Source organism: Lathamus discolor, chromosome 2, assembly GCF_037157495.1.
Source record: "Lathamus discolor isolate bLatDis1 chromosome 2, bLatDis1.hap1, whole genome shotgun sequence".
Lineage (NCBI taxonomy): Eukaryota > Metazoa > Chordata > Aves > Psittaciformes > Psittacidae > Lathamus > Lathamus discolor.
In genome coordinates this window covers 121,359,130-121,503,308 of record NC_088885.1, presented here as the reverse complement: position 1 = coordinate 121,503,308, position 144,179 = coordinate 121,359,130, and the positions used below count along the sequence as shown (strand labels likewise).

The 144,179-nt window shown below is 39.8% G+C and overlaps 4 protein-coding genes across 5 annotated transcripts; 2 read left to right on the top strand and 2 right to left on the bottom strand.

The window, feature by feature from the left end:
• The first annotated feature begins 27,027 nt into the window (after positions 1 to 27,027).
• Positions 27,028 to 66,983, top strand: NSMAF (neutral sphingomyelinase activation associated factor). The gene is made up of 31 exons (XM_065668328.1): positions 27,028 to 27,288; positions 38,255 to 38,344; positions 38,439 to 38,517; positions 38,608 to 38,675; positions 38,756 to 38,792; positions 40,439 to 40,489; positions 42,884 to 42,955; positions 45,053 to 45,100; positions 45,200 to 45,252; positions 45,696 to 45,825; positions 46,783 to 46,854; positions 47,692 to 47,800; positions 49,042 to 49,218; positions 49,969 to 50,048; positions 51,797 to 51,887; positions 51,976 to 52,039; positions 52,161 to 52,212; positions 53,269 to 53,389; positions 53,681 to 53,812; positions 55,477 to 55,519; positions 55,964 to 56,127; positions 57,638 to 57,746; positions 59,207 to 59,265; positions 59,975 to 60,042; positions 61,665 to 61,732; positions 61,968 to 62,091; positions 62,836 to 62,919; positions 63,930 to 64,080; positions 64,456 to 64,558; positions 65,531 to 65,640; positions 66,623 to 66,983. The coding sequence occupies exons 1-31, from the start codon at positions 27,236 to 27,238 to the stop codon at positions 66,715 to 66,717; spliced, it is 2,757 nt and encodes a 918-aa protein (XP_065524400.1). The 5' UTR covers positions 27,028 to 27,235; the 3' UTR covers positions 66,718 to 66,983.
• A 3,443-nt stretch (positions 66,984 to 70,426) lies between these two features.
• On the bottom strand, positions 70,427 to 87,715 carry SDCBP (syndecan binding protein). The gene is made up of 9 exons (XM_065668327.1): positions 87,590 to 87,715; positions 81,752 to 81,817; positions 78,458 to 78,536; positions 75,661 to 75,770; positions 75,185 to 75,343; positions 73,808 to 73,983; positions 72,667 to 72,838; positions 72,016 to 72,107; positions 70,427 to 71,133 (listed from the first exon to the last, which is right to left on the bottom strand). Exons 2-9 carry the CDS (start codon positions 81,800 to 81,802, stop codon positions 71,079 to 71,081), a joined length of 894 nt encoding a protein of 297 aa, XP_065524399.1. The 5' UTR covers positions 81,803 to 81,817; positions 87,590 to 87,715; the 3' UTR covers positions 70,427 to 71,078.
• Positions 87,716 to 101,654: 13,939 nt separating this feature from the next.
• LOC136009384 (cytochrome P450 7A1) lies at positions 101,655 to 107,731 on the top strand. Its single transcript, XM_065669375.1, has 6 exons — positions 101,655 to 101,734; positions 103,012 to 103,252; positions 103,889 to 104,502; positions 105,612 to 105,739; positions 106,649 to 106,824; positions 107,432 to 107,731. The coding sequence occupies exons 1-6, from the start codon at positions 101,655 to 101,657 to the stop codon at positions 107,729 to 107,731; spliced, it is 1,539 nt and encodes a 512-aa protein (XP_065525447.1).
• A 19,885-nt stretch (positions 107,732 to 127,616) lies between these two features.
• Positions 127,617 to 142,477, bottom strand: UBXN2B (UBX domain protein 2B). 2 transcript variants are annotated; one of them, XM_065668325.1, is made up of 9 exons: positions 142,315 to 142,476; positions 141,080 to 141,180; positions 138,563 to 138,634; positions 136,915 to 137,074; positions 135,786 to 135,863; positions 134,378 to 134,487; positions 133,780 to 133,917; positions 131,945 to 132,106; positions 127,617 to 129,834 (listed from the first exon to the last, which is right to left on the bottom strand). In XM_065668325.1, the coding sequence occupies exons 1-9, from the start codon at positions 142,435 to 142,437 to the stop codon at positions 129,672 to 129,674; spliced, it is 1,107 nt and encodes a 368-aa protein (XP_065524397.1). In that variant the 5' UTR covers positions 142,438 to 142,476; the 3' UTR covers positions 127,617 to 129,671. The 2 variants fall into 2 exon arrangements, with proteins under 2 accessions (XP_065524397.1, XP_065524398.1); XM_065668326.1 differs by having other exon boundaries at positions 129,680 to 129,890; positions 142,315 to 142,477.
• Positions 142,478 to 144,179: the final 1,702 nt, after the last annotated feature.

Here is a 144,179-nt window from a genome sequence, read left to right as displayed (position 1 = left end):
AAATAACTGCCCAACACATTCTCAACTTTTGTAAGGACTTAATAGTAAGTTTTCTATCAGTTATATGTGCCACACTTCTTTTTATCATTCTAGTTTTCACCCTGAAGGTTGTGCTGAACCCTGTCAAAAACTTCTAAAAGTCAAGCATCATTATGTTTATCACCCAGCTTCATTAAAAAAAACCCTATCAGGTTGGTCGGACAGGACCCATTTTCCATCTGTGCATTGCCATTAACTAGATTAGTACTATATTAGCACTTAAAAGGAAGGAACTGTAGCACAGAACTGTATTAGCACTTCGGTTTGCTTATTCTGTGTCAGCTGTTTATTATTTCAACAGGAAACCCCTGTTTTAGGTTGATAGGCCTGTAATTGCCTTGACTATTTCTCTTACCTATTATAATACAATGGCAACTTTTTTAAATGTCTAATGGAATTTTTTGGTGCTCTGAGACTGACTAAATTTCAGCATTAATGTTCATTGAGTTCCTTTGCCAGCTCTTTCAAAACTCATGGGTACAGGATGACCAGATTGCTGATCTGAAAATATCTTCTTCCACAGCTGTTCTCTAACATATTCTTTAGTTACAACTGGAGAGTACATATTTGACATTGACATATTCTACCCTATAAGCTGTACACACATACAAATGGAAACATTTCCCTTTGCTACACTGCCATTGGACAATTTAACACTTTTTTCATTAATAAACTCCAGAAAGAATTTTATTATTCTTTAATTTGTGTTTGTTTAAAAAATCCACAGTTGTGATTAATATTTATTACCAGCAATTTGTCTTTTCTCCCAATGAACAGAGGGACAACTTTAATCCTTTCGTTAAGCAAGTTTGAATGAGTTAAGCTTTTCTATTTCACTTGGGAAGTGTAGTTTCTGGGCTATTTCACACAACATTCACAAGCACTTGGGATTAATAATTCACATCAATTATTTGTTACCACTTTTTTTCACAAATCTTCAGTGACTACTTAGTTCCTTATTTCTGGCTTCCTCAATCTTGTACATTTACACAGTTGTGCAATATAACAAAGTGTAAAATGACAAATTATTGGGACTGGGATCAGTTTATTTACCTTAAAATGACGAGGATTTGGAGGGAGTCATAAAGGCAAACAGAAGTATCTTATGTTCAAAGTAATAAAAAAAAGTGGAGCTAGTGGAGCTAGTGCAGCTATGCAAGAGGTGTGTATTTGAAATGCTGTGTCAAGACAGCAGTTTTATCGCTCAGACTAGGTATTAGTTGATCAGATACAGCTTCAGCAAAAGAACTGAATGAAGCTGACTGCCTTTTCAGAACTGAAAATGATTGCAGTAAAACTCTACAAAATAACTCCCAACTCAGTACTGAGATTGCCTCTGGGAAGAGGTCATCTGGTTATTATGTGATCCCACTATTAGTGTAGAAAGTTCGCTCCCTGTAAAGAAGGCATTATGGTTATCTCATCATCATTTGTCATGATCAACCCATGGGATACACAAATTTTAAAGGGATTGCAGTTTCTTTGTGCTGTAAAACCTGCAGGGCTGCTGACACCTGTGCCTAGATGCCGTATGTTGGCCAAGAAATCTCAGAAATTCCAATTCATGCCAATTTTTGATCACTAATTTTGTTCAGATTTACAGTTTTACTTTCATTTTCAGTTACATTTTACCACTGTCCCCTGCTTTACTCAATCATCTTCATCGGCAATAATAGTTTCCAAGCTCTATTAGTAAATACATCAAGAAGTGTAGAAGTAGTAAGGGAATGAACAACCATCAGTTTATATGCAACTGAAATAGGTCTACTGATTTCAACTGAATGCATACTCTCACTTAGCTGGGGATCTGACCCGTTGCTACAGCAAATGGTAGTACCTATACTACTATAATGATATTGATCATCAATTATATGTTTTACAGTTCTTCTATAGCAAATTTGCTGACAACACCAAGCTGTGTGGTTGATAGACTGGAGGCAAAGGATGCCATCCATAGGGACCTTGACAGGATTGAAAGGTGGCCAACATGAACCTCATGAGGTTCAACAAGGCCAAGTGCAAAGTCATGCATCTGGGCTGGGGCAAACTCAAGCGTAAATACAGCCTGGGCAGGGAATGGATTGGGACCAGTGTTGAGGAGAAAGACTTGGGGGTGTTGGTTGACAAAAAAGCTTATCATGAGTCAGCAATGTGTGCCTGCAGCCCAGAAAGCCAAACTTATACTTGTGCTCCATCAAAAGGAGCTACTATGAGGGTGGAGAGACAGGTTGCCCAGAGAAAGCTGTGGATGTCCCATCCCTGGAAGTGTTCAAGGCCGGTCTGGATGGGGCTTTGAGCAGCCCGGTCTAGCTTGGATTTATATTAATGGATGCTCCCATTAACTTCAGTAGTGCAGGGTTAGATGCCAGTGTGAGACAAGAAAATGAAGAGCACTGGAGTGCCTGTAAAACTTTAAATATATGCTTAGGTCTCTGCCTAACTAGCAAAGCCTTGCAGTACATGTGAGCATTGCTGACTTCATTCAAAGAGTGGTGGAATAAGAGTACAAACACTCCAAATATGCCAATGATCACATTTTGGCAAAGAGATCTGGTTCACACTGTGAAAGAGCTAAGAATGGAGTATGTTGAAGAATGAGGACACAAGGATCCTGTTTGCTGAACATACAAGTGCTGGAAAGAGGAGGTGACAGCTAAGGTAGTCATTAAGAGTGTAGATCAGGAGCAGCACTCACTGGAAAAACAAAGATCACAGGACAGCAAGTAGTACTCCCTGCTCTGCTCGACACAGGTGTGTTACCCCCTATATGGCTAATTAAATAAAAGAGATCTCATAGAGGGCTTTGCTGTAAGAAAGAGTCATATTTCTGAAATGAAAAATGTAATGATTTTAATGACCTGCGGGGATGGACTGGAATTAAGTGGTGACAGCAGCAGTGAGCCATGCTGGCGGAGGAAAGGCCGGTGTAAGTCCTGCACTCACCAGCATCAGCAGCAGCACCCTGCTACCTACAGTGATGCCAGAGGAGGACTGTCCGGAATTGCAACATGAGAATTAAAGGATGAGTAAAAGAGCACTGATTATCCACCTGTGATTATGAAGCCTTTTAACTGGTCTGGAGTCTTGGTGTCTGTGAGACTTGTCTGACAATTTCAGGCTATGCAGGACTTCTCTACGGTACCTTTTGCAGAATGGGATTATCATACAATCCCAAAGTCTGGATTCATCTCATACATACTTTTGATTCACTGCAGATCTGACATATTTTTTATTAGGACAGCTTGCATGAGGATTTAAGATAGCGGTTGCAATAGTGTTCATAAAGCTTGTTATTTTCTATGATTGTCATCAACTTATTCATTAGGGTTTTATGTATTCTTTTATGGCTTTATCTTATAAAATGAGCACTGAAATGTAGTGATATTAATATAAACCTATGACAAGCACACAGTTTTTCATTATTCCAAAATATAAGAAGAGGTTATATGGTGTAATTAATGGCAGTTAAATGAAGAACACATTCAAGGAAATATTATTTCATGCAAAATATGGGATTTACAGCCCCAAGAGACCTTTTGAGTGAAATAGTGAGTTGAATGATTGGATTTTAAAAAGAGCTTGATAATTATGTGACCATTAGCATTTATAATTACACTAAGATAATTAAGTATAATGAAACCTCACGCTTCTTGGTATAAACCGATTACTTACAGAAGTCAGGAAGGAATATGTTTTAGGAAATCAGCATTTCACAACTGGCCAGGTGTATTTTGGTTTTGTTATGCAGACTCTTCTTTTTTAAAACTTTTCCAATCAGACAACAAACACATCTGTACGCAGCATGAAAGACGGAATGGGGGAGCCATCTATTTTACTCTAGAATACCCTATCTCCTTACCAATTTAAAATAACAAAGTTTCACTGTCCATCTGTAAAACCCTTTATAAGTTTTTAAAACTGACTATTCAGAATTGCCACAGAGGAAATCCTATTTGGAGATATGTCAGTAACCTTATCTGCTACATCACCTTCTTGTTGCTCTTTCACAACCAGGAATTTCATTGATGGACACTGTAGTCTCAGAAGCCAGATGTCTTTCTCAAAGGAAATGTCATTGATCTAATAGAGGGCAAGCTTTTGACGGAAGACTAAAAGTTGCATTCTGAATACTTTTAATCTAGACAAGATTTAAAAGCTTCTTCTTAATTAAAATAAGTGTGAATCAGAGATACGTCACTGTTGTTTACAAAGTCAAAAATCTGTGTTAACGTATTGCATACTTTGGTTCTTATTTATGCATTCGTTTTAAATAAGACAGTTACAATATTTTGCTGGTGAATATTTTTGCCTACAAGTGGTGTGCCTGATTTATATAACCCTGTATGTTGCATAGATATTTAGAGTATCACAAAGTGAATATGGCTTGGCTGAAATACCATTCTGTTTTGGCTGTGTTTGGCATTTGCTTTCGCATCATGTGGTTGCAAAGAACAAACCTGCTATAGCCCAGGTATTTCTTGCCCGTTTGGTCCGTTAGGTGATAAGCAGCACTGTTTTCCACAGATTGAGACAGAAATATATAGCCATCTGTTGTTCTGAAAGAGACTCCGTTTAACTACTGAAATTTAAAAATTAACTGGAAGTCAACAGACATGGCATATATTCCTGGTTCAAAGAAAGACTTTCTTTGTTGGCAAGTTATGCAATACTTTAGCATGTTGTTTTCTGTGGCTGTAAAACAACGATAGCAACATTTATTTCAACCACTCTGCAACTGCAAAGATTCATAAAGATCCTTGAGAGCCATCTGTCAAATGTTTAAAGGATAATGCTTAGGCACTATACTATACTATACATATAGTATGAACATCTGCAGATCCACACCTATTCATCTGTACATTTACTAATGTAGGCACAGCCAAAGAGTTTTTCAGGTCAAAGGACAATCTGAGTTATTTCAAAAAGTAATTAAATGCAAGAACCTTTTGCACAAGCAAGGTACACAAAAGAAACACCTCATTATATCACTCTCTAGTTGAAGTTTTTGCTTTGACTTTTTTCCAAGCAGAGGCTGACACAGAGCACTGTTATACACTGCATACAAATATATATATGTACATATATATGTATGGGCATACTGAACTGTTCTAAGAGCTCAAAGGAAAAGTTACATTCCCATAACAACGGACCACCATAGTAGTTTATTCCTGTAACTAGAGCTAAAGTACCGGTAACTGGACAGATTTCCTACTTTATTTGCAACGGCTATAGAAAACCACAGCTCAGATTTCACTTCCCTTGAGCCCTTCTGGAATTGCTCTTATCCAGCGAACATCCTGCAGCTCTGCTGGTTGAGCCTTATCCAAGCAATCACCTAGTGTGCAGCCTGAGGAGAGGTTCACCTACACCATATTGATGTCACATGCATACTGATGGCATCAGCTTTTGAGGGTCTTGTTTAGGTCCTGAGAACATTCATAGAATCATAGAACATTCCTATATTTAACTGTCTGAATATCTATCTAACAGACTAACAGACATCTACAATTCATATCACTGTAATACCTCTAACTTTGTAACACCTGAGCAAACATCGAAGTCTAATTTCGATGTACTCTTGAAGAAAAGGGGATCTGCAACCATTTTCATAGGTCCAATCATCAATGGTGTCAGAGCAGCTGATGGGCTAGCAACAGCTGAGATGGACTTCCCTTGTTCATAAGGAAAAAATCTGTTGCTCTGCAGCCATGAAATAGTGTTTTCTAGTTCTCATATTGGAAGTCCCTTGGAAGTTTCAGAAAAGTAACATACTACTGAAGTATCAACACACAGGATCTTTAAAGACTCATTTCTTGTTAAGCTGTCTCAGCTTCAGCCTACCAACTGAGCCAGCCCAGCTTGGGTTATATTTCACTCACTTTTCCAAAATCCACTACTGCTGAGTCCTGGATTATCCCTGTCTAAAAACTCAGTCCCCCTGCGTCTGAAGGTGAAATTTGGTTTAGCAGCAGGAAGGTGTTAACACAACCGCATTGTGGAGATTAACGTTGCAGTAAATCCTCAAAAGAACCAGAAATATCTAACACACTCAAGATACCTATTTTTGATGAAAGCTTCAAGAAAGTAATAAAAAGAATAGGGTTTTATAGTAGGTCAGTTATTAATTTTTCTTGGAACACCAACAAGAGCTTGGCAAGAAGCAACATGTCTGCAATATAATTTTTTACTGTTTTATTTAATAAGAAGCTCCATATACCATTTACTTTCTCTTACTCAAGCTCAGTATTTATTATTTCACCTGCTTTGAACTAGGAACTGTGATCTCATTAATAAAAGGTGAGAAATAGTGTTTAGTTTCATTGTAGTTCCTGTAAGTATCCCTGTATTAGCACTGAAAAAGGAGCATGTGATACATAGCAGCAGCATTTGTGGTGATTCACAACTTATTCCCCTCCCGCACCAAAAGATTTATAACTACCCATACACACATGAGTGAGAAGGGGTGGAAGGGCTCCCCTTTTTCTGTGCTCAGGTCCTAACAGGGGACACAGCTGCTATCCTGGCACCTTTGAGCAGTTAAGATGTTCCGGGTTGTACTTGCTAACCTGCAAGGAGAGTAAGAGCACAGAAGGTGGTAGCATCACCCTCTAACTGGCCAGGTCCTCCAAGCGAATAGCCACTATGCCAAAAAACTGCTGTATCCACCACACATGCCTAAAATGCATCAGCTCTTCCAGCGTGACAGAATGGCAACATGGCAGTATGATTAAATGACTAGCTTTACTCATATTGGCTTTAATGTAATGAAAGCTAAGGTAAAAAGAGCAGCGCTACGTGATGAGGGTTTGCAATATGAGCAACTCAGCAAAGGCAGAGCTCATTTCAGACAAGAGTCTATGTCATATCTTATGAAGTGTGGTCTCCCTTTTTCTGCTAACATGTCCTGTGCTGCTACCCCACTACAGTGCTGTCTGCTCAGCTTCTTGGCAATATCTGGATCTCATAAAGCATGCTTACTCCTTCACTATGCTAACAACAGCATAAGCAGTTTTAGTATATACTACCATCTCTGGTGAGTTGGTGTGTGTAATGTCCCACTACACTAATGAGCCTGGAAGCATTTCAAGAGAGTCTGAAAATCTTTTAAAGAACCTGTGGTTCCATCATCTTTCCAGTCATTTGAAATAATCCCATTTAAAATCCAGTTGCTTAAAATGAAACCACCAGAAAGAATATCCTAGATGTAAATGGATATATTGCTGGGAAAAATAGTGATCAACCGATAGAAAATACATGATTTAATAAGGGATATGCTCTCTGTTGTATTAATATTTGATCCATATGGTTAAAACTAAACTAAACATTTGCATCTGTCAGCTACAGACTGTTTAGCTCACACTGGCCACACTTAAAGAGGTTCATGCCGTAGAATTACTACCTTTACAATTTAATCTGGCAGAGCTACACGAGGTAGATTGGAGAGGAAAAGATCGTGCAACAACTGATAGACAGCAGCCCAAACAAATGGTGGTGCAAAGGGAAGTGGATTTGCTCACCTAAGGTTTCAGACACATATTTCTTTGGTATCTAAACTTCATCAGTCTATGAATACATAGTCATCCAGTTTGAAAATTTTCCAGTCTGAGCTTAAAGGTTTCATATTAATACTTCTGTTACTGTAAGAAATCAAAGCAGCAAAGAAATAAACCCCTTTTCCCTAAAGCCTCCCGCAGAGCTATCATTGCTGCTTCACACACAGCAACAAACCAAACTAAGATGTGTTTGGAACCACTGACTTAAAATCTGAAGTATGTGCACTCAAGTATGGGTGCTAGTCATGCATGTGCATAATCATGTTAAAACTGCGAACCCATGAGCCTAAGCTCAGACTCAAATCACAGTTCTCTGAAATGACTCGGACAACATAGGGAAGAGCTTTTCCTGATAGCTCCTAGCTCTTCTACATCTTATCCTCATATACTGTGTTGGGGGATGAAGAAGAGAAATATGATTAAGGTATTTCAAGCCTGACATGAATATTTTTCCAGTGGAGAGGGTTTTGATAATGTAGGCTTGTGGACTGAATTTGGAATTTGCTTTGCTTCTGTAATTGGGCTTCTAATGCCAGGGAAAGAATCAAGGCCTGAGACGCAAACTAAAAATACATTTCAAGGGAATGCACACATCTGTGGTACGGTAAAACTATTAGGTTACTGAATGCCTGTTTTGAATTACATCGAATCACCTGAAGACCATATGGCTAATGGAAATTTTTTAAGCTAACATTTACTGCCTTGTACAGTACCAGGAAAGTTTGTTTTGTTATTTTAGCTAAACCTATATATGTAAACTCAAAACGCTTTCAACTTTTTGTAATCAATAGCTGAAGGCCAAATGCAACCTGCTACACATGCATAATCTGAAGAACAGCGAGCCGTCTTCTAGTGAAGAAGCATGTCTGCATTTTTAGAAGTGGGATGAATAAAGAACCAGTCACCTAATCCCTAGACAGTATCACTGATTCTTCTCAGAATCACTAGGGGAACCAGGACTACGAATCTTAGAAGTAGATGCTGAACTGACGACTCAGGAACCTAACTTCAGGAGCCAATATTTGAAAATACTGACCTATATGTCTGTCCCTATGAGGAGAAAGCTCTAGCAAGCTTAATTTCCCTATGCACTTTCCCATGTACATCCCACACTGTTTGAGGGTTGCAGATGGAGAGAGCAGGCAGCAGTCCTAAAAACAGTTTTCTTGCAAAGTGGCATAAGATCTTTGATAAAATGTCAAACAGAACTTTGTCATTTTCTAAGCACATTCCCACATATATATGCAACAATTAGCGAAATTATTGCCCAAACCAGTTGTTTAACACAGCTAGTGAGTCTTTGCCTTTGTCCTTACACTGTCAGAATACGACTTTGGCTCTGTATTAATGTCAACATCATTTCGTCAGACTAGCACGGTGGGGAGCAGTCCCATAGTCTCAGTTTTTTCCTGATTCCTAAGAAAATCTGACCCTTTTAGACTAGAATGTCTGTCATGATATAAACTAATTTAAAGTTTGCATTGTATCTCAGGCCATTCTGAATATATATTTCTCATTGCTGGGATGTTTTGTGCCTCTCCTGGCCCAGGATTTGTAATGTTTGTTCACCTCTGCTTGAAGTGGGTTTTCTGTAGTGAGTCTTGAGTAGTCTGTCTCAAGAATATTTACTCTCAATAACTGATCATGAATATGTAAGTGTTGTAGTGCACATCTCAACACTAAATACACATTTAAGGCAATAGGAATTGATGGGCATAGGTATGTAATGGCTACCTGGACATACGATTGTACCTAATGCTTTCAGAAATAGCCATTTCTTACTTCCGAGATGCTTTTCCTGTTTTCTGCCTTTCTAACTTCTACAAGAGAGAAACAGCATCGGTCTCTTGGAGCTACCACTTAGTTTATTATTCATATTCTGCTTCATCCCAGTGAGAAAAGAGGAACCTCTCTAGATGGAAAAGGTTGCATTATGCATTCTGTCTAATAAAACATGGGATTTTATTACTATGTTCTGGTTTGTTAGGAGTAATGCAGCATATCAATGAGTTGCACTTGTCTAAAATTGAGGACACTTTTTTAAAGTCATTATTTAAAAGCATTACTGTAATGAAAAACACATGCCAGACAGATTTATACTTTGATATTTTAGTTTATTTCTATATCTTTACATTAATTTCCTTACCTAAAACATGTATAGGATAAAGGCCTTTCCTATGGTTGTACCTGCTATGTTTTCTGAGGTGGCCTTTCAGTTCACAGCAGTATGTTGCTCTCCAGCACAAACATTCATTATTTTAACCTGATACTAGAGTTGCTGTGACTATGGCTGTAGTGCTAAATAACACTTGTTGAGGGAACATCCTCTGGCCCTGAAGCAAAGATCTTGCCTGATGCTGTCTGCACTAGGTACCACCTGTCCTTCAGGTGTCCTTCAGGCCCAGCGTGGTATCCCTGAGACTCTAACATATAATTATCATTATAGTATGTGCTCAAAATGTCCACAGCAATACATAAGTGAATCACAGCTTATCAAAACAGTGATTTTGTAGCATGGAAATAAAATTAGGGTTGCATATCTTGGGTTTGATATGCTGACATGTTTGAGGTACAAAATCTGCTAGTACAGTTTTGGAGAACTGAAAAAGGTAGAGGGAGCCAAATCCTGTCATTCTTGTTCATACCACCCTTTGGGGAATGGTCCTTAATGCTCCCAAACACAAAATCTGAATCTGATCATTATGGCAGAGCATGCTAGTTGGCAAAGAAGAAATCATGCCAGTAAGCTACTGAGTAATCAAGCAACGCAGATGATCAGAGTGTATGTTTCCTCCCTGATGCCTGTTACATAGCCAGGTTAAACTCTTCCATGACTTCCAATGGCTGAAGAGTGCAGGATTCAGGTGTGTGTTTATCTGGGCATGTACATCTGCTGTTCAGTTTTCCACCTGAGACAGTTAACTTTGATTTAATTATTCCTGATTTCCACTGCTGACTGAAAATTCAAAACTCGCGTTTTGTAATACTTAACCCATGATAATAGGAAAATCACCCCTTTTTCCAGCTCTGAGTTATGGGGCTGTGCATGGCCTCATAGACATGCCCAAACCTGCAATCCATAGCCTGGCAGGTCAGTTCATCTTACCTGTATAATATTTCCAAGGATGTATTCTTTAGAGAGCCTTTGTGCCCATCTCCCCTCAGGCATGGTCTCTTCTGGGACCCCATAGCCTCCAATAAGGCTGGTAGGTGGGGCTGCAGAAGAGGGGGGTCCATCAGTAGGCAGAGCATCTGCAAAGGTAAAGAGGATGGTTATCATCAAGGTTTTCTACCATCAACACATACAATTGTAACTGCACTTTGTTAAAGATTAGGCCTTTCCAAAAGTACACACATTATTCAGGGCTGGAATTAAGAGATTAAAAGGAAAATGAACAGTTAGCAAGGACGGGAAGGGAAATCTTAGCTTCTGTTACCACATTTAGCTGCTGAGGGAAGACAGCTAAATTAAGTCTGACTTCTTGAGCAGATGATCATGCACACAGATGTTAATTTGGGACGAAGGAATGCACTTTGCATGAACTTCAAAGCTGTCTTTATTTTAATTACTTTTTAAAAACTCTTGGATTAATTTTTTTTTAGAATTCACAACATGTTTCTGTTTCTTTCAGAGAACAATATAAGCACTTTTCAGTGGCCAAAACCAATACGTCTAAATTCCACTGGATTTTAACCAAAGACTGCACAGACCAATGGATAAAGTGTCTGCCTCGTATTTCAAAGTGCAAAGTTCAAATTTAGAAGGTATTTTTAAATTTTAACTGGCCAAATTCTCAGTTTGGGTAAACCAGCAAAGCTCTACTGATGTTGAGGGAACTATGCCAAGCTGCATTAGCTTAGTATCTGGCTCCACAACTTTTTTCTCTTTGTACTGAATTCCACCTTCAGTAGTCATGCACTAACAATTCATTTGAAGCCTGTAACTAAGTGTTTGGGGTTTTTTTTTTTCTTTTATTATAAGTAAAAATATAGCCTGTGAATTCGTGAAAATGAGGAAGGAAAGGTTGTAGGCATAAAAAGATGCTAAAGCTGGACTTCGCCAATTTAGACTTTTACTGAAGTTGGTGGAAACATTGACAGAGTAGAGAATGAGCAAAATCATATGGACAGAGTGTCTTCCGTCTCTGCAATGCAGAAGAGGATGCAATGATTTCCTTCCCTCTTTTACACTCAAACACAAGGCTATTCAGAATTAGGTGACAGCAACATGATTTTTGCCATCAATCTCAATGTCTACATCTTCCAAGACCAGCCTGAGGCTACACCATACTCCCCGATCTGCCTATTCCCTAACTGTTAACACCCATGAACAGCTTTCACTGCCAATCCCTTTGCCATCCGCTTCCTTGAATTTAATGTTAATTAAATTCTTGTGTTTAATTGTATTTAATGTTTTCATCTAACAAGCTATGCAAAATCCTGTGTATTCAGTGGGAGCCACTGCTGGGGCCAGGTTTGCTGGACGGATGAGCTGCAAAATTGAGCCTTGCTAAGGCTGTCCCTCAAGAATCAATATGAACCTATCCAGTGAGACCAAGATTTTATCTTTTAGTTCTATTATGAAGCTTTGATGAGCACATCCTACAATTAGTAAGGCCTGTAACTAAAACTGTTTGCAATGAAGAGTTAGTTATGCATCTGTCAGACGTATAAAACTTAGCATATATGGGTGTACATAATTCTAAGAGAGATGACAGAACTGAATACAGCAGAGCTGTGGGTCTGCCCTTTTAGGTAGCTAATGGCTGTTCAGAGCTAAAAGAGACAAGTAGTGGAGTGAGTGGACATGAGAGGTCTCCTTAGGAGTCTTCAGGAGTGTTTCTGATGTCACAGCCATCCCTGCATCTTATTCCATTTTATTCAGGTAGAAATGCAGCGCAAATCTATCTGAATTAGGATCATGAGGTTCCATGAAGACACAGGGGGGCAAGGCAGGGTGCCCTTGGGCACAAAGGCAGCCCTTAGCCAGGCAGACTGATTGAGTCTCCCTGTGTCCATCTTTCTGAAACTCCCTCTAGTAGTCCTTTCAGCAAATGCTAGATTTTTTTATTCAAATCTTTACAGAATGATTAATCTTGCAATGCTTTTAAAACCCCTTAGAAATTGATGAAAGAAGAAATTACTCAAATTACACTGTGTACCCAAAAGACAATTTGGAAAATGGTCACAGTCCAGCAACATAAGGGTATTTTCTGAGCTAGATACAGACAACAATAATTAAACCTTCACATGTAATTGAAATTATGTCATTTTTTGCCAGGCTTATAAAAAATTAGGCCTTGTGTTACATGATTACAGTACATGTGTGGGAAGCATAAAAACCCTATGACATAATAATTGAAAACTTATATGACAGTGTGTGAGATTGAAAGGACAACCTCTTGAGCTTTTTCCCGTTTCTTGTCTTTGTTTCTCTGGCAGTGAGTTTGCATGTCTGAATTTAGTCTTGAGATTCTATGCTTTTACTTATAATGTAAAAACTAGATGTGCATCTAAAACATAGACCATCTATTATTTTTGAGATCTTCATACTCATTTCTATATTTCCATATAGTTTTCAAATACCATTTGACTGGTACTGCACAGATCAGTGTGATTTTTTCACATGGTTTAAATTAGCTTAGCTCACATTTATCCAACTTCATGAACAGATTCAGTTTGTTGTACTTGGATTAAATTTAGTAAGTACATAATCAGATAGGCATGAAAACAAGGTATTTTTAAGCCAAGAAAGGCAAATTTGTCCTCACTTACCTCCTGTGGAAAGCCATTAGTAGAAAGCAGGGCAGAAATTGGCTTTGTGTACTGTGGAAGTCACTGCAGTGGTTTGGCCAATCACTTTTCTCCAGCTCAGCATGGTTAAGGACACACAAGATGACAAATCCAACCAAAATTTTGACAATGGATTCACTGGCTGGCAAGTTGCAAATCTTCCATTTAACTGAAGCCATTGCAAAGTCCAGAAAACTCCCAGAAAGCACCATACTTTGCAGACGCTGCAGAATCATCGAAGACAGGAAATTACGAGAATACGGGAAAGTGAAGTCCATCGTGACCCTCTCTCTGCAGCAGTTAGAAAACGACAACGTCAGACTCAGGGGAGACCTTATCGCACTTTACAACTACCTGAAAGGAGGTTGTAGCAAGGTAGATGTTGGTCTCTTCTGCCAAGTAACAGGTCATAGAACAAGAGGAAATGGCCTCAAGTTGCACCAGAGGAGGTTTAGGTTGGATATTAGGAAACATCTCTTCACCAAAAGGCGTGTCAATCATTGACAGGCTGCCCGGGAATGTCGTAGAGTCCCCATCCTCAGAGGTATTTAAAAGATGTATAAATGTGGTAGTTAGGGACATGGTTTAGTGGTGGCCATGGCAGTGTTAGGTTAGTTGGACTCGATCTTAAAGGTCTTTTCCAAACTAAGTGATCTTATGATTAAAAAAAAGAAAAAAAAAAAAAAGGCTTAAAGTGTAAAAATTAACAGAAGTGCCTTAACATACAATGTCCATGTTTCCTTCCCCATAAGATAGGACAGGTGCATGTGACATCATGGGGTTTCCCATACTCACTTCTATGAAAGTCCCTCTGTGCAAGCACTCCATCAGTCACCACAGCTCTTTCAGGAGCACTGTGAGGAAGGGGGAGCGCAGATGCAATCTGCAGCATCATTTCTAGAGCTGCCTAGGAATTTTGTGCCTCAAATTGTTGTGTGGACTGATTCATTAAAACCTATGTATGGGAAAGGCTTGAATGTTATCCCTGTTTCAAAAAGAAAATCCCCTCCCAGCCTTTTCAACTTGCTGAAATATCCTTTGTGGTTGCCTTCGGAAGGTGTGAAAAATCTTTCAAAACTTTTGGAGGTTTTGAAGTCTAAGTAATTTCCTGTTGAAAAAGAAGCTAAAAACATCCAGAGAAAAGGCATCATTGGAATAAAATACATTCTTTGATCCAACAAAAGTGTTTTGATTGCTGATTGGTGAAAATTTTAAAAAAATCTCGGTTTTCCTCCTTTTGCAAGAGGGGAAAATATTTTGAAAGCTTGAAACTTCTGACAAATAAACAAAACTGTTCCTTTAGTACTCAAATCACATCCTGAAAAGTTGTGGAAAAGGCTCCATTTAACTGAGGATTTCTCAGTTCTCAGATTTCTAATGGCAAATAAATATAATACAGACATTTGATGGACAGCTCATAGAGAAGGTGCCTTTATGGGGAGACACAGTGGACTGCAATCCCTTCTTCAGCCATCTATCACTGGGAGCTTCTTACTATATGACTAAGACCATCCAAGCAAAGCTCTCCCTGCTTCACCTCTGCATTCACACAATGAACCCAACATTTAGCCTTGAAATACTAGCAATTTCCCTGTAAATAAAGAGACACAGGAAAGGCCAAGCTGTCCTCTGCCTCATGTAGATGGCCACCTGATGGCCACACATTTTGATGGAAATGCCACTTCCCAAAGTTTGCAGATATTTCTCTTAGATTTGCTACTGAAAGGCTTGGTCTTTGGTGTGTTATATTTTGCTCAGAAATGTTATGTATTCCATTATGCTGTGGTATTTGTAGTATGTCATGAACTTTAACAAGACAGACAGAACACAGTCAGCCAGATTTCACAACTGCTTCTTGGCTTCATGTTTGTTTATTTTTAAATCTCTTTTATGTCTGAAATCTGCCCTTAACAAAACAAAGCCTTTTCATCAGGCCAAGCCTTAAAAAAAGAAATACACTGGCACAGATATATTCTTATGCTATTTGTGATTAATATGTATACACTGTTAGTTTAGTGCCATCAAGTGACCAAAAATGTGAAAAAGCACTTCTATGTGGGGTTTTTGGTTTCAGATTTTTTTCAATTAAATGAAAGCTGACATGTTATCCTTTTGATATAAGTGCAGGGCAATAGCTTCACAGGCTTCCGATGGTCTAATTCTAGGGCATTTTTTGTAGGAATCTCAAGGTTATCTTCAAAATTTTTTGCATACATTGGTAAATCAAGGCCTCCTCTGTTTTGAAGAACTTCACTCACCTCTCTGGCTGAAATCCTTGCTCTACAGAATTCAAAATGACATCTCACTTGGGTGAAAACACGTAATTTTTATTGTACACTGGTATCCCGAGGTTCTGACAGAGGGTTTTTTAAGGAGGGATATCATGAACTGGGTGTATAAATCCTCATTTTGTTTTCTGAAATGCAGAAGCTAGCTCTGCCAGGAACAGACATCCTAAATGGATTGGAATGATACATCAAGGAAAAAGTTTAGGATTTAGTATGTCCACTTGTATGACAAAACACCATATGAACAAGAATAAGTAATGTAAATTTCTAAGAAAACATTTCTACAAATTATTTTTCCAGATTTTACCTGTCAAAACCATACTTAAATTAATTTTAAACACTCATTAGTGTAGTAGATAAACACATATTAAGTTTCTGATTTGTTAGGGTAGCCCCAGTCTCGGAAGCGTCCTTCTCCGAGGTGGAGGAAATGCGCTTTCTCTCGAGTCTGTCGTACTGATTTTCCACCAGCAGCCGGAGCTGTGCATCAGCCGCCAGGACAACGTAAACCCTACAACTGGCAGAAAAGCAATGCAAACACTTCATAAAACGCACTTGAGAGCAAAGGGAGAACCCGGGAGAGCCGAGCATCAGCCGACAGGCCACTAAATGCAAGCATTTTAAAAATCGCAGGTCATGCCTTCAAGAATACTGGTCTGCCAGGGCTTGCTGTGGTCGCGAGCACAATATTACTGCAAATCATGTTTGTTAGCTGGCAGCCCCAAAAAGCTGAAATAGTATCATAGGTGCTTTTGTAAAAGACTTCTTGTGATATTTCACCTCATTTCCCCCTTTACAAAGTAATTCCTGTATTGTGTGTAGACAGCACTTGTGGTTATAGCTTCTGCTGAAATATAAGGAAGAACAAATCTTTGTGGTGTTGCTAATTCACAAGAGTGTATGGTTTACAGTTACATCTATTTTGCGATAAGCCTGCAAGAACTGAAAGCTCTGCACGTACCCTTTAGCCTTTAAAGTGGTTTCATGTGCTGCCTGGGCGCATCCTATGTGCACTGGGAGCTGTGTAATCAGTATTCATATATTTAGACACTATCTACAGTTTAAATGCATATTTAAATGTGTGATAGCTTCCTGTATTTTCAGTGTATTTCCTCCCACTTAGTTTCTCACTTTCCTGTGAAGTTATAACAATTTAGAATTAAAAAACTGTTTGCTTCTTAATAAAGTTTCTGCATCTCTCTAGAAAAAAGTTGTGGAGAAAAAAAAAGAGCTGTTATATATCTGGAGACATGTGACAGTGACAAGAGCACAGCTAACAGCAGAAACCAGCCAGAGAAACACCTGTACCAGCTGGCAAGAGATATGCATCTGCTGGAAAAAACTGAAAAGCATGCTTGAAGAGACAAACTCACTTAAATAACACTCCTAAATGACAAGGTTTCAGATTCTTGAAGGATTTGGATACTGGTCTAGTGAGTAGTACTGGTCAAAGTAGAGGAAAATGTGAATGTCAACCAGTTTACAAGGTAGAACTTTACCTTGTCCAACATGACATTTCCTTTTGCTAACAGCATCTGCTTATAGTCTTATAACTTCATTTAGGCTTTTGGGGCTTGCTGGTTTCCTTGACTTTCTTATGGTCCAGTTGCCATCATCATCATCAACAACTAATGTAGCTCTACTGTTGTAACTGATTTAGTGTCATGGACCAGAATATCCCATGGTGGATATTATATACATATTAATATAGGCATATCCAAAAGATGCCCTTTCCCCCCAAAATTACTGCTTACCTACATGAAGAGGTAACAAATCCTTACAGTCAGAGGAAGAAAAACAACCAGAGTCAAACCCATCCAACTCACAGATACAACTGGCTAGAAAAATAGATCCCACTTGTTGGACACAGAAGTTGTGATCCATGTAGCAATGATAAACTGTACTCTTGGCTTTGTTTTTTTGTCTTCTGCTCCCTTCTTCCCAAACCACCACAGCTCATTGCTTCAGTTGTCAACCAAAGTGCTGCATCCTTCAATGCCTGACCATTAGACCAAAATCTTAGAAGCACAGGCGCCTTTTGCTTTCCACTGTTAAAAGTTCTTAGTTACTTTAAGTATGCCATTGCAGCATATGAGCTTTTTAAGCTTAACCACCCAAGAACAACAAGCCAAATACTGCTTCAGTGTCTAAATCATCTTTCCAACATCCTTTTGAAAGAAGTGATCAGGTACATTCAAGTTGAACAGCTTCTTCCGTTAATGGTCTTTCCCTTTAGGAATTTCTTTTTACATGTTTAAATATTGGAAGGCATATAGCATGAGGAGCTGTTCAATTTATTTTCTGCATATTGCTGACTGATGTATTCCTAAGTAGTTTCTCACACTCTATTCTGTTCCAGTTCTTTGAACAGAGGGCTACTGAAGTCAGGCTACTATAATGAGGCAGCAATATCAAATACTGAATTCTTCTCTTTCATATCATATCAAGTGGGAACTCTGAATGTGATACTGTAAAAATTACCATATGCTAATGAGTACTGAGCAGAAGTGTGAGCTTGGTTTTGGAAATTTTTCAGAGCACACAAGAACCCAGAATTTTACTTCTGTTCCTCTTGAAATGCAAGACTGCTTCTCCTCACTCCTTCTACCAGTCAGCTGATAGTGGCTATGTTTCCACCACAATTAAAAGCACAATTTACATGGTGTGCTTTATGTCTGGTAAACATTCCCTCTGCTATGTTGCCTGGTGGACAGCCTGCCCAAACATGTCTGATCATTTTGACTCCCAAGATCAGCATAGCCATAGAGGTTTTGATACACTTAAAACATGCTGAAAGTTACTCCTGCATGCACATTATATGGTAATTGGTGAGTTTAATCTTTAGGGCAATTTTGGGGTTGCTCTTAAAGAATAATGTAACACAAACAATGACTTTGAAAAGCACCTCCTGCAGCATGTGGCTCATTTTACCCAGCTGTAGTTACATTAAAATTGAATATCTAACTTAGGGCAAACGTCTAGACTCTTTCCACAGCTAACAGAGATCCTACAGGAAGCAATGCATTCTCCTTAGATGTGATGTCTAAAGTAAGAACAGTAAATCACCCACATCTCTCCATGATGTACAGTAGAAACATAGAAGACTACCTCAGTCTAGAAGCTTAACTGACATGTCTGGCTAAATTTAGCTGAGAAGAATCCACCCTTAGTGCCTTCAAGCACAATTATTTCCTGAAGAAATTAAACAATCACTCTGAAGAGTCATCTGCATTCGTCACTTCTCCAGCTGCTCTGAAACAAAATATAACCATTGACTGGCTACAGAGGAGGCAGCATTTTCCAGTTCAGAAAAAATCTGTTCTTGCTTTCAGAAATATATTCACAGGACATCTGTATTACACATCATACAAAACACATCAAGTTTTCTAGATGGGAATGAAGAAGGAAGGGCTCTAACACATTTGTTGTGTGTTCTTCAATATAGAGAAAGCAGTCTAATTTGTTTATTCAGGCTTTGGTTGAGCTGATCTTGTATCTCCCCAGTTCACCACATAATATTAGCTTTTATAGAACTTATAATAGGTTTGCTGTTTCTCTTTGCCAAACTGGATTCTGATTTATGGAAAGCAGGATGCAGTCAACTAATAGTTTAGAATACATATCAAAGAAATATTACATGCTGGCATGTATGTCTGAAAATTATGCATTTGTTCTACTGAACTAAAAATGGAAGCATGGATATTATTCTGTTACAGCTCTTCTTTGTAGAAAAATGCTACTGGATACAGAGTAGAAGTAGTTAATAAATAAACGGCCAATTACCTATGGAAAAAATATGGGCATTTAAAAATATTCTTAGCTGAAACCTTTTAAAAGAAGTTTTAAAGGCAACCTACCTAAGCAAATGAAACAGTTTAGTCTTGCATCTGAGTTTATCATTCAAGCAAACCACCACCTGCCAGGGCAGGTACTTCCTAGCAGAAGTTGAGGAAAAAAAGAGAGAGTTGTGATTTTAGCATTTATAGAGTGGGATTTAAACTTCCCTTTGACACAGAGATGTACACACATATGATCTTAAATGTGCAGTCATGTGCACTTGCTCTCAAAGAAAGAAATAAAACAGTATTAACCTGCAAACTAATGTTCTGCAACACATTTGCAGTACATACTTAGTAGTTATACAGCAGAGCAGATTGACTTTTATGCATCTCAAGACATGAAGTAGGTAGGGATGTTAGAGGGGAACCAAGCTTCATAGAGTAATGGGACACTGAACGTGTGAGGAGAGATCTTACTTGATGAACACAGCTGTTTTTTCCAGTATAGTTAGCATGTGTTCTAAGCCTGTTTATTTAATAAATATATTCTTTTCTGTTAAAAATTTTATCTCCGATCTTTAAATCTTACATGCCTTTAAAAAGACTAAGTTAATAGCATTGCATTTCTCAGCAGTGTGGACATATAGAAGCGTACCAGATTATTTCTGGATTACCATGCACTCTGCACTATTTCACATGTCTTATTCAGGACACTTCCAAAATGAAGTGGAGGGATCTGGCTGAGGAGGGTATAGCAAACCAGAGGCTGAGAATCCAGCCCTCAAATTCTATATGACTTAACCTATGAAAAAAGCTATTAATATGTCAGTGAAGGAATAGAGAGACATAAAGTTGTATTAGCTACCTAATCCTCCAATGAGTACTAAAATCAAAACAGTTTATAGAATCATAGAATCACAGAATAGTTAGGGTTGGAAAAGACCTTAAGGTCATCTAGTTCCAACCCCCCTGCAGGTGACACCTCACACTACACCATGTCACCCAAGGCTGTCTCCAACCTGGCCTTGAACACTGCCAGGGATGGAGCATTTACCACTTTTTTGGCAACCTGTTCCTCTGCCTCAGCACCCTCACAGTAAAGAACTTCCTTATATCCAACCTGAACTTCCTGTTTTAGGTTGAGCCCATTATCCCCTTGTCCTATCACTACAGTCCCTGATAAAGAGTCCTTCTCCAGTATCCTTATAGGCACCCTTCAGATTTTGGAACACAGCCTTTTCTATGAGGTCACCACACAGCTTCTCTTCTCCAGGCTGAAGAGCCCCAACTTTCTCAGCCTGTCTTTATACGGGAGGTGCTCCAGTCCCCTGATGATCCTCATGGCCCTCCTCTGGACTTGCTTCAACAGTTCCATGTCCTTCTTATGTTGAGGGCACTAGAACTGCAAAAAGTACTCCAATTGGGGTCTCATGAGAGCAGAGCAGAGTGGCAAGATCACCTCCTTCGACCTGCCAAGTAATCCACTTAATCATGGGTATAGTTCATGGGTGTAGGGATTTCACTAGAAACATTGATTTTACATAAAACTGTCAATTTAAATTGCTGTGTGAAATAATTGCATAAAATTCTCTCTTGTGTTCATGGTTTTACCTACAGAACAGCTTTAAATGCTGACACTGCAAATCTGCTTCTAAGATTGTTTTGCTCCAGGTGAAATGGTAAATTACTCATTTGTTTATTGACAAAAATTGGTTTAACTAAAATTGATTTAAAATTAAACATTTACAAACTTCTTTGTGTACACATACAAATTGATTTACAACTAGCTCAAAAAAAACTTTGCAGAATTTAGTACTTAAGAGCTGATTGCAAACTAGTTTAAACGTGTTCACACCGCAGCTTGCAATGGTATGGTTGGGGTAAACTTTTTACAGTTCTTTTTAAATTAGTGGAATTTCTGTGTGCACATCCAAGTCATCATCAGATCATGGCAACAGGTAAGCCATGCCACATCTAACTGAAGGTACAACATTAAAAGGGACTTCATTGTTGCTGATGTTGTTCTATTGTTGTTACTGAGGTAGAAGTGAAGGATCTCTTTTTCTAGCCTTTGAGTGCACACACAATGAAAAGATAGCATATGCCACAAAGAACTCAGAACTAGCATTTGCTTTGCAGAATTTAACTTGCCCTAATTTTTTCTGAAAGCAAAACTTTTCATTTGTATCTTTAAAAAATGCTAACTTAAAACTGCAAATTTGAATAGTTAAAATTCCACTGAAAAACAGTGAGAAGTGACTATGCTATTTTCCATGACTAAGATGTGCTTCCATTTTCTAACTACCTCTAATAACAATAAGCTAAAATATTTTTCACCAGCTTTGCTTTTAGTTAATGTGTCATGGGTTGGCTATTGACATACCTTGAAGAGCAAATATATTATTGGATGATTCCTTGAAATACACCCAGGAGTCTTTTATGCTCCCAACAATTCTGTGGGGAACTTCAACACCGACTTCAACAGTTGAGGTTAAGCCTATTCTGAACAAGTCTAAAAATTCTCGGTACAATAAAATGGATTGACTTGGAACACCTGAGCATTGTACTTCACAAGGCTTTTTAGGTATCTGAAAGACAAAGCTTTACCAGATAAATACCCTGAAGAATATCTGCAAGAAACCCACTACTGTAAAAACCTTCCCTAATAAATCTTTGGCACAGTAAGTACAGTACTACACCTAAGACATGAATCTTGTATTCACAATTACATTAATGTATATATTCATATACATTCATATGTACTCCCACATTCCTGAAAGAAAAATCTATGTGCATTTTTAAGCTTGTGCTGATATGTGGGTATTGCCTGAATTGAACCCTTTATTTATTTAAGGTGGCACTGCCAGTGTGAAAATATAATGGTTCTAGGTCTTGTCATTCTGATTCTTTCAATTATTTTGCTTTCCAAGAGTTTCTTCAGGAAAGGGAAAATGCGCAGGGGTACTTACCTGGAAAATACAAGTAAAGACAAGGACATCATTAGCACAACACTGGCACACATCTAGAATGGAGTAAACTAGACAGATTGACATTCTTTATAACAGCACTTTGACAGAAGAAAGACTAACAACTCTATGGGAAGGATTGGGTCCTGACTGCTCCATGACAAGCACTGGGGTTTATGTCCCAGTTTTGTGAACTGTTTGGCAGGGGGTCTGAACTACTGGACCAGAGGGTGTTGTTCCATAATATTATTGGAGAGAAATTATGTCTATTCAGCAAGGACAGGAAAAATCATTTGAGGACATGGGTAGGTGACCTTTTAACATTAGAAAGGGACTTTGAAAGAGGCCAGTTACAAAGAGCAAGAAATAAGGAATCTTAGAGAGGAAGAGAGAATAAAGAGCTAGGCATTAAGATAGAAAACAATAAAAAACATCTTAGGATTACTGAAGTCAAATGACAGGGATCTAGTTGTATCTACAGGGGAAAAAATGTGGGGTTTGTATCATCCCAGAGATACCATGGCACACACCACTGACAGCAGAATACAAGAATGCTAATGAAAACGGGCAGAGAAAATCTGGGGAGGATGATTCATACTGTATCGAATCCAGGAAGAGACAAGAGATACTGTTCTTGGTGAAAATTAACAGGAGGAAGTAAAAGTATGCCATGATTGGGGTCTGCTTTATGTAACAGACTATAGCTGTATTCAAAAGGAGGAAGGCAATTTTTCTGACTTATTCTAAGCATAAAGGTATTCGCATTCAAAAATCTTGCCCATAAGACAATAGTGAATTTCAATTACTTAAGTACCAGTTAGAAAAATGATATGGCAGGACATAAAAGGTCCATCAAATACTTGTAGTATTTTAAGGATGATCTTTTGCTTCACAGAACAGAGGAAGTTATGAGAGGCATTACCAAGTTGAATTGCATGACAAGTAGGGAGGAGATCATTTTGATTTTAAAGGCAGAAGATAAACTGGGTAAAAGTGATCATGACACATTTTACCAAAACAGGCTTCTCTGCTCTAAGAGGAAGAAAAAGCACGCCTGCACTGCCAACTACGGATTGCACTGTTATGTAGAAATAGTTAAGCTAGCTTTAATGAAGCTAGTCTAGGTACTAAAAGCAGGCTCATCATAACAGCATGCCATTCTGTACGAGTTAATTAACCTCCTTTCTGGTTTAGGCCTGAGCTCATTTAAAGCTAACCTAGATTTTCTGCAGAGAACAACAGACTCATTTTTAATTAAACGTACAATACCAAGCTATATAGATGTGAATAAAAGGGAGTATGGGAAGCATAAATAGACTGTGCTAACATCACGTTAAGAGCTCTTCAAGGATTTGCAAAAGAAGAAGTCACAATAAGGGGACATAACTAAAAAGTAACATAAAAGAATATGCATAAAAGAGTAAAATCATAAAGCCTACAGTACAAAATGAGCGATAGGTAAAAAAAGGGTATAAAGGTCAACAAGAAAATGTTCTGGAAATAGATCAGAACTGCCTAAATACTTAGTTAATTTTACCATAGAATTTACAGCAGGAATGAGTTAAAAGCTATTTAAATTGTATACATTCAGGTTAATAGGGCCTGAAGAAATTTACTTAATAATATAGCAAAAATTATCTCTGAATTGCTGAAGGACTTATATGGGTTCAAGGAGACTAGGAAAGGAAAGATTGTGTCTAAGGAAAGCAGATCCAAAGGTATAGATTATTTTTTGTCTCAATGGATATCCTAGAAGAAATTCCATGATGAAGAAGATAGCGTAAGTTTGCCCAGAACAGATGCTCTTACACTAGTCTAATTCCCTTTTTTACAATCAATTTTAGTGATTCAGCAGAAAAAGAGAAACAGTATCATAGATCTTGAGTTCAGTATAACTTACACACTGTCTCATGAGAATTCCGTTAAAACAAAAAGCATGGAAATGTAGTTTTCATTAAATCACTAACAACTTGCATGCTGCTTGCAGAAATCAAACCTGGAAAGCATTTGCAGTGAGAAGCCATAAGGTTCTGTTAGTCATTTCAGTTCTATTCCCTGTTTCCATTACTGATCTGTAAGAGACAACAGAATATTGATATATGTATATAAAATAAAATATATATAAAAAAAAAATCTGGTTTTCACCAACCTAGGAGCTAGAAGACAGAATCAGATTTCAAAACCAGTTTCATAACTTGGATAAATGTCTAAACTTGGGATAAAATCATCACTGCTAAGGCAAAAATATTATACCTGAGAACTTAAACATATGACATAAATTGTGGAGAACGTGGTGGCAGTATATTAGAAAAAGTTCTGAGAAGAAGTTTCTGTCATAGGAAGAAAAGCAAGTTATTTCTGGGATGTATTTATAGATGTTTCTCTCATGTGCAATACATGGGACATAACTAGTGCACTCTAGTTGGTGCAGTAATTATGGACTGCTGTAAGGGGCCTTGAGATAAAAACAAAAGTCATACTGAAAAGAAGCCAGAGTAAAGCTGTTAGAATAAATCATTTATTATGAGTGCAGTCTATGAGGAAAGTGAACAGAATTGTTTAGTTTAGGAGAAGATGATATGCACATCTGTGCATATAAAAGTCTAAATAAATATATATATTTACACACACATTTATTAAAACATATGTGAACAACTTAACAAATAGGGTCAATTTCCACTGAGAGTATGACAACAAGGAACATAGCAAACAAAATTCAGGTTGGATATTGGACACGTACATATTCATAAATGTTAGACATTTGTACAAGCTGCATGCAAGTGTTGCAGATTTCTTTCAAATTAGTGCTTTTACAAATCAGTTACACAAATAACTGTTGAGGATATCACTGTTTTCCAAACTGATCTCTCACATATAATAATAGAATAGTTAGGGTTGGAAAGGACCTCAGTCCTCAGACCTTAGTGTGAGAATATTGCAATTTATTAGATTGAAGCAGATACGAGTACTTCTACTCTCATTTTACCAAATGAAGACATTTGCATTTTGGGGTCATATGCTATAACTGTTCCCATTTATTTCTGACCATACAAGGGACATTTGCAAACAATGCTGGTGTGTGCCTGTATTTGTTTGTCCAAGCTTATTTACACAGAGGCGTCTAGAGGTTAAAGGGACTTTAGTTATTATAGTTTCTTCCCAAATTCTGAATTGGGTACAATAATTACACATGATAAAACTGTTCAGATTATGAAACCTATGAATCATAGAATCATAGAATACTTAGGGTTGGAAAGACCTCAAGATCATCTAGTTCCAACCCCCCTGCCATGGGCAGGGACACCTCACACTAAACCATCCTACCCAAGGCTTCATCCAACCTGGCCCTGAACACCGCCAGGGATGGAGCACTCACAACCTCCCTGGGCAACCCATTCCAGTGCCTCACCACCCTAACAGGAAAGAACTTCCTCCTTATATCCAATTTAAACTTCCCCTGTTTAAGTTTTAACGCGTTACCCCTTGTCCTGTCACTACAGTCCCTGACAAAGAGTCCCTCCCCAGCATCCCTATAGGCCCCCTTCAGGTACTGGAAGGCTGCTATGAGGTCTCCACGCAGCCTTCTCTTCTCCAGGCTGAACAGCCCCAACTTCCTCAGCCTGTCTTCATACGGGAGGTGCTCCAGTCCCCTGATCATCCTCATGGCCCTCCTCTGGACTTGTTCCAACAGTTCCATGTCCTTTTTATGTTGAGGACACCAGAACTGCACACAATACTCCTTAGATTCTGTGAACTACTCCTAAGAGGTCCCTAGAAGACAATCAGCAAAAGCAAAACTATTGTCAGTACATACATCACTTCTCAAATTCACGTTTATGGATGCACAAATTTAAGTGTTCAGTTACACCGATCAACATACACTCAACTCAGCCTTAGCACAGAGATCAGGCAATCACTTGAGGCCTAAAGCCTGTATTTCTTTTTATTCTTATGTGAAAAATTGCACCTCCTCTGTAATTTTTTTTTTTTTACTTAGAAAAATGCAAATAGCAGTATTTTTCTACCTCACAAGAAAATACAACCTGTAAACACTATAAATTGTTCAAATACAATGGCAGCGATACAAACTAATGGATTTTATTTACCTCAGCCTCCCACAGAGGTTTTAAAAACTTGGCAGAACTTCACCTCTGCCACACACATTATGGGCTGAGGGAATCTCACTGCAATAGCATTATATTTACAATTTTTATTCAAACGCAATAAAACCGCAATAAATGGAGTCTTCCGCGATGCACTGAAGCGTGCGCTTCCCTCCGTAAGCATACGAGGCCGACTCTCGGCCAGGGCATCTCTGAGCCCCCAGGAGGGCCGCATTTCCATGCTCGGCCCACGCTGCCATGAGCAGCGGACACGAGTGGCATCTCCTGCCCGCCACAGTAAAAACAAACCGACAGAAGCCTTAAGGAAAGCGACGGATGGAGGGAGTGTGGTTGGGCACCGCGCTCCCGCGGGAGATGGGTCCCCCGCCAGGACCCCATGAGGCACCTCAGCAGTCCCGGCTCTGTCCCGGCCTCTGCCGGAGGCCCCGGAGGGCCGCAGAGACGCCGCAGCCCGGGCGAGGGCGCAGAGCCCTCGGCGCCCACTGACTTCCTTTCCCCAGCAGCTTGTGCCACCTTCCCCCGCCTCGTATAAACGGGGCGGGCGCCCCCGGCCGGGCCCGCCAGACCGGCTGCCTGCCTGCGGCCCCGGGCCGCCCGATCTCCCCGCCTCCCTGAGGCGAGGCGCGGCCCGGCCTGGCTCGGCCTAGCCTGGCCTGGCCTCCTGTGGCGGCGGTACCTCTGCCGGGCGGCTCCATGGCTTTCATCCGCAAGCGGCGGCTGGAGCGGGAGCTCTACTCCAAGGAGAGGTGAGCTGCCCTGCCCCGCCTCGGCCTTGGCCTCGCGGCGGGGGCACGGGGTGGGCACGCCGCCGTCTCCCTCAGCGCTTAGGGAGACCCGGGGCGCGGGGGCCCGGCGCAGCGCTGCGGGCGGCAGGGCTGCCAGCGGAGGGTCTGCCGGGACGGGGTCAGCGGCTGTACGGCGTGTGCTGCCCGTGTTGCTGACCGTGTTGTCACTGTTCGGACCAGCTGGCTAGTGATTCCCGAGAGTTAAGGCTCGGATAGGCCGTAGCATAGACCTGGGGAAATACGACTGCTGATCGCCTTTCATAAAGCGCATGCAAATAGCGTTTGTAGATTTCTGTTTATTTGTTTATTGTCAGTTGTGTTCGCGGCATGGAGTTAGAGCTCTGCTTTACTACGGGTGCAGTTTGTTTGTTTTGTTTTGTTTTTTGTTTTTTTTTCCGGAGCATTACAATCAGCGTATCGTTAGCCTTTAAATTACAGACTCTGTGCTGGCTCCTTAAAGTGTTAAATTCAATAGGCCATTCCTGCTTTCTGACTCTAATCTGTATTTTACGCTCCTGTGGCTAGCTGAACATACAAGAAAGGCTTCTCATGCATGCCCTAGTATATCCTGAATCGACTCTCTTATTTTTAGGTAGTGTCCAGCTGTTTTTGATGTGGCTTATGTATTTCTGGTTTGTCGTGAAGTTTAAAAACCCTTTCCTGTGATAGTATTGCCATGTTGGGAAATCCCTGAGGTGAGAGTGATAAGTCAGCCTGGGTCAGGCAGTGGAGGGACACGGGTGTCTTTTCTGGAGGGACCAAGACTCCCCCAGATGGCTCCCATTGCAGGTACCAGGAAGCCAGCAGGCACAGGACAAGAGAGACTTGTTGCTGTACAAGCCCTGTGCAAAATCCTGCTGCAGGTTTGCTGGTCACACAGTACTGCTTATTGTTGGTGAGAAAAGCACATGACAAAGAGCTTGGCTCACTTGTCAATATAATTTCTGATTCATAGCTATTTAGCCTGCAAAGCTACTGTAACTCTTGAAGTATTTTTGGAGTACAGACATCGGCTGGCTGCTGTGGTTTCAGTTGTGTATGAAGGGCTGCATGGAGAATGGACAAACTTCCTGTGCAGAAAGAAAAGAGAACAGTTTTTAATTTTGAAGTATAACAAGTATATAGAAAGTGAGAATACTAGCTGTGTTGCGGATTTAATGTAAATAGTCTCCTTTTTTTTTATTGAGAAGCTCAGAAGAAGCCAAAACTCGTCAGACTTGTCACAAAGAACTCAAATGGGAGCTTTGTCTCTTCTAAAAAGCCCTGAAAACAACCCCAACATAGCAATGTGTGTCAGCATTACTGATATGCAGTTATTGAAAGTCTCTAATGAGAAATGTTTTTGTTTGCTCATAGTTGGAAGCATTTTAGGATAATCTTATTTGAGTTTGTAATATGAGCACTTCATGAAAGTCTTGTTCTCATTTGCACTGGTAGCTTTTTCTATCTAAATATCTGCAATGTCATTTCTGTTTCTTCCACTTGCCGAACAGTTAATATCGGTGTAAAATAATTTTCTATATATTTTGTACCTTATATGAGGTATTTCACCATCCTTCTCTTCCTATGCTTTTCTGAATTGGGTTATCTTGAAAACAATTAAGTGATTTAAAAGATTTTGGGCTCTGAAGAGGCAAATGAGAGTATCAAATTTTGTCTCCTGTTTTCCTCATAGTTCTGCTTAAAACAACAGGAAAAAAAAATACCGACAAACCCAGCTCTTTATCATTTAATTGGAGGGGTAGCCTCAGAGAGCTTTTCTTTTTGCTTACTGCGTAACTGTTACACCATCTCCTGCTTCATAGCTTCTCATGATTTATGTAACCTTGGTGTAGGTACTTCCTAGTGAGATGACAAAGACTTCTTGAAACTTTGTGGCAACCGCATTTCTGGTGTGGTTGGTTGGTTTGTTTGTTGCTGCTACTGCAAAAATATAAGCTCTAAAAGTTCTGGTTAAGAGTACCATGAAACTTAGTAGGCAAAAGGTTAATCATCTTATGCAGTTGCTTTAGGGGAGAAGCAAGATCAGATTGGTTTTAAGTGATCTGAAAATATTACTTCCTCTTAACTAATTAGTTGAACTGCATTAATACCTGGTTACATAAACCTGCTTTTCTGTGTGCAGTTTTTTAGAAGAAAACAAGAAACTACTGAAATGTCCTGTGTGTGCACACTGAGAACAAGGAGCAGGTTTTACTTTACATTTAATTAAATAAATCCATGTCTCTACTGAGCAGGTTTTATTCTGGCAGGAATTTTCCCTTCAAATTCATCCATATCATGTATCTATTTCATCTGTGTTTATCACTGTTTTTGCCCAGGTGTTCAGGGTAAAGAAAGCTAAGATATGTCCCTCCATGTAAGTGGTGTGTGCACACTTACCCAATTTATTTAATACCTAAAATATTTAGCATTCATTAACAGGAATCCCTTTTTACAAATAATTGTAGTTGCAAAACTTGAAATTGAATGGTGTGGTGTTTGGCTCAGGAGGTTGTTGCTCTCTTTCTGAGTTCTTGGTTCTGTTGGTGGTTTGCCCAAACATGGCCTTGATACAGAGACTCTTTATAACAGTTCTGCAGTTTTGTCTTGCATGTTGATTGGCTTCCTGTTTGAGGGGTTTATCTCTTCTGCTGGGAACATCACTCACAAGAAGCAACCAATTGGAAGCACATGTAGGCCCTTGGATGGATCTTTTAGATGATGGTTGCTTCAGCATTTGGGTATTTTTGGGGAAATCTGTGGCCTTATCTTAATCTTTTGGGACAGAATATACATAATGAAGGCTTTTATTCAAATGTCAGCAAATGAGTCCTACAGCTTGTCTGTAGATACTTTGCTTTCGTTAGAAAGAGGTTTAATTTGAGAACTGGTTTTATACAGCTGTGGGCTGCCGCTGGATTGGGCTAGCATGCTTTTCATCCTTGGCAATGTCCTTCCATTATCAGGATTGTACTTCCCATATCATGTCAAATGATTGTGCAAGGTGTGTGTTGGATCAGTCACTTGACATCTTGTGTCCAAGTACATTTCCAGCATGCACTTTCCTGAAGTGATGGAAATAGTAATAATTCAAAGCAGGATCTGCGGGGTACTTTCTCCAGGTGGTATAAACAGGATTTTGCCAAGACACCAGTTCATGCACATTCATTCCTGTATCCAATTTGAACAAGTCCTGTGATTCAGTTGCTGAGTGACATTGGTATATAAAATGTGGGTTTCCTGGAGGTCTTATTTTGTTATTTTATGTCCCTCCCGCCATGTCATTGGATCTTAGATGTTTCTAAGATCTCTTTCAAACTGGAGTATAGAGGGACAGGCACATGGAGCAAAGTAACAGTAAAATTCTCAACTAGACTAAACCTGATACAATGCACTCTTTATTTGGAGGATATTCTTATGGCATCTTGGCAGGACTTGTAAACCCCAGGGTGTAGTTTGTAAAGTGTGATTCTCTTCGTTGCATACTCTGAACAATGCTAGGAATGTTTGGGTACCATTTGGATTTCCAAACCTTGTGTGTAGGGGATGACATCATAGGAGGTGAAGTTTTGCAGATGTTTTTCTGCTACTTAGTGTTGTGCCTAGTTTTCCTGAGTGTTTTGGGTGTGTTCTTGACTCATATTCATCAGCTCTTTTCTAAGTGGCAATTATATGGGAGCTTTTCGAAAAGGGCAAAAATAAACAAGTAATTTTCAACTTTGTATTTAGAAGAGAGCAACCAGAGTTCTTCAGTGCTTTGCTCATTTACCAGCCTTTCCCCCTGTCACTCTTATCTTCTGCTGTATAATAAGTTCTCTTTTTTTCTTGGCAAGGTACATGGCTTCTTTTTTTGTCTTCCCCTGAAGGTGCTTCTCAAACCAATACCAATTCACTTCGCAAGAAAATACCTTCCATACCACTTCCATAGAAATTTTTCAGATCTCCTTAGTATAATTTTTCTGGGACAATACATACAGGAATCTGAAATTAGTCTTTAAGCAAAAATATATTAGCATGCTTTAATTTACCTCTCCCCTTACGTGTAGGTGCTTGCTTACCTCTTGAGCTCAAACAGCTCCGTCATACACTATTAAAGGATTAATTAACTGTACTCCACCAGGTTCTGTATACTTCTAACACTGGGTGGGAATTGAAGATGTTTCAACATAAAATCTGTTAAAGCCTTCATGAGAATTATCCGGAGGAGGGTGTGGAGGTCTATGTGACAACATTATACTGATTATCCACTGCCCCACTCCTGCCCCCCCCCCAGCATACATCCCTAGACAGACAGACACAACAGTGACTGAACAGTCTTCCTTATGTTTCAGGCTTGGGAAGCTCTTATGTTCTTTAAAGTTATTTGCTGTGTGAATTGTTATAATAGAAAATGTTCCCTTACCTAGCATGTTGAATTGTATTGGTGGGAGAAAGCAAGGATTTACTGTTGAAGGTGGTGAGGCGCTAGAACAGGTTGCCCAAGGAAGCTGTGAATGCTCTGTTCCTGGAAGTCAGTGTTCAAGGCCTGGACACTCTGGACAGAGTCTTGGGTGACATGGTCTAGTCTGTGGTGACCCTGCCTGTGGCAGGGGTGTTGGAACGAGATGGTTTTAAGGTCCTTTCCAGCCCTAACTATTCTGTGATTCTGTGTTCTTCTTCCCCCCAGCCCCAGAGCTGCTGCTGCTGTTGGTTTTGAATACAGGGTTTGAATTACACCTGGTACATAACAGCCTAAGTTCCCTTCCACCCACTGTAAAGCTCAAGGTTTTGCCCTGGTGGCAGGGGTGATACCCATTCATTTCATCCTGGAAAGTGAAACTGCCTCTTTCTCAGTGTCTCTGACAGCAGAGCTGGCCACCTTGTTCTTGTCCCTGACCCCTTCATGTTGTACCGTCTCTGGTACTTCATGTTCCCTTCCATGGCCTGATTGAGGTTACTAAATCTGTGCAGAACTGTCCTAGAGGGAACTCCACAGCTCTGAAAAGAAGCTTGTGTTCTGTTCTGTTTGCTAATGTGGTAGGTTTTCCAATCAGAAGTGGATGGGCTCCTCAAGTGTAAGTAGTTTTTTGATTACAATTTGATGGGCCAGATTGGACCAGTGAGGCTACCCTTTCCACCCCACACTCCCCCCCCAACAGCCCCTTAAATTCCAATTTTCAAATTCACATGTATTAAGAAAATACAATCTTCTTAGACATCTTCTGAAAGCTTGTTTACTATTGGAGTGACTTTGAGGATAAAGACCAGACTGTTAAGAAGCTATATTATAAGGCATTAAGCATCTTTCAGACTCTTGCCCTTTATAGGTACTTTCATGAGATTTGAGCTTTCTTTGAAAATCTGGTCTAATTTCTCTTTTATTTTCATTGTCAAAATAATATTTTTTAAAATAGTCTAAAATGTCAAGCTCAATATACGAGAGAAAATGGTAAATGATCCCTGAAGACATAATGTGGCTTACTAACTTCAGTCTGTTGTGAGCCATTAAGACCACAAAATTTGTGAATATAAACCTGTGAAATATGTCTTTCTTAGGAGACCAGCATAAAAATATTCTGTAATACACATTAAGGTGTGAGCTTTATTGCTTATTTTAAAGGATTTTGTGTCAACAGATACTTGAGTTGCTTTCCAAAAGAAGATATAGCATGAACCTTCTCTAAGTAGATTTTTAATGAAGACTGGTTAAATTATTTATACTTGGCAATTTTCAAGTATGTTGGCTTATACATTTTGAAAATAGATTGAAATTAATCACTTGCTGATGATAAGAAAAATATCTCAAACTCAACCTCTTATATTTGCCTGAAACAATAGTTTCTGATATTTGGTATCAGAATTGACAAAATGATATTTGTGTTGTAGGAATACAAAGTTTGAGAACAACAGGCAAATGTAGAACATTCCTTTGGTTTTTCTTAAACCCTCAACTGTTTGTGTTAGTATTTGAAGAAAAAAAAAAAAACACCAAAACCACAAATAAAACAACAAAACAACCAGTTCTGTTTCTTGTTCTTGCTTATAATTTAAAAGGACAAAAAAAAATCTTTTTAATTTTAGATATGATAGTATTTTTTATATTTCCCAGTTAATACTTATGGTTTGCTTTTATATATAAATATAGATATATATGGGGTTTATCTGGGGGAGGGAGAGAAGGGGCCAATTGCATTATTGAAGTTGTTCTGTCATTCTCACTGGAAGACCAGTTTACCTGACTAATTGCTGAGGTTAAGAGAGGGTTGGGGGACTATGTCCTGGGGTCAGGCTTAAAGGCAAGAGAGGGTAGACTGGGAACAGACTTTCTTGGTCTTACTTGATTTGACACTGGCTTTGTGGTCCAGGCTATTTTTCCAGGACGGTGTGCAAGTCACAGGTTTACAATATGTGCTGTTAATTACTCAGCGCACGGAACACTGCAGCTCTTCAGTGGCTGAAAACCAAAATGCGGTTCTCAACTGTTACAGATTTAATCAGTTTCTCAGAGTGTATCATGCATTCTCCTCCTACTGTTATATGTTGGTTTTCTGGTTTGTTTCAATTTTGCAGGTTTTTTCCCTTCTGTCATGTGCGTAAGAATTCAATTACTCTTTTAGATCCACACTAAGCGTGCATACAGATTCCTGTTGTAGAGCTACATAGAAGTTGATAGTGTATAAATTTTGTATGTCAGTCATCTTGATATCACAAGTGTCTTTGGAATACCTTGTCTAAGCTTTTTGGAAGACAGCCTGAAGTCCAGCTGCTTAATTGCATGTTGAAGATCCCCACTGCTTTAATTGTATAGTTAATTGTGATTGATTTCCTAGTTTTTCAGACCTTCACAACAGTGTTCGCCTGCTCATGCAACATACCGGAGACTGATCAGTTCTCTTGCTATCTGTAAACACTTGTTAAACCTCCTGGCAAGCCTTAAGTATCATCTTTGTGTAGTGATGGTTCTCAAGAGGAACCCTGTTGATACAATAGCTATCAGTGGCTATATTTATTTACATGGAAGAAGTCTGTTCTGTGAAGATAAGAATCTCTGTCTGTATTCTAGTAACATCTGATGAAACTCTTACTTTTCCTTTTTTGACAACCCTGTGGATCATTAACACAGACAAATGAAATTTAAATACTTAAGCAATAAGAACTGAGATGAATTGAGAGATTCTAGAAGGTTATTCCAGAGATTCTGTTTCATAATCTCCGAAGTTCATAATTAGCAGTGACTTGAACTTGTCTATCTTTGCTAGCCAGTAGTTGAGATGCAATTCTGAAAATTTTTGTTCCACTTCTGGTATCATAACTAGAACTTGAAAACATATTTGTAGAAGTGAAGGTAAGAGGGACTATTCTCATGAACTTCAAAAGAAAACAGCGAGAGAAAAGGAGATGTGAAAAGCTCCAGGGAGATGGAACACACTGGCAGTAGCATGAAAAGGAGTTAAAGGTAGACTTGGTATGTGTATGCAAACAGTTGGACTCCAGGAAAAAGTATAGCAATATTTCTCCTTAACTAATGATATCTTTGATCATACATTCTTTTGTCCTGGTGAAGAAGGAGACATTTCAAATCATGTGGTTTGAGGGGTACGATACTTTATGGCCAAGAAAGGTGGATTTTTGAAAAGTGAATGTTTTGTGACAGGATCTTTGGACAGGCTGTAATTTCATCCCAGTTGCAATGGGTGCTTGAGTAGAGATAGGTGATTGTACTTGTGGAGATTTGGTGTCTGGCTCTGCCTGCAGAAGTGACTCAGCCTGAAAATACAGGAAAATGTGGCTAGAGTAAATGGACTTGCAAGTAGGAGAGTAGCAATAAGCACAGAAATGCTTGTAAGAGACTGCAGGACCACCTGGAAGGCTCTGTGGAGAACGTGGCGGGGTGAAGATAAAAATGTGGAAAATGTACTTGACCTATATGACATACAGTGTTTGGAGAAAGTGCTTTAACAGCTGCCAGCAGTACAACCCTTTCTCATAGACGGCAAAGCAGAGATCAGAAAGTGGTCATGAGATTAGGGCACAGGTCGCTGGTCTCCAGCAAGGAGCTTTAACTGAATACTGTAGTAGTCATATGGGAGAGACACAGTCTAACAGCAAAAGGGTAAACTGGATGCTGCTACTAAATACTGTATTTAAAAGGGAAGAAACCTGTAATTTTCCACAGTACCTACTTAGCCTATGTGAAGAGATTATCTTGAGTTTTTGCTTGTGTGTTGTGTTTTTCATGAAAGCATCTGATTCAGCAGGAGTGAGGAGTATGCCAGGTAAAGTGTACCTCAGATCCTTCCCAATAGCTCACAGCTTCTGCTTTTGGGAAGGTGAATTGGTGGATAATGTGTTGAATATAAAGATACAGTAGTTTCTGGGGGTTGGTTATCCTGAAAACTTTGAAAAGGAGCTCTAGCTTTATGTATTTTGGTTTATGTAAGCATGTTGTAGTTACTGTGAATAACAGACGCAATGTTTTGATCTAAACATGACTTGAATAGGTGGATTTCTCGCATTAACCAAACACTTAAAAGGGAAGTCTATTAACTACCAGTGCGGCCAACTTGTGGATTTGGAAAGAATATAAAAATGTAGGGAGTTTGTCAAAAGAATGGGTGGAGACAAAGGAAAGTGACCAAGAATGAAGAACTTCAGAAATTAGTTCTGTTGACCAGGTGTTATCTTGGAAGTTACCAGTTTCCTTGGAAGAAAAATTGTGTGCCCATAAAAGTCATTGCTGTGAAGCTGATTGTTCCCTGTGTCAATAGTGTCTGTTCCCTGATAGAGTAGAAGTATATATATATATACACACACATATATATATATAAATATTTATATATATTTCATATATGTTTATATATATGTAAATGTACCATAGTGTATTGTATATTTACACTATACACTACATATATAAAAATATATATGTATTTCAAATAAATTTGGATATTACCTTTGTTCCTAGCCTTTTTTTATTTAAATATTTTGGCTTGTGCCTAATAAGCTGATTTTATATACTTATACCAGAAAGAAAAACATTCTGATGGTGTATTTCTCTTTGTATATCATAACATAGCTTTATTAAATAGCTTTAAATCAAAATGTGATACTATTTGCTGGATCTGAGTTTGCAAAATCCCCAAAATTTTAAGTTTATCCCACATGATTTCAACTGTGTGATGTGTTGAAAAATGGGATGTTATGGTAACTGTGTGGAACATGCTATGGTTTCATACTCCTCTTCCCCCTTAGCTTATAGACTATTTCCACCTCCTGTTTTAGCTTCCTGAAGGTGAGTGAGCAAAATAAACATGAAAAGAACAATTTGGCCCCTTCAAAATCCCCAAGGCCTCAGAAATTTAGAAATTCAGTTTACACCTGTTTATAAGACATGCTTTCATAGGTGGCAGGAATTTTGAAGAACAGACTTTGGTGAGAAATAGAAGGCAGCTGAAGTTAAGTCTTTTGAGAAAGGATTATGTGAAGGCATAGCCCCTGTAGCCCTACAGGAAACCGGAGATACTCACGAACCTTACAATAACAGCAGCTGGGGTAACGGCTGAAGAGACTGAGGTTCATGGTGAATTTTCTGAAGGAGTTTTGTATGGCATATGTTTTGTAACATTATAACATAATTTGTTTCTTAATGGCATCGTAAAATACCTGTTTTCAAGAAAGAAGAGGTAAAGACAATGCCAATTTGAAAAAGCAGCAGAGCATTAGTACAGAGTGTCTTGGACACACAAGCAGTTTTGAGTATATTGACCCACTGTTACTTGTATTTACAGTAAACCTTTATTGTTGTGTTCTGTTTGATATAAGTCACAACGCAAATCTTGGTTGAACAAGATGTATTTTCCAATAACTCCGTTTTTTCTATTATGAAATATGCTTTCTTAACAAGCAGGCTATTAAGCACATTCAGTTCATTTTGTGAACTTTTGATATCTTTACTGCTGTTTGACTACTGCTCTGGGGACATTTGATGTTTATTAGCATTGTCATGGGCATTTCTTGTGGAGCACATCATGAACACAGTACAAAAAGCTGAAAGAGTGGATGTGAGTAACTGCTAAGAACTTCTGCTGATCATGCCACCGCTGCACTCAAACAAGCTGGTTGCTTCCAACTGAAGTGATAGATGCTTCTGGTCCTCCTTCTGTGCCAATACACACTGCACTCCCCACAGCTGAAAACATAGGTGACCCTGTGTTCACCCTGTTAGTATTGTTGGTGTGTTTTAATCACTTGCAGCAGTTTTTTAAATCAAGTCATTAGAGAACACAGTTTCTTGTTGTATTTAATCTAGCCTATTTGTGTTTACCTTCTACCATGCATTTACCTCCTCCTTACTATGATCCTGCAGTTAAATACTTTAGGAGATTTGAGAGGTTTTATTGTTATTATTTGTTGTTGTTGGAGTTTCTTGTCTAATGGATTAGTCCATAAATTTAATCTTCCTGTGGGGTTGAAGAAGCACTGGTACAGAGGAAGTGCAGAAATGTGGTTACAGAGAAAGGTATTGTTTCCTCAGAGGGTATCCATTGAGTGGCTCAGCCAATGTAATTTGTCTTTGCTTCAGAAAGATCTGATCTCCTCCATTCCAAGCAGTTAGTTCCTGCCTCTCCTTTTGTGTTACTGCATATTTTGACAGGCATATGCTGATCGGGGCTAAACTAGTGTTTAATGGGTGGAAAGCCTGGCCGTGTTAGGGCAGTTCCCACCTAAGACATATGAACAGAATCAAATACCTAACTTTATATATGTTGGAAGAGCATCAGTCAGTCTTCCTCATGCATATACAAATTTTCCATATGGTTTTGTTGTTTTAAAAAGTTAATTCATTTTGGGGGGATGTGGCACAGCACAGAAGTTGGTGAAGACTTCCCAAACACTTTATAGAATTTCTTGAGAACTGTAACTGTTACAGTGTTTTCTTTTTGATTAAATATTTTTTATTTATTTGTAGGTTTTCACTGCTTCTTCTTAACCTGGAAGAATATTACTTTGAACAGCACACAGCTAATCATATTAAAAATAAAGGTTGCAGAGATGAAAGGTACCAAACTCTTAGTACCATTTAGTAGAGTTGTTTTAGTCTTGTGGATCTCTAACACATACACAACTACTTTCTTTTTTATTATTCCTTTTAGAAAATTCAGAGGGTCTCTAAAAATCTGTTCGAAGTCAATAATTTTTGAACCTGATGACAGTGTCCAACCTATTATAAAGGTAAGCAGTGTGAACTTAATAACTTTTTGGTAATTTAAGATTCTCTTTATAAAGCTTTTAAGAGGTATGTATTTTTATAACTTGCTGCAGATACCACTGAGAGACTGCATTAGTATAAGAGCCCTAGAAGATAATGAAGCAAAGAACCCTTTCACACAGTACGTGAATTTGAGTTACATATTTAACTCCTTTAAAAGGTGAAATTACCATCACTTCAATTATCTTATTTACATTCTAGGGATACATCTGGAGGGATTTCTGTTGTATGTAATCAGGTAAGAACTGCATATAACAGATTCTTGATATATAAATGAGCAAGGTTATGTTCTTTAATGGTGTCTTCCTCAAAGCTGGTGTCTTTCTCAAAGCTGGAGTCTTAGGGTGGGGGGTTAACTGGAAACAAAACTAATTAGTGTCAAAAGCTTAGCATTAATGTGAAGCTGTTGATGCTGAGAATATTAAACTGTTAATGACTTCATTAAGCCATTAATTTGATAAAGTGAATTTCTCACACTGTGCATTTTATAACGGTGCTTAGGGCAATTTTAGAATTTAATGAAAAAGGAGAATAGACTGAAATAAAACTGGTTATTAATCATCTTTGGTCTTGCTATATTGCTTTCTTTTCCTTCATGCAGCGTGTAGTGGTAATGGCAAAGCCATCTTGATCCTTGCATTTCAGCGTTATGGAAACATTGGACTGTGCTGTATGTCCACAAAATAATTTTTTGTAGCTGTCGTGAAATACTGGGTTGAAGCTTCAATCATAAGTTGAGATTAATTTGGATATGTTCATACTTAACCAAGTGAATATACTTCAAACTTTGATAAATAGCAGCTGATAGGTTTTCCAAAGCTATACAAGTTTCCAAAAACTGTTCATGTTTTCATTTCAGGAAAGAACAGAGATGAGGTGGGAAATATCCTTATAAATATTCAAGCATCTTTGTAAAATCTGTCTTTAGCAATATCTAAAATTGATAGCTTTTCTTAGTTAAGCACTGCTGCAGTCAAAAATGAACTCAAGCATTTATTATTATCCATACTGGAGAAGTTTGTGGACCATGTTAAAGTATTAGTTATATTTAATTTCATCTTGAAACTGCTTCTGTGAAGGGTATTGTGTAGTCAAGGTTTCTTGTGTTGCCATTTTTTTGTGTATCGAGTATATTTAGAGAAGGCATTTCCCATATGAAGACATGCTAAGAAACTTAGGGCTGTTCAGCCTGGGGAATAGGAGGCTGCGTGGAGACCTCATAGCAGCCTTCCAGTATCTGAAGGGGGCCTGTAAGGATACCGGAGAGGGACTCTTCATCAGGGACTGTAGTGACAGGACAAGGGGTAATGGGTTTAAACTAGAACAGGAGAAGTTCAGTTTAGATACAAGGAAGAAATTCTTCACTGTGAGGGTTGTGAGGCACTGGAACAAGTTGGCCAGAGAAGTGGTAAATGGCAGCTTTCAAGGCCAGGCTGGACAGAGCCTTGACTGACATTGTCTAGTGTGAGGTGTCCCTGCTCATAGCAGGGGGGTTGGAACTAGATGATCTTAATGTGCTTTCTGATCTTAATGTGCTTTCCAACCCTAAGCATTCTATGAGTCTATGTAAGTAAGTAAGCCTCAACTAAATTGGACACTTGCCCCCTTTGCAGTTAACTGCCATAAACTAGATGATCTTAACACTAGATGATCATAAAACTAGATGATCATAGCTAAAGGATCTTAAGGTCCTTTCCAACCCTAATTATTCTATGATTCTATAAAAGGTCATTGTTTTTCTGCAGTTTCTCTGGGGTAGCTAAAGCAAGACACTGAAACCCAGTGTTTGCTTGCTTAAGCAGCATTCCTAGCTTTGCATTTGTCAGTACTTCTGATTTTATTATTTTTTAAGGACTGAAACTGTAACATTTCTTACTCTTCCAGGTTTTTCTCATTAAAGAAAGAAACATCATTGCACCCTATAAAACAGTAAGAGTGAGTATATATATTTTTTCCTATTCTTAGCAAACTAATGTTTTGCAAGAATTTATGTTCTCATTTCTGAAAGAGTAAGATAATTATTGTTTGAGGAATATAACAATAAAGCTTTTAAAAAAGGTAATTGCACATATTGATAAAACAAGTGTCTGAATTCTTTAATGGGTTTGTGATATTTCTTGGAGTGCAGACTTTACATTTGCTATTCGCCTTGATGTGCAGCTCTGAGCTCAAGAGTCAGAGCTGGCAGGTAATATTCAGTGGATGCTGTATCTGGGATAAATGGCAGCTTCTCAGTTTTGCTTACACCTGAGATGCGAGATTGCTAATTGATTTCCCAGCTGGGTGCTTCACAGTTGAAAGAAATGGCAGATGAAGCTGCTCACAGCAGAAATCAGAGCTTGCTTCTGGTTGCATTCTGCTGATGGGTTGGCTCTGCTCTGATTCTGAGCCTGGATGCTGTAAGGCATAGAACTAAGAGTTTTTCAGCTGGAGTATGCAATGTCTTAACACACAAACACAAAATGAAAACGCAGGGTCATTAAACACCATGTTTGCCCAAGAATTGAAACACACAGAATTGTGTTTCTCTCTTGTTCAAGTAAAAAATATCAAGGGTGATGGAATCCATAAATTTGCATTACTGTAATGAACAACAAAGAGGCAATGGATTATCTCTGTTCTTTCAGCAACTGCTTTAGATTGGTTTTGTGACTAGATCTGTCTCTAAACTAGGATTTTTAAATGTTTTTGTTTCTTTGCTTGCTTTATGCCATTAATTCATCATGTTTTGAACACGTTTTCTCTTCTAGTTGTTCTATTTTCTGTTTTGCCTCCATGTGCAAGATCTATTAAGTATACAAATGTCATGGTGCCAACACAGTGAAAAAGAAAAGTTGAAAGGGCTGTTTTGAAGACTTTTCACATTATTTTCCTCTAAGTCAGATTCAGGCCTACCTAAAACATTCCTGACAGTAAACCATTACAATTTACTTCACAAAAGTTCACGAAAGTTTGCCTTCAGTAATTTCAGATTTATTTTTTTTTTCTGTTACTCATAAAAAATTTCTGTTTGAATTGTTGCCAGTTCCGGATATGTCACTAAGTGCTGAGATTTGGTAGTACGTTTTATCTTCCACGTCTTGCATTGGTTGTTTCCGATCAATTACAAAATACTGAGCTATTGTCTTTGCATATGACTGGAAGGCTACAGAGAACCACTCACAAAAGCTTTTACCTTGTTGGCTGTAAGCAATCCTTGTATACCCTCCTCTGGGTTTTCTGAGAGTCATGCTTTCCATGATGACACAAAATGGTGCTCTGGGTGAAATGTTAAAAGCGTTTTATCTAGGTTGCTACTGAATTTCATGACTCCCTTTACTCCATCTCTATTTGCTTCCTGAAGCATGCTTTCCTCCTGGGTTTCTGTCAGTTCAACTAGATCATACATTATACTGAAGATAATACATTATACTGAAGATCATAGAGGTTTTCATGTCTTCTTTCCTTCAATTTTAAATTAATCCCATCATATCCACTGATCAATGTCTTGATGTAGTCTTACTTATATATTTTTTTTATTTTATTTTTTTTAGTTTAGCCTGAGAAATTACAAAACCCTCCAGAAATGTGTTGATACAGTCTTATACTACATTCAGGGGTCACCAAGAGATCTCACCACCTTTGCTAAATATGAGCTATGTGTAAGAGATCAATTGATCCACTGATCAGTGCACATACTTTTAACATATTACAGTCTAAACCAGAAATATGTGTTACAAAACAACATTTAAGAAAGCTGGAAAAACTTTGCAGGGGAAAATGAGTATGCCACATATACTGGGTGATGTGTTAGGTTTTGATTAGTGACTAGTCACAACAGGTTGTAATTGGATTTGTGATCTTTTCAGCTCAAAACTATTTATGTAGAGGAGAATGGTAACTTTTATAGCCTAGTCTTTAAAGATTTGATGGTCTAGTATCTTTTGTCTAAAAGATACACAGTAACTGGCTTAATGTAACATGTTATTTAGTAGTTCTATATTTACATGTGTTTACCTGATATTAAAATAGAGCAGATACTAGGCCTACATTTACTGATGTTTATACTACATTTATCTGTTCACTTCAAAGCTGTTATGTTGCACTGTATAAAATAACAGACTAAATACTGCACAAAGAGCTTATTACGGGGAAGATATATTTGTAAAGAAAAAAAAATCAGGTTAAACATCTGCCTTTGGAATGTTTCAGGTATACTGCAACCTTTGATAGCATACTTTGACCAGGTTTTAGAGTATTTTGATTTTAATCTTTTATTTATTTATTTACTTACTTACTTATTGAGCTTTATTTTAAACTCATTTGTGGTAAATGTACTTTTGGTTTTAGGGTAGAACAGAACACTTATTCCAACTGGATGTTGCTGGAAAGCTAGGAGATGTTGTGCAAACTCTGCATCAGGTATGTGGTTATTTATAATATATATAACTGAATGACTTCTTTGCCTCGGTCTTCACTGGCAAATGCTCTGACTGCACCACCCAGTTCTTAGAAGGCAGACGCAGGGACTGTGAGAATGAAGACCTTGGGCCCACTGTAGGAGAGGATCTGGTTCGAGACCATCTTCAAAATCTGAACGCGCACAAGTCTGTGGGACCTGATGGAATCCATCCGCGGGTCCTGAAGGAGCTGGCAAATGAAGTTGCTAAGCCACTGGCCATCATATTTGAAAAATCATGGCAGTCAGGTGAAGTTCCCGACGACTGGAAAAAGGGAAATATAACCCCCATTTTCAAGAAGGGGAAAATGGAAGACCCGGGGAATTACAGACCAGTCAGTCTCACCTCTGTGCCTGGTAAAATCTTGGAGCACATTCTCCTGGAAGGCATGCTAAGGCACATGAAAAACAACAAGGTGCTTGGTGACAGCCAGCATGGCTTCACTAAGGGGAAATCCTGCCTGACCAATTTGGTGGCCTTCTATGATGCAGCTACAGAATTGATGGATAAGGGTAAAGCAGTTGATGTCATCTACCTGGACTTGTGCAAAGCGTTTGACACTGTCCCACACGACATCCTCCTCTCTAAATTGGAGAGACATCAGTTTGATGGATGGACCACTCGGCGGATAAAGAACTGGCTGGACGGCCGCACACAAAGAGTTGTGGTCAATGGCTCGATGTCCGGCTGGAGACTGGTAGTGAGTGGTGTCCCTCAGGGATCGGTGTTGGGACTGGTTTTGTTTAACATCTTTGTCGCTGACATGGACAGTGGGATTGAGTGTGCCCTCAGCAAGTTTGCCGATGACACCAAGCTGTGTGGTTCGGTTGATACACTGGAGGGAAGTGATGCCATCCAGAGGGACCTTGACACGCTTGTAAGGTGGGCTGATGTCAACCTTATGAAGTTCAACCACAACAAGTGCAAGGTGCTACACCTGGGTCGGAGCAATCCCAGGCACAGCTACAGACTGGGCAAAGAAGAGATTCAGAGCGGCCCTGCAGAGAAGGACTTGGGGGTGTTGGTCAATGAGAAAATGAACATGAGCTGGCTTCAGTGTGCGCTCGCAGCCCAGAAAGCCAACCGTATCCTGGGCTGCATCAAAAGGAGCGTGACCAGCAGGTCGAAGGAGGTGATCCTGCCCCTCTACTCTGCTCTTGTGAGACCTCACCTGGAGTATTGTGTGCAGTTCTGGTGTCCTCAACATAAAAAGGACATGGAACTGCTGGAACAAGTCCAGAGGAGGGCCACGAGGATGATCAGGGGACTGGAGCACCTCCCTTATGAAGACAGGCTGAGAAAGTTGGGGCTGTTCAGCCTGGAGAAGAGAAGGCTGCGTGGAGACCTAATAGCAGCCTTCCAGTACCTGAAGGGGGCCTATAGGGATGCTGGGGAGGGACTCTCTTAGTCAGGGACTGTAGTGACAGGACAAGGGGTAACGGGTTAAAACTGAAACAGGGGAAGTTTAAATTGGATATAAGGAGGAAATTCTTTCCTGTTAGGGTGGTGAGGCAATGGAATGGGTTGCCCAGGGAGGTTGTGAGTGCTCCATCCCTGGCGGTGTTCAAGGCCAGGTTGGATGAAGCCTTGTGTGGGATGGTTTAGTGTGAGGTGTCCCTGCCCATGGCATGGGGGTTGGAACTGGATGATCTTGAGGTCCTTTCCAACCCTAACTATTCTATGATTCTATGATTCTATGATTTGATATTACTAAACGCTTTATTACAGCTTTTTTTTTTTTGTCTTTTAATATTTAATGGAGAGCTTTCTTTACTCTCAAGGTGAAAACCTTGGTGAATCTTTTTAAAATGTAGCAGTTGAACACAGCATCTAGTTCTGACAGCTGTTGTAAGCTACTTGTATTAGCTTTTACTATGCAGGATGGTAGTATACAGACACAGTAATAACATGACAGTAGCAATGAACAAGCATGTCCTGCTTTAAAAAGAAATAATAATAGCTCTCTTAGTACTCTGACCCCAAGAATGCTCAAAGCCCCCCTAGTTTCTATTGGCTTCTGAGCTGTGTAGCTGTTCACTTACAGCTCATTTTTCTTCAGCTTTACAGGGCTTCTTGTCTAGATAAGATGGGAGATCAGGCTGCCATGGTAAGTATCTGATTATTCCTGATATCACTGTTTAATAATGAAATTGAGTGCATTTGAATCTTAGACTTTTTTCTTTTTTTTTCCCCCCCTCCACATTAGATAACTGCTATATTGCAATCGCGCTTGGCTAGAACTTCATTTGATAAAAACAGGTATTTTTCTAATTTCTTTGTACTGGGAAATTATTCCTCTTGTTGGTTTATTGAGTACTGATGCAGCAGACTAATATCTTTGGAGCAGCATAAGCTCTCTAATTCAGAGAGTTGTGTTCTCTTGTATTCTGAACTATCTGGAACAGAGAATGGGAAATTCTGTGTTGCGAAGATGAATGTATTATTTTGTCTCCAAACCATTCTGTTTATGAATTTGTTGCAAATCAGGCATCAGTAATTCCAAATAAAGCTCTGTATAAAACAGTCAACAGGTTTGCTGCTCTGAGGCTGGTGGAGAATGTGGAAACTTTCTGGAGTACCTCTTAAAGTAGAGGTCTTGACAAAGAACTTTCTTTGTGTCTAAAATAGGGTCTGAAGAATTTAAGGGTAGCTATACCTAAGTAAGAACTGGAGGTAAACTTACTCCTTTTCTTCACTTGTAGATTTCAAAGCATTTCTGAAACGCTGCATATGGAATGTAAAGCAGAAATGGTGACACCACTGGTGACTAATCCAGGGCATGTGTGTGTTACTGATGCTAACTTGTACTTCCAGCCTCTTAATGGATATCCTGTAAGTGCCTCATAGATGGTCTTGCATATGATATGAGCACACTGCTCCTCTAGTGGACAGTTTTCGTTTTCTGTATTATTCCTTTTAAATGCACATGGAGCACATCTCCAAGACCCTGTTTTCATTTATAATCAAGCTCCTTGATCTCTGCTGCTGTGTTGCATTCAAGCATATCTCTGATTCTGAGGCTTTATTCTGTGCTAATTTGCTTAAAGTTGACCTCCTCCTGACAAAGCACAAAATGTTGCTTGCTCATTCCCTATTGATATTTTTAAAGATCATTTTTTGTAACACTTCATTTGAGATAAATTTCTTAATTTTACTCTGTGATGCAATTCCTGCCTAGCTTTATATACATGTATTTCATATTGGAAGATCTTAGCTAGGTTTTATATTAAACTAATCATTTTTTTCTCTAGAGAAAAACTGAATGCATGTTGCAGACATTACTGCTTTGGAACTTTCTCACAGAAAAAGCAGCGTTAGTCTTAGCAGGCCACTGATATTTGTGCCCACACAAGGAAAAATGTATTTCACGGCTTATGACAAAATGCCATTCAATTTCTGTCCACCAGGTGACACCATTGGCAAACAGTTTGCCCAGCAGCTCGGTGGCTTCCTTATTCATAACACAGTTTATTGTGTTCTGCTCCTTTCTCTTGCATGATTATTATAACTGGTGTCAGACTCGGCTGATAATGCATTGCTCGTTCTTTGTTCTTAAACTGCTTTGCTACTCATACAAGAATCAACAGCAAAGACAAGCTTTCTCTTTTTAATATAACTGCTTAGAACTACTGTTCCACTGCTGAAATGACATGGATGGATATTGTTTTCATATTTCTAGTGTCTCTATTCAAGAGAAATTTCATATTGACTAGAGAGGTTAATGTAGAATAACATAAGCCTTTTAGAATATTTCCATCTTTTCTTCCCCCCCCACCTTGTTCCCCACAGAAACCAGTAGTACAAATAACACTGCAAAATGTGCGTCGGATCTATAAAAGAAGGCATGGGCTAATGCCACTGGTGAGCTCAAATATTATTTTCATTTTAATATCTTGCTGTATATGTTGTTTCTTAAAATGACCAGCTGAAACTATGTGCATCATTAGTTAAAAGCTACGTGTTTTTAAAACCTCTGGATTTAATAGTGAACAGCACTCAGAAGATCCTTTCTGGCTTTTAAGTGTTTTAGTTCCCTGTGTTGTTAAAAAGTTGAAAGCAGGAAGAGTGAACCCTGTCAAGGATGAAAAATGTCTTTCATAAGCAGTCAGTGTTGGGAAAGGTAGAAGGGAGTTATCTCCAGGGAGCGATTCATTCCATTTATCTCGGACACCTATCTTCGAATAGAATGAATTGCTCTCATAGTGTATTTTCTCTCTGTGTTGATTCATGGAGGGAGTTTGATCGCCGGTTTAGATGAGACTAATGTGGAGTGATGAGTCCCCCTGCACATGACTGAGGAGTAATGAGAGTGCTGCAGTGCAGCCTCAGTTGTATGCTTTCAGTGTTTGTACTTGCAGTCTTAAACAAAATTTTTGTTTCAAAACACGTTTAAGCTAAATAGGCATTTTACTCTGTTTCGCTTCATTCACTTATGATATTACCTGTGCTTAATCAGTCCAGACAGAGCCAGTCTATGGACAGCTATAAAGCTATTTGCTCAACTGGCTGTAAACTGAATGCTTTTGTGATTAGAAATAGGAAAGATCAAAATGTTAAACTTTGTGAGCAAAATTGTTATGCAATTTAGAGACTTAAGCTTTAGATGCTAGCTACTGGAATATTCTGTTGAAAAAAATTAATATTACAGCTTGTCAGTAATTGCTCTCATTTACTTTTTCCCTCCCTTTAACTTCTAAGGGACTTGAAGTATTTTGCACAGAAAATGATCTGTGTTCTGACATCTACTTGAAATTCTACAACTATCAAGATCGAGATGAGCTCTATTTCCTTATTGCAACATATATAGGTTTGCAGTATTTATTTATTAATGTAGTTTGTAGTACCTTGTGTGGGGAAATTTGTCTGGGCTTTGCTCTGTTGTTATGTGGGAAGAATGAGAAGAACAAACAGGTGTGTTAGAAACAGCAAAGTTCAGAATAAATATTGTGAAGTTGCCTATATTCTGTTTGTGTTTGAAGAGCCACATACGAAAGGTAAGACAGCATTATTAAAGTGAAACTAATTCTTTTGATTTGTAACTTGATATGCACTGTCATTGAGCACCTCCCCCTAACCCCACTCTATCACCACCACCAGCCTCCCTATCACCCTCACCCTCCCCAAAAAACCAACACAAAACACTTTATCTTCAAAGCAAGGGGTAAATAAGATCCACTCAGCTAAACTGTGTTTTGCTGAAAGAATACAGACTGCCTTTTGGATGGATACCCCTGGTACCTGCTAAAGTCCAAGTAAAAATCCTGTTAAGAAAGTTCTTGTAATGGCAGGATTCCCGGTGCACACATAAATACCTGAACTTCCCTCAGTCTTAGAAGTGGTTGATGAAAATTACCATTCTGAACAAGTTAATTTCTCATTTTTATTACATCTTGTATGTATTAATTCCAAGAAACTGGTGCATATCTTTTGCAGATCATGAACAGAAGCTAAGAGGCTTGCATGGTTCCTAGAAAAACAAGGAGAAAAAGCAGTCTGACTACAACTAAACATTGCAACTCATGTTTACTACCAGTATTGACAGTGTCTAAATTTTGTACTATTTTGTTGTTGTACCAGAACTCCAGTTCTGTTTTATTGAATTTACGTAAATATCTGTTGACATTTTCCCCACTTCACAAAGCAAAGTGGGAAGTCCACAAAGAAATGATTGCTTCCTCTGAGAATCATTTTAGTCTTTTAGATTTTCCCTTTAAAAGGAAAGAGATTCTGAAATGATTTTTTCTGTTTCTGAATTAACTGCATACTGTTACCCTGCTTCAAACTTCATTTTCTGGATAACTTTCAGTTGTAAAATTTCAAGCTGCAGGTGAAGATGGTGATGATGTAGCTTAGTTCTGTTTGAATAAATCTTAAAAAAAAATGTATAAAGTATGGTAGTTTTTGAAACATGAAGTTACCATTTAATTCTGACTTGTTCCTTTAAGCACCTCTGACCTTAATTATTTTATATTGCATAATACTAATTATGGTATCATTTGGGGATGGAACTCCAAACCTCAAAACTCTTAATGTTTTCTTTTGTTTTAGAAAATCACATTACAGAGCATACAGCTGAAAGTTATATGTTGCAATGGCAGCGAGGACATATATCAAATTACCAGTATCTTCTTCATCTCAATAATCTGGCTGATAGAAGCTGCAATGATCTCTCTCAGTATCCTGTATTTCCCTGGATAATAGCAGACTACTCTAGTACAGTATTAGGTATGTGTATACAAAAAGGCATGTTAGTGTATTCTCTCCAACCTGAAATGTTTCGGGGAGGAGGGTGTTTACAGTACATAAAGTTCATGTTATATCAGAATGAACATGGCATTAGTGATCTTGGATGTTGTGCAGTAAAATGGCTTTTTGTGGAACAAGTTGGATGCATTGAATCCAAGGTGTTCTTTTACAATTCTTAGCATTATAAGTTGAAAGGAAGAGGCTAACATGGCTTGTGACTAAATTAGCTCCTTGATTAAGGGTCTTAGCGCAATTTGTGTTGGAAGCTTGCCCTTTTGAGAACTGTGTCCCTATACATGGAGTAGAGTAGGGGAATCTCATGCTATTCATTAGCACCCACTCAAACACTTCAATCTCATAATTTGGTGGGGTTTAACTGTAACCTGACAGAATAGTGAACAAGTACGAAGAAGGCAATGACAGCTGTTTTTGTGCCTCAGCTAGTGGGACCTGTATTGACTAGGTGATGCTAGTTGCAATAGCTGCCACGTACACGTAGCTACTTGTTCTTAAGCAAGAGGTATGAGACTATATTTACCTGTAAGAAGAAATGAATAGCCATTTACAGTAAGATGATTCTTTTGCAGTAATGAAGCAGAGAAAATTATTGGAGAGGTTTTGTATTGGTTTTTGGTTTTGGTTTGGTTTGTGTTTTTTTTTTATTTTGTTTGAAATATTGATTATATTCCTGTCTAGTAGAATACGTAGAGTCTAACTGGTTTTTTTTAGATCTGACAAAACCTGAAACATTCCGTGACCTTAGTAAGCCAATTGGTGCCCTAAATAAGGAAAGGCTGGATAGACTATTGGTATGTATATCTTGGCTTTTATGTGCTGCACTTTTTTTGCCTTATACATGTTGTTAATAAAAGGACCTTTATCAGGCAAGGGAATTATATAGATATCTAACAGTAACTATCAACCTTATCTGAGCAAACTTATTTATAACCATACCACATTTATTTTTCAGCTTAGTTTCATCAGTGTTGATTTTATCAGTATTAATTTAAAATTATTTTAATCTGTTTTCTCTCTCTTCCTGCTGTTTCATACATGTATGCTTTTAAATGCTTTTACCTCACTTTTAAAATAAAATTCCAAAATCCGTTTAATTAACGTGTTTGCATTTGTATGGCAGGTACTGAGATGCTGCAAACATATCGAAGCATAGAATAGTTAGGGTTGGAAAGGACCTTAAGATCATCTAGTTCCGACCCCCCTGCCTGCTCCAACAGTTCCATGTCCTTATGTTGAGGGCACCAGAACTGCACACAATACTCCAAGTGGGGTCTCAGGAGAGCACAGTAGAGGGGCAGGATCACCTCCTTCGACCTGCTGGTAATGCTCCTTTTAATGCAGCCCAGCACACGGTTGGTTTCTGGGCTGCAAGCACATGCTGAAGCTGGCTCTTGTTCAGTTTCTCATTGACCAGCGCTCCCAAGGAAAAATAAAACCTCAAGACTATCAGATTTAAATGTGTAATGTAAAATATGTATTTGAATTAAACAAGACAAAGTAACAGAAATCTTAAGTACTTCCATTTACGAAAAATGCTGAATTACGAAAAATGCTGAATTTGAGGGAGAATATTTCAAATGGAGGAAATCTGGATCCATGATGATCAGAGCACCAACCTGAAATTTTCACATGCAGATAATAATGCACAGTCTTTTCCCACTTCTAAAAGTAGGCAGGCTTTCTTTTCATAAATAGTTAAACAGATAGTTACAGAATTAGAAGGTCCTCAGTTTCTTGGCTTTTTATTCTTTGTGTGAAATTGTCTCTTACCGCAAGTTAATTATTCCAAAATCGTTTACAGAATGTAAGGTAATTATTTAGTAATTTATATTTAGTAATTATTCCACAATCAGTTAAAAAACGTGAATATATTTAATGTTTTGGAACCTTTATTAGTTCTTAGTGAAGCATTAGAAAAAAATGTTGCTAGACTAACTGCATTATATTGACAAAAAGGATTGAATGTTTCAAAATAATAGGGCTTCCTAAGATTGTAGAAGGAAAGAACATGATCAATATTATGTTTTCAGTAATGGTAAACAATGTTTTCTTTCTAAGATACGACTGTTTCCTCAAGCTATTAGCTGCCTCATGCTTACTGCAGTAAAAGTAATTTTATTTAGATTATGATAGGTTTTGGGAATAACACATAGGAGGTTCAGATAGGAGGGAATCTTCCAGGTTGAATTAAGTCAGTACGTTCTTCTGTACTCTCATTACACTTCATTTGAAAGATAAAAAGGAAGCAGTTGTTTGCACTCCTTTGAAGTTGAGTCATTGCAGTTACATATGAGAGAGGAAAAAAGATTAGAACCTGGTAATTCTGGATTCAAAGTTGTAAAGAATTTTTTGCCTTCTAGATTTACTGATCTGATTACAGCTGCATGTTTCTTAGAACATAGTTTGTTTCATTGTTTAAAGAAGAAAAAGAGGGTGGTCCTAATCTCTGTCTTTAAAAAAAGTGTGTTTATCTTCAATATTGAAGGAAAGCAGGAGTGCCGATTTTAAACAAACCTCTCTTTTTCTCCGTATGTTGCAGACACGTTATCAGGAAATGCCAGAGCCTAAGTTCATGTATGGGAGCCATTATTCATCCCCAGGATATGTTTTGTTTTATCTCGTTAGAGTTGGTAAGACAGTTTTTACATTCTCTCTGAGCAGTTACCTCCAAAGTGGACAAGGTTTGGAGCAAGCTGATAGCTTTTTCTTTCTCCTTAGCTCCAGAACATATGCTCTGTCTGCAGAATGGAAAGTTTGATCATGCTGACAGAACGTTCAATAGGTTTGTTTACATTTTGTCTATAAGGAGCTAGGGTTTGTTTTCAAATACGCATCAAGGGAGTGCAAAGCTTTAAAAACTATGGGGGTTTTTAACAAATATGTGATTGTTATGTGTTATGTAGCCTTGCAGAGACCTGGAAAAACTGTTTGGATGGTGCAACAGACTTCAAAGAGGTAATTGACTGGAAAATTGTTCTAGTCCTTCTTGATAATCTCTGCTAAGCTTTCTGTTCTTAGCTAGCGGTCTCCTGTTGATTTGAGAGTTTTGGGTTGGGGGTGAGGTATGTTTGGTTGGATTTTTTTGTTTTGTTGTTTGTGGGTTTTAGGTGTGGTGTGTGGTAAGGCAGTTGACTGCATTTTCCGAATCCTTTAACATTTTTAACTTCTTCCTTCTATTTAATTCCATAATTGCTTGTCTGTGTCTGCTTTCTGGCTTTTAATTTAACAGAACTGTCATTGTGAATGTTACTGGAATAAATGAGAATTACCAGAGTGGATTAAGGCTGAAAAGATGCAATTTTATGCATTGTCTGCTGGAATCCTGTAAGGATTTGGCTGTATTACAACAGTACATCTGGAAAGGTTAAACTATAGAAGTTTTTGGGGTTTGAGCCTTATAGCGACTATAGCTTGTATAATATGTTGAGAATGATTAACTGTCAGATAGTGGGTGCTGTTAAATAATGTTTGTTTGATAAAGGAGTTTAATATAGTGATTCTTAAAAAAAAAAGTCTATAGTTAATGGTTAGCTATTGTCGTCTTTAAATTATTGGCTTAACCTCTGAAACTTTTGTCATTCTCGTTTTCTATTTTTTTGCCTTGCCTCTCAACTGATGGCTATGCAATGAGAGTTCCGAAGATACTCTTAAATATTATGGATTCATGTATCACATATGACATGTTAAAAATATTTATGCCACTCTGAATTTAGCTCAGAAAATCACCTTGTGGTTAGTGAAGAAGCCTAAAAGTAGTTGGAAGGATAATGGGAGAAAGCTTCCAGTCCTGCTTTACTGACAGAGGATAAAGCCTGGAAAAATTACTACCCAACTTTAGGGGTTGGCATATAAACCTTGGTAACTTTTAGTTTTTATTTCTTAGTTATTTTATTAAGTTATTAAATTATTAAGTTATTTTATTTAAGTATTTAGGGTTTTTTTAGTATTCTACTAAAGTGATGAAGTGCCAGCTAATCTCAAAACTTCCTTTTATTTTTTTTCTTTTTTCAGTTGATTCCAGAATTTTATGAAAATGATTCTGGTTTTCTAGTAAACAGTTTGAAGCTGGACTTGGGAAAAAGGCAGGGTGGAAAGATGGTTGATGATGTAGAGCTTCCCCCTTGGGCGTCAGGTAATAATTCATAATACAAGAAGTTTGAATATTAATTCAAGATGATCTGGATCCCTGGGATGTCAGTTCTTCTCTCAAAAATGCCTGTTCTATTTTCTTCTGAAGGAATTTTTCCTTCAAAACATTGACATAATTAATAGTTGTGTTTAATTTTTAAAGCAAATTTGAGGTTTGGTGGGGGGTGTTGGGGTTTTTTTGGTTGCTTGCTTTCTCAAGAACGAAGAGGAGCAGGGATGGATACCAATACTGGGTGATATGTCTTATCCTTTAATTAACTGTTTCTCTTGCCAGGTCCTGATGACTTTCTTCAGAAAAGTCGAGAGGCTTTAGAAAGTCAGTATGTATCAGAACATCTTCATGAATGGATTGACATAATATTTGGCTACAAGCAGAAAGGAACTGAAGCAGTTGCAGCTCACAATGGTAAATATATACTTTATAGAAAAAAATAAAGATACTTTAATTAGGTAGGAATGGTAAATAACAGCATTTCTAGTGTCTGATTTGTATTGAGCATTCACAACTATCCTTTGAATGTTTGATCCTTAAAGGAAATGCAGTTGTTCGTTACTGAAATAATGTCTTATCTAGTAAAATCTATTGCTTTCATGGAGATTTGCATCTTTGAAGATGTACTTAAGATGATGGCATGCAACCCCCATGGCAGGGGGGGTTGGAACTAGATGATCTTAAGGTCGTTTTCAACCCTAACTCTTCTATTCTATGGTAGGTAAGAAGGGTCTGCAGCATTGCTGTTATTTGCTCGCACTGCATGGTGTGGCAATGTAATGTGGAATTGCTGTTTCCTAATTAAAAATGGGAGTCTATAGGGTGTCTACACGAAGACGTATTTAACTTTCCTGTACTGTAATTGCAGTATGAGAATTTCAGTGCAATTTTTTCCTCTCCCTCTGAGAGAGAATTGGCAAGTGAAAGAAGGGGCCAATGGGCCAAAGCTCTTTAGGAACAAGAATGTAAAAAAAAAAAATCATATAGGTGACTAAGTTTGTCCTTGTGTACATATATACAACTGCAGTAGTATACATACTTCTTACTGTACATGTTGAAAGCTTTACTGCTTGCAATCTTATTCTGGGCATGTATGTAATCATTGTAAATGCTTACAAAAGGGGTGATTGCTACGTGGATGTGTTAATTTATCTAGACCTAACAGTAATAACAACGATTAAGTTATTCAGAAGTCTGATATTCAACTGTGTGTGTTACCACCCAATAAGGAAAAGGTTAAGGAAGATTAGTCAGATTTTTAGGGTATTTATTCCAGAAGCCTTGATGTTTTTGATGGATTGGAAGTAACAGACAATGTTGAGGTAGCTTGCACTTTTGAAGATACGGCAAGTTTGAACAGAGAACTTTCCTACAGCAGTGGGGAGAGAAGGAATAGGCAACTCTTCATGGCAGTTGTTAATGCTTTCTACTTCCTGGGTAAGATAATGTGATTTCTTTCGTGGTGGGTTTTTTGTTTGTTTGTTTTCTTGGGTTTGGTTTGTTGAGGAATTTTTAATATGCTTCCTGACATGTTCTTAAATCGTGGTATTTCAGGCTTGCAGGGTTTGGCATCCACTCATGCTGTGACCATAAGTGTCAATTACAATGTGCCAGAGGCTTTGAATATAGTAAATGAGCATTTAAATTATGGCACCTATATTTTTCCTTCCCAAACGAGAGCCCATTTTATGCACAATGTGCTGCTGCTGCTGCAATATGGATTTTTATTAGCATAACAAATTGAGGACACTTGAGAATATCCAGTTAATGCAACTGCTTTTTTTTTTTCTTTATTGGGTGGAGGGTATTTAATGAAGCCTAAGTAAGCAATTCTTCCTTTTTGAAAGGACTGACTTATTCTGAAACTCTGAGTCTCTTAGAAATCCTAAACTTTCTTCAGGTAAGAAACCCAGGATTAAAGCACAAGATCTCAGATCCTATAGCCTGCTGAAATAACATAGTTGCTTAAATATAACCAACTTGAGTAAAACATACAGCTTTTTTTTTATAGTATGTATACAAGAAAATGTCTTTGTTTATCTACATAGTACAAATAAACTTTTTCTTTTTTCCCCCAGTGTTTCACCCATTAACTTATGAAGGAGGAGTGGATTTAAACAGGTAATTAAAAAGAATCTGAATGGTTTTGTTAAAGCAGTTAACTGAATTTCTCAGTATCCCTCCAGATTGTCTGGTGGCTGTAAAAATGCTTTGTATGTGAATGGTGTAGCTCTTCCATTTCATACTCCCAGATATGCAGAGAACCAGGATTGGGTTCTTGGTTTTATCCTGTGTTGAAAGATTGTTACTTGAAAATTTCTTCACTCTGGCTTTTGTAAAATTGCTTTATATTTTTAGTGGATGAGCATGTTGTCATCATACATTAGCAAAATTATGAAGCTGTATTCTGACTGTTCTTCGCATTTGTGGTAAATCAGTTTTGTAAGAACTGCGATGGCCTGTGCTGCTGTAGTAACTGCACAGGCAGGCCCATGCTTTCAGGGGAGGAAAGGAAGAAAAAGTACTTGCCTATTTGGCTTAATTAAGTATCTTGTTTTTGGAAAGTATTATGGACCCCAACGAAAAAGTAGCTCTGCTGACACAAATCTTGGAGTTTGGACAGACACCGAAACAGTTGTTTACAATTCCTCATCCTCGAAGGATAATGCCAAAGTCGAAAAGCTTATCTCGAACATCGAGTCACAATGTTTCCATAACTGAGTCTCCAGGTAAATGTCTACAGATAAACTGGCAGTGTAATGGATTTGTAATTTTGACAAGTTCTGTGTCTTTCTCCCACAGGATCTTGTTATACAACTCTTGGACACTTTCCCAGTAAGCCAGCTCAAAATAAATCCATGAACTAATTGTTAAACTGGCAAGACCAATTTCATATTTGGAAATAAAGGCATTGTCCTGCCTTTTGCTTTCTGTCCCTGTGATCTCCTGTGGGACTGTTCAACCTCTGCTTTTGAAGCCGTGGGAGGGCTGTCATCCCTGGTTTTTTTTCTGACATTTTAAAATCAAGCTAATATGACAACAGCTTCAATGACCATATCTGCAGGCATTCCAAATGATGTAAAGATTTGCTCAGGTTTTGAACAGGGGTGTCTTAGGGTGATCGATTGGCTTGGTCTAAATAAACCCTAAGAACTTATATTAAGCACCTAAATTTTGTTCCTTTTCTATGACTTAAATAAAAATTGTAAAGAATTGAATTGATTGAATAACTTTCAGCTACGCTGAAACCAGGGCATTTTATTCAAGAAAAGGACATGGAATGCTATCACAGGCTTTTGTTCAATGCAGAACTTACTTACACCATTTCTCTGAAACATAGATGCTTCGGTCCTCTTTATAAATACAGTGGTCTAACTACAAATAGAGTTGGGTCTTCAGCCCAGGTAGCGCATAGAAAGGTTTTTCTTGGTTGTCTTGAATTCACTTACTATTTGATGGCTTTCATTTTTAAGCAGAGAAGTGAAGATGAATAGTACTTAAGAGTGGCAACCTGTAGCATGAAAATGGCAAGAGTGGTTTTGAAAGTTGTGTATGGTAATAATAATGTTCATGTGTGTTAAACAGATATGGTGGTATGCTGCCCAAGTCATTAATTCACAGTTCAATGGTTCCTGTTGGGTTTGGCTTTTTTATAGTGAGTGAGATCTGATTGCCTCAATTTTGTTGCATTTTTTTTATCCCCACAGTGCAGCAAAATGAGGTTATGACACTCCTAATAGAATGCAATAGAATAATAAAAAAGAACCTGCTGTACTGTCGCAGTAGATGGGTATCCTGGTATTTTTCCATTTTAAAAGCTCTTGACAATAGAACACCAAAACATCTCTGCAGAAAAGCCTATGGGTTTTTTGGTTTGGTATTTTTGTTTGGTGGGAGTTTTTTTGTTTGGTTTTAGGGCTGGTTGGTTGGGTTGGGTTTATTTCTATTTTGGAAATGTATTCCCTCAAGTCTCTAGTTTAAAAGCTCTGTCTTGGAAAAAAAAGCAAAACAAAACAAAACCAAAACCATGTATTTGACTGTGTAAGCCTATGCATTCAGGAAGAGATCTGACAAAAAGTTGGTGAACTTGTCACTCTCTGCTTTAGCTAAAAATTCTTATTCCTGTATCTCTCCATGATTTCTGTGCTTTTGTCTTTGTCTGCAACTTCAGCTACCTAATTATTTGAAATCAGTCTTTTTCTATTTGTGATGGAGCTTTATTGTGGCATTGTATTACAGTTTCTCCAAATGAAGAATCATTTGAAGATTTGACAGAAGAAAGTATAACACTTGCTTGGAACAACATTGCCAAACTAAAATTAGATGAGCAATATAAAATTCACAAAGAGTAGGTACTATTCTTTTCACAGTCAAAATTGTTCCATTTAATTTTGGGGTGGGGGAAGTATCTGCATGTCAATCTGAATGATGGGTTAGGGCTTAAGGTAAATACAATTCTTTGTGAGACAGCTCATTGATTTGATTATACAAGATGATTCCGAGTATATGTTGGGTTATCAATCCAGAAAAGGTGTTTGTCAGCTTGTGTTTGTTGTTGTTGTCCCTTGTACAGATCTAGAGCTAAGTTCCATATCATTTTAGTAGCTGAAGCAGGTATTGATTACCCTTCTCTAAAACTGTGATAGCAGCAGCCAGATAAATTTAATTGAATCATAGAATGGTTAGAGTTGGAAAGGACCTTCAGATCATCTAGTTTCAACCACCCGGCCTCCATTTATATATTTATAACCCCAGGAGGACCTAACTTACTCATTCCATTTGATTTTTTTTAAGGATAAACAACTTAGATTCAAGTACCGTACACCTTGAGCTGCTGCTGTATGAGCAGTTTGCAAAGTCTCCAGCTATAGGCTTTCAGTTAATCCAGGTATCAAACTACTGTTGTGATGGTTTCCTTGGGAGTCTTGAGTCAGCAGGGGCACTTCAGATGAACTTTGAAAATACCTAACAATGAACAACAGCTGTATTTTAAAGAAGATTTTCCTTTGGCCCCATCACTTGTCCTGGTGGCTGAACTAGTTGGAGGATTTCTTACTGCTTTGAGTGCAACTACTTTCTTGGTGTCTGTAAACAATATAGAAAGGAAACATTCTCTTGCACAGAAAACAAGGCAATATTTGTAGTGAGAAAGGGCCTCTGGTACCAGTTTGTTAGGGTTAGGGAAATCCAGAACCTGAAAACACACTGAATTTAAGTTTCCAATCCTCTGTTTGCTTGGTGGGGGCTTGTTTGTTTGTTTGTTTTGTGGATTTTGTTGGGTTTTAAGATTGATGAGAAAAACTAGGAAGTACATCTGCATAACAGAATTTTGGCTGTGCAGAGTCTCTGTGCTTCCTAACAACTAACTCCTTGATATAAGCTATATGTCTAATTTTGTAGACTACAGTGATTTTGCCACTGTCAAAGTTGAGGAGAAAACTTGCAAGTTCTGATTCCTGGCACTTGAGGCATTCAGCATCTGCTTGTAGGCAGGTTCCTGATGCTTTCTGTAGCTAATCTCAAATTGGAAAGACTCAGTGTGAAACTATTTGTCCTCTTGTTGGGCATGTCCTTTCTAATGAGGATGAAGTTCTTGCAGAACAGTATGGGGAACTTGTAGTGATGTTTCACTTTTCATACCAAGATATGTTTTGGTCTCTAGTTATAGGAAACACCACTGTAGTGCTTTTACACTTCTTGAATGTCTTAGGCCTTGCAGAGATCAAATAACAAATTTAAGCCGTTGTCAATTTACAGTTAAGTTTTAAAACCTATGAAATCACCTATAAGCTTCCTTGTATTCAACAGGGCAGTTACTGGAATAGCAGTCACTTGCAATGGGTCTTCTGTTTTCACTACATCCCAGGGTAAGTATTATTGCAAAGGTATTTACTAGACCCTGCAGTGTAAATGCAGGTTGATGTTTTGTGAACGAAATAGCATGAAACTCTGCAATGTAGTTAAGATTGAATCCCATTAATATCTTCACTGACAGCAAAGACAATGTCAAATGCAATATTTATGGAATCACTGGGGTTTTTACAGTCATGAAAAGAGCAGCCCTAATCTTCTGCCAAATGCATGATCTTTGTTTTCATTTCATATTGTCGTGAACCCAGAACACATATTCAATTCCTTCTTACTGTTTTAGGGTATTCACATGCAAAGGCTAGTTCTGTTTGGCTTTTGCGTTGTCACTTTGAAACTCTCCTATTATAAAAACTAAGTTAAAGGTATTTTTCCCATAATAGTTTAAGTACATGAACTTGTTAAGTTTTAGATCTCTTTGACTCAAAGATTTCAATATCATTTATATTTAGGCTTGGGAAGGTGGTAATTTCTCCTTTTAGATAGGAGTTTTCTTACAGTTTGATGGGCATGGGGGAGTCTGTCTATAGCTGGTGTAGAACAGGATAGTTCCAGGCTCTGGTCACAAGCTTTATAAAGAGTTTAAGACTATGAGAAACCTATGCATACTTTTCATAGTAAGATATTTGAATATTCAAATAGGACCAAAATTACTATCTTTTATAATATGAAAGTCTTTTTATCTTCTATTTTGTCCATTATCTCCAGATTCAACTTTGAAGATGTTTTCTAAGGAATCAAAAAAAATCCAGAGAAGCGTGTCCTTTTCAAACATGGTAAGCTGCTGTCAAAATAAAAACAAGATCATCGGGAATCTTCTGAAAGCTACTCAGAGAAATGGCTCTTAGTACACATCAGTGCCTCTTTTCTTCCCCTGCCTACTCAATTGTATGGTGTGTGAATAATTTAGCAGAGTGAATTGAGACTCTGTCAGGCCTCCAGGGAGACAGAGTGCGTTCTTGAAACATGGGAGCATTAGAAGGTTGCAATTCTGTGCTAGCTCTGTTCTGAGTTGCCCTGCTATCCAGGAAAGGGCTTGCAGTAGACAAATAGTCTGGCATGAGCAGAGGAGTCTTTCTGAACAGCCTTGAACTGCTATTGGGATCAGAATCACAAAGCTTAAATTCTATCCGTGTGCTCACATCCAGCATTGCCTTGCTGCTTCCAAATGTTTGAAGGCTGTGAGTCAGCTAGCAGAGGAAAACCAACCACACAGAGTGGAATCTCTGCTGGGTGAATTTGAGCCATCTTTCCTCAATAAGCAGTGATCTCTGCATGCTCTGAACTACTTTTTTTAATCTGCTTCTAAAACAGACCTTGGAAAGAGATTCTGTGTTTGATTTTCTGTGCTTGAGCACTGTGGGCAGACCTGGGTCATAGGGATTCACTCCCAACTGTCACATTCACAATCATTTATTGAGGCAAGATACTAAGATATAACAACCTTCTCTGTACCTTCATCTCTGGGGGGGTGGGGGGAGGAACAAAAAAGGTAAAGGAGTTGCCTACATAGAGCATGCTATGGCTTCTAACAGGTCCCTAGGTAAAGTGCAGAATCAAGACCCTGTGGCCTGCCATGGCACACACTGGGTGGTGAAGCTAGATACAGCAATTCCTAATGCTTTAGTCAAAGCAAAAGTAGGATATGTTGCTTCTCGGCACTGTAAAAAGGGAGCTCTTGACTCCTAAGCCAAGTCATATTTTCATGAGGAGGCCTTGTATACCTTTTCTTTCTTTATTCTCTTCTCTGTAGTCTTAGTGCTGATCTGTTGCAGCAATGCCAGAAGGAGTAGTCTTTTTACAATCCAGCATCTTACTGGCTTTTTAAAACAGATGTAAAACATGACCAGTAATGATACTAGTAGAAGCGCTGGGCTGATTTTACTATTTTTTTTTTTCCCTTGCTGCTTCCGTTGATGGTAATGTAACTGAGCATCTGTCTGTAAGGAACGTTCTTGTTGAGAAATGCAGGACTTAGATAGTTACGCTTGTTGTTTGAAGGAGCTGAGCTGATAAGTAGCTGTCATGGAGAACAAACATCAAAGGAAACCTTCATTTTTAGTTTCTGTTAGATGATTGCATCTAGAATTGATAGTACCTTACAAGCTTAAGAGCTGACCCATTTTCTCCTGAGTGAGGAATTACCATGTCCCTGAGATACCAGCATTTTGAAATAGGAGCTCCATCAGTTCTGTCTGTATTTCTGAACTTCAGTGCCTCCTGTACATATACCAGGGGTTAAATATTTATGCTGTTCAGTGTCCAGCCTATAAAGGTGGGCTTTCTTGTGTTCATAAAACACCTGTATGTTGTGTGTATAGAAGATAAAGATGCTTCGTGTTCTCCAGAAGCATTGGGGTAAGAGATTGAACACTACTTTGTTTTCTCTTTCTTACAGGCTTTGTCATCTTGTCTAATCTTACCAGGAGATACCACTGTCATAAGTTCTTCATGGGACAATCATATGTGTGTATTTACTACTTACTGACTTTATTGAATTACACTGAGTGCCTTGGTTGTTATGCTTATGATTTTAGATAATGATACAAAAATTCATTGTTAAGATGCAATGTCTGTATTTCTACTTGATTTTCAGTAGATTTGTTAGAAACCGTAGAAGCAAAGTTACTTTCATCTATTTAGGAAAAAAAACCCTTAAGTTTTCTGAAGACATAATGCTTTTATAACCTTCTCCTGCTAGATATTTTTATTCAATTGCATTTGGAAGGCAACAAGACATCTTAATGGGACATGATGATGCAGTTAGTAAGATCTGTTGGCGAGATGGGCGCCTGTATTCTGCGTCTTGGGATTCCACTGTGAAGGTTTGTATATGGGTTTGTTGTACTTCCATAACTATTTATCTCTAGTGCTTTATAATATTCAGCCAGCCAAATGCTTTGGAGTGGATGTACCTGTTGTGCTGGAATAACAACTTACTGTCACAGTAAGCTTGTTTCTAGAATATCTATTTTCTTCATTTAGGTTTATATCTGTTTCATTTAGGTTTATAACTGTTTCAAAGATGAAGTGTTACTTTAAGTTTAATTTCTTCTAACTTACTCTAAATGTAGGGGTTTTGGAGGCAAACTGTATTTGTTAGAGAAGCTGGAGTGTTCTGTGACCTTGACTGGTGATTTTGTTTGCTGAGTAGAATAGGCTTCTGAAATGTTTCAGTTGTGTAGTTTATGTTCATCATCTAAGTGAACCAGGAATTTGGTAATCTAAAGAGCATGCCTACAGTTAGGTGGAAAGGTAATTTGGAAATTAGAGCCAGGAAAGGATGTATATGGCTTTTTGGTAAGTATACATTAAGTGCAGTGATGTACCTGTATTTAAGCAGGTTTCTGTAAGCTATCTGGAATCAGCATAGTCCTGTTCAGTATGTGGCTCTGCTTAGAGTAAATGAGTTCAGGTGCCATTTGCTGTTGCTGCATTCTGCCACGCAGGCAAGGTCCAGAGTTCACACAAGCAGCCCTCCTTGTAATGTGAGAATTCAGTCCAGAAGAAACAAACTCATCCAGGGTTATACTAACGCTTCCTTGAGCAAACAAGTATCTGTGTTGTAGGTGTGGCACTGTGCTCCGGGAGAGACATTAAGCAGTAAAAAACACCACTTTGAACTGCTGGCAGAGCTAGAACATGAAGTTAGTGTAAGTATGTGGATAGAGATATGGTATCTCAGAATATGAAAATTAATTGCTCATTAAAATCGAAGTCAAGATCTAGTACTAAAGCACAAGGATTGGGCTGGGGGCTCGGGGTGTGGTGGTGTTGGAAGTGTGTGTGTAGGGGAGGGGGCTAGTTTGGTTTTTGTGGATTTTTTTGTCTGATGCATCCTGCATCAGTGTCCCCTGCTTCCCTGGTTAAGGTCTACTCCTGGGGACTTTTTGTCTTGCTTAGCTTCTAAGCACTAAGTTCCAGGTGAGGAAAGGGAGGACTGGGGACTTTTTGTCTGCTGCTTGTTTTCAGAAACACCCATGTTTTTCAGGTATTTGCATTGTTGCAGCTTCTTCTTAATGTAGATTTGCCAAAAGCAAGCAAATGAAAAAGAATTCCTCCAAGTTCTTTACCATGCTCTAAAATATATTAGTGGATTTCACTGTAACTATATTAAACACATTGTGTGAAGTGAATCATAAATGTGTAACTGCTAACTTATTTATAGTCTCTAATGTCATTCTAGTAGTATATTTAGAATATACTGTGTTTTAAACCTTATTAATGTTTAGTTTTTTTAACAGGTCACATAATAGGCAAATACTAAACCAGTTCTGATAACATTAAGAACTGTACCCAAGAGAACTGGAAACAACTGACAGCTGGAATGTATTTTAAAAGTAAAGAAGAATTTCACCCTTAAGGGCAAATTCTTGCATTTAGATGGGGAAGGCATGGGAACTAGAAACAGTCAAAAATGGTAATTTCTATTTATGATTCTGCAAAGAAAAAGCATTTTAAAATAATATCAAAGAGACCCATCTTCTACTTTTCACAGGCAGGATTTGTAATAATTAAGGATGTTGCAGAATTAAATGTAAAAGCTTTTTGTAAATAAAGTACCATCTTACAGATAATGAGCTGGCTTTATGTGTGTTTAAAACCTGTATCAAGATGGCTCATCTGAAAGAATAGAAAATCATGGGATGTTTTAACTTCTTAGGTAAATACAATCAACCTTAATGCTGCAAATACTATACTAGTGTCTGGAACCAAAGAAGGTACCATTAGTGTTTGGGATGTTACTACAGCAACAGCATTGCACCAGTTACCGTGTCATTCTGGAACCGTGTTTGATGCTGCTTTTAGTCCTGGTATGTTGATTTTCAATTTTTAATATGCACCATTGGGAATGTCAAAGGGAATTTTGTTCCTCATATCATGTAATACACCCTTGTTGGAATTGCTAAAAGGGGGATAGTGAGATGTTTTGGATTGCCACTCATCTCCATTATAAAGAATTTATTAATTGTAAACCAGGCCATATCAGGTTGTAAATCAGTGGTCTCAACACTTAAACCAACTTTATCATTGCTTGTTTAGGTAACATATTAAAAATTAAGTCTCTATAAATACATAGGTCAGGCAATGCCTCCTCCAACATGCTCTATCACAGACTGCTTTGGTAACTAGGACTGAATGTCTAAATGTGCTATTTTATTGTTGTTTCTTTTGTTTGCTTTTTACAGACAGCAGACATCTACTAAGCACAGGAGAGGACTGTTGTTTTAAAGTAATAGATGTACAGACTGGAATGGTTATATCTTCTGTAAGCACTGAGGAGCCACAGAGGTAATTCTGACAACATACAGATTGTGAAGCTGCATGGCCAGCTCTGGAGATGTTTGATGGTTGGTGATAGCAGAATAGAAAGGGCAGTAATACCGGCAACTTTGTTTTACTGAATTGCTTTGTAAAGCGTGAAGGCTGACATTCTAGCATGTCGTGTGCATTAAGATCAAGCTTTCCAACCTGGGACAAAACCAGTCAAGTATCTAAGTAAATAACTCATGTTTTTTCTTAACAACAACTTTCATATCCATGAAAGATAATGGGCACTGTAGCTGTTTGCAGCTTCCAGATCTCTAACAGAGACAGTTCTCTTGCTTGTTTCATCTGTCAATGAACTTTTTAAAATATTTATCTTTTGCAATGCTTCCTTTTTGTTTCAATAATCTAAGAAATGTTTAACTATTGTAAGAAAAGGGATCACTTTTTTTCACAAACCAGTTCTTTACGGTTTATCAGGTAAACAGATGGAATCCTTATTCAGTTACTTAAGTAAAAACATAGCAGCCATACATGGGCACACTTCTTGGTTCCTTTTGTGTGTGCATATGTAGCTATAAATGTATATGAATGTGTATATAAATCTTTTTTTCTTCACTTATTTCCCTGAAAGTCCCCTTTGCATGAATGTTTCAGGAATATGAAGTGACACAAGTGAAAATGGTGGTTCATGAGAGCCCTTGGGTACCATAAACATGTACAGCTGACTGGGTCCCCTTCTAATACAGGAATAAGTTTCATCCTTCTGCTAGGGAAAGGTGTGGTTTGGTGTAGGGTAGTCAAGAGAAGCAAGTTTGGGTCATGACTCTTTAAAATAGTTTGGGGAATAACCTTTCCAGAAAGATTGTGTTAGGCAGTAGAGTTTCCTTCAGTTTGGCATCTCATTTTCAATTCTTTTTGGCTTAGTCAGTTTGGAAATATTTGGCTCTCATTATACAAGAGCCTGAAGTGAATTAATTCCAGACTTGCTTGCAGGTGCTTCAAATGGGATGGAAATGCCATCTTATCAGGAAGTCAATCTGGTGAATTACTGATTTGGGACCTCCTTGGAGGAAAAGTTACTGAAAGACTCAAAGGACATACAGGTATGCCTGAATTATTCCTATTCTCAGATTGCATGGAAGATTCCTATCTTCAAGCTCCCTTAGTATTGAAAAGTTTGAGAGTCATCTGCACTGTCAGTGAGCTGTTCTCAATGTGGTATCTATCTGGAACACCAGAACTAAAAGTAGGTACTCATGGGCCTCCTAGGAAATCTATTACCAATGCAGGAATATGACTGTTTACAAGAGTGGCCAAAGGTAAATGACCTGGGATTTTTCTAATCCATACAACATTACAAAAATTACCAGTTTTCTATCTCATAGCCCTAAGTGTAGTATAGACTGCACTGTTGTATGCTTTGTTGAAGTCCATCCAGACTGAGAGTCTAACAACAAATTAACTAGCAAAATAGTTTGGGATGGGGATTTATAGGCTTCTCAAATGTATGTGTGTAGTCTTCAGTACATTAGTAACCAGGCTGTGTAAAACAGAAACTATCTACCTGTTCTATTCAGTTTGGTTTTTAAGGCTGCTTTGATGAACAGTTACTTCAGACTTCCCTGTTACAAGCCTGTACTCTGGAACTTGACCTGTATAGAGATCATTCTGTAGCTAGAGAAATCATTAGAATAGATTAGATGTGGGTTTCTAGGCATATTCTATATACTTCTAAAAAGAGAAGGCCAAGTGTTGGAGAGAAAAATCCCACTTTCTAGAAAAATCTTCTCTCCTTGTCCCCATGAATCTTTTTGCCAGTGTGCCATCTTCATTCTGTACTGCAACTGACATTGTCCCTCTAAGTACCCAAAGCCAGCTGAGGCAACGTAGCATGCGATCATTACTGTGAATAGAGGCAGCCACCTAGAAGCCAACTAACATTCTTCATAGCATATGTAGTCCCAGTGTAAGCCAAACTAATGATCAGATGATCCTAAACTCTTTCAAAAAGACCTGTTCCATCATCTTGAGTATTGCCTCTATTTGCATTTGGATTTACTTGTTTGGTTGGTTTTTGTTCCCCAGGTGCCGTAATGTCCATGTGGATGAATGAACAGTGCAACAGTGTTATTACAGGAGGGGAAGACAAACAAATCATATTCTGGAAACTGCAATACTAAGTGCCTTTCCCTCCAGATATTTAAATGAACTCTTATTTTAAACAAAACCTTTTAAAGGAACTTAACTGTGTGCAATGATGGCTGCTGGAGTTCAACCAGATAGGAAGCTTTGTTCAACTACAACCTTCCACGTTACAGTGACTTCACTGAGAGCTCTTAACTTCTGTTGTGTATGCAATTTGTTTTTCATGGACTTACCGTACTGCAAATGCTTGTCTAAAATGCTATCTGAGATGAAATTAAAGACCTATTTTTCTGTAATTAAAGAGCTCTTCACTTGCAGTCATTGTTTGATTTACATAGAATGCATCATAGCTAGCTGTCTGAACTACTTTCAAAGAAACAGCATTTGCATTAAGAAGTCTTTAAGGATGCTTGTAGCTTAGTCCCACATCTCATGCCACAATGTATGTACCTCCTGTGTAGTCAACCTTTCTTCCAAGTGAAGATGCATATGATGGTAAATACGATTTTGAACGCTAAGGCAGCTGTTGCTCTGAGCAGTGGTGGGTCTAGTCTACTGTCTATTGTCCTGGGTTTACCAGGAGCCATTTTGCTCCTTCTTAGTAACTGGTGCAAGCTGTGTTTTGACTTCCCGCCTGGGCAGAGAGCTGATAACACCGATTGTTTTTAATTGTTGTTAAGTAATGTTTATTCTGGCCAAGGACTCTGTGAGTCTCATGCTCTGCTGGGGACGAGGGGAGGCTGGGAGGAAGCAGAGACAGGACACCTGACCCGAGCTAGCCAAAGAGGTATTCCATACCACAGCACGTCATGCCCAGGATGTAACTGGGAGTTACCCGGAAGGAAAGGCTCTCTTTGGGGTGGTCAAACTGGTTCGGTGGTGGTATCATATTCTCTTGTTATTTTCTCTTATCAATATTATCATTAGTGGTAGCAGCAGTGATATGTGTTATACCTTAGTTACTGGGCTGTTCTTAACTCAACCTGTGGGAGTTACGTTCTCCTGATTCTCCTCCTCATCTCTCCAGGAGTGGGGAGGGTCGGGGGGGGGGGTGTGAGTGGAGAAGCTGTGTGGATCAGTTTAAACCACAACACTAGTCTTCAAATGTGTGTTTGCAAAGGCATAAAAAAGAATAAGAATATATCTCACATTGCTTTTTCCTCTTACATTAGTCTGAAAAGAAACCAAGCATAAAATTGATCCCCTAACAGAGAACAGTTACATATATGTGTAACATGTAAACCTTTCCTCATAATGGGCATGAAGCTAGTCTTAAGCTGAATTACTACTGCCTTCCATCACTTCTATTACTATCCTTCTCTTCATAATCTTTGGCATCTTCATGCTTTTGTTTGGTGTTCACAGCCTCTTTCAACTCAAATCATCTTTGACATGGAATTTAAAGACAGTGTTTAAATAGACGTCCAAGACAGGCATTCTTTTAGGCTACATTCAGTCAGTCTGTTGTAGATATCCTGCCTTGGGTTTGATACCTAACATCAATGTGGCTTTAGCACTGTAGAACAATTGTTTCATAGTTAAGGGATGTTTTTTCATTCCCTCAACTTTTAATTATGCTGGAGTTTTATTTTAAATAACAGTGCCATGATGGTAAAGCAAACTGGTGTTCCAGCTGTATTACTCACTTGGTTTAGCATTGAATCTTTTTATGTAATCCATGAGTGTGGTGAAAGGCACATGTGGCAAAAGATTAACCCATATCAGCATGCCTGCTGTTACCAGTCTTAACCATGCGGCACAATATTTGGTGTCTGCCCTGTTTTTTCACCTTTTATTATATTTATTTCCTAAGTATGACTGTGTGTAGGCAAAGAGAGAGAAAAATATCATATTCTACACTTGCCTGCAAATGTCTTGGATAGATTCTGGGCACAGCTGTGCTCCTTTGTCATGAGGGGGCCTCCTACTGACCTAAACCAGAGGAACACAAACCTGTCTTGAATTACCTCAGAGAGAAAATACCCTTAACTTTCTTTTGGTTAAATACAGATGCCAGATCCTGCATCTGAGGTTTGCTTTCTGCTGTAAAGCATGCTCACACAACAGAGCCCTCAAGCAGCTGCCTCATTGCCTAAAGTAACCTTAGTTTTATAAGGGGGGGAGGCGTGTGTGAAATACCAAGTTAACCTTGTTACTGGTCACATTATCAGTAGGCATCAGTACTACATTGTTTTGGGCTCCAGGGATTTCATAGCAAAGCAAACTAGCTTGTCAAGGAACTTAAGGATGACTGCCACAGGCCCTGTGCCCGTAACGCTGAACCACACCAACGCTACATGAAGCCACCAATTACTGCCAGTAAGCACTTGCTCCAGTGGTTCCAGAGACATATAATTTAGTAACCAAACAACCCAATTAAAATGGCTCCCAAGATAAATCCAATCACCACTGCAGCCTGAAGGAGTGTAATGGGTTTCTCTTAGTTACAGTACTGCCAGGAAGAAGAATACACTGCAGCTCAGACCAACAACCAGGGTTCCCAGCCTTACCCCCATTGCCACTTTTCCTACAAACTGGAAAAGGTACAGCTAGCTACACATGCTATCAGGGGCACACAAGATGTATTTATTCCTAAGTAAGTGCCAAACACTTTGCATTTTGGTGCAAGTAAATAATTAAGATAACGCCAACCTCAGACCAATTCTGGATTCAAATTAATTTCAGAAGAGCAGATGAACCCATTCCTCATACCCATGTTACAACAGCTACCTATACTAAGCTGAAATTACTTGCTTTGACTTTAGGCTACTACGCAGAGGAAGACTGAAATTCAGTAACCCTGCAGCAGAAGCAAGAAAAAAAATAAACAACAGAACAAAGCAGTCAGTAAAACTGGTATTTAACTTGAGACCACTTTAGAGTCTCACCTGAACATGCCTGTGACCTACTGCAGCAGGTTAACCCCAATCACCTGCTGCGCCCCCATGGAGTTTCTCACTCACTCACCCAACAGCAGGATCCATAACAGAATCAGAAGGGCAAAAGTTGGGAAAATTTGCAGGTTGCAATAAAGATAGTTTACTGAGTGAAGCCGAGGGGGAGAAAGCAAGAAAATGTGATGCGCAGACAATCACTCACCGCCTCCCACCAGCAGGCTGATGCCAGCCATTCTCCAAGCAACTACTACTTTGGAAAGATTCCCCGCAAGTTATTGCTGAGCAGGATGAGTCTACAATGTCACAGTGTGGAAATTTTGCCTTGCTCAGTCTGGGTCAGCAGTCCCAGCCATGTTTCCCCTCAGCCTCTTGGCCACTCTATCCTACTCATTGGGATAGGGGACAGAGCGAGAAGGAGAGAAGGCCCTGACACCCTTCAAGCACTGCTCAGCAATAGGAAAAACATGAGTGCATTATCAACACTTAGTCACAGCTCTCAAACACAGCACTGTACCAGCTGCTGTAAAGAAAGTTAACTCCATCCCAACCAGACCCAGTACACCCAGCAAGCTGCAAACAATTTGAAATGAAAAATGCAACTATACAGTTTGCACATGCTGTAGAACAGTCAGGCTGCTATTCCAGCTATTAAACTGAAAGGAGGGAGTTAAGCATCTTGTCTGAAGTATCCTAGATCTACCCTTTAAAACATTTCAACATTGTAGGCAGTAAGATAATTTAAAATGCAATTTTAAGCTATGTCCTATCTTGTCTTTGTTGTTGGATGAAACTGACCTCAACAAAACAAGCCAGTCTTAGCTCATCTAAAGTACACACACAGAGTACCTAAAGTTTCAGTCATTTATTTGGTTATTTCTGAATCTTTAAGAACATGGTTAAGGCGAGAGATAAGCATATTAGTTACAGTTTCTATAGCAAGTAATAGAGTAGCTGTACACTACTTTTATTTAATACGCTTACTTACTGAATGATGCCTTTAGCTATATTCAGCTTAGCTGGCATTCTCGTGTAAACGGTATTTACTAGAACAAAAAGATTAACTAGTACCAGCCATATTTCTAAAAAGCTATTTCAAATCTACTCTTGCAAACAGAAAGCAGTAAAAATACTCATTTGTCTTAGACATACAAAGCACAGCATTGTCTTAGGTAACAAGAAGTAACATCTGGTTCCTTTAGTTGCAATGGCTTATAATAGTACTAAACTAAATAAAAGACCTACGAAAAGAAGTCATAACAATTGGAATTTCACATTTGTCAAGCATATAAGGCTACAAGTTTTACAGTTTGTGAATATAAAACGATATGTTGAACTGTAACATTCCCAGCCATTATAGATGCAAGTGCTCAATGCAGCATATCTTCTCTTAGCCTCCAGAAAGGCTCATGTGCAGAAGAAAGAAATCACTGAGTATAGTAGCCCAAGTTTTGTGGAATCATCATTATGTATATGTACACGCAAACACACATGACATAAGTTTAGACTTCAGGAACGGAGTGATCCATCAGGCTTTTCATAATGCTGGTTGCCATCCTAAAGAAAAGGGAAAGGCATTCAGTTTTGAGAGAAAACTGTGAAAGACCACTAAAGCTTCTCATCACTATCTTTTAAATTGTATTAAAGGGCTGGGAATGATGAAGTTGCCGTTTTGGTCCACTATTTCTGAAAGTATGTTGCTACCGGAAGCTGCAACAAGCTGTACCCACAGAAGAGAGGGTCATAGACAATCCCATGAGACAAAATGGGTTTAATACTAACTGATGTGCATCACCAACATCTTTCAGGATGTGGGTATGTGTGCAAGGCAGAGTAGTACCACAAACACAAGGGAAGGAAGGCAGGAGCAAAGGTGGCTGTTTAGACCAAACCCCATTTTTTAGGAAGAGCGTACCTAGGGGGCAGGGAGAATGGAGACAAAACCCACACCCCTAAATTACACATGAAGCATTATTAATCTCTAGCAACTTCCAAAACATTTTTGCAGGAGAGACTTAGTTGTAGAAAGCCTCTGCTGCCAGTGGATTAGAAAGAATTACTATGGGAATTACTATTATTCCTGAGAATAATGTTCATTTCACCAGAATCTGTTGCACTCAAAACAACATTTTAGTTTCAAGGTAACCAATACTTGTGTTATCCATGTACTGTGAAGTTCCTGGAAATTCAAGTATAGTCAGATTACCTTTAGAAAAGGGTTTTTCAAGAGAAGGAAAGGCAAAGGAGCATCACTAACATATGAATAGTTTGAAAACAGAACCAAAGTGCGGTGGTTTGACTAAAACATCAGTTAAGTGCTTCCCCTACCCCTCTCAAGCCTTCATGGTAAGTCTGTAATTAGGTCTTATCACAAGTACAAAAATCAGTCACTGTCAACTTGATTATAACACCACCATAGCTACATTGTTTATTACCTACCTCTTTATTATATACTCGTAAATACTGGAAGGCATGACTGTAATGGTCACTACATTTCCAGCTGTTGCCAAGATGTCTGCAATCTGGGGGTCCTGTTATTAAACAAGAAGTCATATGAGCAACATTACCCAAACTGAGTAATAAAGCAGGAGTTCAAGAGCTTTTTCTATAAACACTATATACACTTCATGCAGCTTAAGAGACCCACAACCTCTTGGTTGGAGTATTTAACCTTCAGGGCACATCACCCAATCTGCAATACCATTTCTGGATGTTTGGTTATCAGTATCTTGCATGAACTGACTGGAGAAGGGATATAGACATTATACATAGAATTCCTACTAGAGTTTGATACAGGCTGGCAGGAAGAAGCTTAAGTTTTTTGCCAGCTAAGTTAGACTAAAGGTAAAACCCAAGTGTTGGACAGAAAGAGGCAGAGGAAAGGAATGACTTATCCTGCCTACAGCTACAAAACTGCAAAGAAGCCACAAAACATTTATGTCTCTCCAATCAAGTGAAATTATCTCTCATGACTTACTTTCTTATTTTATGACCATTAAACAACATATTACAATCCTCTCCAAACACAATTACTATATGCAAACAAAAGGCTCACAGATATCCACACCCACAGTATACTATTTATTTTACCTTCAATCCAATTACATTCTGGCCATTAATTTCACAGATGTTGTGCTCTGTAAGAAGTCCATTTCTCGCAGCAGAACTGTCCTTCACTATTGAGGTTATTTTTCCATTCTTGAATATGAAACCAACATGCCCTGTACTGTCCTTATGCATAGTAATAATCCGTTCAAAAGGCCTACAAGATGTTTAAAATGCAAAACCATGTTTTAAGTCTCCTAAGCCACAGAAAGAACCACACACACTATTTCAACATTTCTGACTTACAAAAAGATCTAAGAGACTCATAATATTACCTACAATGAAAATTAGTCGGGTGTAACTTAATTTTGTTAATTTTGTTGTATTAATATATACTTGTTTATAAACCTTACATGTCTTCCCTGTTTTACAAGGAAATCCACTATCTGGATTAATAATAACAATACAGAAAACCCATACAACATCCACCCACCCACAGCCACCAATCAAAACCACAAATGTCCATTACAAATGTTTCCTCTAAAAACACTGTAAGGTAGATAGAAGAGAACAGGCAATTCAAACTGCTGTAGGTAGACCACAGGATTTTGGAGTACGAGGCTTCCCCAACAATATTTCTACTGTTCTACAGACAAACTTTAAAATTTGAGTCTTAGAGAGCTAATGAATCATTACTTAATATAACTAAACTTCTGTATTGATTCATCGAGCACACTTTTTAGTGAAACTGGGTTTGATTTATATATAAGCAGGAGTTCAGAAGAAAACTACCACAGTAAAAAATGCAATGTATTCACTAATACAGCAAATATTTTGGCACCATCTTTTATTGCTTTTTCAATTAGTGTAAGTAGAATTCAAGAAAGCAGCATGTAACTCTTGAATTCAGAGTTTAAATCTGATTTGTTCTATGGCTCCTTAGTTTACCTTGAAAAATTTTATGCCCCATCACACATACCATGCAAGCATGCATGGGAAGTTTATGAGCTGACAACTACTTGGTCTGATCCCCACAAAAGGGAACATCTCTGAGGATCTTTTCTACTGAAGTACATGGGAACAGATTTTGTTATGCCTGCAGTCCTGCTCAAGCAAGGGGAGACCCAAACCCCACAGAATTACCCCAAGGCAGATGATGACAATCTATATCTGCAGCTAGCTTTACCTGTCCCGAATGATCATTGAAATTCTTTCTCCAGAAGCCTGTTTCAGAACTTTGTGTGCTTTGTCAGAAGTCCATCCTGCACAGTTTTCACTATTGATCTGCAGAACTTGGTCCCCAAACCGCAGACCAGCAAGGGATGCTGGAGAGTTTGCCTGAACTAACTGGACAAATATACCCTATAAAAGGGGAAAAAATTAAAATAAATGAAAATAAATACAACACAGGAGTTCTTCCTTAAGGCTGAAGACCAATGACAGAACACACAGTCCTGTGACATTTCCCATTCTCTGTGTAATGCCAACCGCAGGTTGTGAGTGCTCCATCCCTGGCGGTGTTCAAAGCCAGGCTGGATGAAGCCTTGTGTGGGATGGTTTAGTGTGAGGTGTCCCTGTCCATGGCAGGGGGGTTGGAACTAGAGGATCCTGAGGTCCTTTCCAACCCTGACTATTCTATGATTCTATGATTCTATACCTCTCTTTAAGTGGTAGCTTTTGAAAGGTCAGTTTGTCTCTAGATGGTTTTAAGAGACTGACAAATAATGTTAGAATGAAGTTCAGAAATGGGCAAATCTGTTCTGTCTAGATCTCCAGACATTAAAGAAACAAGCATAACAATCAAAGCCTTAGTTGAGGGGGTAAATACAGTTCTAAGAAGAAATCTGAAAAACTGGATCAAGACAGACTACTGGTAAATTTGCATATCTCCTTATGCATTTAACTAGTAATTCTTTTACCAGACTTCAGAGTCTACGTATAGCTGAAGAAACAGATTAGCAATGCTAGGAACTCTACAGCAGATTTTCCTTCTTTCGCAACCACATTAGTTTTCAACTTTTTATCAAGTTTGATTTGTTAGCACCTCACATAAGAAAACAAGGCACTAAAAAAGTTATTTCTAGACAGATTACCCCTAAAAAACACGTAAAGTATAGCCAGGAAAACTGCAGATGATACTGGGGGAAGAAGAGAGTAATGTCTTCCATGTTGAGAATCCAGAAGTGTTGAAACAGAGATGCTCCAGAGCAGGTTTAAGGATTTTGTAGCTATGTTCACATCAAGGGAAACAATCCTACTTCATAACTACTCCTTACAGCAACCTGCTGCAAGAATTGATAAAAGAGGAACTACTTCTAAGCCACGGGCAGTTCTCTGCATACTGCTGAACTTTAGGCACTGCCCAGTGTTTCCATAAAGCTAGAGACAAGAAGTCTTGAACTGCTAACAGGTATCACAGCTGCTCTGAAGGACAATATCATACTCTGAAGTAAAAAAATAAAATTACAAGTAGAAGACGATTTTGTGACCATACACTAACTTCGCTACTAACTCAATCCTACAGTAATATCTTTATAAGCAAAAAGCAAGCTTCTGTACTTACATTGTCAACTGACTTCAGGCGAAGTCCAATTTTGCCATCTTGATCTTTACATAAGATGACTTCACGGATGCCTTGCTTAATTTCTGCTCTGCGAATTCCAATATCATTTCCAGTCACTGGAGCTACCATGTAATTAGTAGAAGGTCGTGTTACCAGTTGCTGATTAAAACAAAATAGCCAGACAACTTAGTTTAAGCTTCTTAGAACAGTTATATATCAATTTATATGAAGTTATATTAAAAAAAAAGCACAAACAAAACCAACAAAACAAAGTTAATCACAATACCAGCTCTTTGCACCCCAGCCCCCAGAAATTTACTGCTTAGTTTTAAGACCAGATTAAAGTAGGCACTATTACTTAATTCATTTAGCAGTCTTATATGCTAGTTAAGACAAATAGTCTGGTCTCTAGAACACTAACTATGCATATAGTCTTTATACTTTTGCTTTCTAAAAAACGCTTGACTGGTACCTACACCTTGTGGCTGAGCAGCTGCTGCCACCGGAAAGTTTCTCTGCACCTCTTCCTCATTGAGGCTCAGGCCCATATACTGAGAAAGTTCTGGATACAGTCTAGGGTACAAGCCTATAGAAGGAAAACAGAACAAAAGACAGTACAACTGCTGGTTTAACTGAACAAGTGGTTACTACTTTCACATGTACAATTACAATAACACAAGACTTGAAATAACATTTAATTTTAAAATTAAGATGGCAGACCCACTTCAGTTACGACCATTATTCTAGCCCAGTTTAGAAAGTCACATGGCTTAAAATATCCAGCAGGAGATTTCTCTGCACCAGAGAGGAGTGGGGTGCATGGAGCGGGAGGAACAGCTGTTAAACCAACAGACTTGTCAGACCTTGAGTGGAAGCATTCTGGAAATAAGCTTGATATTGCTCTTAACATTCCACAGGTGATTAACTGGTGCCATTTAGCAAGAGGCAGTTCAGAGGAATCTTAAGAGCCCACCTTCTGTTCTCACAGAACCGCTGGGGACAGAAAAGGCTCCTTGGGAAGCTAGGTGGTACAAGGGACAGCCCTGGAAGCAAGCAGGCTCCACAGTTTACAAAGCTTCCGTTTCTAGTGTTCATTTATGGGTACATGCATAAAACTGTAAGAATCCACATTTGACCAGAAATGAAAAAAATAACTATTCCAGGAAGGAACAAATGTCATTGCAAGGTGAATTTCAGTATAAATGAGACTTTTCTCACTCCTTAATACTTTCATCGATTATGGTTGCATGCTGCTTCTTAAGACTTGTCTGATCTCATTTCCAGATTATCAGATTATAGTTTCACCAATATTAATAAGATTTTAATTAACATTTCTACTTTTGCTTGTGTTTTCAAGCCCCTAAAATTAGACACAACTAATGATGCACAACACTTCTGCAGCTACTTGATTTCTTATTCCTCATCAAAGACCACAATACAGGATGCATCTTTGCTTGCTGTATTACATTCTCGTGCAAAACAGTGACCTCAATAGCAGAACACATCAAAAGGAGTGTGACCAGCAGGTCAAAGGAAGTGATCCTGCCCCTCTACTCTGCTCTTGTGAGACCTCACCTGGAGTATTGTGTGCACTTCTGGTGTCCTCAACATAAAAAGGACATGGAACTGCTGGAACAAGTCCAGAGGAGGGCCACGAAGATGATCAGGGCACTGGAGCACCTCCCATATGAAGATAGGCTGAGAAAGTTGGGGCTGTTCAGCCTGGAGAAGAGAAGACTGCATGGAGACCTCACAGCAGCTTTCCAGTACCTGAAGGGGGCCTATAGGGATGCTGGGGAGGGACTCTTTGTCGGGGACTGTAGTGACAGGACAAGGGTAACGGGTTAAAACTGAAACAGGGGAAGTTTAGATTGGATATAAGGAGGAAATTCTTTCCTGTTAGGCTGGTGAGGCACTGGAATAGGTTGCCCACGGAGGTTGCGAGTGCTCTATCCCTGGTAGTGTTCAAGGCCAGGCTGGATGAAGCCTTGGGTGGGATGGTTTAGTGTGAGGTGTCCCTGCCCATGGCAGTGAGGTTGGATGATCTTGAGCTCCTTTCCAACCCTAACTATTCTATGATTCTAAAAGCTCTTGATGTTGAATATTCTCCTGCGTCTGCTAGGACAGAAGGATTCCCAGCAGATTTGACACACCCTATAGATGGAGTAGGCCTCCCTTTTCGGGGATATATTGAGCGACTAATCACTCTTCAGCCACATACAACTCCTGAGCAACCCATGCAAAGCTGACATCAAAATGATGGCATTTTGCCAGCACACCAGAAACTGCAGGAGAATTAAAATTCTGGACAGCAGGAAGAACACTGCCAAGAAGGGAACTGAAGCTGAACCTTTTTGGTTCCTCACCCTGTCTAATAATACAGCTACTTTCTGAACCTCCAGAAGGCTGCTGAAGTGAACTCAGATCTGCTAAAGTTAGGCCAGCTAAGTATCTAGTCCCAAAAGGAACTATGACAGGCAGCTCTCTGGAGAGCTGTAAGATCTCCTGCCTTGAAGTTACCAACATCCAGACGGTAACAGGAGACAAAGTTATATCTACCAAGCTTTAACATCCTATTCACCAGTATTCCTGGCAGCTGATCCAGCACTGCTGCTGGTCATGCTGGTTAGAGACTTTAGACATTTTAGACCAAGTGTAACTTACTAACCCAGAGCTCTGACCTAAAACATACTTGTCCACCTTTGTGGAAGTACATGGGAGAAAGGGAGGAGAAAGGGGTACAGGTCATTCAGCTTTAGGTCTGATGGACTACCCACCAGACATTTGATCCCAAAATCTGATGGAAGATAATGTTGACAGCATGACAAGATTAAGTTCCAGCTTCCTTGGCCCTTCACTGCTGACGTAGATTTGTGCCTGTCTGCTCCTAATTAAGATTATATGAAGAGGAAAGGCAGAAGCATGCTGCTCAATAAAGCTTACAGACCACATGTGATAAGTAACAACAAAGGCAAGAGTTAAAACTAGCTCAAATGGTACCAACAGCAAATCTTGGTACATCAGGCTCACTTTGAAAAGGTTTCAAAAAGTTGGGAGAAGAGCTAGTGTTGGCCAAAACTTCCTTTTATAAGCAAACACTGGTTTTTACTCCTGTAGCACCTTACAAAGGTGGATATTGGCATTTCCAAGAGGCATGGTCTCGCCCTTTGTAAACAGGACTACGTATTAGTAGGCATTTTTTACTGTTCTGTTAACATTGGGATTTCATAGCAACTATCTGCAACATTAGGATACTAGAGTACATGAGCTTACCTCCATCATGAGGAATAGGAGCAGAAGCTTCAGACAAGATTGCTGGGTTGGCTGGATTTGAAGAAAAGGCAGTCTGAGCCTAAAAGCAAAGAAACTCACATTATCTTGGGGGGGGGGGGTAGGGGGAATAAACTATGAAATCTTTATTGTGCAGACAGGAAATTATTTATTTTTTCTCCTACATGCTCGTTATTATTCATCTTGAAGTTCTAAAGCAAATCTTTCTTTGAAATAAAGAACTTCAATACAATATGCTGTAGTAGCATAGAACTACTTTGGTAGACCTGAGACACGTTCCTCAGAGACAAGGCTACTAGATAATACAGAAAAACTTTACTGTCAACCTGTTCCATTTTTGTCATTAAGCAACTTAAAGAGCCTTAAAAGACACATTAAACTTGGCTGACAAAGCTTTATAACTTTAAATTTTAAGTTATGACCTTTGACAGTGTTTTGCAATTACCTTTTTTAGCTGGATAGCAGTAGCTTTACCACTTTACCATATACAAACATTATTCATGACTTCTGCCATAGTCCATTACAGGCTGAAAGTTCCACACAATCCAATGCTACTACTTTAATACCTTCTGAAAGAAATGGACCTTCTAAGATGACTTATTTTTCTACAGAAGTTGCCACTACAGTAAACGCACTAAGCTTGATTTTTGTATTGTTTACTGACTCACAAACAGAAGAGACCATACAAGGCAAGCCAGTTTCCTTCCTTCTCAATACCTCAGCTACTACTTTTTTGGCCTTGTGTAATCACGACCAGTGAAAAAAGCTGCCCATTAAGTGTGACGGAAATAGCTATCCCAGTAGCTTTCCTGAGGTTGAATGTCAAAGGTGGGAGGGAAATTACTAAATACACAGTGAAAGATTATGCGGAACAGGACACATAAATCATCTAACATAACATGACGGTCAAATTGCTTAATGTTTTTAAGGAAATCATGCTTAAAAATAGACTTTAGTCTTGCACTCTCCAGGAAGTTGTTTTTAGAAAAATGTTTCAGAGCAAGAATGACTATTTAGGAATATCAAATGTACTTAGAAGAATAGCCTCCAACTGAAATGCTGGACAAAAAAGAACGAGCTGGAATATTTAATGTACCAAGCCTGTCTGTTTTAACCAGAAGTCATTTTAATCTCACTCACTTTTCATGAATACAGACTTTGTCTTTTAGTACCTGAAAGGAGCCTATATAAGGATGCTGGGCAGGGATTCTTCATTAGGGTCTGTACTGGTAGGACAAGGGGCAACAGGTTCAAACTTAAACAGGGGAAGTTTAGACTGGATATAAGGAAGTTCTTTGCTGTGAGGGTGGTGAGGCACTGGAATGGGTTGCCCAGGGAGACTGTGAATGCTCCGTCCCTGGCGGTGTTCAAGGCCAGACTGGACAGTCTGGGTGACAGGGGTTAGTGTGAGGTGCCCATGCCCATGGCAGGGGGGTTGGAACTACATGATCTTAAGGTCCTTTCCAACTCTGTTCTATTCCATTCTGCCCCCTTTTCTGCTAGAGTGCTCTCAAACGTATTAAAAGAGGCATTTTTATAAAGCACTTCTGGGGAGAGGCAAATAATTCAGCTTTTGCTACCTGCTGTGGCCAAAAGGTCAAGGTAGGCAATTCTCCCCTTTTATTCTCATCAGACCCCACCTGCAGTACTGTTCAGCTCTGGGTCACCAAACACAGGAGGGAAAGAGCCCAGATAAGGCCACAAAGCCTATTAGAGGGTTACAGCACCTCTCCTATGAGGACAGGCTGTGAGAGTTGGGACTGTTCAGCCTGGAGAAGGCATTGTGGAGACCTTAGAGCAGCCTTCCAGTACCTAAAAGGGGCTTTTAAGAAAGATGGGGACAAACTTTTTAGCAGGGCCTAATGTGATAGGACAAAGGATAATGGCTTTAAACTATAAAACAGTAGATTCAGATGGGATACAAGGAAGGAAATTTTTGAGTGGTGAAACATTGGAACAGGTTGTCCAGAATGGCATCCCCAGAAATATTTAAGGGCAGGCTGGATGTGGTTCTGGGCAACCTGATCTAGTTCAAGATGTCCCTGCTCATTGCAGGGGGGTTAGGCTAGATAACCTTTAAGGGTCCCTTCCAACCCCAATTATTGTATAACACCAGGAAAAATATCAGTGTAACTGTAATGGCTTAATTATAACATTTACCACAATTTTAAACTGCAATCTATAAACTTTACCAGTTGGTCAGTAAAAGGCTGAAGGAGCATATTCATGGCTCCAGGGTACATTTTTTCTTTTTTTTTTTACCCCCTCTACTTCAACATTATCTGATTGTAGATAAACGACTTTCATAAGATAAGAAGAATGGTGTGGGCAGATAAAACAAGGTGAAATCCCAACACAGCAGAACTTCAAAGTCCCACCCCACACATACAAACATAGATCAGACTGAGGCAATCCACTCTGGGACAGCACAGGAGAGTTAGTAAGTTCTTCTATGCAGCTTGCTTTATTGCTTCCCCGTAAGAAGAACAAAGACAGAAGTAGCAGTCACCTTAAAATCCAATATAACTCCCTGCTGTTGTTTAAACTGGGAGGGAATCCAGTTTAAGTTTAGGAAAGAAAAATGGAAGTTAGGTACAATGCTGAAGAAAGCAAACTCCTCATAAAATACATTAATGTGGAATTTCTTATGGAGCTTTTATTCATTAAGATGCTTTGCATTATTCTGCTTCATAGATGTTCCATCCTCATCCTAATAAAGCCATCAATATTCTTATACATAAAGTGTTTCATACAGACACAATAATCCCGAAAGTATTGTAAGAACTGGTCACTACCATGCAATAGCCAGAGGAAGAGTCTGATTCCAGATAATGTCAAGAGAGTCACTGCTCTTTTTTTGTGCTCAACTGACCATGAAGACTTTCTGACACAGATCTGGACACCAAGAGTGAGACACAGTAGGTTTATTAATTCCGTCAACACAAATTCATCACATCAGAGCCAAAGTGCGAGACTATGTCTATTTAAGCCCAAGTATTTATACTTAAAAAACCCCAAAAACAACCCCACCCAAACATATCAACACATTAAAAGCAAATGACTATAAATGAATATACAAAACAAAATAAATATACCAAACAGTAGTAAAGTACACATTAATCATATTATATCAAGCTATAAAGTAAACAGTTTGTCTTCTCTCTTTTAGAGTGTTATGGTAAAACTCTCACCTACAATAAATCTCCCCTTCCCTGGATTAAATATAATCAGTTGTATCACTGTCATCAAAACTCATCTTATGAAAGCACATCATACCTGAATAACTTTGTCCACTTTTAGGTCTTCCAGGGAAGGATAGAGAGACATTTCGATGCAGTCTCACTGGGCAGTGGGAAGGCCGAAACAAAAAAAAAAAAAAGGGGAAGCAAACAAACAACAGGGTTAGCCCTCAGAGATATTTACTGAGCATTACAACTTCAGAAAGAAAATAAGAAAAAGCAGACGGTGATGAACACGTGATGTGATCTGTGACCTGCAAGTCTTAGCACTATAGATCCCTGGTGCTGCAGATAAATTCCATTAAGACTACCCACTTAATCTATTATCAATAACAACCTTTGCTTAGTAGGCTTTGTTTACTATACTTAGTGTTGTCATAGGTCTGTGATGAGAAAGGCTATACAGAGAAAACCATTTCACATGATGTACTGCAAGGACAGACTTTAGGAAGCCATGAGGCAGTGATGATGAGGGTTGAGAGGAAAAAAATCTGATCACCCTCCTCCTACTCCTCCTCCCAACTGGGCCACTATTTTTATACAACTGCAGAAGCTATCACTCTGTTATCCACAGTACCTAAACATTTTCACCAGTTCTGATACTCCAGTGTACTGGTTTCAACTCAGATACAGTTAATTTTCTTCCTAATAGCTGGTACAGTGCTGTGTTTTGAATTCAGTATGAGAATAATGTTGATCTCACACTGATGTTTTTAACTGTTGTTAAGTAGTGTTTACATTAAGTAAAGGATTTTCAGCATCACATACCCTGCCAGCGAGAAGGTTGGAAGGGCACAAGAAGTTGTGAGGAAGCACAGCTGACCTGAACTGGCCAAAGGGATATTCTATACAATATCATGCTCAGTATCTAAACTGGGGGAACAACCAGCCAGGGGGTGCTGCTTGGGAACTGGCAGGGCAACAGCTGGCAAGTGATGAGCAACTGCACGGTTCACCACTTGTTCTGTATATTCTAATTCTTTTATTAGCATTATTATTTTCTTCCTTTTCTGTCCCATTAAACTGTCTTTATCTCAATCCATGAGTTCTCACTTCTACTCTTCTGATTCTCTCTGCCATCCCACAGGGGGGTGGAATGATGAGTGAGCAGCTATGTGGTGCTTAACTGCTAGAATAAAAACATCTGAGCCTGCAGAATCACAGAATCACAGAATCCCAAGGGTTGGAAGGGACCTAAAAAGATCATCTAGTCCAACCCCCCTGCAAGAGCAGGGTAACCTACAGTACATCACACAGGAACTTGTCCAGGCGGGCCTTGAATATCTCCAGTGTAGGAGACTCCACAACCCCCCTGGGCAACCTGTTCCAGTGCTCTGTCACTCTTACAGTAAAGAAGTTCTTCCTGATGTTAACGTGGAACTTCCTATGTTCCAGTTTACACCCATTGCCCCTTGTCCTATCACTGGATATCACTGAAAAAAGCCTAGCTCCATCATCCTGACACCTACCTTTTACATATTTGTAAACATTGATGAGGTCACCCCTCAGTCTCCTCTTCTGCAAGCTAAAGAGACCCAGCTCCCTCAGCCTCTCCTCATAAGGGAGATGTTCCACTCCCTTAATCATCTTTGTGGCTCTGCGCTGGACTCCTTCAGGCAATTCCCTGTCCTTCTTGAACAGAGGGGCCCAGAACTGGACGCAATATTCCAGATGCGGCCTCACCAAGGCTGAGTAGAGGGGGAGGAGAACCTCTCTTGATCTACTAACCACTCCCTTTCTAATGCACCCTAAGATGCCATTTGCCTTCTTGGTCACAAGAGCACATTTGCTGGCTCATGGTCATCCTCCTATCCACCAGGACCCCCAGGTCCCTTTCCCGTTCACTACTTTCCAGCAGGTCAACCCCCAACCTGTACTGGTACATGGGGTTGTTCTTCCCCAGATGCAAGACTCTACACTTGCCCTTGTTAAATTTCATCAAGTTTCTCCCCGCCCAACTCTCCAGCCTGTCCAGGTCTCGCTGAATGGCAGCACAGTCCTCTGGTGTGTCAGCCACTCCTCCCAGTTTGTGCTTAGTTGCCAGCTGGGGTTAAGCCATGACATCCAGTAAGAAACCACTAAAGAAAACTGTTTTCCTATGTCCATTTTCAATACATTAATTCTAGCAGGAGACCATAAACCAGCAAGATTCAGTCAGTGGTGAGTTAAAAAACACACAGAGCTTCAGGCTGGCTCTCACGTGATATTGGGAAAGCCCTGTGACAACTTATCAGGAAGTAATCCAACAAAAAAAAAAAAGTCAAGGGGGGAGAGGGGATTGCAGCGTGCAAAAAGACAAGCAACCCACTTCACATGATCCTCTAAGGCACCACGCCAACATCCAGCTCTGCTAGAGCCAGGTACCTGAGGCTTCAGGAAATCAGTTTTACAGTGCTCCTTCACGCACAGTCTCACTGAAGTCAGCTGGACTTCTCAAAACCATAATAAAACATTTCACATCAACATGTGGGAACATTTTAATGGGGAAGGGGGGATGGGGGCCTAGGGTGAGGGAAGACAGAACAGTAGACAACAAAATTTGATACAGTTTTGCAAGTTATAGAAAGCACTGAGAACACAGTTAATGAGACAATTCTATTAAAAGCTTTAAGTTCACGGATTCATTTTCCCATCCAGAAGTCCTTATTCATGCAGCAATTTAGCACTCCCTGCAGAAGTGACCACTGCATAAATTCTTCTACTACTGATTCTCTAAGTGCAGATATTAACTTGATTGAAAGTTAATGCCTAATGTAATACTGCAGTAAGACAACAGACATCTCTTCATACACTAAGCTCATCAATAGCTCTTCTACTTGTTCAGCAAAGTGCCTAACAGCTTCAGTATCATGTCAAACTACAACTAAAACTTTTAAAAAGCATACCCTAGATGTGCCAGATACCTAAACTGTGAGGCCAGTTATGTTGTAATACTTAATTACCACTGACATTTCTCACTAATTGTCACAACCAAGCATACTTGAAGCCTGGAAGCTTCATAAGTTAAACTCACACCTGTAAAACTAGTTTAAAGTTCTGCTTCCTTTAGGCATAAAAAAAACCCAGCAGGCCAAGGACTGTATGCTCCCAAAGAAGTCACCTTTTTGCAGTGTGATGAGGAGCACAAGAGCAGCAGTTTGGAGATAGTGATCTCAGACACAGGCACAACCATGCAGCACAGCACAGGGTCTGCTGGGTCCCTCATCCCAGTGACCAACTTCCACGCCACAAACCCCAGCACGTTTACAACTCGGCCAGCTTTAGTTCTCCTCCACAGACCAGTCTCACTCTGCACACAATTACACTTGTCACAAACTGAAAACCTCTACTTTCCTCTAGTGTACAAAGAGGAACATGGTGCTTTCTGTAGAAAAGTATTAGCAAAGCTAAACAAACTTTAGTTCTCAAATCACATAAGACGACAATTCCAACAGCTTATTTTGCCACCGTACAACCTTCCTAGCCATCTCTCCTCCCCAGCCGAGGGCTCACAAACCCAGGTGTTTGTCATAGAATCATAGAACAGTTTGGGTTGGGATGGACCCTAGAGATCACCTAGTTCCAACCATGGGCAGGGACACCTTGCACTAGACCAGGCTGCTCAAAGCCCCATCCAACCTGGCCTTGAGCACTGCCAGGAATGAGGCAGCCACGGCTTCTCTGGGCAACCTGTGCCAGTGCCTCACCACCCTCGCAGTGAAGAATCCACCCTCTGTCAGTCGTCACTACATGCCCTTGTAAGAAGTCCCTCTCCAGATTTCTTGTAGGCCCCCTTTAGGTAAAGGCTGGCTGCAATAAGGTCTCCCCACAGCCTTCTCCAGGCTTAACAACCCCAGCCCTCTCAGCCAGTCTTCAGGGGAGACATGCTCCAGCCCTCCAGTCATCTTCATGCCCTGCTCTGGACTCGCTCTAACAGCTCCATGTCCTTCTGATGTTGGGGGTCTCACAGCTGAATGGAGTACACCAGGTGGGGTCTCAGGAAGAACAACAGAGGGGGATAACCACCTTCCTCAGCTTGCTACCAAGCTACCAAGGAGCTGCTGGGCTAGATCCTCATATTAATCTCACCAGTCACTGGTTTTGGTTTTCTCAATTAAATAGTCAGAACAACTGTCACCACTGTAACTGCATCCAGTGATCTCATAACTTTTGCATATGGTATTTTCAATTTCTGCACAGGCAGTTGTAACACGAATACCCCTCATTAGGTAATGCAAGATCCAAAAAAAAAAAGAAAAAAAAACCACAACAGTATTTAGTTTGAAATTGCCACTGCCAGGGATGGCCAGTAACTGCAGGAAGAAATTGTCCATGACTTCTGTGCAACTTCACTCACAGTATAAACAAGAGTTGCAGCAGGCACTCTAATGGCTTTAGAAACTTGGCAGTGGCTACCACAAAACATGAGTCACTATAACCTCCTTTTCAGAATCTACACTGACATCAGAACAGTTTTCCTTGATCATTTCCATATCCCCACTTCTTGTGAGGAACACAAATGCTTAGGAAAGCAAAAGTGAAAGCCACAGGAAGAGCATGGGGCAGGAGGGACAGACATAACCCAGCTGGTGACCTGCACAACCCAGTAGTAAAGACCTCTCCCCATCTCTCGGTGCCCTTGGCTGGGAAGTCTGACTACCAGTGCCCATCACCACGTCCCACTAAGCAAATCCTGTTTGCTAAAGGGAAGTGCCCTGCTGCTGATCAGAGACCCATGGAAAGGCAGCACTCGTGACACCCTGAGGCTGCCAGCAGGAAGTCTTATGGGTAGGAGTGCTCCCAAACTGCCCTCAGTGGCGCGGCTGGGAGGAGACGGGCTTCCAAACAGGCTCTCCAGGTTGGAAAGCAGGGATCTGAACCCAGCACGGGATCCAACTGAACCCCAGCTCTGGCCAGCCCATAGTGATTACTGTCTCCTAAAGTACCAGCAGCCAATACTAGGGGAGGGAAGGAAAAAAAAAAACCCAAACCAAACAATGGCACCCACAAGTAATTTCTGCCTGTCTCCACAGAAAGATTACAGCAAGCCACAGATCCAGCCCTACACTTAACCTTATAAGCTTGTGACCCCCAAAATTCATTTTTAGAGCAAATCTAGAACAAAACAACCTGGAGGTCACACTGAGATATCAGGAACTGAACAACTGTTTTGCAAGACGAATTCTCCACTAACACCTCAGCGTTTCCCTTCTGAAACATTCCTAATTAGCCTCTGAGCAACTGCTCTCATTACACACTCGGCTCTGAAATCTGCTGCCTCCATTTCAGACCTGAAGCAGGGCTCGCTTGCCCGAAAAGGCACATCGAATCCTTTAACAACACTTAACCCGTATTTTCGGAGACAGAAGTTGCTACAGACGTCCGAGCCTCCTTACGGGAACCGGCCGACAAGCACGGCCCTGACGCAATGACCGCGGAGCCTGACCGACAAGAGAGATCAGAAGACACCCGAAAGCTCACCGCCACGACGGCGGGGGAATGCGGACACAGGCATACAGGCGCTTACTTCGGCTGTTCTCTCTGGCCGCCGACGGAGGAGCCCCCCGGGAAGGCAGCGCCCCTCACCCGGCACCGTACTCCCTCCACCCCTAACTTTCTCCCGACCGGCTCCGGGGAGCGGCCGCCCCGCAGGAGCACGACACGGCTCCCGGCGGGAGCGGGCACAACGCTGCCCCCTCAAGAAGCCGGCTCGGCACCGACCCACCCTCCCTCCCTCCCTCACCTTCCCGCTCCGCCATGCTCGGACGCCGTGTTCACAGCCCTCCCCCCCGTCCCCTTCCCCTCCCGCCGCTGAGGACGGGCCGCGGCCCCGGGCCCGCACACAATGGTCCGCGGGGAAGGAAACCCTCAGAGTAAGCCCCGGCCACTCCTTTACCTCCGGCCCAGGCAGCGATGGCTGTTCGTCGAGACCCTCAGCGGAGAGACTTGCCGCAGCGGCTCCCCCACGTCCCGGCAGCGCCGCTATGAGGGGAGCAGGGGTGGCGGCGGAACCGGGCCAGCCCCGCGCATGCTCCGGCGGCGGCGGCGGGAGGGGCTGGCCGGGCGGGGAAGGGGCTGTGGGCTGTGAGGTGGCGGGCCAGGAGGCCCGGTGGCGTAGGCTCAGCTGACTTAGGAGCTGCTTGCGCTGCCGTCCGCGGCCGGCAACGTTTTCCCCTGGCTGCTTGTTTTATTTACCCGATGACTCCCCACCGGCGTTCTTCAGTTTTACCCTGTACGTCACTCGTTTGCCTTTATGGGTTCACAGCTGTTATCTTCATGAAGGAAAAGTATATTTTTTAATTCATTTTCCAGTCTCTTTATCACCCCTTCCCTCTCCTGTAATAAAGCATGTTTTGCTAGGTTGTGGCCGCCCCATTCCTGTTCAAGGCCAGGTTGGATGGGGCTTTGCGCAGTCTGGTGTAGTGGCAGGTGTTCCTGCCCGTGGCAGAGGGGTTGGAACTGGATGAGCATTAACGTCCCTTCCAACCCTAACCAGTCTGTGATTTATGATTCTGTGAACTGCCATGTATCAGCTTTGCTTCCCCTGTTTGCTGGCCGGGTATGGGTGAGTTGCGACACTCCAGAGTTGAAGTGACTATGTCAGCTGGCCCATGATCCAGTGCCTGAGTGGGCCTTCTGCCACTGGAACACTTCTGAAGCTGAGCACATCTCCTGGAGAAGCTCCCCCAGAGAAACCATGATGTCAGTATACCAGTGACAGGAAAATCCCAGAACGAGCTTGGAAAGAGACTTTCGTACTCAATTACCATAATTATTCCATTTGCCATTTGCCTTATTTATAGCATGAAGTTCTCTAGCTTCAATTTTCAGTCTTTAAAATCCTTCTTCACTAGGATTCTTTGCTTGCTTCTTTGACTTATCAAATCTGGTCTATAATATAGGTAATTAAATGTGTTGAGCACCCTGAAGCTTCTCTTCAGCTAAGAAACCAGTGTTCTGTAAAGGACTTTTATCAGTTTGCCAGCACTGATAAGCACAGGCTAGAGGTCTGCTTCCACCTCTAGTCTCTTTCTCCTGTCCTCAGCCAGTCCCAGCAGTTGTCAGGCTCTTGTGTGGCACAGCTTAACTCACTGCTCCAGCAGAAATCAAATCCACAAAAAAAAAAAAAAACAAAACAAAACATGAATGTTTGTCTGCTGAGTTAGAGAGCCAAACCAGCAACAAAAGGATCTTGCGAGCACCAGCACCACCCAGAGCAAGGGAAGGGAGGATGTGGCTGAAACAGGAGAAAGAAGGCAGGCACAGGAAAGAGTGGGAAGGGTAATTCCCTTCCTACTGCCACTAAGAAGCTGTTTCACCATCTGAGCTGCTTGCACAGTCATAATCTTGGTCAAGCTAAACAGAGATTTTGTTGGAATTTATATTTTCCAGTCCTTGTCTCGTGATCTTCTCCAGTTGCCAGCATCTTTAGTGACCACTACAGGGGGTGCAGAGGATTGGGGTAGCAGCCAACAGCAGTGCTGAATACCAAAAGAACAGCCTCTATCTAGCTGCTCAGGTGGCTCCTGTTTCTATATCCAGCCATCAGCTAAGCCTGACACCTTCCTGCACACCAGCACCTGAACTGTTGGCTACTGAGTCATGCAATTACAGATCATTAAATATATATGACGGGCAATTTGGGGCTGAGGGTATGGGTTCACAGAAATCCTGTGTTAGGTGCCTTCTGGGTGAGGAGGGGCTGGGTGGAATCTAGCTCTGGTTTAATAATGACAGATGGCTACTGCATTTGAAGTGCTAAATTTTCTGCATGGCCAACAGTGATTTTGACAGAAGTGCGGGCAAAGGTTTAAAACTTCGTGTGCTCAGTAACTCTTCATCCTGCAGTGAGGTCAGTGTGGTGAAGCCCTGTACCCACCCTAGAGAATTAAGGAAACTGAAGCTTGGAAGGGGGTGGCACATGGCTCAGTCACTCTGTGATGTGAACTGAGGACCAGGGTCAAGGGAGATACTTCTGGGCCTCAGAGTTTGAAGGGGCATTGGAAGGGCCTGGCTGTATCTTTCTAAGGGCTCCACCAAGAATGGGGATCTCCAAGGAGTCAGAGGTGAACTGTCTGAACAAGTGGCTCTTAATTAGTTTCTGAGGTATTTGCAGAAAGATTATGTATTGTTTAAGAAGTGGAACAAATGGCCAAGTTACCAGATTTTGATGTTGAAATTAGAACACCCATGGGTGATAGTGTGGTATTTTTCCATTGTCAATATACTGTTTGTGGGTTTTTTACTAGTCTTTCACCAACTTTCAAACAATAATAGAAACCACCTACTGATAGGTATCAGTCTCAGCTGTTACAGAAATCATCATAAAATAATACATGGTTGTTACTCAAAAATGCACATTTCTCCTTTGAAGCTGGAAACAAGTTATGCTTTTGTTTGCTAGGAAGCTCTCCACCCCTTCAACAGTAAGACATTATCAATGGTCACTCAAAGCATGTACGAACTGTGCAAGATAGCACCCTGTCAGTACTGGAAATGGAATATTTGTGTTAAAGCAGTTCTGCACCTGGAGTAGTTATGAGGGAGTTAACAGGTCCTGCTCTAACCCAGGTACAAGGAGTGTCCTGATGTAGACCTACTGTTTGCATTTCTAGAACAAACCCGCCCCAAACCAACTTAAGTAACTGAGCTGCATTGCACTAAACCGTGTCAATAAACCTCTGGGCTTCCCAAATAAGAATTTTTTGAGTTTTCCTCAAGAAACAAGAATTTGTTTTCCTATAGAAATAAGAACTTTCCTATAGAAACAAGTTTTCCTATAGAAACAAGAATTTCAGCATAAACCCCTGTTAAACAGAATCAATTACAGTACAGGAGCTTTGCTCCAATAAGGCACTTAACACGAGAAACTGCTGGAACGAAAATTGCCTGGGTCACTTTGTTTCCAACTTCCTGTTCATATAGGTTTGACCCTGTCTTTTAAGGGCAATATAGCATATTACTTTCATTGTCCCTTCCTCAGCCCACAGGGTGGATGGTGCTCAGTGAATGTACAATTTTCCACTGTTCAGTTGACAGTTTCTTGCCCGATTTCCTGTCTGCTATTCAAACTTTGCTCTAAAGATGGAAATACTAATGTTGTCACCATCTTTTCTAAGTAACACTCTAGTGGCTGAGTGCTGTGCAAACAGTCACTTATTTTCTATCATGATTCCCAGGATACAGACAGGGAATTCAGGCACTTAAGTTGAATATGCTCATAATACATTATTCTGAGCTCTCAGTTCTACAAACTTGTGTCTCATGTTTGTGAAAAAACAGATTTTTTTGGTAAATCATCACCTTTCTGATTTCACTTATGGTTGCGTGCACCCAACACTTCTGCAAATTAGACTCTAGGGCCTCTGTGGGGCAACTGGAAAATGAGGAAAACACAGAGACCGCTTGTGGAGAGCCTGGCAAGAGAACTTGTTTGTCACTGCAGGAGGATTCTGCAGCAGAGGTGGGAACAGTATCTGCTTTGCAGCCTGCCCATCCAGGGCATGAGCACATAGATGTTCCTCTCTCATTCATTAGATACCTTCCAACCATTAGAGCAGATGAAGCAGAGGTCCTGCAGACAACAGGCTCCTTCATGCACAACCCTGGGTGAGTCCTAGGAGAGAGGAGGCAGGAAAGAGAGCCAACAAAGGGGTGGATTTGAGCAGGCAGGTGGGAGGGGTGACTGTGGTCTTCCTGTGCCTAATCCACAACTGGGACTTCACTGGAAAGGACTTAAATAGCCAGCCTTTTTTTTTTTTTCTATCTTTGACATACATGTTTCTGTATTTTAAAATCTGTATTCTTTGGTTTTATGTGGTAAAGCCTAGGTAGGCATAGGCCTCTATTTCACAGTAGCAGTATTTTTTTACTCTTTAACTGCTTCTCCAGGGATTCAATGTTTTTTCCTTTCTCCCATTGTCTCTAAATCAACATTTTATTCATTCGTGTTAGATACGGTCTGGTTCAAGCCAAAGTTATGGTGTCTGATTTATGTGACATTCTGTGGTGCAGATGAAGCATGAAGCCGGGCTAGAAGACTACAGACAGATCCCTCTGCCCTCAAAATGCATAAATAAAATAGCCTTTCTGAGCATATTTCTGTGTTCTGCTTTAACTGAGTCACAGTCATACACTGGAGTCAGCTGAATGTGAAAATGTAGCAGGAATTTAGATGGGCTTGAATATCACTGCCCAAGAAGCTCCGTTGAGACCGCTCAAGCAAACATGGTGGGTGCTGGTAGGCCTGGGAAGGACACCCCAGCCACCTCTCCTCCACGCTTTGCAAACACAGGGCACAAGTGTTTGTGCCAAGCACAAGATGTGGAACATGAGGAAATGTGAGCTCTGATGCCTCAGTGGAGCCTGGCACTTGGTCTTAAAGTGCCACTGAGGGTAAACTTGAGTAGACACTGGCCTCAGGGCTGAGGTGGTGGGACGGAGGTGGGCACTTGTTCATGCTGCTCTGGCTGCCAGGGAGGTAGCCTCTGTCAGAAGAGCTGGGGCAGATAGCAATGTCAAGCAGTTCAGCAGGGCTCACCAGTGGCATCTGCTGGAGAATTTTTATGGTACCATACACATGTTGAGCTTAAATATAAAAGAAAAAAAATTATGAACAATGCATTGGGTAGAATCTTACTGCAATGTGCAGTTGTACATGGAATCTGCAAAGATGAGTCTCAAGCAGTTTCCTTATTTACAACTGCACCAGCACCAATCCCAAGAGTGGTGGCATGGAGCACCTCAGCCTGGCCATGGGTCCATCCCACAGCCCAGCTCTGCTGCCCAAAGGTGACCCATGAGTTTGAATCCCTGAGTGCTCCCATTCCAATGTGGCTACAAGACAATGCTGAGGCTTCCTTATCACTGAGAAAAACTTCACTCCCTTGCAAGGAGTCTGTTCTGTCTCTGGCTTTCCTGCTTTCAGCCAGTTTAACCTCTTCTTGCAGTTGAGTCTCCATGCTGTATCATTCCTTTGTCACAAATTACCACTGCAGTTATAATTAGAATTTCCCTTTTATATCTGTCACCACTGGAAGTCTTTGGACCAGCCCAAAAATTCTGGGGGAGACTGTTGTGGGAATTTGCATTGCCATGAGCTATCAAAAGGCGGCTCATCCAAAAGGCATGTATTGGTGTTGGCAGAGTGCCCTCACTCTTCTGGAGAGCTGTCTCCACACTGACTCAGCAAGTCAAATGCTTTCTGTAGCTCAGGAGTGGTTTTTGGAAGCCTGCCACTACATTTCTGACCACACCAAACCTGTTTAACTTATGAGATCAGTCTGGAGCCGTATGGCTACTGAACACTGATGTCAGTTTGTTAAGAAAAGCAGTAATTTGTTACCCTTTTTAAACTTTCCAGCTCTTTCACTGCTTCAGTCTTTTACCTCGCTTTCCTTTATCTTCCTCAGCTCCTGTTCTCTGCAACACCTACCTGTCATCCCTTATTCATCAGGCTTTTCTTCCTATGTTGCCATGTTCTTTTTGTGTATTTCTTCTTTCATTTTTGTCTTTCTGCTTGTAGTTTAAGTCTTTTCATCTGAAAAGTAAATCCATATGAGGTAAATCTCTTGTCTTTTCCTATTTAAGTTAAAAATAATATAAAAGCATATAGAAAGAAATATGTAAAATGCAATATTACAGTAATTCTGGTAGTGGAAAATCAAAATTACTTGTTAAGAGTTAACACAGTTTTTCAATTAGCCATCTGCATTCAGTTGCAATTCCATTTTCTCAGGCCAGAAGGCCAATTCACAGCTTGTTTGTGTAGTCCCATATTCATCATTTTTTAACCTAATCTGGACAGTTGAGCAGCACTTTGAAGCTGCTTTCATACTTTTGTATTATGTTTATTACAACACCATGCCTTATTTTTGCTTCCTTCTGCACAGTGAGGACATTGTTCACTGCCATAGTTCCCTTTAGCCAAAAAAAAAAAAGAAAAAAGGAAAAAAAGCTTTGGTGGTATAGAAGTATGATCATGAAGAGGAACATATCACAGAAGAGGATATGACTTTGGATTGGATATGGTTGTCTGCTATAAGTGGCAGATTTCTGCTGCAGTATAGAGAGAGGAACTCACTCTTCAATTCTTCACTTGTATCCTCCAGTAAATGCTGTAAAAAGTAGCACATAGTGTTGGGGAAAATACAACATTCAAGTTATTCTAGCAGTAGAAGGACACGTGTTTTCCCTTGGAAGAATAAAATGTGTCTCAGTTGCATAGCTGTGTGCCCCACACTTCATCTAGGTCTTCACATTTTGCACAATCCAGTGAAGCTTAGATCTGCATTAAAAGACACATTTATATACAGCTGTTCTAGGCAAAATTTCAGATACCTAGGCAACAGGCTAGGAGTGATCCACCAAGGATGTGCTTAGAGAACAATCCCTGTATTCATACATAGATCAAAGGGAAAAGTGATAGAGTATCATGAAACAAGAGGGAAACTCCCTAAGGAAAACTGTGATGTAACTTCTCTCTGCCCACCAGGCAGCCCTCAGTGTTTACAGGCTGCAGATGTTTTCCAGCTGGCATTGTTAATCCCACTCCTCAATTTCCCCACTTTTGGAGAGTTCTTCAGTCCCAAAGTGGCCACAATAGCCACTGAAATCACCATCTGGGGGAACTTGCTGATGGTTTCCAGCCACTGGTTCCTTGTTGGCCTCTGTCTCTTCTTTAGATCTGCAGTGCCCATAGCCTGAAGGAAGCATCCTCACTGTTGACTACAGGTAAAAAAAAACAATCTGTAGGATCAGAGGAATACCAGCACCTGCACAGAGAAGATGGAAATAGCTGTAAACAACAGAGTTCTGAAGACGCCGTCCTTCTCACTGAACAAATACTGGTGTCAATGGTTATTTTTAATATTTCCTTTACAAACTGCCCAGCCAGTCTCTGTCTTCTCCTATTATGTTGCCAAAGCCTTTCAGCTGTCTTCCAGCCTGTTAAAGATAAAACCAGACTGATTTCATCTAGATGGCTGCCTTGGAGTAAAGAACAGCAAAACACCACTTCTCTCTTCCTGTCCTTTGGTCACCATTTAAAGTGTCTGCTAAACCAAGAGCCAAAGTATCTGTGAAAGGATTTGGTCCTTGCTTGTTGGTGGTTAAGCCTCTTTGCCACCTTGGAGCCTTTGTTTTGACTTGCTTGATCAGCTTTTCTATTCTCCCTGACAATTGTGAGGTTTAGATGTCATGCAATACTATCTTACTTGGAGATGTAAGTAAAAAGGGGAAAGGTCTTACATATGCTTGTAGAAATAAACTTGGGCATACATATTTTAGCATTTTAGTTTGGATCAGGAGTGCAAAGCAAGCCTTCCAGATGTCCCCTCTTTTAATGCTTTGGTTTGCATTTGGTGAGGCAGGCCTGGACTTCACAAAGTTCATTTTTCAATTTTAGATGAATGTAAACCTCTGCAATACAGGAGGACATCTAGTCTGCTCTGCTGGTGACTATTCAGTGCATTGCACCAGAGAGCTAGTGTGGAAAGAAATAAACCTCCAAAATATGGATAGAGGGGACATCAGATCTTCGGCACCATTTCACTCTACAGATCCACCCTGGTTGTCTTACACCACTTGCTACTGCTGACATAAACTTGGAAGCATAGAGACCTTCCAACATCTCAGTCTCTGTGGCTTCCAAATGGAGATGTTAAGTGAGTTGTGAGTATGATGAAGTAGGACACATGAATTAGGAGGTACACTTAATGGACTGCTAACTCAGGCAGATGAATGCATGCAACAAGGTGCAAAAGAGCAACTAGTAACCTACAGTGGTATGTGGGAAACAGGAAGGTGAACTTCTTTATTAAAAAAAAAAAATATATATATATAAATAAATAAATAAAGAGAGGCAGCATAAGCAAAGCAAAGGGAAGCAAAGGGAGGCAGAAGGTGCCGTTACCCTCCCTGCTCCATCTACTGGGGCAGCCCAGAATAGCTTGTCATTTTCATCCAGACAATTACACTGTGGTAATCTGCTACTGGCTCGTTACCTAACCACCTTTCTCCAAATAATTATTTGGTAGTAGTGAGCTGCATAATTTCTGTAATCACATCTAAGCTTTTATTTCTCCCAGTTCAGTGTTTTGAGTACCTGCAATTAAGCTTTTAGGTGTAATGGGATAATACAGAAGATGCTGTTTTGTTACCAAATCGTATGATTGAGCTTCAGAGTTAAAAAAAAAAAAAAAAAACGACAACCAAAAGCTGTAAGAAGATACCATTTGCTGCACTGAGTGCTAATGACTCCTCATGGTTCATCTTGCATCCATTTCCTTTCTTTGCTAGGGTTCCCATCTCAGTTCTCTTTTGTCTCTGCTTTCATAATTGCTCTCTTTCTTTACAGTTTCTTCTCTGCAATACCTAGAAAAAAGTAACTTGATTAAACCTTAATATTCTCAGTGGTTACTAGCAACTATGGGTCGAAGAGTTCTCTTTTCTACAATTTTAAGGAAACCTGTCATGCCAGAATGCAACATATTATTAAAATACTCTAATTCAAATGAAGGGATGGTATTTGCTAATGATATTTAGTTTATAATGCTTAAAGAAAAGATAGTGGCATTGTAAGCTCCAGGTTTTGACAGGAAGGTTTTGAAGTGACATTGCAAAAGAACAAAGAAAATCCCAGAGAGAAAATGAACTGATACGGTATAGGCAAGCAAAATTCATTATTTGATATATGAGCACATTCAGAGGATACTCTAAGATATAGATGTAAATATTAACTTAGTCATTAAAGGAAACATCTGTGCATATTATTTAAATGCTCAGGAGCAATTGTCCTGAAACAGGGTGCAAATAAACCCAGTTCCCGAACCTGTCCAACTTTATAACCCAGCAGTGTTGATTTAGTGTGAGGTGTCCCTGCCCATGGCAGTTGGAACTAGACGATCTTAAGGTCCTTTCCAACCCTAACTATTCTATGATTCTATGATCATCCTAATGCAGATACAAGTCATTGTATATATGCAGAGTGCTTCATGGTGAAAAAACATGACAGGGTCAAAGATAACGCAAAGATACCAGATTACAGAAAAGCTGTATTTCTACCCTACTACATTCAAACAATCTACTGAAAAGCAAATAATAATTAAAGCAAAAAAAAAAAAAAAAAATCTGAGCACACTATTTTCCTGGAGAGAGATGACTCACAAATTCTACAGAAGACTGAGTAAAAGGTAGATAAAATCTGCGCTTTGAACAACCACAACAGTTGCTAAAATAGAGCTGTAGAATGATTAGCATGTATTTACTTCACATTTACATTAGCAGCATGAATTTACTGTCAATTGTGTAGATCATTAAATAATTAAACTGATTGACATCATTCTTTGCAGCATCTTTAATATTGTTTTACCCATATTCTTTTCGATACTCCATTCTTTAGGTATACAAGACTTCCACCTTTTCCAGTTACCCAAAAGAACCAGAGAAAAGGTGAATCCAGGTAGGGATCTGTTAGATTTTGTTTTGGGATTACAGTCTCTCTGAGGAAGATACCACATTTCTGGCATGATCCCATTATAACAGCAGCTAGTTTATGCTCTTTCAACAAAGTTCTAAAATGACAGAGAAAATAAGATGGGATCAGAAGTGGCAGTGATCAAGAGGTGCTGTAATTCCATTCCTAGTAGTAATTTTTCCTCAAGGGAAAACACAGAAAAAACGGAATGCAATGAAGACGCGTCATTAATGTGGACTCATCAAATGAGGGCTTAATGGCTTCTGTGCCATTAACCTCTCTCTGTGATGGCAGGTCTTTGCCAAAGCACAGCTGGAAACCATGGTGAAGGCAGGCTGAGCAATGACACTATGTGGTGGGGGGGCAGGTCTGGTGTTGCTGGTGGACACAGCAGACAACGTTCTCTCCTTTGTGCCAGGAGCATCACTGATGCTTCCCAGTTTCTAAATGCACAGGGGATACTTCTATTGAACAGTGATGCTGGTCAAGGACCTTCAGTTTCTGGACTGTCCCCTCAGTAGAGGATCCTGTGTGATGACAGCCATCATTCCTCCCTAAAAATAGCTGCTTCTCATGGCTGGAGAAGAGCAAAACCCTAATCCTGTTGAAATCAACAGCAACATTCACGGTGACCCCAGAAAAGTCAGGTTTTCAGCTCTGCCCTCAGGAACCTCAGCAGTCTTACCCAGCTTATCAGCACAGAAAAAACAATCCACAGCCTTCAAAACACCCACACCCTGAACAAACCTAAGTTACCCTTCCCCAGAATCTAGAAGTATTTGAGCTTTTATAAAAGCTATTTACATGCATTTACATGTATGTAGATGCAAAGAAAAATACATATGCACCTAAAATCAATACGATTTTTCTTTTATAGAAACAAGACACAAACACTGACTAGCACAGTTCTATGACTGCTGTAAACACACAAGTGCCATTCAAAAACGTTTACCAGTAGGTGGTGGCATGTAGTTATTTATTAGCAGTTTTCTGGCTGCAAAAGGTTCTGAGCTACAAGCAGCTATGCTGTGCAATTTCTTGTTTAAACTTTCATATTGCTCCACCTTTCTGAGGTATCTTTTACATGTTTCATAGCTGCAGATATGATTCATGGCTGGAATTATGCCTCCTGGCTGTGGCACATCAGGCTGTTCCTGCTCCGTTAACTGAAGGGCTGCCTCCACACTGCCAAGCTGGAGTTTTTTTGTGTGGTTTTTGTCTGTTGATGAAATATATTTTTATTAACATAGTTCTTGCAACACATGCAAAAGAAAAGGGTCAATAATTTATTTACAGGGTGTACCCCTTATTTACTTCCAGTGAATAAATGTTTTTTATAGTTAGCTGTGTGAAATTTGTTATTTACTGTCAAATATAATCAGCAGCCTCTCCTAACTCCATCACACCCTTCTGTGCCCCAGTGCTCCCAAATTATGAAGACTGGAAAAAAACTATTTGCCTCAGCTTGGGCTATCTATTCTTGTCTGTTTAAATACCATGTATGGGTCATGACTGAAGAAAGCCATATGGCTACAACACAGGAGATGGAAGCTGGGGTTTGGATGGTTAAGTGAGTTGCTTCTGTACAAAGCAAGCCAGAAGGCTTCTCCTAGGCTTCAGGAATCACATGGATGTGAGCTGGGCCTGTTTGCTTTATGGGAGCAGTTTTGACTCCTCAGAGACCATAACCAAACATACTTCATTGGCTGGAGCAGAGGTGACAGATAAGAGTGCTCCTGGAAGCCTCTGCCCATAGCTAGTGGGCATAACTAGGTGAAAATGTCTTGGGGAAAGTGGTGCAATGTAACCAAGCATCAGGCTCAACACAAGTCATGGCCCTGAAGACACAAACAGAGCCGTATCTCTGCTGACATTTGCAGCTGGTGTGAGCAGCCAGGCTGAAGTGGAAGAAGGGACTAAACACATCATACTGGGTAAACTACCAGCACACTACTTTATGTGCACCCGCATCCTCTTGAGTTGCCCTTTTTTGGACTGATTCTAGTTCACTATGCACTAGGGCTTAACCAAAAGGTCAAATGGGAGTTTAAAGGTTTTGTGTTTTCTAACTACCGTCCAGTGCATTGCCGAGTTTCTCTACTATTCTTAAGGGATGAACACCCATATTCAAACCTTCAATGACAAATGCGTACGTTCAAAGATACGTGGTTCTTTATTTCTCCTGGTGTCATTGGCCTGAGGTGAGTTTTGATCCCAAATCATGTCAGTTCTTTGCACTAATATTATTCTTACCTTTTATGCCAGGATTCTGCTTCACAAAGCCAGGGTAAAACAAGTCATTATGTTGTTTCTGATTGCGTCCATAACTCTTGTGAGTTGCCCTTTTGGGATGGGGCAAGAGAGTCAACCTCATACACAACACATAACATACTGCAGAAAACATAATACCTGTCAATAAGTGCAACAACATGGTGCTTTCAAGCCCTGCTGTACAGATTGGTGGCAGCTGCCTGAGCTTTGGCAGTGTGAAATGGGACCCAGTATCCAGCCAGATGTCATGTCTTTGTCTGAAACTGAAGAACAGTGAAATACCATATCCAGAATATCAGGGCACCCTAGTGGTGCTGCTAAAAATCCGGAAAGCCTAATGCCCACTTGTATAAATGAACGAGGATTCACACTTTTCACCTGATGAATTTGTGTCAGTATCTGTGGCAGACAACACCCCTGCTTACATTTATCACAAGGACATAGGTCAGAGGCTGCAGCCTCCTATGGTACTGGCTGGCTCTGGGGTTGTAGATTGGCCTATTTAAGAAACCAGATGGGAGATGATCTAGCACTAAGAAGCACCTTAAACTACGCAAAAGCAACTCTGCTGACAATAGTAATTTATTAAGGGTGCTACCATGTAAGGGACATAAGGCTGAGATTTACACATGCAATAAGAATTAGACACAAACCTAATAAAAGTAACATACTTGTTTAGGATGAGAAGGTGATAGCATGTAGTCAAAGATAGCACCCAGAACTGAAATTTCCCATAATGGAAACAAGCAGGAACTTGCATTTATAAAGCGATTCTGTTACAACAAGCTAAATTCAGCTGATGAAAAACAGTTTTCCTGACTCGTCCTCATCGCATTCCATTTTTTTCTCTGCTTCCCCTGGAGGAAAAATTACTGCTAGGAATGGAATTACAGCACCTCTTGATCACTGCCACTTCTGATCCCATCTTATTTTCTCTGTCATTTTAGAACTTCGTTGAAAGTGCATAAACAAAAGAAACACGTGTGTTTTTAAGTGAAAATGGCGTGAGAGAATGGATTTTGAGCTGGCACATAAAAGGAGTTGCCATTCAGATCAAGTGAAGGCAAACCTCAGTGCTGTATAGAGAGTTCATTTTTTCAGTATAGGAACTTAAAAATTGCCTCAAATGTAATGGCGTGTGCACAGAGTTACCCTGTGCCTCTCTGCCTTCATTGGTTTGAAGCCAGGACAATATTCCCATCTGCCAGATTTGCAGCTCGGAGCCTTCAGTGTAGTGTTCAATTTGGACAGCAAACAGGACCAAGTCATTACTGTTTTATCACACAGCTGTAGGGATAGCAGCAAATACTGATACAAAAGTAAGCCTACAAAAGTGACTAAACTCCTTGGAAACATGTTAGGCCTTGAATGACTAATGAGGAATCATTATCTGCTGCCTGTGCCAAAAGCAAGCCAGTGTTTGAACTCTCACTAGTCAGAAACAGAGAGGGAAAATGATGTGACGGGAAAATAAAAGGTGATTAAAGGACGATGAAAAAAAAAACAAAAGCCAACCAAAACCCCACCAAACAAGCCTGCAAACAGAACCAAACCAAGCAAGCAAACAAAATAAAAGAAATACAATTGTCTCATCCTGCTTTCTTCTCTTTCACAGTGCATTATACAAAGCCCATTTTGCCCATCTCTGAAGCCATTCCTTTACCCACAGGTGAACCCCTGCCATTCCCTCTTGCTGTGGCATTCCAGAGCCAGGGTAGTCAGTCCATGAGAAGGAGGGGATGAGGGGAGCAGGCTGGCAGCTGAAGGACAACCTGAACCCAGCCTTTTGGCCTCCTCTGGACACCTGTCAGTAACCATTTCATGTATTGCTAAACTTGAACTATAAACTGCAATTGGTAAATCTGCAGAGCAAATCAAAACACACCTGACAGACCTTCAAATTATCAACTATTACAGCTGTTTGATTACTTTGGAACTGCTACTGATATGTGACATTAGCTCAAGGCCATGTCTGCGACTGTCTCCATCAATCCAGTGGAGCTCTCTGCAGAAAAATGTCAGAACAGAGACGAAACAGGCTCTCTCCAGAAATGGTTAATCAATAGCTTGCTAGGTTGATTGAATGCCATTAGATACAGCAGTGCACCTACAGTATATAAATCATGGCCTGTCTTCTGTATCATTCTGAGTCACCACTCCTGCCATACTGGTAGTTACCAGTTTTCCACTTGGAAGTTTTTGGGCATTACCAGAAATGTTCATAGCATCATGGATGTGGGGAACAGTGCTAATACTCTGCTGTGGGTTTTTGCTTCTTCTAGGGAGGAGGAGGAGGTAAGAAACCTCTTTGTAAATGCATCTCAGTGTACTTGGCCTTTATTTCTGTCAGATATGCTTTGTACATCTGGTCTTCTGAGAGATTTATGTTACAATAGGATTTTTGTGTGTGGTCTTTTTAATAATAGTGAGTTAATGCCTAGACATAGCTGTAAATACAAATCTATGCATAAATGATGTAATTAAAATATGAATATGCATGTCCCAATAAAGTACTGGGCTATAGTTTTGCATGCATTGTAATCATAGATAATATCCACTTATATCTAATTATAGTGTAGTCCCTATTTACCAACATTTTCATATTATCAGTCTATCATATTTAGTAACACAGTTTAATAAAGGTAATATTTATGTAACTTACTATGTCGAATATATATTCCTTAAAAGCATTGATCCTGCTGGCACATTTGCATAAGGAGCAAGTAATTTGCTTAACTATTGTCTTTTCATACTTTTCCACAGTTATTTTCTTGTTTTACTTTAAAAAGTTTAATAAAAAAAGATGAAAATAGTTGAATGCAGATAATAAACAGTAAATTCAGATAATAAATATAAGGAATTTACTGGTAAAGCTAAAGTATTATTTGAAAGTTATTTTAGGAGCTGTGGTGTCCTTATGCAGGAAAGTACTTTTCTGACTCTATAAAATATATCATTGGAGCATATGCTTCACTTTAAACATATGTTTCACTTAATGACACTTTGCTAGAAGGACTTACTCTTATGCTTACTGAAGATCATGGCAAAATTCCCACTGTTTTCGGCAAGATCTGATCCAAATGGGATATGCCAATAACAACTTTTCTATACTACAAGGCTGTTACCTTTGGTATTCAAATTGAATTGTGGATGCCGTTGCCCAAAAATATATGAGACAATATTAGTGGGGTGCATTATTCATTTTATGGAACGATTTCATAACTGTGCATGTTAGCTAATGGCAACAGTTCTGCATTTAAACATGTGAAAAATATATTCCTGATCTAGGGAAAAGAAAGATGACATAATCAAGCTGTGGTTTATTATGTTTATTATAATAAAGACTGTTAAGGTTATTTTCCCATACAGTTATTCTACCATAGACCTAACAAAAGGCTTAAGTTCTTCAAGGGGAGAAAAGTTATTTGTCACTATACTATTTATTTGGGGAAAAGTGGGGTGTAGCATTTTTTTTCACATTAAAAATTACCTCAATATTTTGCTTACCTGGTAGTCCTGGAGAAGAGCTCTTTATACATACGTATAGATTCAGCTTTGTTTGCATTTTGTAGGCGACAGGGTGAGCCACCACTTGAAAATGGGTTCCTTCCATACCTGGGCTGTGCCTTGCAGTTTGGTGCCAATCCCCTTGAATTCCTCAGAGAAAAGCAGAAGAAGCATGGCCACATTTTCACTTGCCAAGTAGCGGGGAAATACATTCATTTCCTCACCGACCCATTTTCGTACCATGCATTGATTCGCCAGGGAAAACACTTGGACTGGAAAAAGTTCCATTTTGCTACTTCTGCCAAGGTACCCCTTTAAAAATGTTTTTTATATCTAAAATGCAAAGTATCTGTTAGCAGGACAGACATACCCAGTCAATACTGATAGCATAACTGTGCCTTTGAAATAGAATCATTTTCACATTACTGCACTTTTATTGTTTTAAAACATCTGGGTCTTTTTTCCCCTTTCCTTAGTGAAAAAGAAATATGCAGTGATTTAGATTGTTCAAGAATGATGTTGTTTAAACGTGAAGTATCTCAAATTGCTAAAGCAGAAATACAATTAACGCCATCTTCAAAATGATAATGTAGCTTGCTGAAGCTGATACTTTCTTCAGGGGGCTCTCACTAGTATGGAAGAGTCAGACCTAAGGCCTTAAAAATTGATGCAACACAATAACAGCTCAGTCACACTCTTCCTGAAGTAAGCAGAGAGGCTCCTGTTGATGTCACAGGGATCTATTTGTAAGCATCTATTAAAATATGTTTTCATTTGCCTACTTCACTCCTTTTGCTGAGAAAGTATCAGTTCTAGTATTAATAGCCCTTATTATGCTTCCTTCCAGTAAGCTATAATATGTTGCCTTTCATTTCTGATAGACTTTATCATCAAGGTTATGACAGGCCTTATTTATCATGTATACGATTTCTTTTGTGACAGGCTTTTGGGCATGGTAGCATTGACCCAGCAGAAGGAAACACCACTGAAAATTTTCACCAGACTTTCATTAGAACCCTTCAAGGTAATGCCTTAGATGCCCTCATTGAAGCAATGATGGAAAACCTACAATACGCAATGCTGCAGTCAAGAAAATCTAAACTTCAGTCTAATACCTGGGTGACAGAAGGACTTTATGCATTCTGTTGCCAGGTAATGTTCGAGTCTGGGTTTTTAACACTTTTTGGTAAAGAATTTAATTTAAATAATGACAAAAATCTATCATCAAAGCAAGAAAATGAGAGAGCTCATATCCTAAGTGCCCTCGAAAACTTCAAGGAGTTTGACAGGATCTTTCCAGCCCTTGTGGCGGGGCTGCCTATCCACCTCTTCAAGAGTGCCCATAGCGCACGTGAGAAGCTGGGAGAGGCACTCCTCCATGAGAACCTCCTGAAGAGAGATAACCTCTCTGAGCTTGTCACCCTCCGCATGTTCCTGAATGACACTTTGTCAACTTTTGATGACATGGAAAAAGCGAAGACCCATGTGGCAGTGCTCTGGGCCTCTCAAGCGAACACCATTCCTGCCACGTTTTGGAGCTTATTCTACCTCCTTAAGTAAGTCTTCTGTAGAAGTGTTTAAAAAACCCCAACAAACACTCCAGGCCAATGATACACTTTGCCAAGAAAGCTTTGGAGTAAATCTGTATGATATGATATTAAAAGTGCTGGTTGCAGTCAGAACATTAATTGTATGGAAGGCTCCCAGTATAACTGGACAATTTTAGACCACCTCATTAGAGCTGGCAAAATGAGCTTTAACTTCATTATTGTTTGCACAGATACTTAGTAGAAAATAGTTTCTACATTGATAGACCCTATTGATGTTGCAGTGTAGACAGCAGGATGCACAGTTCAGATACTACTGTTAAATGTCCATTTTAGAGTGGGCATCTGTGCAATATAATCCACCTCAGCATAACTAACTCTTAAGTATGTATCTAAATTGCTAATGTTATTTAGCCAGTGGCTTGCACCCTTGTACTGAACTGCCGGTGCTGATATCTGAGATTCTCTAGTATTTTGCACTCCAAGAATCCATTGGATTTAGGCCTATCTGGCCTTGGAGTCTTTTAAAAGTCTGTTTTATTGTGCATTCATCAGGACACTATCGCATCCTGTATTGTTATTTCACCATAGCGCATATATTCCATGTCTGTAAGAAACTCTGGACAGTGAAGGATACTATGTGGACTTCTCTTATTAGGAAGATTCTTTTCAGCTAGATGGAATACTGCCATCATTTCCCGGATATCATCCAGGATAAGTGATGTTATAAAATTGACCTATTATCCTGTTCCTAAACTTTCTACCCACAGTGGGGCTATTTCCTAATCTACAAGTGATTGTTTTATTTCTCATGCTTGGCATTGCTTTTTAGTGACATTACTGTTTACTACCTGTTGCGCACATTAGTTCTGTCTCATTTATCATTGGAGACAGAATCAAATACTTGAGGTTCTTTTCCTTTTTTTTGAAGCTATTGTACCTTTGCCAAGACACGAAAAAGTGTAATTGCAGCATTTTGCTGCAATATTTTAATTTTAAAAGGTACTTGTCACCTGGCAAACTAAAGTTTAGTCAGGAAAAAAGTTAATGGCAACACCCCCTTTTTAAAGCATCCTTAAGTGTAAAATTATGCTATAGTTCTGCTGATTTTGTCTTAGGAGCCCAGAAGCAATGACAGCTGCTACCAAAGAAGTGCAAAGTGTTTTGGAAAGTGACGGCGAGATCAGCTTCGATGGCAAACACATTTCCTTAAACCGAAAACAGCTGGATAATATGCCAGTACTAGGTACGATTATTTTATGCAGGAGTATCGGAAATGGCATCACATTTTCAGTCTTCTATTTATTACCATATAAATGCTTGCTGTGGAATTACTACGGAATTAGCTAACAAACACTAGGAAAACCCCGTGTATGTACTTTAACAATAGCCAACAAAATCAGTCTTCCCAATGTCCCAGGTGGTACTGACAGTATGAAAATTCACATGAATAGCACTTGTTCTTGGTAATGGCATGTCTAAATACTGCTATATTGCTGCATAATACAGTATTGGAGACCCCTGGATGATTCAAAACCATGGGGTTTTTATAATGACTTTAGATCAAATAAAAGTGTGTTGCCAAATTTTATATCCCTGTTCTTATGATGTGAAGGAGAATCTTCCAATAACTTTTATTTCTTCTTAACTTATTTCAAATTATAGGTGTATTTTTCAAAAGTGTCCAACTTACAGAGAGTTTTGAAAAAGACACCTTTTAACTACTGTTGCTTTAAAAAATAGTATTTTTTATTATATTAAAAATGAAACAAACCCCCCACAAGTTACTTTTTCTGAGCACTGGTTTCCATGCATCACCTCTTAAAAGTTTCAGAAAACCCTGATCACTGCAGTTTCTTTTTCTGGTTATGCTTCCAGTGTTGAGTAGTTTGTTCTTTATCTCGAGTAAAAATGTGTCTCACTTTCAAGTATTCTGTTACATCAACTATAAGTTCTCGGTGTTATCTGCAGAAGGAATAATAATGCTAAAAAGAAATGAGAAAGATACCTTCTTAGGCATTTAGAAAGTTATGGTTAAAATATTTCTTCTATTAAATGCAGGGTTTGATCATGGCTCTAAAATATTTCAAAATGTAGGACCTCCCCCAAGGACATACTATATCCATAGTAATCATTCCTTTTCTTCTCCCCACAGACAGCATCATCAAAGAGGCAATGAGGCTATCAAGTGCCTCCATGACGTTCCGAGTTGCCAAGGAGGATTTCACTTTGCACTTAGAGAATGATTTTTACAACATTCGCAGGGATGATATTGTAGCTCTTTATCCTCAACTGTTGCATTTTGATCCAGAAATATATGCTGATCCCTTGGTAAGTATTTATCAAAGTGCATTAAGCTCTGAGCTCTATCAGAAGCTAACATGCCTCTTAAATAGAGCATTTGTCAGGGGGGCCCCATGGCTGGTTTGCTGTGGTGCTCTAGTCTGTTCTTACACCTGGATATGTAGTGACAGATAAGAAAGCGAATAAAGTTGGTGCAAGTACTATATGCAAAACATATTTTAGTGTAACCAGAATGTGTGCTGCCAGCCCCAGATAGCCTTGTACTTACTGCCTTCCTTGGTGAGGAAAAATCACCATTGTGGGGGGTTGAAGGAGGACAAGGATAAGATTTTCCCAGAGGCACAGAACGAGAAATCTTTCAGTTCTGCTGCATGAACAAGAATGGAGGTTATAACTTTAAGATGGTCATAAAAGAAAAGGAGAGTTTCCAGCAAAGAACGTGGGATCATGTCCCACATACCAGAACTTCTCAGGGACTACCCTCTCCAAAACACCACCATGGGGCCGGGTGCTACTATAATATGCTTACTGCTGGAGGCTCTTTTTTCCCAGCCTGCATTTTGTGTCTTAATGGAGTTATCTCTCTTTGAAGGGATTCAAATATCAGTTAACTCTTTTGTGGGTTTAATTACAGACATTCAAATATGATCGCTTTCTGAATGAGAATGGAAAAGAAAAGACTGACTTCTACCACAGTGGTCGCAAACTGAAGTATTACTATATGCCATTTGGGACAGGCACAGCAAAATGCCCTGGCAGGTTATTTGCTGTCCATGAAATTAAACAGTTTCTGGCTTTGATTTTTTCATATCTTGAGATAGAGCTTGCGGACAATGATGTGCAATGTCCTTCTTTAGATCAATCCCGTGCAGGACTGGGTATTTTGCAACCAGTCAATGACGTTGACTTCAGGTATAGACTGAAATGCCTATGAATATATTTATTATATTATACATGTAAACTATGTACTATATAAGTGCACTATCTAACATATACTACATGTATATTTTATGTATATATGCAAATGAAAAATTGCAAGTCTTAGGGGAAAATCTGTATGAAGGTAATTAGCCTAATGGCAAATGCATAATACATACCATTATTGTACCAGCATGCAGGCGTTTTAATGCACTGTGTTGATGCAAATGTGTCGCCTTTTACCAACCATTTTGAAATGCAAGTTAAGATTTGAATTGTGTGTGTGTGCAGTAGTTCTTTTTTCTTTTTTTCTGTCAGCAAATACTTTCCCAGAGGTGGTGAGAATTTCATCAGGTAATTCGAAATCATGACCAAAATTCAACTACAGTTAAAACTTGTTCTTTCTTATAATTGACGTGTTGGGGGTAGTGGTTCTCCCTGCGGGTGAAATAAAGTTTTTTATTGTATGCAAAGGCAGATTCATAGTGGGGAGGGGAGAGTTTCCTGGGGAAGTGCCTTTATGGTTTTATGAAAACCTAGAAAAAGACTTGAAGGAAACATACAAAATTGTTCACGTTCTAGTGAAACTGCAAACTTGTATTATACTCATTGTAATATACTTCTTTTCAGAAAGTTGTAACTGTATTAAAATAAAAGATATTGGCTGAACCAAATGCATCTTTAGGCTGTTTGTCATTTTAATGTCTTAACATTATCAAAGATTTATGCACTCATCCAAAGCCCCCTAACGCAGCTTTAGACTAGCCAGCTCAAATGCCAATATGGGGATAAATAGTCACCACGGGCTTTGCACCATTATCTGAGCTCTGTATTTCCATCAGCCTCCATTGGTCACACTCCTTATGTCTTCCTAGTCTAATTCCATTAGAGTTATCATGGGTAGTATGCCCACACATTTCATTTTAGTGGTGACATCTCCGTAAGAGCAATTGCTCCAGGGGTAATATAATTTGGCTCTCTGTAACATCACTGTCCTTTTTTGCTCCAAATGAGGGATGGATGCCACGGAGGTCCATTCTTTAATGAAACATCTTAAGGCTAAAAGAGAGAGTTTTCTTCTCATCTGCCAATGAAAAGATCAAATGGACTTGAAATGTTGTTGTTATCCTATTTTTGTTCCTAAGGACTTATGGTCTGACCTTTTGTCCTTGACTCACAGGTAGGCCTCATCACAGAAGATGAGACACAGGACTATTAGATGCTTTCAAATTTCACATTCTGGCTAGACATCCAGTCTAGCTGATAGAGCTTTTCTTAAACATGGAATTTCAGATTGAGTCCTAGAACTGCTTTGAATTATGTATCTGTGTCTCTTCTTACTATCCACTGTGCTAAGTACTCAAGGGTAAATAAAAAGATTCAGTAGCGTGTGATGATTTATTACCTGTGTTGTCTTTGTAATTTTATTTTAATCTTTTTTCATTTTCAAAGGAGAACAGAGAACACCAATTTGCTACTATTTGCAATATGTATAATATTAACCTATTACATATAATGCAGGTGGGTTTGAATTATAATTGTGGTTCTCTTGGTGAGGGAAGTATCTGCTCTTTAGGTACAGCTTGTTTTCATACCTCTGTCAACTATATTTTGGTATTATTTATATGCATTTATAAATAGCACATTCAATGCAAGCTAGCACTTAGAGAACACCTGAAAGCCATAATCACATTTCCCTTGGCATATATTATTAACATTAGAGTATCTACTCCCCCTTTCTTAAACAAATCCTGCTTAAAACACCCATTTTGGAGGGTAGCAAAGCTATGCAATAGTTGAAGCGAAATACCCTTCCTTGATGAAAAGGAATTCAACATAGAACTGAAATAGCATATAACAAAAGATAAGAATACTGCTAAACTAATTCTGGGTTCCCTCAAAATGTAAGACTTCTTTTACATCCTCTTGTCTCCTTCAAACTGACTGCTCCAGACTGTGGTGTAATGTCTTCTTTTGGCTCCCTTGGTCTATGAGAAATTTGAGTATTCAGTAGCTCCTAGAGCTGATCTGACTTTCAGCTACTGAAGTGTAAGAAAAACATGGAGAATTGCTAGCAATTCTCCATGGGTGGCTGGACCCATAACCTGTGGATTGAGTGTATAAAACAACAGAGGCAACCAGCTCTTTCTGCCCAGTTCTAAAACTGTTTAACAAGAGGGGTATACCATCATGTCTTCAGGGAACTCTGCAGAGCAATGACACTTTTTAATGCTGACCTAGTGTTATACAGCTGAAAAGATCCAGTATAACCCCCTGACTACACTTCCAGTTCATGACAAATGACATACGGATGAACAGTTTGAATGGCTTTGGATAAGGATTTCTTCTTTTTTAAATTGGGCTATATACAAGCATTTTGGTTTGCTGCCATGGCTGCTACCTCAGTTAAACTCCTGTTACCAGGGTCACACAGACGCAAGTAAGGGGAGAAAAGAGTACAAAGTCTGTGACTGCTATTCCTTAGCTAATGTTATCAAATGCTTCAGCAATCAATAGTCATCTGCCTTGCCAGGGTCATGGACAACCACAAGGTTGTAACAGGGCAGTTCTCTATAGTACCTCTCCTAAGAGCAATACTTTTCCTAAGACAGAAGACCAAAAAAAGTAAGACTAAAGACCGTAAGAGCAATTATAAAAATACTGGGCAGATCCAGGTTTTTGGGAAGGCAGCCTGTGCCATGGGTTGCGTGAGTATTTCACATTACATACCTACTAGGTAGAATGTGTAATGATATATGGGCAGAAGTGGGGCAAAGACCTCCACCCCCAGGTTGAGAACCCTAACCATTAGGTTAGGTCAGGGATTCATGCCTTTTCTCAGGTATCTGTAGCCTGGAACAGAATCAACAGAACAATTTGCATGACTCCCTGATGGTGCCCTTACAGCTAAAGTGCTCTCTTAGCTAAGATTAACTTTTGATACGGGACTGGAGCCCCTGAGGTAGAGTAGGGTACTAAGTCTAGTCTCTCCTACACTGCAGGCGATGATTCTGACATTGTGGTTGTCCTGTAAAGGGTGAGTAAGAGGAAGAGGTACCACCTGAGGAAGATTACAAGCACATTATAGATTAGGCACACCAAGGAGTTTAAGTACTCAATCTTTTTTCAACCCACATGAGCTCTGCCTGGGGCTATCCAGGTGCCTCTGCAAAGTGATCTTGGGATTAAGAGCAAGACATAGGCATCTGGTTGAGAGCAGGTGGCTCACAACTCAGCAGAAGGAGGCATTTTGGCTGAGCAGATGGGATCTAGGCAATGTAAGTGCTTTGCAGTTTTCTGACTAGAAGAAATCTTTACCTCGTCATGGAGGTGTTGGAGGTGACATGATGACCTTGCTAATGAAACAAGACAGTTTATCAGAATACAGTTTTACATGTCTGAAACCACGTTGGCCATAGCTGTTGTTCACCAGCTGGGGTTCATCCACAGAGAAACTACCTCAAGAGAAGCCTTTGCTGGTTGTTAAGGGTCATATAGAACTACCCCAGGCAGAGTCATCTGCCTCCATCAGCTGCTCCATTCAACTGCTTGACAGGCTGAAGCTAAAACCATCCTACCCGAATGTTAAAAGGAAGTTGCCATTGCATTATGTGGGGACTTGATCTGCAAGGCTTGCTTTGAGGAGCTACCCAATGGCAGAGGGAGAGGACCTGCTGGTCTGTGGATCCTGATGGGCTGAGGTCCAAAGCTGTGTGCAAAGCATGGCTCTTCTCAGTCAAAACTGCAGCACTTCTGGGTTCCAAAGGAAGGAAAACTGTAGGCACCTAGTAGCAGAGCTGCCAGTAATTCAGGCAGCCACTCTTCAGATTGTCAGCAGTGGGTTTAGTGGCTGCAGGTTCGAGCAAAGATTTTCAGCCCCTATCTGAACTTCTTGAACAGTTTTTGTATTTTACTGTAGAAATATCAGGGTGAACTGGTGCAAGACCTTTCACACAAGTTTCTGAAGAGAAAAGAAGTAAAGAGGAAAAGTCATGGGATGTTTTTTTCTGAAAGCATGAAATAAGTTTTAGTGATAACTGTAGCTCAGTTGTCAATGGAGTGCTTCAAAAGATATTATTCGTGGTCTTGGTGTAAATGGATAACTGTAGCAGCATAAATAGGAATTTACCACTTATGAACTGCACAGAGTGCTACAGTCTCATGTCAGCAACCTGAAGATAGGGCCAAAATCTGTTCTCATTTACATCACCATAAAGTCAACACAGTTAAACAGCACAGAGAGGGGGCTTGATCATAACTGTGCCTACATTCTGCCCCTTGTCAGCTAGCTGCATACAGTAGATTTGGTGGTAAAAGCAATCATTGCCTTATAATAACCTCAGAATTAAACAATAAAAAGGTTACATACTGCTAAGTGGACTGCTGTCAATGTAAATACCCAGCTTGCTAACTGTTGTTGACCTTGTTTTCTGCCAAGAAAAACAACTCTGTGGGACGCACTTCAAATGATCTTCAGTGGTCCATGTGTCATGAAAGGAGTGAGAGGTCACTTCAGAGCAATGCACTGAAGAACCACAGATTTTAAAATTAAAAGCTCATTTTACATAACTCACCAATAATAAGATCCTGCAGACATACTTACCTTGCTGAAGATGACAGTAACTTCTGAAAGCCACCTCATCAGATAGCAGCATTCCATAGAGGGTTTGAAAGATTAAAAGACCTTGCCTGACTGAATCACTCCTGAGAGCTCTTCAGTGTGAGGAGCCATGAGATCATTTCTTACTGACATTTGTGTAATAGTCAATTGTAAAGGGTTTAAATGCCTCGCTGTCTCCGGTAACTGCAGACTTGAGACACAGAAACATCCACAAGGACATCATTAAAGACCGCAGCATGGAGAAGGTCAGACAGAGGTCCACTTCACCTAGGAGTATGGCAAGAGGTCTGCTTTGTTCAGGAGTAAGGCAACCATGAGTGGAGCTTCCTCGGGACTTCTGTAAGTCACCTGAGTAATGTATGTGCCCTCAGAGGTGCTCAAGCTATACATGCTTGGCATTTTTCAAGAAACAACTGGTTTTATGTCAGGTTCTTCATGGCTTTGGGAGGCCTCTGTCCTCGCTTTAGCTGCTGGAGAACACCCTGTGTGAAGCACTTGCTGGTTGGAGTGCAGGGCCCAATCCTTGCACCCTTGTGATGTGCCCATGCCAGCTGGGCCACGGCCAGTCTCACCTTTTGCTCAGCTTGTAGAGAGATCAGTGCCAGCTCCCCTGCTCATCCTCAGCCATGCTCTGTATGGACATCTGGCCTATATCACATGGAGCACCGCAAAGGTAAATCAGAGCCTGCAAGGGGATTGCGGACAGATACAAACATTTGGTGCCTGTGAAAGCTCTGTCACTCCCACTACAAGCTTGCATGGCTGGCTTGAAGCACAGGGTGAGGAACACTGGCCAAAGAGTCACATCAGTGGGTGAGAGAACTGGGCCTTCCTCACCTATGGTGACCTCAGCTTTGCTCCCTTTAATGGTTATTGCTCCTTACACTGGGGGAAAGACTTCCTATCTGTCTGCTTTATGTGGCATTTGATCTTGACTGCTCTGCCCAAGAAAGTAAAGCCTCAGGAAAGGCAATGAGTCAAGGGGAGCTTTCTGAAAATAAATCTTCCACATTGAAAGGACTCATTTCACGGCTATTTTATTTTCTAGATGTAAGAATCTGGAACAAGGAATAATATCCTTATGAGGATTAAAAGCTGATGTGAAAAAATGACAGGGGAAACTGTTAATGGTGCAAGCAAGAGTCAATTATATGAGTTCTGTTAACTGTGCCTTAGACTCTTGGTACATTAGCTTCTTACAGATAACATTTAGACACAGCAAACCTGTGTAAACAGGCCAAAACAAATGTCCATTGAAGTTGCGTGTCTGGAATTAGAGAGATTCACCTGGCTACAGTCAAAGGACTTTTCCTGAAAGTTGGTGATATGAGAAAGCATTAGGAATTCTGCAGAATCTGCAGAAACCGTAGCTATGGGTGCAAATACACAGAGATATGCTACATTGCAAAGCTATCTGCATATGCTGACATTGGGTTCCGAGTGGAGGCATTGCAATGCCAGAAGTTAGACACCTGGTTACAATTCAGAAGACCCAAACTAACTGCTGAGGCTGCTGCACAGGCAGGGGTAAGGGCTGAAGGGCCAGCCTCATCTTGCCCCATGAGCAGTTTCTAGAGGAGGGCAAGGAATGAACGAGGCAGTGTTGCCAGCATATGCTAGCTAGTGGTCTGAAGAGACCAACAGGTTGGTTAATGTCAAGTTTATCTCTGACACTAAAACATCTTGGTCTGGTCAGATCTAAAACATGAGAACTAGACAGTTAGTACCAGCTGACAGTTACGTGAGGATTAAGCTATGAAGCTCCTTGAAAGTGGAAAAAGAGCAGTTTATCTTTGGTGCTGTAGAGGATGCAGGAGAAGAAGGCAAGGGAGGAGGAATCCCAGTACAGATAAACAACCTTTGCACCAAAAGTACTAATGGATGTAGCAGGGCAGGACAGCACTGCAAAATTGCTAAAGTGCAAGAAGGGAGCGTTTGGATGACTGTTTTGTCAGGAGAATGGCTAGGAGTGACAGACAGGGTGACTCTCAGGAGATGCGATAGGATGGAGTCACAAGGACAGGAGGAGAGTCCAGTAAGAGTGCTGGTTTAGTGGAAACCATGAACCTCAGTTTCCAGAGTAGACCTCAGACGGACCATATTCCAGTTACTGCTGTAAACAAAATACAGAAGACTGAATCCAAATGCATGTTCTTATGCAAATATTTGCTACCACTCTGATCAAAGCTATTAGGTGATAATGTTCAGCCTTGGAAACTGGCCTTGGACAGCTCTTATTAAGGTGTTCCACTACTACAGCTATTGCTAAAGATGGGTACACCAAACTGCACCATTAAGCAGCCTTGAACCTTTGTGCAGAGGACTACCAGTAAACCATTGTCCTGGGTTCAGCTGTAACAGGTATTTTTCTCCCTCTTAGTAGCTGGTGCAGTGCTGTGTTTAAGCTTTAGTCTGAGAACAACGCTGGTAACATACCCATGTTTCAGTTGTTGCCTTGTAATGCTTACCCTGGTCAAGGACTTTTCAGTGTCTCATGCTCTGCCAGTGAGGAGGGGAAGAAGAAGCTGTGAGGGAGTAGAGACAGGACACCTGACCCAAAGGGGTATTCCGTACCACAGCACGTCATGCCCAGTATACAAACTGCACTGGCATCATACCGGCATCATCAACAACTTCCGTATTGTCAAAAACATGCTGGGCAACAAGAAGTAACTGAGGAAATACAGAATTTTCACTGCCTGCTATGCTTATCTAGGGGGTAATTTTAGGTTTTTTGAGGCAGGTGTTTTTCCTAAGTTAACAGCCTTTAATTCAAGTCTTTAGCTTCAGGTTAATGAAGAGTTTTGTAAATATATGATAAGCATACAAGGAAGAGGCAAAAATTCGGTGTCATATATATGTAAATGAAAATAATTTATGTTATAATATGAAAAATAAAATACTAAATTGTGCTACCAAAGGATAGAGGAAAATACAATTAAAAAAAAAAGTTTAAAGTCCCATTTTGAGAATGATAGTGAGAGTCATCCCACAGATGAAGAAACCTATCTATGATTCTATTCTATGATTCTATCTGTATCATGTCCATACATGAGCTAGGTTTCCAAACTCCCCATATAGCCAGCAGAGATGTGGTCAGCACATGCAGACAGCTGAACACAAGCAGCTGCCAAACTGCACCTGACTACTTTAGGGTAAACCAAATAAATCTCTAAACTGAAACGATGTCACTATCGAGAGGGTTGACCCATTTGTCCTCACACAGGTATCTAGAGCCATTTGAAATGCCCTGTGTTATCCCATGTAATCCGCCTTCATACATGCATGTGAGTCCTGTAAATCAAGTGTCAAATCTGTTGACTTCATGATGTCTTCAGAGACCAAAAGGCTTCTAGGATCTGACTGTGGGATAGCAGCCTGATCAAGCCCTAAACTTCCACCACATAGGATGGGAGCTGGGCACCTTCCTCATATGCAAATGCATACAGGTATATACCTACATTTAAGTGTCTTAATATTTGAACTGAACCCATTCTAAGACTTTCAAGGACTGTCAAAGAAATTCAGGCTTTGAATTCAGTTTTGGTCATCAGTTTTTCAAACAAATTTTGATTTCTACAGTACAATACCTATGAATCATATAAAATAATAAACCTGTCCTGAAGACTTTTGCTCTCAATTAGTCTGAAATGGGAGAAAGACAGTGTTCTTGGTTTAGGCATCATACCATGTAATTTATGCATAAGCTAAGGGAGTCAAGATTGCACAGATCTGGAAAAACACTTTGGCCAACAACTTTTGTGGAAAAAAAATGCAAATTGTAGTAAATCAAAACAGTTTTATGGTGTATTTCCTGAATCACTGGGATTAGAAATAAGCAAATTAATTCTTTCCTTTTGTTGTATTCAAAATGACAGATTTTTGTTTCCTTCCCATTTAAAAAGTTCTTTCCTTTTAGAATTATTTTAAGTTAAAGGATTAAAAGAAGGAAAGCATAGCACTTTGTTCCATCTGATCTGTACTGGCTGTCACAATGTTTTGATTTGTTGAAGATTCTGACACATTTTACTTAGGTCAGATCTGCTAAACGGCTATCATCCAACTCGTTCTGAATTTAATGATTTTCATAGCTTCCCTAGTAACTAAAACTGCTTTTTAACTATGGACTTGTTAACTTTCTCCTACCATGCATTCATATATTGAAATCTATGTAGACTCAGATAGATAGCATTTTATTTTGAAAACATTTAAGAGCCACTTCTTTGGAGTTCTTACACACAGAACGTTCCCCAAGACACTTGGCATTGGTTTGCTTTGAATCTCATCAACATCAGCAGGAACTTAATCTAAAACTCCACCACAGGAAGAGAAACCCATGTGTACTGCTCTTGAAAGCCTCCTCTATAACTTTTATTATAAGGGCAGGAAGTGCCTTTATCTATTTCTATTAACTTGAAGTCACAGAAGAGATATAGTGGGGCAGAGACCAAGAATAAGTTTCTGTCCATAGCACAGCTATGGATCCATCAAAAGACAGAGATGCTCCTGTCTGCTGACACTAAACTTTGTTATGCAGTGTGTCATGACTATCACAGCCATAATGTTCAAACCAGTGTGTGAGATGCATGTTGCACAACCCTTCTACAGTAAAAGTTCAGGTGCAAAGCTGCATCTTATTTGCTTAAGATGCAACAGAGAAGGCCTATCCAAATTTGTAATCATAAATAAAAGACACTGACTTTCATAATACTACTTGCTTTGTTCGCTGTTTATTCTGATAAGCTGCTACATATTTACGTTTGATGCCGCAGATATTTCGTATAAACATGAGAATTTTATTGATTAGCTTGCTTAATATATAGCAATAGAGAACAATCTTTATTTACAGAAGGAAAAAAGAGCCTGTCTCACTGGGCTCATTGGTGCAAGTAAAATCTGCCTCCATCATCATTCCCTCCCCCAAATCTCAGAGAGAAATTTCATTCATCATTCAAAGGAAGAACTTTAAGAAACCTGAAGACATCTGAAAAGATCTAGGTAGAGACTACATTCTACCCTAAATGATAACCTCAGTAATATAAAACTGAATCATAAACAGGCACTAGGTTGGTCAGGCAGGACTTGCCTTGGTAAAGCTTAATTCGTTAGCTCATATTCCGTATTTCACACCTGAAACTCCACAGATATCCTGTACTATCATGAGTTTTAATGCAACCGGATTTGTTTGTCCCTTAGTAAGTCTGGAGAGTAGGTTGAAAGAACCCTAGGATACAGATGAACAAGGAGTTGCTTTCAACCTAAATTATTCCATGATTCATTCCTCCTCTTTTACCCCAGTCTTGGTTCTGCAGAAGGGTAGGGAAAGCTTCAAGGAACTGCTGCAGCACTCATAGGAGGAGGTTCATAAGCAGAATCACATCTTGCTGCTGGAGCTTTTTTTTTTTTGTTGTTTTCCTTTTAACTTCCTCATCTAGAAAACCCCATTAGCTCACAGGAAAAGGAACAAAGTCTTGCTGACTTCTGCAGCAATCCAGTCTGGCTGTTCTGCTTTAGGAAGCAGAGAAACAAGAGGAAAAAAAGAGAAGAAAGAACATAAAGGGGAAGTTCTCCCACAGCTAGGTTGCAGTATCTGCAGTCTTATGTCATGGGCTGACAGATCATATGCAATGGCAGCGACAATCCCATTACTGGGGTGAAACTATGGGAGTTGGCAATACTGCCAAAGTGCTCTCAACTGAGGTTAAAGGTGATAATCATTCACTTAGTCAAAAATGGCAAGGAAAGAGAGAGGAAAGTTCTAGCATGCAAAAGACAGAAAAGCAATGGGGGAAAATGAGGTCCATAATAATGTATTGCTGTGAGAATCAGCCACCACCCCCTCTCATGCTAACCAAGGTCCTTTGTGGTCACCATTCACTTCTTATGTCCACTATGCTACCTCACTATAAAGATCCCCTGTGCTCACAGTATTTTAACTCACTGAGTAAGGGAATAGGCTCATGCTTTTAGTGCAAATCTTACCTACATACAGATTAAAAGCTTTTATTCTGACCAGACTAGGGCTGAGAAACATCCAGGCATCAACACCTTCAGAGCAGTGACAATGGAGAAGCAACACAAAAGAAATTTAATATGAAAAATTTAGCTTAGCTATGGCAAAAGAAAGGAATTTCAAAGAGCGCAGAAAGCAGAATCCATTAGTGATTTTTGCATCAAATGTGACAACCTTCCACTACTGAGTTGAGGAAAAGTGTTTTTTTCCTTTCTTCCACTTCAGTATCTTCCAAATGATTTCTTAGATATGCAGAAAACCCTGTGTCTCAGAAAGAAGGTGAATCTTTGGGATACAAACTCTTATGATCTAGCCTCAAGAAGGTAATGTTTCAGCAGCAAATAAACTGCTACACGATCAGCCTGATTAGCCACCCAAGCAACTCATGACTCATGCAGCAGCATTAGCTGCAGAAGACCAAATAAAATGGATGAGGTGTAACATAAGAGATGAGATCCTGAGAGTACAGAACGAAAATATGCTGTCAGAAGACTTTCTCAGTTTCAGTGAGAGATGCTCAAGTAGGCAACAATACAAAACAAAAGCATGACATTACTGAAAGACAGGCAGCCACCTGCATGGGAAATGTAGACCACGAGCTCTGCGGGTGCAATGACAGCTGGAGTGAGAAGGCAGCATCTTTGATGGTCACATCTGTTGAAGCCTTTCTAGAAGAAATACCTGGTAGAGATTACAGTCCTAGAGATCACAATCTGTTCCCCCCAGAATGACAAAGAAAAAAGAAAAATATCTATCCCTAACTATTAGCTGTGACCAACTTGCACTGTGTTTGTAATCAACTGCTCGTGTAGGGGCAAACCAGAAAGGAAAACTGAGCTCTACTGATACTAGCAGCTGCATATCAATTGCTTAAGCAACTGTCAAGTCCAGCCTTCAGCTATGAAATATATTCAAGCTTCTCTTTAAAGCCTAACAGTTTTCTTTTGTTAAAAAGCACAAGTTACTGGCAGAATCTCCATGGATTGAACAAACAATAATATAGTTCATTCTTGAAGATTAGTCTCATTTCATCAGACCAGCAGCTTTGGCAATCCCTGCTTGGTGTCATCTGTAAAACCCTAATCCAAAGAAGTTTTTCCTATCTGATAGTACGGTTTAAGATTTTTTATCCTGTCTTGCAGGAATTAAAATACCCTTATAACTGTAGACAAGCTCTTTATAATGCTACTGCTACTACACAAAATGTTCTGAATGTATTAAAAAGTCCATATTATTGACTATCCCATTGTTACTCTACAGAAAAAAGACTGGTTTATTCATCTAAGAGTAGACTTTAGGTTCTTAGCAAAATGTTTTCTACATAGTAAATATATTCTCGTTATTGTAGCAGCATTTAACAACTACTCAGTTATTGTGCTTTTGCATAGACAGCAGCACATCTGAGCTTGCACGTGCTACTATTCTAAGAAAGTTAATAAAATTACATGTGTGTTTGTTGGTGGCCTTGGCCATGAGTAAAGGCTATTTGGAAATCACTAACTGCAGGTCACCTCTACCTTCTCTGCTTGCGCAGCTGATTGGGTAATAAAGCCTATACAGACAGCAAAGGCAAACAGACCTTGCCAGGTTGACATGTTCTGACTTTTTATGGGTTCAGTAAACTGCCGCTGCAAAAGAGAAAGAGAAAAGAAGTATTTTTCTCTTCCATACATTTTTTTCTACATCAAAACTACAGATTATATCCACCAATGCATCAACTTGGAGATCCATGGGACTGATGCTGCAGTACAATTCAGGGCACCAGGAGCTAGCATTTGGTCAGATACTAGAAGCTGGAACTGCAGAAACCATTAACATAGTCATTACACTGACTTCTTATTTTTTCAGTGTTTTACTGCAGTAGGGCTTGAAGATTGCTAACTAGAACTAGACCTCCACTAATTTTAAGAACTGCAGATGCATGGAGAGGCATGGAACAGGCACAAAGAGCTTAGGATTTGGGCATTAAACCTAAAGCCAATTATTCTCACATGCCTATAGGCAGGCCAATAGGGTCCAGACAGTTGTTTAGGGAGACAGACATTAGGCATTGCAGGCTCAAGGCTCTGATACAGAACTTAAAAAAGACTTTCTGTACACATATGAGACAATGTTTAGCTGAGCAAATAAGTAAACACTGCTGTGTGGAAGAGGTCAGTGCAGGTTAGAGGAGAAACATGGAGAATCAAAGTTCTTCCAAAATCTTTTCCAGGTTCTAGTTTTCTCACATTTCTTTGCTAACACTGTGACCTACTCCATGTCTTCATCATATGTGCAACCTAAGCTTTATTTCTTAATTTGGGCCATGAGATACTACAAAAACTTCCACAAAAATAGAGAGAACACTATTCCAAAGGCTGAGTTCTACAACAACAGGAATACAAAAGCACTAGCCAAGTAAACCTCACACATTGAGAGTCCCTTGGGAGGGTGTCATATAATCAACAGATTTAAATGTGGACTATAAAAACACTGGAGAAATCTGCACAGCATGGAATACACAATGACTAATCAAACTTTATTTGCTAATAAACCAAGCAAATAATAATACTAATAATAAAATCCTGCCATAATGAAGTGTGGCCCTGAAGAAGGAGAGCTGCCTGTGTGAGAAAGGCACAAGGCTGGAGTCCTTGGGAAGAAATGATGTGTCAGCATCATAAACTTACCAGAAGGGTTACATTGAAGACACACAAATTTTGATTGTATTTGTTTTGTTTGGGGCACATGTCTAAAAAACAATTGAATAGAAGCAAGACGAGTGGAATATTTCCGAGTGACATGGTGAAAAGACAATCCAAACTAGCTTAATGTCCCCAGGTTAACCGTTTAGTGTATCTGAGGGTCTCATGCTGAGGGAAGTAGATGAAGAAAAGTATTGAGGAAAACAGGAAGACTTTAAGTCTGCCTTTTGCTACAGACTCTTGCAAACCACTACAGTTGTCTGTAAGAACTGATATCCTGCAAGCACTATTCTACTGCACAGGAACAACCAGCAGACACAACAACTAGTAGATAGTCAGGAACGAAGGAAAGCAGGTGTCAGGAGCTTGGATTACCAGCTTTGATCCAGCCTCTCAGGGAACAGTGGCTACTTCAGCTGGATGTGCTACAGGTCTCCATTAAACAAGCATCCTCTCCTACCTACCTTTGCTGAGTGTGGTTGTTCTGCCTCTTAGGCACAAATTGCACCCAGGTTTACCAGACTGACACATCCATCTGTTCCCTCTCCTCTGCTTATTTAGCTCCATTCATTTAAGTAACTGCTTTGGGGGGACTGGTAATACCTTGTTAGCAAGTAAATTGCTTGTTAGCGAGAAAAAATTATTCCACTAACATGAGCACCTTAAATCATCACATTGCAAAGAATCTTTTCAGTTTTCCTTTGTCCATGTGACAGACATGGTTAATGTACAATGGGCAAGATACAAACATTCAGGGGATCTCCCTTAGGCATGTCCTTAATAAGAGGGCTTAGCCCCCCATTAAGGGTTGTGACTGATGCCAGACCTATCTGTTAGGTCTAGCTGAAACCTAGAATGTTTCCAGGCCTTTGAGTTTTATCTTTGATTTTAACAAGGTGGATTGTTAGCCTCTAGCTTAAAACCAGGTCACAGTACAGTAAGGTCAGGAAGAGCTAGCGCTCTCTCCTTGAAAGCCAGTTACACAAAGTTTATTTTTCCTATTTTCAGAAAGAACTAAAATCAAGTTAGAACAGACACTTTCCCTTTTTGTTGATGGAAAGATAAACCTTAAATACGCATATACATTTCAGTGATACATCTGAACTTTCCCAGTGTGGGGATTTAAGATAGGATTTAGCCCCACTTTTTAATTCTCAGCAGTTCCCTTTAAGGTCAGTTGTCTGATCTCTACTAATGAAGCATCACCTCCTTTCATACAGACCTAGCCCCGGCTTACAGTATTTTGCATGGTGGCCAAGGCTACCAGCAGTTCCAACTGGGACTAAGATCTGTGCCTGTTTCCAGGAGAAACAGTGTTCAGGAAGACTCCTTGAAAAACAAAAAGACTGATTAGACTATAAGAGCAGAAGCAAATAATTTAGTGAAAAACATTCTAACATAACCATTTGCCTATATCCACTTACGCTCCTTCTTCTGCTTTCAACAATTATTTTTAGATGGCTATGGAAAGTAGCACTATGTTAATAAAAACAAGCAAGAACAGTATTTTACAGTCAAAAGAGTTGAAAGCTTACATATGACATATTCAAAACAAGTGAACTGATATTTAAAAGTTAAAATTAATAAGTGGAAACAAGTATTCACATTATCAAGGTACTCATTCATGGACAAAAAGTGGTAGCACTATTCTCCATGCAGAGCCAAAGTCTTCTCTATTGAAAGTTTCTCAGTTTCTTTGAGCAAGAACCAGATTGCTGAGAAAAGAATAATTCAAATGCAAGTAGAAATAAATACCTTATCTGAGTTGCTCTCTATTAACTGCAAACTTCCAAAAAAACCCCAACACTTGCATTTTCATATTCAGGCAGAGATTTTTATTTGAAAAATCTAATTTAAAATGGATTAACTACATTGGCACAGAACACTGTAAGGACATTTGCATTGTGAACATCCAATTAATGATGAGTTAATTTATAAAAGGTGGAAGCAAGGACAGGGGGCCTGGGAAGAATACAGGGATATTGTCCGGGAAGGCTGACCAGGTTAGGAAAGCTGAGGTCCAGTTAGAATTAAACTTGGCTGGGGATGTGAAAGACAACAGGAAGGGATTCTATAGGTACATTGCAAATAAAAGACAGACTAGGGCCAACGTGGGCCCTCTCCGAAAGCTATCAGGAGAACTGGCTACACAGGATTTGGAGAAGGCTGAGGTTCTTAAAGACTTCTTTGCCTCGGTCTTCACTGGCAAATGCTCTGACTGCACCACCCAAGCCTTGGAAGGCAGACGCAGGGACTGTGAGAATGAAGACCTTGGGCCCACTGTAGGAGAGGATCTGCTTTGAGACCATCTTAAGAACCTGAAAATACACAAGTCTGTGGGACCTGATGAAATCCATCTGCGGGTCCTGAAGGAGCTGGCAATTGAAGTTGCTAAGCCACTGGCCATCATATTTGAAAACTCATGGCAGTCAGGTGAAGTTCCCGACAACTGGAAAAAGGGAAATATAACCCCCATTTTCGAGGAGGGGAAAATGGAAGACCCGGGTGTCCTGGGTTCAGCAGTAGCAGTCATTTTTCTCCTTCTTAGTAGCTAGTGCAGTGCTATGTTTTCATTTTTTGGCCTTGGAACAGTGCTGATAACGCTAATGTTTTCAGTTGCTGCTCAAATGTTTGGTCTGGACAAGGACTTTCTGAGCCTCATGCTCTGCCAGGGAGGAGGGGAGGCCAGGAGGAAGCAGAGAGAGGACACCTGACCCAAGCTAGCCAAAGAGGTATTCCATACCACAGCACGTCATGCCCAGGATGTAACGGGGAGTTACCCGGAAGAGCTGGGAACTGCAGGGTTGGATGAGGTATGGGTCGGTGCTCGGCTGGGGGGAGTGGGGCGAGTTATTGGTCGGCTGGTGTTGAGGTGTTGTATTGTTTCCTCTTGTTATTTCCTTTATCATTATTATTATTGGTGGTAGCAGCAGTGATTTGTGTTATACCTTAGTTACTGGGCTGTTCTTATCTCAACCTGTGGGAGTTGCATTCTTTTCGGTTCTCCTCTCCATCCCTCCAGGAGCAGGGGGAGGGCAAGAAGGGGGGGGAGTGAGTGAACGAGGTTTGTGGTTGGGTTTAAACCACAACACCGGGGAATTCAGACCAGTCAGTCTCACCTCCGTACCTGGCAAAATCTTGGAACACATTCTCCTGGAAGGCATGCTAAGGCACATGAAAAACAACAAGGTGCTTGGTGACAGCCAGCATGGCTTCACTAAGGCGAAATCCTGCCTGACCAATGTGGTGGCCTTCTATGATGGGGCTACAGGACTGATGGACAGGGGTAGAGCAGTTGATGTCATCTACCTGGACTTGTGCAAAGTGTTCAACACTGTCCCACACAACATCCTTGTCTCTAAATTGGAAAGACATCAATTTGATAGATGGACCACTCAGTGGATAAAGAACTGGCTGGATGGCCGCACACAAAGAGTTGTGGTCAATGGCTCGATGTCCGGCTGGAGACCGGTAATGAGTGGTGTCCCTCAGGGATCGGTATTGGGACTGGTCTTGTTTAACATCTTCGTCGCTGACATGGACAGTGGGATTGAGTGCGCCCTCAGCAAGTTTGCCGATGACACCAAGCTGTGTGGTCCGGTTGATATGCTGGAGGGAAGGGATGCCATCCAGAGGGACCTTGACACGCTTGTGAGGTGGGCTGATGCCAACCTCATGAAGTTCAACAATGAGAAGTGCAAGGTTCTGCACCTGGGTCAGGGCAATCCCAGGCACAGCTACAGGTTGGGCAGAGAAGAGATTCAGAGCGGCCCTGCAGAGGACTTGGGGGTGTTGGTCTATGAGAAAATGAACATGAGCCGGCTTCAGTGTGCGCTCGCAGCCCAGACAGCCAACCGTATCCTGGGCCGCATCAAAAGGACCATGACCAGCAGGTCGAAGGAGGTGATCCTGCCCCTCTACTCTGCTCTTGTGAGACCTCACCTGGAGTATTGTGTGCAGTTCTGGTGTCCTCAACATAAAAAGGACATGGAACTGAAGGGGGGCTATACGGATGCTGGGGAGAGACTCTTCATTAGGAACTGTAGTGATAGGACAAGGGGTAACGGGTTAAAACTTAAACAGGGGATGTTTAGACTGGATATAAGGAGGAAATTCTTTACTGTAAGGGTGGTGAGGCACTGGAATCGGTTGCCCAGGGAGATTGTGAATGCTCCATCCCTGGCAGTGTTTAAGGCCACGTTGGATGAAGCCTTGGGTGGGATGGTTTAGTGTGAGGTGTCCCTGCCCATGGCAGGAGGGTTGGAACTAGATGATCTTGAGGTCCTTTCCAACCCTAACAGTTCTATTCTATGGTTCTATAGTTTAACTTGATTAGGAACAGTTGCAAGATAAATAGAAATTAATTCTGTTCACTGAAATGGAACATTTGTTCTGGGTGTGCACACTGCAGGCACTAAAGTTCTGAGGCTTCCATTGGTCTGAAACACTGTAGACACCTTTACTGTGAAAAACTTGCCTAAAATTTCATTTAGAAATCAGATTTATTTTGTCCTCAAAGTGCAATTATTTGGTTATTTTTAGGGTAGAGCTAATAAACATCATGAATTCTTTTTTTTTTTTTTTTTCCCTAGAATAGCCAGTCAAAATTTTTGTGTCAGCAGCTAGTAAGTCACTAAGAATTCTATGGAATAAATACCAGCTTCTCAACCCTGCATCAGTAATTCCTTCTATTCAAAATATCATATCTGAAAAATGATTCCTGTGTATTCCCATTTGGGAGTACTTGCTCATTAGAATTTAAATGGTCCAAGAGCTCACCAAATTAATTTGGACTGACATAGATTTATAAATGTAAAATAGTAGCTCTTCTTTTTAATTCCACAGTTAAGAATGTCTCGCTCAGTTTACTTTAATGCGGTTCAGAATAACACATCTATCTTCTCGTACTCCAGAAAAAGAGCCCCCAAAGCTCACAGATCGCATAATTTAACTCAAAAGCAGACAGCTCCCAGCAAACAGAAAAGACCCAGCTACCCTCCCACTTCTCAGTTTTAGATGGAAAACTATTAAACTTCCCCAGTTTAAGGTTAAGCCCATTGCCCCTTTCATATCACTACAGTCCCTGGTGAAGAATCCCTCTCCATCATCCTTGTAGGCCACATGCAGATATTGGAACGCTGCCTTCTGTATGAGGTCCCCATGCAGCCTTCTCTTCTCCAGGCTGAACAGCCCCAACTTCCTCAGCCTGTCTTCATACGGGAGGTGCTCCAGTCCCCTGATCATCCTCGTGGCCCTCCTCTGCACTTGTTCCAACAGTTCCATGTCCTTTTTATGTTGAGGACACCAGAACTGCACACAATACTCCAGGTGAGGTCTCACAAGAGCAGAGTAGAGGGGCAGGATCACCTCCTTCGACCTGCTGGTCACGCTCCTTTTGATGCGGCCCAGGATACAGTTGGCTTCCTGGGCTGCGAGCGCACACTAAAGCCGGCTCATGTTCATTTTCTCATCGACCAACACCCCCAAGTCCTTCTCTGTAGGGCCGCTCTCAATCTCTTCTCCGTCCAACCTGTAGCTGTGCCTGGGATTGCCCTGACCCAGGTGCAGGACCTTGCACTTCGCATTGTTGAACTTCATGAGGTTGGCTTTGGCCCACCTCACAAGCGTGTCAAGGTCCCTCAGGATGGCACAGTTCACTAAACGTTCAACATAGTTGCTGCCTACTGTTGTTTATCATTGCACTGATCTTTGGGTTTTCAAAGTTTATTTTCAAATAATTGATAAGCAGCTAAATAGTACCAGTCCTACTTTTAATCTCTTCAGGAACCCATTCCAACTATATCCATCTCAGAGAAACACCACAAGCTTACTGCTTTTGGTGTGCATGCCTACACTGAGGCCTGCCAGGCTTAATCAGCCTGAGCAGGGGGAAGGTGTATCTCTGCCTATTTTCCCCGCACATAATAATACAATTTAAAAATCATGGGAGCTTTAGCTTAGTGCAAGCAACTAAGCAGGGAGCTGGCACGCTCTTTCTTGGTTAATTTAATGTTGGACAGATTTTCCCCAGAGAGCAAGAACAGCATGGGATAGCTGTTAATATATGCTAATTGTACAAGTGTGTCCAGTAGTTTCATTAAAGCAGAGTGACTGCAAATGTCTCAATGTGGTCTCAAATCCCCAAAACAAGCCTTATGCATTTAACCAGAGTAACTATGATTACAGAGATGGTAGTGTCCAAATGAAAACTTAAACAAACAAAAAAACCCAAAACCAAACAAGTACTTGGCTCCAGAGACATTTTCTTAAGAGAAAACACTCAGTTTTGCATTGAGTATTGTGTGATAAAGGATTTCTAGGAAAGACAAGCAGACGTGAAGCCTGCACCTTTCATAAGCTGCCCACAAAAGCAAGTGACAGGATTACCTGTATTTCATGGAAGCTAAGAGGAATTCCTAAGAAGCTCAGCAGCCTTGTTACAAGGGAAAGATCATCATCCTCTAGCAAGGTTCCTTCTCCCTTCTTTCAGTCTCTCAGTAACTTTCTTCCTTGTAGTAAGTCTTAACTGTGTATCCACTTAGGTCTGTACTCAAATAACTGGTTTGTGCCAAAAATGCCAAGATGTTGGCTATGTCAGTGAGAATTTAATGTTAACAAAAAGTATGACATTCAATTACGAGACATGGATTATATCAGGTTTAAAGTACAAAGAAGTAGTGAAATATTTAAACACAAACATTGATACATTTTCTTAGCGCTTGACAAAATAATGTCAAATACTGGGACCCCAGTTACTCTCAGCTGCTACTGAACACTAAAATCTACCAGCTATGTTAAACAAATAGATGATGATATACAATTGTGGGTTTTGGCATAATAATGGGAGGGGAAGGGGGGGGGGAACAATTTAGCTAACCACTGTCCTTCATAATTCAGTTTAATTAATAATAGTCTTCAGAAGTAATAAGCAATGTAACTTTACCTATATTCTGAACTGAAATATGCCCAAACCACAGACTGCCCAAGATTGATACCACAATACTGACTTTGCCCTTGCATTCACAGAGAAGTGTTAGTGTATAAAATACAGGCAAAGTAAACATTCCGTTTAGGCTTAAATATTTGGCATGCAATACAATCATCACTTCAACACAACATAAAATGGGAAGAAAACAGGAAGTGTTGCCCATAGTGTTTTTAGTTTAAAGCTTTAATTACTTAGCACATGAAAAGAATTATGATTAAAATCATGCAGATATTCAGATTACAAAACAAAATACTTCAAATACTATTACATGTTTAAAATTTACTCTTTCAAAGATCTACTTTGAGGTAAAAATGTAAATTAACCAAATATACTTAGCAATTATAAGCTTAGCATAAATAAATATTTCCAGAATAATCAGTGAAAACAGCATTTTTAACACATATATTGTACAAGAGATACAGCCCATTTACCCTCCTTCAGTGAGATCCACTCATCTGATATAAAGCCACGAATACTATAAAACTGCATACTACTAAAGCACAGCAGCCAGTTTGCCCACAGCATAAGACTCCTACCTGCATACTGCAGTGCAGGGCCATGTTATTTGAAAAAATATAGAATTTCAAAGATTAAGGGGTTTAATTATGCAGCTTCCAAAAAAGTATAGTGAAAGCCATACACCAAACCCCCACTGAATATTAAAAAAATGCCTCTGGCCAGAAGTCCAAATATAAAGACCTGAAATTCAGGTCAAAAATACATGACCAATTAACACATCTACTTTTGTGTATGCAAATGACAGCACAAACGAGTTCTGTGTGCACCTGGGTGTTCTTTTTCATTTGGGGTTAAGTAACCGTTTATGTAGCTTCAGAGGGTTCAACTGCATATTCAGGTTCAAAGTGACCATAGGCCTACTCTCATGAAATCTAAATCACAGCATTTCTCCAGTGGTGAAATGGGATACACCAGATGACAGTGGTGTATCCCACTTTCTAACCTCAAGAAAAAAAAAAAGTCATACCTATTTTCACCACAAGTAGAACAACTAGAATACAAATGCGAGCAATCTATGACAGTCTGCAATAGCTGAGGTTTGCATCTCCTGAACTGATTCACTCATATGCTACAGAGAAAAGTACATAAAAACTAAATATTATACTGCACCATGAAACAATACAAACAGAATATACAAAAAATTATATTAGAGCATTCATTATCTCTCCACCTATTAAATAGAACACTGTAGTATTAATACAGCTCGGAAGGTAAACATCACCCACAGGCTAAGTCTTCAAATGGCTGTTTGTCAATGCAGCATAATACATTTCCATAGTGCAAATCTTACCAACTGTATTAAAGATAACGTCCCCTTCAGAAAAATGCTTCTCCCCACCCCCCAAAATAGTGGAAGAGTCATAAAGTCATCTCTCATTTCACATTTAGTACAAGATGTGGTTTGAAACATACTAACAAAGGGAAGCTTAATTTTAACACTAAAAAAAGGTTGAACAATACTGAGAAATTAAAATAAAGTTAGATATGTTATCATTGGAAGACATGAAACCCAAAAAGCTGATCCATGGAAGAGGGGATAAGAAAACATTGATCTTTCCTTTTTTTTATCTGTGGGAAACATTGTATGACAATACAGCATGCTCCCCCCCTACTGCACCAAAAACTGTACGATTACTTTAACTGCTGAAGAATCACAGTGTTAAGGATATCTGCTTCTTGTAGTGTCAGGCTTTCATCTGTTAGCTCTTTATTTGGAAAGGTAGTCACAAGAACAAAATCAGTTGTGGCAAAAGCTGGACGGGACTGGATAATGAAATCTCGAATATGCTTAATCCTGTGGAAAGGATACGGACATGAAAACTGGGTATGATTCCATTTTGGCAAACATTTCTGAACATTAAGATGATCAGAGAACACAAAACCTAACAGGCTATTCAATATGTCCTACTGATTTTACATTTCCATTTGATACAGATTGTAGCCTAGAATTTTTTGCTTCTTGCATGAAAAAATGAAAAATGAAAACTAATGTTGCTTTTTTCTCATATAACAAATAAAACTTGTAACATAGAAGTATATCGCAAACTGATAGTTAACACAGAAAGTCAAGTAATTTCAACACCAACTGTCAAAAATTCCACTCTCAATTAGTATCTTTCAAAAATGCTAAATTATTAATGGGAGGAGGAATCTTGAAAAAGCAGAGAGGACCTATTAATGCACTTTAGTAGTAAGGAGTTTCCCCTACTTTAACTCTGCACCAAACTTCTGAACAATAGCTCATAAAACAATCACATCAACAGTATAACAAGAGTAATTTTTGGTTTATAAGACACGAATGAGAAGATTTTAGAGATAAATGGAAATTTAAGGTTTTTCTCCTAACCAGTAAGCTAAGAATAAATCTTTGAAGATCTATTTTAACTAGTAGGTAAGGAGACATACTGTAGCCAAAGAAATAGGGACTTCAACTTTCTATCAGTCTTCAAGGCTTATGACACAAGCAATGCACTTTAGTAGCTGATTTTGATCATGCACATGGCAAGGATAAAAAGATTCACATCCAAGCTTCTGTCAACACACTCTTGGTTACAGATGTTACTGAGAAGTTTGCCACTTCTACTACCCTTTCACACAGACAGAAGAAAACATGTCAGTAAGCTCTACTGCTTATCTAAGTTGCTTCTCCAGCAGGTGCTATGAAGAAAGGGCCTGGGCCTGTACTATCAGCATACAGTATCAGGTATATATGTATGTTTATGCGCCAAATACGAAAAACTATTGCAATAGCTTCCTCCCTATTGGCATCTCCACTAAAATTATTTCATTTTAGGTGGTCTATGTATGTTGTCAGGTGAGGAAAGCTGCATATTGGCTCTGCCTGTATTGTGAGCCAGAAGGAAAAAAAGGAAGCAGGTGAACTCTCCATGTATCCATATTAACATAGAATTGGGCCCGTAAGACCACCTCCATTGCAGGATTCAAGCTGTATTATAAGACAGTGGTGCAGGTACAGATTTCAGATCAGGGCTGGCTTGAACCTGCTTGCTGTGAAGCATTGGTGGAACTACTGCCCAAAACTCTGCCCTCTGCCCAAAGTTCTCTCGACCATGCAGTGTAAAGCAGAGCTTTGCAGAACCTTGCTCTAACACAACCTTTGAGGCAAATAAATGGGGTTGGCCAACACCATTTGTGGCAATGTGCCAAGAGTGTCAATAAACCTGATGGCACACTCTAGTCAACAACCTACTAACAGATCTAAAAATCCACCAGCCTCAAATGCTGCCAATTCCTAGGAGAAGACCATCCAAAACAAAACAAAAGTTGGTTCTCATGTCCAGCCCACATGCCAGAATTACAAATGAGCGTGTCATGTCCATATACCCTTCTGTCTATGGGCTGCAGCCTACACATATAACTCGTTGAGTCAGAGTCTTGAGTATAAAGTGGTAGAAAGCTGGAGCTCTTGATTATGGGCCACAGGATTTCTCTGCCTGTAGCATGGACTATCTTCCAATTGAGACTATACTCCAAACCTTGCAACAAAGTGCTTTCACAGTGTCATGTGAGTCAGCCACATGCTCCTCCCAGGAAGGGCCCAGGGCTGGGATGACATACATAGTGAGGCTGGTCAGATTTTAGTCACCCGGAGAACAGTTATGGGTGGTACCATGTCCTTACAGATCGCAGGACATAACTGTTCATAAAAGTCTGACTTTGCAGTTATCAAGTATCTTGTGCTTTCAAAGTACAGAATTTTGTTTTGACAGCATTTACGTTATGAAATCATGTTATTTCATAACATTTGTTATGAAAACAAACCAGAGCTGTACATTTCAGTGGAGCAGTATTTTATTCTGTTTGATGTTTTGCAGATATTAACGACAAAACACAGACTTATGAAAATAGTTATGGTTACCTGCACTGATGCAGAATCAATTTACCTGTGTGTTTGGTTAAATCTTTGTATTAATCGGCTTCCATCTGCTAATCTAATCTGAATTTTAGTTGCTGGCATGGAATCATCAATCAGAACAGGTGCATCAAGAATGGATTTTTCCTCCTCCTCTGGGGAAGAAGGTGTGCTGACTATTTCAGGTGTAAGGCTAAATGATTGGGAAAAACAAAACAAAATACAACACAACAAACCAGATATTATTAATGGAGTCAAACCAAAACTGAGTAATGCTTCAGCTGTCTTTGTCACTGAAGGATGACTGCACATAGCTAGTACAAATGAGCAATGAAATTCTCTCAAAGTTATCTGAACCAAGTATAAACACTGCTTTTCTAACAGACGCACAAATAATGCTTTTGTAGGTTCTTGTCAATGATTGCAAGATTTTATATTTATTTTTTTCATAACCATGCATATGATTACATCTTCATTATTTTAAATAGGTAATCAAGTACAAACAAAACTACCTTTGTTTATGCTTACAGAGCTTGAAATGACAGTCTTTGATAGCAAGACTTCTATATTGCACCACCTGGCATACTAAAAAATAATCATGGGCAATTACAGTGTACTTAACTGACACAAACCGCTTTAGTAATTGCTTTCAGGATCACTACTCTATGATTCTGGACATCCACCACCCTTTCTGAGCACAAACAGTATTAACAGGTAATTGGTATTACCACAAAGTAAGTGTGGAATTTTTTTACATTTAGTATAAAACCAGTATAAATCTGTTTGGAGATAAGAGATTTGGATACTCCTTTCACTGCTCGCATATCTGAGACTTCATCAGCTATTGCACCAAAAATGCCACAAAACAGGTGTGCACACTGTTACATAGAAACCTCCTCTCTGTTTAATAATCTGAGCAAGTGCTCAGGTGGAAGGACTTACCATATGCAACTGTTCCCTACATCATCCCTATCAGTGCTTACCACCTTCTCAGTTTTACTGATTATTTGCAGAAGCACATGAGTAATACCCTTTTTTGGCAACCAAACATATCACATGAATAAATGCAGGTAGTATTTACAATTCAACAGCTAGTATTAAGTCAGCTGAAAAAGATGTTTTAAAGCATATAATCCTTATGTGAAAAAAGCTTACGATTGGCAGAGCTGAGGTTACGTTACAGTTTACTCTTGCTGACCAATTTAAGACGAACAGAGATGCACTTTTGGACAAAGGAGCCTGAACTGTTCAGTCACAGGAATGACTTTTGGCACATTACATATCAGTTTAATTGAAGTAATACACATTAGGAGTTTTTGCAGCATCCTTGGAAATTTTAATCAAATCTTGGTAAAACTTGAGAGATTTTGATACAATTTATTGCATGTTTGGATCAAATAAAGAAATAATTTGATAAACTACTTTTTTTCTTAAACCCAAGAAACTTGCTTTGTATACTAATAATGAGTGACATTTACAAGGCTGCATTTCAGGACACTACTTCTGGTGCTTCATTCCAGAAAAAAAAAAAAAAGAAATTAGAGTTGCATCCCTACAGAAATACTTTATATCTGCATTGGCAAGCATCAGCCATTATTGCCACAATGGCCTCTCCGCATATATACAGGCAAAATCACATGCAAGAACAGGCAGATAAATGACACAGTCACAAAGCAGAAAGCATCTATCAAATCTATGAACAGTTTCAACAGAGGACTAAGATTTATATACAGCTTCCACGATTATTCAGAATAATTTTATATCACTTTTGTGATCTGATTACTTTCTCTAACAGTCTTCTAATTGATTAAATCCAGCTTTTGAAATAGCATACGAACACAGAACAGAAAACCTAGTGGGTTTTACCTTCCAAGCTTTTGCCCTTCGCCACTGAAAGCTTTAAATCGTAGTCTAGGCTTCACATATTCCTGTTCTTGGTGGTCTTCCATATCCAAATTAACCTGGCCACCATGAACAAGTCGCTGCAGTTCCACAGGAATTTCCCTTCATTACAAAAATAAAAGTTTCCCAATTACATTCTGAAGTGAAATGACAAACTTTACGTAGTACAATGAGTTGGTACTATTAGTAACTTTACTTTGAAAATCATAGACCTCCAATTGGTTTATGAATTGATTTCATCCTAAGGGAAGAAAAAAATACCAGCAAACTGACAGTCAAACCTAGAACAAACTTACAGTCAAAATCTAGAATGTGCTAACTAAACATGTGAAACTAAAAGCTGTCTGTAATATGTAGCGTCCAGAGTTAAACCACAAGAAGGAAGCAAAGATTGCTGAATTTTTAAATGCCCCATGCATCTGATGACACATACACAATATATTTTTTGGGTGCAGGCAGAAAAGAAGCTTGGAACTTTTAATAATTATAAACACATGGAGAAGACATTTTTCCTCACTTCATTTGAAAGACATGCCTAAAAAAAGTTGCCATTTTAGCTTACCCTCTTTTAACAGACTCAAGAAACTGAGCATTTGTTGGGTCTGAATAGGATCTCAACTCGCCATCATCTAAACTGAAGCCATTCCTCCATAGTTTCAGCAAAATTTGAACCTGTGAAGCAAAAACAGTGAAACAAAAAAAAAGTGGAGACAAATACAGTATTTTAATTTCATACAGATCATTTATACATTTTTTTACCTATACTTAACAGATTTTGTAGCAGACCACAAACAAGATGACAAAATAACAGAGCACTGCACTGCAACTATCATTGTTAGAATCCTTTAAAAAAAAGCAGACCACTTTTATACTTGGGCAAAAGAATCTCTTAATCTGTTGCCCATGACGTAACAGATCATGCAGTGACTGTGCAGTGATTTTCACAGGATTCCAATTACTTTCAAAACAAGTGAAAATTTCTTATTGATAAATTAATAAATCAAACCACAAAGCTACAAATTACTGCTGATACATCAGTTACAGTGAAAATTACTTGTTCCTCAAATTGTTACATGGTAAGCTCCAATACAGTTGGTTCAAACATGGAGAATCTTGCAAACCAGCCTCCTTCGCTGCCTTCTTACTTTGCTGCATGTCTGTATGTCCAGCCAGAGCCTTTCACCTTCAGAGCCTGTACTTCTCTTCCCTGCAACTGCCTTGCAGTCCAACACAACCAGGCTTTCCTAGCCAGTAAACCTGACCTTCCCTTAGAAAACTATCCCTGCCCCAGGTATTGTAACCCAGCTGCAACAGGCTTCTGGCTTAGTACAGCTGGCTATTACTTGGAAGGATTAAACTCCTGGTGTGGCGTGACAGCACCCCCCAGCCTGAACTACATCCTCTGGCCTTATTCATTTCTTGGTTTTGTTTCTAGGTAAGCTTAACATTTGTTCTAGCCATTCACAGAAATGGCAAAGTGTAGAGAACTTCATTTTTACCCAACTTCCCCTTCACTTCCTGCTTTTTAAGCGAGAGTAAAGAAAGGCCAGGTAGTTTTCAAAAGGCCTCTAACCTGCTGCTTCACCATTCCTAGAACCAATCTATGCCTTCTAGTCTGAGACTGGCTACTTCGCAAATCAATGAAAAGTTTCGTAACCCAAGCGAATTAAAATGTTAGCACAGCTAAGAGAATGCAGAACAACAGCTGAAGGAAGTATCTGAAAGGAATGCTGCTAAGAACTCCAACGTAATTTATGTCAAAAAAATCTATAATGGAGGCCTTAGGGATTTCCAATGAACATCTGTCCCCTGTGGACACTTTAACAATTTCCACTTAACACTTATCTAATATTTAGGTATTCATTTTTCCTCATAGACGGAGTTACAGTAATACTGGCATTTCAAGCTGTAAACATGATTAAGCAGACATCTGTTGGAGACTGTTTCCTGCTATTTAGAATTTTACTTACATCTTGATTTTCTCCATATATGTATTCTGAGTGCTTTTGTGATGAGTCACCCAATCTATATCCACCACCAGAAAATGACTGGAAAAAATATACAAAAAAGCTTATTGAAATAAATATGTGAAAGAGTTTATTAAAATTCTTACCTAGGCACAAAAAAAAAAAAAAAAAAAGGCATCAGTAAGCTTACTTCTGTGATAAAAAGCACCGTTCTAACCTGTATATCTTCTGTGTGGAAAATTGTATCTAGTAACCATAATCAGCCTAAGCAGGTTGTGTGTGTGATGTGTTTCAGTTTCTAATCTGCACACTTTTTCAAGCATTAGAATCACAGAATAGCTTGGGTTGGAAGGGACCATTAAAGGTCAGCTAGTCCAACCTCCCTGCAATGAGCAGGGATATCTTCAACTAGATTACATTGCCCAGAGCTTGTTCAACCAGACTGAATGTTTCCATTCAGTCTGAATGCTCTCTAAGCACCTTGTTCCAGTGTTCCACCACCCTCATCATAAAATATTCTTTCCTTGTATCTAGTCTGAATATACACTGGACCTTGTACTTGGCCTTGTCAAACCTCAGGAGGCTCACACGGGCCCGCTTCTTCAGCTTGTCCATATCCCTCTGGATAGCATCCTGTCCCTCAGCTGTGTCAACCACACCACTCAGTTTGGTGTCATCTGCAAACCTGCTGAGGTGCACTCCATCCCACTATGTCACTGATGAAGATATTACACAGTACTGGTGCCAGTATGGACCCCTGAGGGACACCACTACTCACTGATCTCCATCTGAGCTGCTGACCACTACCTTTAGTAGTAATTCAGCAGATAAGAGATTTAGAAATTGATTTGGGATGCAGTTGCAGTTTCGGGCTTTTATTGAATCAATTTTACTTAAAAATAAAGCAAATCATTGCAGTTTAGGTCAACTTCTAATGATTTCCCCTGGAATTGTGTGGTTCCTCCCCACTTTATTTTCTAGAGTAAGCTATTTGAGCTCAGATAATACACAACTGTGTTGATCAAATCCTCTGCTATTTGCAGACCACAAGAAGGTGTATTTGCTCTCATGTGGTTAAATGAGATTAAGAGAGACTAATGTAAAAAGAGATCAAGTATCTTTTAACTTTTACCTTAGCTTTACTTAAATCACCAGATGCTCTTGAGGCTTCATCTAATGGGACAGCTCCATGTTCTTTTGCTTCCTTGAAGAGTTCAGCAACAATTTTACTTGGATTACTAGAAGCCCCAGAAATATGTAATCCTCTATATTCTGAGTCACCTGAATAAAATCTTTAGAACAGTGATATTCATAAGCAACAATACTTTAAATGAAAAGCACAATTTTCCTCTTCCCACCAAAAGAAAATAATAAATGAACAAAGACCCAAACTTGGCCCAAAGCCTTTTCATTCTGATAACAGAAATGTTCCACTTGGTTACACCCTTCCCAAGAATCCAAACAACACTACTCCAAAAGTATTTCAGTAACTACCATGGTGACTTCTGGAGCACATCTCCAGAGGTCAGGGGCCACATGAACACAGTCCTGATGCAGCTGTGACTTTATACACCTCATGTATGTGGATATCACCTGTTCCCAGAAAGACCAATTCCCTCAGGGGTGTCCCTGTGCATGGGACTGTGCCTGGGCTGGTTAGAATACAGATTAACAACTTGGCAGAACAAGCATGAAGCTGTTGAAAAACTTCAACTGTGCCACGATTTGATTTTTTTATTTAAAGATATAGTAGACTTCCATTCCTGACAGTATCAGAAATAGGAAGGTTTTAATAAATTTAATTAACCTTTCAAGGCATCTTATAATCTGCAGAAACTGCTGCAAAAGCTAATTTTTTCTTCAACACAGCCCCATCTCTAGCTCTTGAAGATGAAAGGTTAAGCTAAAAATAATGGTGCTCAAAATTGTATCAGTGCGATTACAAAAATCAAGATATTCTTTCAGGATTATCTTGAGAAAGTCACTATAAATTTCTTAATACCAATGGAACAGATGCTGTAAAAAATCTGCACATAAATACAAAACCTGGGAAACCTGAATGATTTGTCTTTGATTAGAAAAAACATTAATAACTAATAAAGTAAGTGCCTGCTACTTTCCTTAACTTTTTCACTTAACCACTTGGGACAAGGCAAATCAACTATCTATGTAAAACGGTCTCTCAGGCAAACAACTTCAAAATGCTGTTGATTACACCATATTTTACAATTACCCAAAACCAGTAGTGGGTATTAAGGTGATATACAACCATACTGCTTTTATGATCAAACATAACTGCCAATCCCTTAGTATCATCTCTCCTTCGAACATAAATCTCTATTTATTATCCAATTGCCATTTATATGGAAAATAATTATTAGATTTAAAAGAATTATAGTGGTAAGATAATGAAACAATCAGAATTTGTACTCAAGAAAGGAAGTACTCAAATATTTGAGTAATGGATACATAGAACAATTCAGGATATTTGAAAAAATGCAAGAAAACTTTTGAGTTCAAGTGCAAGTTACAACTTTCACATCCATAGGCACCTACAGGTCCTAGATCACTACAGATGGATTCTGCTAAACACAGTTTCACTACAGCAGTGCACCTAACACTCCAATAAGCCACATAACATGTCTGTAGTTACTAGATCTTCGCAGGATAGACTTAGCTCACTTGTGTTTTGAAAAACAGGAGGGAGCAAAGTGTGAATGTCACAAAAAAAAACCCAGTTACGTTCACAACTGTTAAATTATTTGTTGTTTGAAAAATACCTTTGGTTTTCTTTGTCATCGCTCATGCTTCTTTCCGGTTTTCTCAGCCTTCTAAGAGAATCAATTTTAAGACTGCCACGAGAATGAAAGAAAACATTTGAAGATGGCTGGTACTTGCATTTCATCAAATACTTCACATCTAACTTCTGAAACTACTTCTTTTTCAAAAAAAACCCTAAGAATATCAAGTTGTTGAGGCTTTTTTTTTTGTCCTCACCATACTTTCTTTTTCTCCAAAGTACATAGCCATGAACACTTCTCAGTGAATAAGCAGGAAAGGGCACATGTATGGCAGAGTACTTTTGCAATAACAATTGAATTAGATGATCATTGTAGGTCCCTTCTAACTGAACTATTCTCTTCTAGCATAGGTTATCCTGAATTCTACTTTACAACACAGGTGGTCCCACAGATAACACAGGTAATATGCAAGCCCAACGCCTGTTTCAGAATCCAGCTTACCAGAAATAACTACACTTCAAATTGTTTCCACATTTTAGCTTTTTTTGTCAAGAGTTCAGCTGCCTAGTGAAGTCAACACTGGCTTTCCTTGAGGTCCTGGAGTCTCTGTCTATGAGGATCCTAAAAAACTAAGAAGCAGTCATTCTTACTTCCATTTCATACAATTTTAAAAATACCTTTAGTGGCAACATCACAGACTTTCAGAAGATGATCAAAATGCGGAATCACATTCTGTTTTATGATAGGAACAGATCAATAAGCTACCACAGGACAAGCTAGGGTTGTTAGCTTGCAAAATTCCAGCAACAGCTGTACAGATATTTGCTCTTATCCTGAAGTACTCGATTCATTACTGCAAGATGTGTATGTGGTAGCTGACTACCCGGGGATAAGAACACACATACAATCTGCCACATAAGTAATGGCAGATCACTAGTTCACATTTAGTCAATCAGTCTGATTACCATTCCTTTGACTTCAAAGTGTAGCAGAGCAGTCCATTGCTTTTTTAAGTATCAGTGTTGATAAAACAATCTAATTCTATATCCAAGTGAAGGATCTGCTTCTTATGAATTTCTCAGAAAAAAACTGTATTGCTATCGACTTGGGTCACGGGCACTAGAAATGCTTTCATCTCTTCTATTTTCTTCCTTTGTTGCACTGTAGGTTTTGTGGAGCAAATACTGTATTTCGTGCCAATGGTCTCAAGTTTCTCAAAGGAGATTATACAACATGACAGTATATATAATATAGCATTTGTTCTAGGAGGGCCCAGAGACATTCTTTTACACCTGCAATTGTGGAAGGCAAGCTGAGTAGATCAAGAGCAGAACTATGTTTCCTTGCGATTAATACACTGCTCATCGGAGAGCAAACTGAAGTCTATTAAAAAAAAAAAAAAATCTCACTTTGGATACCATGCAGATAGCAGCCATCTCTTCTTTCTCAGTTACATCCCAGCATGACTGCCAATAAAGACCTGTTTGCCAACACCTATCACACTGAAATATCTGAGATACTGTACTGCAGCTTCTTCTTCAGTTGGAGGAGGAGGTTGTAACTTCATTATATGTATGGGTAAATGGAGCCCTCGGCTTTATTTGTTTATAAACTGTGTTTAATGTAGTTGAGTAGTCAGCGTAGGTGCTTTCACCAAAAAAAACAAAAAAACTCACCCCAAAAAATATTATTTTCCAAGTGTCACATGATGTACTAAAATCCCTCTTCCTGAGGATTTGCATTTGTAAATGCACTTGAAGCATGGCTCTGGTGACTAAGATCTTTTCTGCTGCTCAACCTCCTTTAAAACAGAGATCCACATTGGCAGCAGTGATTGAAAGACAAGCCAAATACAAGAGTTGTTGTAGCATCACTGACATTTATGATGTAAAAACTTGTCTTCTTTAGAACTATTTAAATAGAAACCAAACGCTGGAAAGATTTCTTTACAAAAATTTAAAGCTACATTAAAATCTTCAAATGCTATGTGAACTGCAAAAACTGCAGGCCAGAAAAAGTTGGATTTATACATAAAAACATGTCTTACCTTACGCCTGCCAAACTCAGACAAATGCATTTCTCTCACCCCACAGGAGCCTACTAATGAACCTACTAATAATTTTTCAAGTATTTGCCTCATCGGGTACTTATATAAGTACAATGCCCAAAGCAGCTGCCTTGTCCGGTTTCACACAAGCTACTGATTTGCTGAGTTTTGAAGCAGCAAAGAACTGCAGTATTTTTTCTGAGATAACAAATTTCCAAATTCTATCTGTGTAAAAGAAAGACCAACACTGCAGTTCACTTATATCGTCTTATCTTACCTGAAGTGGGTTTAAAGTATTTTGGAATACCATATAGCACAAAGGCTCCTAAATAAATACAATTTAAAAACCAGTCTGAGAAGACCCAGACTACGCATTATTACAGGGCTTCATAATTCTGGATTCTGAACTACTGGAGGTAGCTTTTTATACAATGAGGAGATCAAGTAAGTATGACAAAGTTTTGTGAGCTAAACCAGTACCTATTTCTGAAGGACAAAACACGTCTTACCTCTGTGATGCTTTTGTGTTACTGATCTTTGTAGATGTTGGTTTGTCAGGACACAATGCCTGCCTTTTAGCTTCATCTTCATATAACTCTGCCAAAGCCAACTGTAGGAAACAGAACTCTTTTTAGAAGTCTAACTGTAGAACTACACGAGGCAGAAATAAGACAAAACCTAACACAAAATATGCACAGCAGCAGCAAATTAGGAACACCAACACAAGAAATCCCAACTACTTCTCTAAATTGAACTTCCATTTTCCTTTATGAAAAAAAACCCTACACAATGCTTAATGTAATTGTGACTTTGAACTCATACTCTGCTGTGAGTCGGTTCACCCTGCTTCTCTAGTTACATTCCACCTTTATTAGATTCAAAATTGCAAGAGTATATGCATACATATATTAAGCATCATCTCATTAGTGTTAATAAATTTCAACTTGTAATGGAATTAAGAACCAATTGTGCTTTGCTGGCTTGAAGAGAGGTGATCCAGCCATCTGATCATCTTCATTGCCTCCTCTGGATTCACTTGAGCAGGTCCATGTCCTCTGGGAAGCCCCAGAGCTGAAAACTACATCCATCTCTCCCTGTTAAATTACGTACAACCAAATAAAATAGGTGCAGTTTCAGTTACTAAAACTTTCACCTGTTTTCCAATTTGTTGCTAAAGTATTTTGAACCTTCATACACTCTGAAAATCACACACAAAATAAGAATACTGCTAAAAGTATCTGCAATTAAGTATTTAAGTACCAATGCAGAGTTATGCTGAACTCCTGAAACTTTCTCCACATAAACCTGGGAAAAGATCACGTCCATAGTCTTACACCACGTCTGTGGAGTCTGACATTTTCACGTAGGAAAAGACACTCCTACCAAACAGTCAGGAAATATAGCAGCGCCAAACCAACTTCGAACTCAGTTAAGACCGAGCTACTTAAGCGTCGGGAGAGCTCTTCCAGCGTCCTGAAGAGCTAACGACTACACACGCTGCCCAACCACCGTTCCCTAAAGAGCCTAGTCCTCTTTCTGAGACATTCCTCCCTTCCCAGCCTCAAAAAGGGAAGGGGACAGCGAGTAAAGAAGAGGCCCCGTCACGCCGGGCTGTGTCGGGACAGCCCCGACTGGCCTCGAGAAGAGCCACCGCACCACACTCTCCCCGGAGCGGCGGCCGAGAGAAGGCCAGGGGCGCCCCCCAGGGGCCACGGGAGCGGGACACCCGTCTCCACCCGCCTACCTGCAAATCCCGTGCGCTGGGCGGGCGGCCGCTGCTCCGGGGCTGCCGATCCCTCCGGACGCCACGGGCAACAGAGGATACATCCCCTTCCTCCTGCACAGGACCTGCCCCCCCGTCCGCCATCTTCTGAGGGCGGCGGCAGGCGAGGGGCGGGGCGGGGCTAGCGCCGCCAGGCACTTCCGCCGCCCCGCGGGGGGGGGGCCGGGCCGGCGTAGCTCCGCCCACCGCTCTGTTTCCATGGGGATGGCGGGCCCTGCCGCCACCGAGGCAGCCGATCTTACCGGCCACGCGTGAGTGTCGGTCCGTCCGTCCGTCTGTCTGTCTGTCCGCCGCAGCACGGAGGGAGGGTGTGTGTGCACGTCCCCTGATCTAACTGGTGAAGAGCAAGTTACGTTTAAAAGTGCATACTTTCCCAAAAATAAATATAAGACAAAGAAAAAAAACAAGACAATTAAAGAAATCCTAAAAATAAATTCTCAGCAAACATTATATTTACCATTTGGATTATAGGGCAAGACGTTACGACAACCAGGCTGACTGCAAACACTGTTTTTGATACAAAACAAGGGCCTTTATATTTGCAATGGAAAAGAAATATTGACAATACTACAAAGAGGAATCAATAGATCAGTTTCCAATTTGATATTTCATCACAACATGGATCTGTAATATCTACACCCAAATAAATCGCTGCCCTAAGAGAGCTGACTGGCACTTACAACGTTTTGTAATGTGAACTGGTGAATGTGCAAGTGATTACAGCCATCAGTTGGCTGGTTGGGATTTCATCTGGAATTGTGACTGATAGCTAAAATCACTAATTGTTGGACTTTCACATATAATGCTCAATTGCCCCCAGCTGAACCAGGCAGGGGACTGGTGGCTGTGACCTGGCTGCTGAGCTGAAATACTGTGAAGCTGCAGCTGGAAGTACCAGCCAACTGTCTTCGGTTGTTTCTAGTGCCATTCAGCTCAAACACACACCACTTCCCAATTAATCCCTCTAGACCCTGTTGACAGTACCATACAGTTCAGAAATGCTGGGAATAGTGTCTAATGGAGCTGGGGTCACACAGGACCTTTTAAGCCACAGTATTAAACTGTGTGCTTATGTTTGTGCCTTTATAGTCAGACCAATCCTTGTTAAGCACATGGACAGAACGACCTGTTGTAGCCCATAAACAGCAGGGAGAACAGTGTGGTCTGATATCCAAATCCATCTCAAGGGTCAACGCTATCTGCTCGACACAGGTGGCAATATTTTTCTGACGGAGAGTATAGATACAAATGACTGGGGTTTTTTGCATAACTTTCTTTGGTGTTTGATGAAGATGAATGGCATCAGTGAGGAGATATATATAGAAAAAAATTAATTATTTATTAATTATATATATAATTTATTATATATAATATACCTTTAATATATATTAATAATATATTATATATATTTATTAATATAAATTTTTTTATATTAGATAGAATAATATATATATTGCATATATAATACATTTCATGTAGGCCTCACATTCCGAACTTTATACACTGATCATGTATGCTTGCAAAGAACTCTTCGTTTTTGCTCTATTTATGAAGAAAAGCCCCAAAATCAAAACAACCCCAACCATGAATAAAAATAAGATCCCCCTTCAACTGGCTGCTGTGCTTGAAGCTTTTGTATGATGACTCTGTCAAGAACAGAATGTAGTCACATGTTGTTTCATTCAGCCTTCCATGGATTGATACATGGTGCACAGCTGTTGTCTAAGTGAAAATGTCCTGTGGTGATACAAACTGAATTAGGAGAGAGGATGATCTAAACTGTAATTACTTTAAAAGCCAAATAACTTTATTATGAAATCACTTAG

Bases quoted from the DNA above. Each gene is read 5' to 3' on its own strand.
- SDCBP (XM_065668327.1), bottom strand. From the start codon at position 81,802: ATGTCTCTCTATCCTTCCCTGGAAGACCTAAAAGTGGACAAAGTTATT. The intron at 75,771-78,457 runs GTAAGCTCATGT...TTCCTTCTATAG, and splicing joins TCCTATTCCTCATGATGGAG to GCTTGTACCCTAGACTGTAT. The intron at 72,839-73,807 runs GTAAAGCTAGCT...AACATCTTGTAG, and splicing joins TCAATGATCATTCGGGACAG to GCCTTTTGAACGGATTATTA.
- UBXN2B (XM_065668325.1), bottom strand. From the start codon at position 142,437: ATGGCGGACGGGGGGGCAGGTCCTGTGCAGGAGGAAGGGGATGTATCC. The intron at 137,075-138,562 runs GTATTTTTCAAA...ACTGTTCTAAAG, and splicing joins GATGACAAAGAAAACCAAAG to ATTTTATTCAGGTGACTCAG. The intron at 132,107-133,779 runs GTAAAACCCACT...CCAATCATTTAG, and splicing joins GAAGGGCAAAAGCTTGGAAG to CCTTACACCTGAAATAGTCA.
- NSMAF (XM_065668328.1), top strand. From the start codon at position 27,236: ATGGCTTTCATCCGCAAGCGGCGGCTGGAGCGGGAGCTCTACTCCAAG. The intron at 38,345-38,438 runs GTACCAAACTCT...TATTCCTTTTAG, and splicing joins AAAGGTTGCAGAGATGAAAG to AAAATTCAGAGGGTCTCTAA. The intron at 62,920-63,929 runs GTAAGTATGTGG...TTAACTTCTTAG, and splicing joins AGCTAGAACATGAAGTTAGT to GTAAATACAATCAACCTTAA.
- LOC136009384 (XM_065669375.1), top strand. From the start codon at position 101,655: ATGTTCATAGCATCATGGATGTGGGGAACAGTGCTAATACTCTGCTGT. The intron at 104,503-105,611 runs GTAAGTCTTCTG...ATTTTGTCTTAG, and splicing joins AGCTTATTCTACCTCCTTAA to GAGCCCAGAAGCAATGACAG. The intron at 106,825-107,431 runs GTAAGTATTTAT...GTTTAATTACAG, and splicing joins AAATATATGCTGATCCCTTG to ACATTCAAATATGATCGCTT.